Source organism: Salmo salar, chromosome ssa01 (assembly GCF_905237065.1).
Source record: "Salmo salar chromosome ssa01, Ssal_v3.1, whole genome shotgun sequence".
Classification (NCBI taxonomy): Eukaryota; Metazoa; Chordata; class Actinopteri; order Salmoniformes; family Salmonidae; genus Salmo; species Salmo salar.
This window is the reverse complement of record NC_059442.1, coordinates 33,627,877-33,772,055: the sequence shown is the minus strand read 5'-3', so window position 1 is coordinate 33,772,055 and position 144,179 is coordinate 33,627,877. Positions and strand designations below refer to the sequence as shown.

Genomic DNA, 144,179 nt, shown 5'->3' with positions numbered 1-144,179 from the left:
TTTCCTCTTTCAAAGCGGTACAGCAAAATAAATTAATATAACATTAATCAGCAGGTTTAGTAGTATTATGCATATATGTATTTTATTTCCATGAGTTATGGAGGCAGAAAGATAGGCAATATTCTGGGAGGGTAATTTTCAAGGACCAGCACCAAGTTTTATAAACTAATCCCCTCCTAATGGTCCTTTTAATGTAATTTATAGCTTCATTCATTACCCTTTTTGTATTAGTAATTATTTCTAAAATACCAAAGAGCTATCTTTTCTTTCCTGGTCTTTCTTCACCTCTGATTTACCGGCGCGGCTCTGGCCTGACGCTGTCTTCCCGAGGTGTGACATTTCAAAATATTTATAGCTCTGCCACATTAAAGTCCTTCTCTCCTCTGAAGGTGACCGACCAGTCTCCACTTCTATTCCACACCAATGTAATTAATGGAATCTGCGCTTGCCTTGCTTGTTCTCCTTATTTATCCACGTAGAGATGTTGGAAACACTGGGAGAAAACAGAAAGATACTGGCCCCCACCACCTCATAAACACACACTCTAGAGTCTATACCCATTCCCAGGATGCATTGCACCAGGCAACGGGAGACTGTTCCACGCCAAAGCACCAAATCTTTAATATTTTATTGATCCGATCTAAACCTTCTGCCCAAAGTGGCAATTAAAATTCAATTAAACTGACTGAAAGCATCATATTACATTTCAGCTCTTTATGAGCTCTCCTAGATAATGCTGGAGGACAAATCTTGGATATAATCACACCCTTTTCAGATTATATTATCCTGTTCCTTCACAATAAAAGTGACACTTTTAGGTATACTTTCAATATTTCTTAACTATAACCCTCTAATGAACACATTTTATAGCTATTAAATCAAATATTATTGGGTATTTTAATAAAGTGAATCGGGTGCTTTTGTTTTACACACTGCATGAATAGAAATGATTGGAATTAGCTCTCTGGTCTGTGTCTAATTCTAGAGAAACCCTCCAGTCTCTAATTGTTATGGACAAAAGTGAAAAAAGAGGATGGCGAAGTCCCCTTCCTTGTGGTTTTCTAGGAATCCACACATACATGTAGTCATCAATGTGTCATGGTCGAACTGACAGTCAGTTCACTTAAACCACAACCTCTCTGTGTATCTCAGGTGTGTTCACAGCTGGGACAAAAGTGTAATCCTGTAATATTATCACGAAATACAAACCAAGAAGATAGACCGCCTTGTTTGTAAAGCCGCCATTGCTATAGATTGAAAGAGTCGGCGTGAAAGTGAATGAAATTCTACAACAACATGATTATTCATTGACTGTCTACCATATCAGGTCAGTCCAACAACATCTGCTTATGCCTTTACACCATAGAGTCACACTTAGGGTTAAAGGTCATCGCAAATCCATAGTGAGGCCAGTGATCCTAAAGCATCCTGACAGTAAGCAGGCTATGCAGATAGACCTACACCCAGCATTACCACCTCTCACTCTCTGTTTCCTCTGTTTCCTCATACCTGTTTGCTCTGTGTGATTTTTCTCCTCAGCTCTCCCAGCAGCCCTGCTCCAGCCTCCTGCCACGGTGATAAAGATATTCATTTACCTGATATGAGAATCTTGTTCAACTTGTTCCCAAATTACTCTGGAGAGACCGAGATGGAGAGAGAGGGGGAGGAGCAGTGGGGGAAGAGAGGAAGAGAGAGGAGAGATGGGGGGACTGGAAAGTATGACATGAAATATGAATCTAGTCCTAAATGCTGTAAAACACCCTGTGTGGTGTAATAACAAAATAAAGGGATGTAGCAAATAAAAAAAGAAAGATAGAGTCTTGACTCTGTGTTGAGCGATCACTGCTCCCATGCAGTCCCTCCTTATCACGATACAAACGACTTCATAGCAGGTGTTTTGAGAGGAAGGGGCTCAGAGATTCAGATTCAGAGTGTTTAATAGCCACATGTACAGGGTTGCAGGTGTGATTGCAGGGTACAGTGAAAATCTTAGGACTAAGTGAAATAAAATAATGAAAATGGTAATAAAAAAACAATATGAATAGAAAATAGCACTATAGCTCTATATACATCATAACAACTGATGAATAAATAAATGTCCATTGGGGTGGAGGCAGAGTAAAGATTGTTGAAGGGGGGGGAATGACCATAGGGGGAGCAGCATGACCATTGAGGGGGGTGGGGACCAAGTGAAATAAAAACAATAAAAAAGTAAAAATATACAGTGAGGGAAAAAAGTATTTGATCCCCTGCTGATTTTGTACGTTTGCCCACTGACAAAGAAATGATCAGTCTATAATTTTAATGGTAGGTTCATTTGAACAGTGAGAGACAGAATAACAACAACAAAAAATCCAGAAAAACGCATGTCAAAAATATTATAAATTGATTTGCATTTTAATGAGGGAAGTAAGTATTTGACCCCCTCTCAATCAGAAAGATTTCTGGCTCCCAGGTATCTTTTATACAGGTAACGAGCTGAGATTAGGAGCACACTCTTAAAGGGAGTGCTCCTAATCTCAGCTTGTTACCTGTATAAAAGACACCTGTCCACAGAAGCAATCAATCAATCAGATTCCAAACTCTCCACCATGGCCGAGACCAAAGAGCTCTCCAAGGATGTCAGGGACAAGATTGTAGACCTACACAAGGCTGGACTGGGCTACAAGACCATCGCCAAGCAGCTTGGTGAGAAGGTGACAACATTTGGTGCGATTATTCACAAATGGAAGAAACACAAAAGAACTGTCAATCTCCCTCGGCCTGGGGCTCCATGCAAGATCTCACCTCATGGAGTTGCAATGATCATGAGAACGGTGAGAAATCAGCCCAGAACTACACGGGAGGATCTTGTCAATGATCTCAAGGCAGCTGGGACCATAGTCACCAAGAAAACAATTGGTAACACACTACGCCGTGAAGGACTGAAATCCTGTAGCGCCCGCAATGTCCCCCTGCTCAAGAAAGCACATATACATATACATGAAGTTTGCCAATGAACATCTGAATGATTCAGAAGACAACTGGGTGAAAGTGTTGTGGTCAGATGAGACCAAAATGGAGCTCTTTGGCATCAACTCAACTCGCCATGTTTGGAGGAGGAGGAATGCTGCCTATGACCCCAAGAACACCATCCCCACCGTCAAACATGGAGGTGGAAACATTATGCTTTGAGGGTGTTTTTCTGCTAGGGGGAGAGGAGAACTTCACCGCATCAAAGGGACGATGGACGGGGTCATGTACCGTCAAATCTTGGGTGAGAACCTCCTTCCCTCAGCCAGGGCATTGAAAATGGGTCGTGGATTGGTATTCCAGCATGAAAATGACCCAAAACACACGGCCAAGGCAACAAAGGAGTGGCTCAAGAAGAAGCACATTAAGGTCCTGGAGTGGTCTAGCCAGTCTCCAGACCTTAATCCCATAGAAAATCTGTGGAGGGAGCTGAAGGTTCGAGTTGCCAAACGTCAGCCTCGAAACCTTAATGACTTGGAGAAGATCTGCAAAGAGGAGTGGGACAAAATCCCTCCTGAGATGTGTGCAAACCTGGTGGCCAACTACAAGAAACGTCTGACCTCTGTGATTGCCAACAAGGGTTTTGCCACCAAGTACTAAGTCATGTTTTGCAGAGGGGTCAAATACTTATTTCCCTCATTAAAATGCAAATCATTTTATAACATTTTTGACATGCGTTTTTCTGGATTTTTTTGTTGTTATTCTGTCTCTCACTGTTCAAATAAACCTACCATTAAAATTATAGACTGATCATTTCTTTGTCAGTGGGCAAATGTACAAAATCAGCAGGGGATCAAATACTTTTGTCCCTCACTGTACATGTTAACAACTGCAACAGTGATGAATGTCGTTAGGGTGGGGGCAGAGTAAAAAGTAGGACGGGAGAGGGTCTTATACCCATGTTGAAAAGGCGTGTAGCCAAGAGTAGAATTTCCGCGAGTTAGACAGTCGATGTGTTGGTAATAGTTTGGGAGTACGGTTCTCAAATTACCTTTGTTAAAGTCCCCCTCAAAAATGAACGCTGCCTCCGGGAATACTGTTTCCAGTTTGTTTAGGGTCGAATGAAGATCTTTGGCAGCTTTTTTGGTGTCGGCATGTGGCGGGATGTACACAGTCATGGCGATAGTACCTGAGAAGTCCCATGTGGCTCAGTTGGTAGAGCATGGTGTTTGCAATGCCAGGGTTGTGGGTTCGATTCCCACGGGGGACCAGTATGGAGAAAATTGTATGAAATGTATGCATTCACTACTGTAAGTCGCTCTGGATAAGAGTGTCCACTAAATGACAAAAATGTAAATGTAAGTCTCTCAGAAGGTAAAAAGGGTGACATTTGATGACCAAGTATTCTAAGTCAGGGGAGCAGAAGCTCACAAGTTCCTGAATGTTTCTCCTGTCGCATCATGTGTTGTTGGTCATAAAGCAGAGCCCTCCACCTTTGGTCTTGCCAGAGAGAGCCTGCTTCCTAGTTGATCTAAAAACTGTAAAACCTGCTGGTTGTATATAATCTGTTTGGATGTCAGAGGAAAGCCATTTGTCAGAAAACTGAGTATGTTGCAGAATCTGATGTTCCTCTGGAAGGAGTTTGTTCATTAATGATTGAACATTGGCGGGTAGTACGCTTGGTAATGGAGGACGGGGGGCAGTGGTGAAAAAAGTACCCAATTGTCATACTTGAGTAAAAGTAAAGATACCTTAATAGAAAATGACTCAAGTAAAAGTGAAAGTCACCCAGTAAAATACTACTTGAGTAAAAGTATTTGGTTTAAAATATACTGAAGTATCAAAAGTAAATGTAAATTGTATCAAAAATAAAAGTTGAAATACTTTGAAATTGCTTATATTAAGCATACCAGACGGCACCATTTTTTTTTTTTTTTAATGTACGGAGAGCCAGGGGTACACTCCAGCACTCAGACATCATTTACAAAGGAAGCATTTGTGTTTCGTGAGTCCGCCAGATCAGAGGCAGTAGGGATGACCTGGGATGGTCTCTTGATAAGTGCGTGAATTTGACAATTTTCCTGTCCTGCTAAGCATTCAAAATGTAAGAAGTACTTTAGGGTGTCAAGGAAAATGTATGGTGTAAAAAGTATATTATTTTCTTCAGTAATGTAGTGAAGTAAAAGTAAAAGTTGTCAAAAACATAAGTAGTAAAGTACAGATACCCCCAAAAAGTTCCTTACGTAGTATTTTTACTTAAGTACTTTACACCTTTGGACGGGGGGGCCCGGCGTCTTAATCTTACTAAGACCCTGCCACGTCTACCTCTCTGACGGCGTCTTCGCTTCCTACTCTCCGGTAAGACTCCCGAGCAGCTCGGCGCCTCGCTGAAGAAGCTAGTCCATTGTTCCGCAGTGTCAGGGAATTTGGGGAGGTTGGGTGGACGGTGAGTAACCAGTGATTCGTATTCCAATAGTTCTACCCGGGTGTATGTAGTAATGCACAAAACAAACTGATTATGAATATTAAAGAAAAACACTAGAAAAAAACACTAGAAAAAACACTAGAAAAGGTCGAAAACTACAATGTTTTATCAGAGCTCGATGAGAGGCGCCCTCTGTCGGTGCCATCTTAGCCCAATGGGGGGTGGAGGGATAAGAGGGGGGGTGGGGGTGGGCTGGATTGGCCTCTCATCCAGAAAATGACAGTACAAATCCAGTACAAATCCACCCCTTTTCTCCCTAATGATGAGATTCATATCACTTTAACTTTTTCTGAATGAGGAAGCTTGGCATGGAGCATACAGCGTTGGCATCCATCCATTAACTCCTCCACTGGGAAGGACGGATGAGCGGCTCAGAGAGAGACAGAGAGAGAGATGGAGAGAAAGATGGAGGGAGGGAGAAAGAAGAGGAGCGAGAGAGAGGAGAAAGAGAGATGAGAGAGAGAAGGAGAAAGAGAGAGTTGGCATCCTCTCAAAGGCATTCTCACAGTTAAAAGGGTGAAATGAGATGCAAGGGAGATGCTGGGCTTGTCGTTCCTCCTCGTCACGTAGCCAGCCCATCCCCATCTCCTCTCTCTCCTCTCTCTCTTCCTTTAATTTTGTTTGAGTATATGGCTCACTCATCTCCGTTTTTATTGACTCAATCTCAGGGAGCACTGTCGCTCTCTGTAACACAACCACCGTGCAAGGCACATCAGGCAAGTTCTTGACTCTGTACTCAGTAATTTAAAGCCTTTATGGAATTGCAATTTCAAGGCTCACTGCTTGTTTTTCTAAAATGTACTCAAGGAATTAGTTACTCCAGCCACAAATCAGTTGAATTTATGCACAGTTGTAATACACTTTATGGCCTCATGGTACACTGCTTCAAAAACAGCAGATGTGAAATTATGATAAATATAATGAGGGTTCTCTTTTTTCTCTCTCCCTCTCTCTTTCCACTTCCTTCTCTCTCTCTCTTTCCACTTCCTTCTCTCTCTCTCTTCACTGTGATCTAGTGAAGTAGAGAGGGACGTGAAGCGTGTTTACTTACCCTATACAATACATTTAATGTCTTAGTCAGAGCCGCCGACAAAACCTGATTAATGTCCTCATCTCTTTTATTAAAGATAAGAGTGGCACTGCAGTCAGGAGATAGAGAGCGGCACATACCGTAAATCTCAGGCAAAATGAGCAGTCAAATAATCACTCATCAGAAATGAAATCTACATACATTAACACTAACAGTCAGTCTGCCGTGGCGTGGACAAAAACATGGCGATGGAGCCTAGGAAGATGGGGCTGCTGGTAGCTAGTTTATCAATGTTTAGAGGGGGAGTCAGGAGGGAAGAACGGGGTAATATAGTGCTGGTTGCTCAATGTTCAGAGGGGGAGAAGCAGGTAAGTGGGTGGTGTTTTCAGGGGGGAGGGGTTTACTGTCCCACGACCTGGGATAAACCAAATACCCAATCATGTGTCCTGCTCCAAGCAGCCGCCCAGTCATTACATTAAGAGCAATGAGCGGGGGTGGAGGGGAGTGAAGGGGGGGACACCATTAAGCATCGCCGGAGAAGGACATAATGTTGATCCATTCTTACAATTAATCAGCCGCATGGATTAGACAGTGATGGGTGACCCGGCACTGCAGTGACAAAATGATTACTCATCCCGTGTTTGGGATCCAGAGTCCCCCCTCCTCGCCACCCCGTTCTAATACGCCTCAGAGGCACCCTGATGGAACCCCATCATTTATTCTGTCTCTCCCCTGTCAGCTGTAAACCTGTCTTCTGTCTTCTGCCAGAAAATGAACATTATCTGTATTCCCGAGACGTTTAACACTGGAATGTAAAAATGGAAGACTGTGATAATGTTCTTGCCAACATCGTAGCTCCGCCACCCCCCTTCTTACTCCATCTCTCCATCTGCCCCTCCCCATCCCCTCACATACCCCATGACGAGCGGCATATGTCAAGATAAAACATGCGTGGAAAATTAAAAATAAACACATAGTTTGATTGCTCTTTGTTTTGCCATGAAGGGAAGATACAATTATATCTTCATGTTGAAATGGAGCATTTTTAAACAAAGGGCTCTATTCAACTCGTATCGTGGAAGTTGAGCGTCACGGGGAGATTGAAATTTAATTGAAAATGACCTTTACATTTCTATCACACAATCTGCAATGCTTCAGTGATACAGATTGAATATAACCATTTTTTTCCTTCCCCTCCTCATAGCTCAGCATCTGGCAGGAACAGGCTGACTAATCATCTTGACGGCGGAAATTACCAGGAATTGATTCAGGATGCTTGATAAAAGTCACCAAAATAATAGTTTGTGTCAAACCATAGTAGAAGGGGTGTGGGGGCATCAAGTGTCTGGCTCCACCCAAAATATGGATTGAGGTCTTTCGCAATGCATCAATGGTTTTATGACAATAATAATGGCCCTTCTGACCGATCCGTTGGTGCTTCTGACCATACATCTTACATTCTTATATTCTACCTTATGTTATCCTCCAATAAGTATCCTCCACATTGCTCTTCTGTCCACCTTTTTTTCATAATATCCCTTTCATGCTCTCTAGTAGTCCATGCGACAATATATCCAGTTCTTCCACCCCATCGTCCGCTACCTCTCCACTACCCCTCCTCACTCTCCCTCTGTCCATATGGTAATCTGGTCACCTGTCCCCCGCTCATGAACTTGGTCATTAGTTCCTTCATTAAGCCAGGGTCTTAGAGCTCACTTGTCTGGAACAGGTATGGCCATCCAGGCCTCCGCTCAAGGCCCAATATGCTCCATGTTATTCTAGGATCATTTACGCTAGCAAAGCCCCGGCAATGACATACGTTTTGTTGAAGCTCATTGGCTTAGTGAAGTCTCATCTCCTCGACAACGGGATACTATCCCATAAATGCAAAGATTGTTAGGGTTAGTTGGATCATTGTGCATAAATACTCTTGATTGTGCATAAGATTGAGATGACAATGGTGCATACTATATTGAGATGGAAAAAAAGGATAAGTATGTTATACTTCTCTATTACAATGTGTTCATTATACCTTTATGCTATGGGAATTAAACCTCTAAATATGACAAATAGTACCTTAAACTACATCCACGTATCATAATCAATCTACAGTCTCTGGATGAATGGGTACATGAACTTCAGTTTCCATGTAGACACTTTAATGGTACAATGATGTATGGCTGAAAGTAACTTTTAATGCACCGAGCTATAAGCAGTTTATGCTAGGGTCTAAAGCAAATTGTCAGTGCCGTTGGCTTTAAAGTATGTTTAAAACAAGGCCTATTTCCATGTAATATTAATAAGACATTCATAAATGGCCTTTAGTTGTGGCCAATCTCTCATCATTAACAGGACTCTCCTGAAACATACACCGGTGCTGAGACAGACGCAAGCCAACAGCTGAGGCAGGGACTCAACTGAACTGGATGGGTCCCCAGGCTAGCATTCACACTCACAATAACTTCATCACAGCTTAGATACCTTTCACCATGCCGTGCCAGTGCTGTGCTGGCACAATGAATTTAGAGCCGGTGTTTACTTCCTTATTTTCTTGAGCAGAAATAAACTGAGCTTGCTTGAAAATACATCACCTTCCCCATGGGAGGCCTTTCTCCCTACGAGAGACTGGCGTTTTTAAGGAGGTTACGTCACACAGCTGCCGTAACTGAGCAAAGCACCTCGAGGAAAGACATGTTGTCAGAGCACATTAATCATGGCCCACCATCGGAAACAGATTCCCTTCATAAGCAATTTCACTCATTAGAGCCATGGTGCTCATTGGTGCTACCCACAGTGAGACAGAGAGAGGGAGTGAGGGAAATGGAGGGAGAGAGCCGGCGAAAGAGAGGGAGACACTCATTTACAAGGCAGGAAATGAAAGTTCCACTTAGTTGAGGGATAGGTGAGAGTGAGATGACAGCTTGTACACAAGTCTGTAAACAAGAATCAATTAAGGCTCAAGGTACCCATAAACACCCGTATCCCCATAAACCCTGATGTGCCCACGAAACATAATGTCCCCACCAAACTCGATGTCCCCACGAACCCCAATGTCCCCACAAACCCGATATCCCCAAATAACACCTGGGCTCAACTTTTGCAGCGACCTCTAATTTGGCTCCTCAGGATTCCTGAGACGTAGACATAACATTTACAGGAATTGTTTTGGTCCTTATAGGCATAAACCCCGCTCTCCATCTCTCCAGACCCTCTGATGTCTGGCGTGGTGATTGGTGGCCTCCCATAGTGCTTGACATGCCATCAGTTAATCATTGGACTCTGGGTCAGGATCAGTTTCAAAACAAAGCTGACCCAACTAAGATGTATAAGCTAGATCTTTTGTATAAATCATAGTATAATTGCATGCATATTTTTTTCTTTTAGAGGCAAATCTGAATCTGCGTTTGGATGTTTTTGCTTGCAGATTTGAATTACCTCACTCACTCACATAGTGGTATCCCATAGTGCCACTATTTTTTCCAATTCCTGTAGATCCTCTTCCAACAGTGCGTCTGAGATGGTTGAACCACTTCATAATCCCCTATCCAGTCTCAGTCATTACTCTGTTCGGGGCTCCAGCAGACATCCAAGGTCTCACTCTGTTACTTCTCTTGAAGTGGAGCCAACAACCACATTGCTTAATAAATGGTGACAAACACAAGTCAGCACTCTCATCAGCAGCATCCCATGGCAATGGGAACAGGGGGAAGGCCACAAAGATTAGCCATGTAAGTGGTCAGTAGGGGAGGAGGGAGGAGGGGAGAATGGAAGGGGGAGGAGGGAGGGAGAGTGGGCAATACAGACTACCTCATATAACCCATTCTATTTTTATGGTATAACCCTCCACTTAGTCCCTTTATCTAACCCTTCCATATCCAAATAAAGTGGTATTCACTGTCTGTCTATGGTTACTCAGGGCTCCCGAGTGACGAAGAGGTCTAAGGCACTGCATTTCAGTGCAAGAGGTGTCACTATAGTCCCTGGTTTAAATCCAGGCTGTATCACATCCAGCCGTGATTGGGGGTCCCATAGGGCGGCGAACAATAGGCCCAGCATCATCCGGATTTGGCCGAGGTAGGCCGTCATTGTAAATAAGAATTTGTTCTTAACTGACTTGCTTACTTAAATAAAGGTTAAATTAATATACTCTGCCTTTCAACCTCAGATCTTTCTATTATTTATTAGGCTTCTATGTAGGGGGGTGCTGATTGCCTGTTTGACCATTTAGCCATCCATGCTTTTATTTATAAAAAAATGTTAAAGAGAGGGTCACCATATCTTCATCCTCCCTCTAGGTTAGCACTGTGACAGTCAGATAACTCAACTCAGGCTACAGTCCAACATTAAACTGAAGCCTGAAGCTTTGATCAGTAATGGTGACATTATCTCAGTCATATGAAGCTACTGTACATCTGATTGTTTGGAGGTGCCGAGGAAAGATTATGTGGCCAGACAGGTCTGTATTTGTCAGTTGACCTAATAGTCCATCCCAGCAAACCAATATTGGTTCTGTGAAAGGTCCCAGAACATTCGCTGGATCGTTGCAAATGTTCTCATAACACAAAAACGGTCCAATTGTGCTGATGATTATAGAATGTTTGTATAAAACATTCACCTGTTGTTGCAATAACATTCCTAGAACATATTTAATATGTTCTTTAAATGTTCCCAGAATGTTTCATTAGGTTGTGGGAACAGTCTGATGGGAGCATTGTGGGAACATCACAAAAGATATCTTCCCAAAACACAAAACTATCCAGTTGTGCGGATGATTCTGCAATGATTCTTTAAGTGTGCAAAAAACATTTACCTGATGTTACAAGAACATTCCCAGAACACATTTAGTCTGTTCTTTAAAGGTTCCCAGAATGTTTCATTAGGTTGTGGGAACTTTGTGGGGATATGACAACAGATAGGTTCCCAGAACAAAAATATGCTCAGTTGTGATGACATTCATACAATGTTTAAGTAAGGTTGCACACGACATTCTTATTATGTTGTAAGAATGTTGACAGAACACCTGGTATACATTTTTTAAAGGTTCCCAGAACATTTAATTAAGTTATGAGAATTTTCTGGGATTTTGCAAGAATATTCTTGTGATATTCATGTTTGCAAAGACATTCCCGCAACGTTGCACAATGTTCCAAAATGTCAAAATAAGTCTGTTTTTATGACGGTCATAGCATATTTGTTTTAGGTTCAGTGGCAACCCATCGTTCAGGGCAGGTGGCGTAGAGCAGGGCTTGCCGGTTTTGCATGTTATTTTGGCATTAATACGTGTCACATATCAGTTTGAAAACAATGTAAACAAATATATATCATTGAGTTAATAAAGCCGAATACAAACATGGTCTCTTTTTTGTTTTCTTCAGCAAGGCAGATCCAAAATGCAGGTGTTTCAGCCTAGTTCAGTGCTTTCTGTGGTGGTGGGGCAAGCCAGCAGAAAATACGGAGCGTTGGATCAGTGTTCTGTCACTCATGGGGACACTACGTCACCGCCAAGTCTAAGGGGAGACTTAAAAAATTCTAGTCCCTTGGGTGCTGCCATAGAGTTACATTAGAAGTGCCAATCCAAAAAGGCTCAAGGTCATTGGCCACAGATAAAATTATGTTAAATCACATTATATGTGCAGTAGCTTTGATTGGACTGATCATGTCAACATCCTACTTTCAAAATCTTAGCTAGCAGTCATCATCATGAATCAAGTCGACAATCTACTGCAAATTATTTTTAATCCTTGTCAAATGAAGAGAAATAATGAAGATAAATTATAGATAAAATGTATCGGTGCTCATCGGCCATTGGACATAAACAATACACAACAAGTTGGAAATCGCAAATTCAACAATGAGTGGTTTGGAAGGAATTAGTGACAGTGGCTGCGTGGTCCGAAATCTGGGATTAAGGGGTCTTTTCCAAGTTTAAAATGATATACATTCAACATTGGCCATGCTGTCAATGAAGCATGATTTGTGCTGCGCTCAAAACAATTGTTAACTCGGAACTGCTAAAACTTTACTTGAGTGAGTTTAAGACAACTGGGAAGTCAGAAATAAATGAGCTCCGACTGGGAAAATACGTTTTGAATGGTCATCCAACTCAGAATTGTAAATCCGGCCTCTTTCTAAAGCTACGACCTGAAGATCAATGAAGTCCTCATGATTCAACCTTGTTTTTTTCTGAGGTCCCAGTTGTTTTGAAAGCACCATAAATCCAGAGAATGCCAGACTTTGATGACAAAATATGCCCACGAAGGACGGCCGCGTCACCTTCCTGTTCAAGTGAGCACAGCACAACAAGGTGAGTCCAAAAACATTTTGTATGCTGCTGCATAAATTATGTAATATGCCAGGGAGATATGTATACTGTAGCTAAGAAAGTAATACTAAGTGTATGTTGTGTAGTAAGATGTTAGTAGCCCATGTGCCTCACCCGAATAATTTGGTCTATTTACCCCTCTTAATTTCACCTACTGTTCTGACTTGGTGGTGCACATGTAGCATATAACCTTTTTAGAGAAATTTAAATCAATCGAAAATTGTAAGAGCCTTCATTGTCAGCCTTCATTGTCAGCCCCCTTAATTTATCCTACGGTTCTGACTTGGTGTACAGGGAGAACACTGTAAGAACTGCCCATGTTCTGAGTTCTGTTCCTGACATTTCAAAAATGCTAAACAAATAGTTATATTTCCTACGTCCGTCCTTGCTCGCTCATTAATGTCTTAATTGAAATTACGGATAGCCTCTTATCCACTTGTCGTCCCGTTATGCCATAGTTTGTATAACTCAATTGTCAGTAGAAACCACATTTGTTTAAGCAAGTCGGCCATATCAGCTATGTTTTTTTAAAAGACAGTAAAGGAGGTTGATTGAACTGTTTCGCTGCCAGACAAGGCTTTCGCTGCCAGACAAGGTGTAGCAGTAGTAAGATGTTGGGACTGCTGTTGGGACAGCTTTATGTAGGCCCTAACAGTTTGTGGGCACCGTTTGTAACCATTATTGTGCAATTAATGTATTGCTTAGTGTTGTGTTGTGTAGTGGCTTTGCTGGCATGCATCCCAGCCTTGCCCCACCAAGGTTTACATGCTAAAATCGTCACTGTTCAGGTTTAACATAATATTAATATAATAATAATATAATAATATTTCATAATATTAACATAATATAATATTTGAAATGTACAGCAATAGAATTCAGAACATGGGCAGTACTTACAGTGTTCTCCCTGTACACCAAGTCAGAACCGTAGGATAAATTAAGGGGGCATATAAGCAGACAATGAAAGCTCTTCGATATACATGCATTCTGTGGATTTATGGTGCTTTCAAAACAACTGGTAACTGGGAAAAAACAAGGTCGAATCATAATGACGTGGCCTATTTATTGCCTTACCTCCTTACTCCATTTGCACACACTGTATATAGATTTTTCTATTGTGTTATTGACTGTACTTTTGTTTATCCCACGTGTAACTCTGTGTTGTTGTTTTTTGTTGCAATGCTTTGCTTTATCTTGGCCAGGTCGCAGTTGTAAATGATAACTTGTTCTCAACTGGCCTACCTGGTTAAATAAAGGGGAAATAAATAAAAAATAATAATAAATGCACCAGTTTTCTCTCTTTTTTTTAAACAAGTTTTTTTTCATTTCTCGTCACCAATTTGGACAATTTTGTGTATGTGCATGCATATGTATTCACCCCCTTTGCTATGAAGCCCCTAAATGAGATCTGGTGCAAACAATTACCTTCAGAAGTCACATAATTAGTTAAATAAAGTCCACCTGTGTGCAATCTAGGTGTCACATGATCTGTCACATGATCTCAGTATATATACACCTGTTCTGAAAGGGTCTGCAACACCACTAAGCAAGGGGCACCACCAATCAAGCAGGACCATGAAGACCAAGGAACTCTCCAAACAGGTCAGGGACAAAGTTGTGGAGAAGTACAGATCAGAGTTGGGTTATAAAAAAATATCTGATACTTTGAATATCCCACGGAGCACCGTTAAAACCATTATTAAAAAATGGAAAGAATATTGCACCACAACAAACCTGCCAAGAGAGGGCCGTCCACCAAAACTCACGGACCAGGCAAGGAGGGCATTAATCAGAGGCAACGAAGAGACCAAAGATAACCCCGAAGGAGCTGGAAAGCTCCACAGCGGAGATTGGAGTATCTGTCCATAGGACCACTTTAAGCCATACACTCCACAGAGCTGGGCTTTACAGAAGAGTGGCCAGAAAAAAAGCCATTGCTTAAAGAAAGAAATATGCAAACACATTTGGTTTTCGCCAAAAAGCATGTGGGAGACTTCCCAAACATATGGAAGAAGGTACTCTGGTCAGATGAGACTAAAATTGAGCTTTTTGGCCATCAAGGAAAACGCTATGTCTGGTGCAAACCCAACACCTCTCATCACCCCGAGAACACCATCCCCATGGTGGTGGCAGCATCTTGCTGTGGGGATGTTTTTCATCGGCAGGGACTGGGACACTTGTCAGAATTGAAAGAATGATGGATGGCGCTAAATACAACGAAATTCTTGAGGGAAACCTGTTTCAGTTTTCCAGAGATTTGAGACTGAGACGGAGGCTCACTTTCCAGCAGGATAATGAACCTAAACATACTTCTAAAGCAACACTCGAGTGGTTTAAGGGGAAAGATTTAAATGTCTTGGAATCGCCTAATCAAAGCCCAGACCTCAGTCCATTTGAAAATCTGTGGTATGACTTAGATTTCTGTACACCAGCATAACCCATTCAACTTGAAGGAGCTGGAGCAGTTTTGCCTTGAAGAATTGGCTAAAATCCCAGTGGCTAGATGTGCCAAGCTTATAGAGACATACCCCAAGAGGCTTGCAGCTGTAATTGCTGCCAAAGGTGGCTCTACAAAGTATTGACTTTGAGGGGGTGAATAGTTATTCACGCTCAAGTTTTCTGGTTTTTTGTCTTATTTCTTGTTTGTTTCACAATAAAACATATGTTTGCATCTTCAAAGTGGTAGGCATGTTGTGTAAATCAAATGATACAAACCCCCCCAAAAAACCATTTTAATTCCAGCTTGTAAGGCAACAAAATAGGAAAAATGCCAAGGGGGGTGAATACTTTTGCAAGCCACTGTATTTGAACTTGTCTTGGAGGTCAACATAACATTTAGAAAATGTTATATTTAATTTTTACCTAATATTACCACAACATTCTCAGCATGCAAATGTGTAGCTCCTTAAGCAGATTGAAATACATCCCAATCAAGTTTCTCTCCATATTTAATGGAAATGCACATTCGAAGGTGATATAAAGACACATGGCATTTCATAGGACATTAGAACAGCATTTTATCATACACCATTTTTTTTTTAAATAATTCATATGTTATAAAGCTTCACATGTGGGGATTAAACCGGCAATGTTTGGTTCCCAAGCCAGGTCTGTTATCATCTGCGCCACTAGGGAAGGGCGCTTACGTCTTCTTTTTTCAGTATATAGCCATGGCAGTATGGTCAATCAGGAATTTCATACTTCCTTTTTATCCGTCTTAGACATTACAAACCCAGGGAAATACTGGTAACTGGGGTATTCACCATCACTTCACCCATCCTCTTTATATACTGTGCTCATACTTCTGGGCCCATAAGGTATCCAAGACTAGGGGGGGTGCATATCAACCTTTTTTTAAAGTTGAACAGTCAATTTGTACATGTTTTTTTACAGTTAGTCTAAATTCTGCAATTCTGACTGGATTTATACATCTGGGTGAAAGAAAGACATTCTTTATTTTAGTAGCGTCTATCTGAGCCACAATTTCACAGTTTTATTTTTTTCAAAATTAATATGGTTGAAGAATATGTGGGAATGAACCTGCAATATTCAGAATTGCAACCAGCTCATTAATCTGCACCACCAGGGGATAGTTGTGACCTTTTGTCTTTTTTGTTGTTGTTGTAATATGGTCAATCAGGACCGAGAACACAATTTCTGAGTTATTCAAATGTTCCCATCCCCTTCATATGCTGTGTACTTGTAACACTGTATTTTATTATTTTATTTCTTCATCACATTTGTTGAAAGTCTTATGAAATGTAGCTTTAGTTGGATAGAGCTTTCTGTAAATACCTTGTATTCTTGTGTATTCATATGGTTCTTAAATACAGGCTCAGAACCTTCAAACTAAATAAGAAAACAGATGGACCTTTTCTCCATTTCAATCAAAACAGATATAAATGCATGCAATACCCATTCTGAAACGATGATAGATAAATATACAAAAACAAATGCAGGTTCAATACAATAATCTTTTATTTATTTAAAGGTCCAATGCAGCCGTTTTTATCTCCATATCAAATCATTTATGGGTAACAATTAAGTACCTTACTGTGATTGTTTTCAGTTAAAATTGTTCTGTCAAAAAAGCACAATAGTAAAGAGCTAAATCATAAAATAGAGTGTGACAAGTACACAGCATATGATGGGGATGGGAACATGTTAATAACTCAGAATCCATGTCCTGATTCACCATATTACACACAAAACAAGGCCACAACAATCCCCTGGTGTTGCAGAGGATTAATGAGCTGGTTGTAGATATGAATATTGCAGGTTCAATCCCCTTTAGAAAAAAATTAGGCTGTACTAAAAGAAGTCTTTATTTTGTCCAGATGTTTAAATCCAGTCAGAATTGTAGAATTTAGACTAACTGTAGAAAAAAAAACTTTTAAAAACCGCACACATTATAATTCCTATTTTGAGATGCTTGGAATGGTCCCCCTTGTCTTATTTTTCATGATCTGAAAAGCAAAAGCGATCCTAGATCAGCACTCATAGTCTCAGATACCTTGTAAATATGGGCCCAGATGTACGCAGCATATAAAGAGGATGGGTGAAGCGATGGTGAATAACCCAGTTAGCAGACGTACGAGAGATTCCTTGGGGGCACAGAGGATAAAAGACCTGTCTTGTTCAAACCCCACATGTGCGAATTGTGAACATATGAAGTCTATAAAATATGGTTGTGTTTGTATGATTAAATGCTGTTCAAATGTCCTATGAATTAAATCAAAATGCTGTTTGTCTTTATCACCTTGCAGTGGCCTTACAATACCATCTTCAAATGTGAACTGCCAGTAGCCCTTTCTTGTAGTCCAATTTTTATTTTTTATTTTTTTATTTCACCTTTATTTAACCAGGTAGGCAAGTTGAGAACAAGTTCTCATTTACAACTGCGACCTGGCCAAGATAAAGCAAAGCAGTTCGACACATACAACAACACAGAGTTTAACATGGAGTAAAACAAACATACAGTCAATAATACAGTACAAAAACAAGTCTATATACAATGTGAGCAAATGAGGTGAGATAAGGGAGGAAAAGGCAATAAAAAGGCCACGGTGGCGAAGTAAATACAATATAGCAATTAAAACACTGGAATGGTAGATTTGACAGTAGATGAGTGTGCAAAGTAGAAATACTGTGGTGCAAAGGGGCAAAATAAATAAATAAACATGGTGGCGAAGTAAATACAATATAGCAAGTAAAACACTGGAATGGTAGATTTGCAGTGGATGAATGTGCTAAGTAGAAATACTGGGGTGCAAAGTAGAAAAATAAATAAATACAGTAGGGGAAGTGGTAGTTGTTTGGGCTAATTATAGATGGGCTATGTACAGGTGCAGTAATCTGTGAGCTGCTCTGACAGATGGTGCTTAAAGCTAGAGAGGGAGATAAGTGTTTCCAGTTTCCGAGATTTTTGTAGTTCGTTCCAGTCATTGGCAGCAGAGAACTGGAAGGAGAGGAGGCCAAGGGAGGAATTGGCTTTGGGGGTGAGCAGTGAGATATACGTGCTGGAGCGCGTGCTACAGGTGAGTGCAGCTATGGTGACCAGAGAGCTGAGATAAGGGGGGACTTTACCTAGCAGGGTATTGTAGATGACCTGGAGCCAGTGGGTTTGGCAACGAGCATGAAGCGAGGGCCAGCCAACGAGAGCGTACAGGTCGCAGTGGTGGGTAGTATATGGGGCTTTGGTGACAAAACGGATGGCACTGTGATAGACTGCATCCAATTTATTGAGTAGGGTATTGGAGGCTATTTTGTAAATGACATCGCCGAAGTCGAGGATTGGTAGGATGGTCAGTTTTACGAGGGTATGTTTGGCAGCATAAGTGAAGGATGCTTGGTTGCGAAATAGGAAGCCAATTCTAGATTTAACTCTGGATTGGAGATGTTTGATGTGAGTCTGGAAGGAGAGTTTACAGTCTAGCCAGACACCTAGGTATTTGTAGTTGTCCACATATTCTAAGTCAGAACCGTCCGGAGTAGTGATACTGGACGGGCAGGCAGATGCAGGCAGCGATCGGTTGAAGAGCCTGCATTTAGTTTTACTTGTATTTAAGAGCAGTTGGAGGCCACGGAAGGAGAGATGTATGGCATTGAAACTCGTCTGGAGGGTTGTTAACACAGTGTCCAAAGAAGGGCCAGAAGTATACAGAATGGTGTCGTCTGCGTAGAGGTGGATCAGAGAATCACCAGCAGCAAGAGCGACATCATTGATGTATACAGAGAAGAGAGTCGGCCTAAGAATTGAACCCTGTGGACAACAGGCCCTCCGATTTGACACATTGAACTCTATCAGAGAAGTAGTTGGTGAACCAGCCGAGGCAATCATTTGAAACCAAGGCTGTTGAGTCTGCCGATGAGGATGTGGTGATTGACGGAGTCGAAAGGCTTGGCCAGGTCAATGAATACAGCAGCACAGTATTGTTTCTTATCGATGGCGGTTAAGATATCGTTTAGGACCTTGAGCGTGGCTGAGGTGCACCCATGACCAGCTCTGAAACCAGATTGCATAGCGGAGAAGGTACGGTGGGATTCAAAATGGTCGGTAATCTGTTTGTTATTAACCTGGCTTTCGAAGACCTTAGAAAAGCAGGGTAGGACAGATATACAGTGAGGGAAAAAAGTATTTGATCCCCTGCTGATAATTATTTCCCTCATTAAAATGCAAATCATTTTCTAACATTTTTGACATGCGTTTTTCTTGATTTTTTTGTTGTTATTCTGTCTCTTACCGTTCAAATAAACCTACCATTAAAATTATAGACTGATCATTTCTTTGTCAGTGGGCAAACGTACAAAATCAGCAGGGGATCAAATACGTTTTTCCCTCACTGTAGGTCTGTAGCAGTTTGGGTCAAGAGTGTGTCCCCCTTTAAAGAGGTGGATGACCGCAGCTGCTTTCCAATCTTTGGGAATCTCAGACGACACGAAAGAGAGGTTGAACAGGCTAGTAATAGGGGTTGCAACAATTTCGGCAGATAATTTTAGAAAGAAAGGGTCCAGATTGTCTAGCCCGGCTGATTTGTAGGGGTCCAGATTTTGCAGCTCTTTCAGAACATCAGCTGACTGGATTTGGGAGAAGGAGAAAGGGTGAAGGCATGGGCGATTTGCTGTAGGGGGTGTAGTGCTGTTGACCGGGGTAGGGGTAGCCAGGTGGAAAGCATGGCCAGCCGTAGAAAAATGATTATTGAAATTCTCAATTATAGTGGATTTATCGGTGGTGATAGAGTTTCCTATCCTCAGTGCAGTGGGCAGTTGGGATGAGGTGCTCTTATTCTCCATGGACTTTACAGTGTCCCAGAACTTTTTTGAGTTTGTGTTGCAGTAAGCAAATATCTGCTTGAAAAAGCTAGCCTTGGCTTTTCTAACTGTTTGTGTATATTGGTTTCTAACTTCCCTGAAAAGTTGCATATCACGGGGGCTGTTCGATGCTAATGCAGAACGCCACAGGATGTTTTTGTGTTGGTTAAGGGCAGTCAGGTCTGGAGAGAACCAAGGGCTATATCTGTTCCTGGTTCTAAATTTCTTGAATGGGGCATGCTTATTTAAGATGGTGAGGAAGGCATTTAAAAAAAATAACCAGGCATCCTCTACTGAAGGGATGAGGTCAATATCCTTCCAGGATACCCGGGCCAGGTCGATTAGAAAGGCCTGCTCGCTGAAGTGTTTCAGGGAGCGTTTGACAGTGATGAGTGGAGGTCGTTTGACCGCTGACCCATTACGGATGCAGGCAATGAGGCAGTGATCGCTGAGATCTTGGTTGAAAACAGCAGAGGTGTATTTAGAGGGCAAGTTGGTTAGGATGATATCTATGAGGGTGCCCGTGTTTACGGCTTTGGAGTTGTACCTGGTAGGTTCCTTGATAATTTGTGTGAGATTGAGGGCATCAAGTTTAGATTGTAGGATGGCTGGGGTGTTAAGCATGTCCCAGTTTAGGTCATCTAGCAGCACGAGCTCTGAAGATAGATGGGGGGCAATCAGTTCACATATGGTGTACAGAGCACAGCTGGGGGCAGAGGGTTGTCTATAGCAAGCGGCAACGGTGAGAGACTTGTTTTTGGTGAGGTGGATTTTTAAAAGTAGAAGTTTAAATTGTTTGGGTACAGACCTGGATAGTAGGACATTACTCTGCAGACTATCTCTGCAGTAGATTGCAACACCGCCCCTTTGGCCATTCTATCTTGTCTGAAAATGTTGTAGTTACGGATGGAGATTTCAGAGTTTTTGGTGGTCTTCCTAAGCCAGGATTCAGACATGGCTAGGACAGTGGCGTCATGGGTGGAATGTTATTAATATTTTTCATAATTTCATAGTTAATAAACATGTATTTAGTTTTAACACCGGAAATACGGTGTTTCTATGTCAAACGGTTTTGTCATATTTCAGTTTCCTCTGTTGTATATAAAGTGTAATATCGGTATGAAAACTCAAAATGTTATACATTTCAACTCTATATTTGACATGGTACAGATGTCTTCTTTTTTAAAGCCAATAACCGTGTGTGAGGTGTTCAAAGTAGATTTGTTTAAGACTACCAAGAAACTCTGTGTTGACCCTGATTTAGCCCACCGCAGTAAAAGGTATTAAGGGAGTGTCCTGCGCAACCTAACTTAATGTTGCAAGAGTGATATTCCCACAACGTTGAATGTCGCACAATTTCCAAATAAGTCTGTTTTTATGACGTTCATAGTTTATTTGTTTTAGGTTGAACATAATATCCCATTGATGTTCACGCAATATACATTTTACCTTGTCTTGGAGGTCCTCAGAACATTTTGAGATCATTTAAAAAAATGTATATTTAAGTTTTACCTAGTATTACCACAACATTCTCGGCATGCTAGTTTAAGCAGATTGGAATACATCCCCATTATACTTCTCTCCATATCTACACATTGTTTGAATGTCATCACAACTGAGCATATTTTGTGTTTTGTGAATCTCTCGAAATGTATCCACACTGTTCCCACAACCTAATGAAATGTTCTGGGAACCTTTAAAGAACTCAGAAAGGCTGTTCTGTCAACATTCTTGCAACATCAAAGGAATGCTTTTTTTGCACCCTGATACAAACATTATCTGAATGTCAGCACAACTGGACAGTTTTAATGTTTTGGGAACCTATCTCTTGTCATATCCCCACAATTTTTCTGCAACCTTAAGAAACATTCTGTGAACCTTTAAAGAACAGATGAAATGTGTTTTAAGCACGTTCTTGCAATCTCAGGTGAATGTTTTTTGCACCTAAAAGAAACATTTGTTGAATCATCTGGACAATCTTTTGTGTTTTTGGAACATATCCCCACAATGTTCCCACCAGACTGTTCCCACAAGCTAATGAAGCATTCTGGGAACCTTTAAAGAACAGAGAATGTTTTTGCAACATCAGGAGTATGACAGTTTTTGTTAACATTTGCCGCAACCTGCTGGGAAAACATTACTGGTAATTGTGTTATTAGCTGGAAACCAAATGAGAACTTTTGAGGAATGTTCTGTAGTGGTGGTTACAGATGTTGTGCACAACATTTTAGTGAATGTTAGGAGAACATTCCAATGATATTTCAATTAAAAACCTGTCTTACATCTTTTTTCAGTATATAGCCATGGCAGTATGGTCAATCAGGAATTCCATACTTCCTTTTTAGCCATCTTAGACATTACAAACCCAGGGAAATACTGGTAACTGGGTTATTCACCATCACTTCACCCATCCTCTTTATATACGTCTTCATATTTACAAGGTATCCAAGACTACAGGGAAACATTGTAGAATTGTCCAGTTGTGCGGATGATTCTACAATGTTTCTATTAGACGTCAATTAAAACATTTTAAAAAATTATGTTATCAAAAACATTATCATCCTGGTGTTAGATAAAAACGTAACTAAAACTTAATGGGAATCTTAGCTAATGTTCTGGGAATGTTCCCGGTTTGCTGGTGTCTCTCTGTCTATCACCTACTGGAAGGGGAAAAAAAGCTCTAATGCAGGATTTCTACTGTGTCCATCTTCTGTCTCAGGTCCTTTTTTCTCCTTCTCGCTGAAGATTTCCATCCTGGTCCTGGCAACAGCCTGGGAGAAGAAGTCATTTTACAGTTCAATCAGGGATTCTAATAAACTGACCTGTGCTTTAATGACTAATTCATTGTCTCCTTTATTACCTTCGTGGGCATAAAGAGGATTAATGACTGTAGCAAGGTTAAAAACAGTACCACTGTGCTTCTCCTTCCTCTGTTATCAATCATTCTTGAGATTCTTAAGAGAGCAGCAGAAATTGAGAGAAAATGAGTAATCTGCTTGATGGATGACAGCATAGGTAAGAGTATATCCTTACGATATGTGTGCTACCTGTTATTAAAAGGATATCAAGTGGATAAGTAGCATTGTACTGTATGAAGCACAAGCATCTGAAGTGGTTAGGTCAAGTGTTAGTGGGGTAAATGGGTCATATACATTTTTGGATTTATCATTTGTATTAAAATAAACATCACCATATCTCACCAGCTTCTACTTGGTTGCAAGAGAAAAATACAACCGTCAAACACACCACAAATTCAACCAAACCATAAAAATAGATTTTTAAACTTGTTGTTTGACAGTTTCTTGACTTTCTTCCCTTCATACCTTTCTTCCTACTCAGAAATTCCAGAGAGATGGGGTAGCAAACAGAGGCATGATGAGAGATGGAGCAAGGGAGAGAGAGATAGGGGCCATACTAGGCAGCATGGCTTCTTTGTTTACCATTCCTTATTCCTATTCCACATATTTCTGGGCTGCATCTCTGGGCTCTTCCCTGTCTTGGCCATGTCATTTCTGACAATGTTAATGATTTACTGTAAATCCCTCCTTGTAGGATGATTTGTGACATGTAGGATGGTTGGGAAGGGGCTGGGAACGGGGGAGGACTAGGCAGGTTGGGAGCCGGGACGCCTTGAAGATGTAGCGATTCATTATATTTAAGACAAGTGTGACATCCTACTTCAAGCAGGCTGCACCCATACATATCGAGGGGGTGGTTTTTATTTTATTTTGGTGTGGTGGCCAAAGTGGGGAGGGGGTAGTCAAGTACAAAGGAATGCCTGGCTGTTTTTGGAGATGACATAGAGAGAGGAGGCAGGGAGATGGAGGCAGGAGGCTGGAAAATAATGGGTAATGGAAGGGTTTAGCCTGGGGCTATATGGCTGCTTTGCCTACTTCTGTATAACTAGTATATTTATAATTCAAATACATACCTTTAATAATTAACCACCAGTGAAAGTAAAGGAGAATGGAGGATATCACGTACAAAAAAATGCACTACATTTCAAATTTGAAAGCAGCAAGGAACAAAGAATATAGCTGTGGTACCAAAGTTGCCTGCTATTTTGGGGCATTTCTTATACCCTGAAACTGGGTGGTTAACAACCAAAAATGATGATTCTGCAGTTTACTTTTCATTTGAATGTCTGACAGCTCTACATCCCAAGGTCTGAATTGAGAGTTTGTGAATAGCCAAGACAATTTTTCTGTGTCTTACATTTCTGTCACTAAGATTTAATCTAATAAACAAAGTATTTTGATATATTAGTTGAGTATTTTGACTGAAGACATTAGGTCATTGCTGTTTGTAAAAAAGGCGTATTCATATTTCCAGGACATTGATCCATGAATCGCCATGACAGGAAATCCCTGGAAACGTACTTTTAAGTAACACAAGCAATTCGCAAACATTCGGTATGGTTGTCATGTTTTCGTGTTACAAGCCACTCCTCAACTGTCTCATTGGAAAAGGAAGCTAATATGGTTGTTGCTGCAATTTGACTCTTTTCTCTAATTATTTTGAAGCTATGTTGCGCAGCATTCATCCAACTCCATGTGAGGATAGTCACAATGTTGGGCAGATAGAGTGCTGATGTCCAAATACCAAGTCCTAATGGCCATGGCACAGGAAATTACTTACCTTACAGCATGGTGTTACCTTGTGTATTACTACTAATCAGTAACATGTAACAGCTGACCGTTAAGGAATACGCTCAGTGGATAAGTACTATGTAGTTACATAGTTATTAATACGCATGCATTTACCAAATACATTGTAATACAATGTAACTACAATATACTTCAGCAAACTTAATGTATATTGTGACTGAACTGCATATTAGGAAAATATCCCAAAGCGAGGATGTGTTTTGTATACAAGCAGCATAAAATCCTGTTATGCATATGCTAGAGTACAACAAAAATCAATACATTTACATATTCTTATTAAGAAGTGGGTTGTGCCTTGGTGAAGGGCCTCATCTCTGATTCTGTTCTTTGATGTAGCTCATACATATTGACGATCCACTGTGGAAATCAAGTTGGTTAACCATAATGTAGCATGGTCTCAATTTGTGCACCACGCACTTCAAAATTGTATGTGATTTTGTCCTATTTGTTTTTTTCCTGGGTTAATTAGTAAGTGGGAAAATGAGCTCATTCATACTAATTGACTACAATATTACCACTTGGTAATGATAGGATGAACATAGAATCCTCATTCCACTAAGGGATTTGGTAATAGATACAATACTCAGGCATATAATGAGGATGGTAAGAGGCTAAACCAGCTAGCTAGGGGAATTCTTAATTCAATTTCACTCCCATAATACTGACTTTTTGACACATCCCACTGGGCACACACTGGTTGAATCAACGTTGTTTCCAAATCACTTCAATGAAATTACGTTGAACCAACGTAGAATAGACTTTGAATTGGCATCTGTGCCCAGTGGGATGTTGGTCTTTTACATAATGGCAAGAGCGTCTTCTTTGCTTCTATAGAAGTGACACAAATCACTACTTCATTTCAGACAATGATACAATGGAAAGTGCAACCATTAAGGGAAAACTGAGCTGATATCAGTAGTCAGAATTCTACTCAGAAGTGTAGGATGAGAGAAGTGTATGATGATAGAAGAGTATGAGGAGAGAAGTGTATGATGATAGAAGAGTATGAGGAGAGAAGTGTATGATGAGAGAAGTGTAGGATGAGAGAAGTGTATGAGGAGAGAAGTGTATGATGAGAGAAGTGTATGATGAGAGAAGTGTATGATGATAGAAGAGTATGAGGAGAGAAGTGTATGATGAGAGAAGAGTATGAGGAGAGAAGTGTATGAGGAGAGAAGTGTATGAGGAGAGAAGTGTATGATGAGAGAAGTGTATGAGGAGAGAGGTGTATGATGAGAGAAGTGTATGAGGAGAGAAGTGTATGATGAGAGAAGTGTATGGGGAGAGAGGTGTATGATGAGAGAAGTGTATGAGGAGAGAAGTGTATGATGAGAGAAGTGTATGAGGAGAGAAGTGTATGATGAGAGAAGTGTATGATGAGAGAAGTGTATGAGGAGAGAGGTGTATGATGAGAGAAGTGTATGATGAGAGAAGCGTAGGATGAGAGAAGTGTAGGATGAGAGAAGTGTATGATTAGACAAGTGTAGGATGAGAGAAGTGTATGATGAGAGAAGAGTATGAGGAGAGAAGTGTATGAGGAGAGAAGTGTATGAGGAGAGAAGTGTATGATGAGAGAAGTGTATGAGGAGAGAAGTGTAGGATGAGAGAAGTGTATGATGAGAGAAGTGTAGGATGAGAGAAGTGTAGGATGAGAGAGGTGTAGGATGAGAGAGGTGTATGATGAGAGAAGTGTAGGATGAGAGAAGTGTATGATGAGAGAAGAGTATGATGAGAGAAGCGTATGAGGAGAGAAGTGTATGAGGAGAGAAGTGTATGATGAGAGAAGTGTAGGATGAGAGAAGTGTATGATGAGAGAAGTGTATGATGAGAGAAGTGTAGGATGAGAGAAGTGTAGGATGAGAGAAGTGTATGATGAGAGAAGTGTAGGATGAGAGAAGTGTATGATGAGAGAAGAGTATGAGGAGAGAAGTGTATGAGGAGAGAAGTGTATGAGGAGAGAAGTGTACGATGAGAGAAGTGTATGAGGAGAGAAGTGTACGAGGAGAGAAGTGTATGAGGAGAGAAGTGTATGAGGAGAGAAGTGTATGATGAGAGAAGTGTATGATGATAGAAGTGTATGATGAGAGAAGTGTATGATGAGAGAAGTGTATGATGAGAGAAGAGTATGAGGAGAGAAGTGTATGAGGAGAGAAGTGTATGAGGAGAGAAGTGTATGAGGAGAGAGGTGTATGATGAGAGAAGTGTATGAGGAGAGAAGTGTATGAGGAGAGAAGTGTATGAGGAGAGAAGTGTATGAGGAGAGAGGTGTATGATGAGAGAAGTGTATGAGGAGAGAAGTGTATGAGGAGAGAAGTGTATGAGGAGAGAAGTGTATAAGGAGAGAAGTGTATGAGGAGAGAAGTGTATGATGAGAGAAGTGTATGATGAGAGAAGTGTATGAGGAGAGAAGTGTATTAGGAGAGAAGTGTATGATGAGAGAAGTGTATGAAATCATAACAGAAATGGAAATTTTGAATTACTCATTTATTATTTTACTTTCTCTAACTTAATATTTGAACTTTTAATGAAGCGACTCAAAGGGAATAAAACAGAATATTGGGCTTCTATACTGTATCATTTACAAGAACGTATTGACAAGAGAAGTACACTTTGCCATTGTTTCTCTGCTTCTCAAAATCACCATTGCATTGAGGTTTATGTATTCAGGACATGAACACTATTTTAGTAGAACCTAAGGTTACAGACAGTCTCAATATTCTTCTTACATGTCAATACTCTTTTCTAACTATTGCTCACTGGTGGCCCCGCTCGAGTTTCATCAAGTTGTGACAATATGCCATGAGTGGAGCCACAGATCCCAGAGCTGCCCTGAGGAGCAGGGCCGGAGGAATGCGGTTGGACACAGTTCACCTGGAAACTTACATAGAGCATTAAGACAAGTATAAACGTACATCAAGCACTACTAGAATGAACTGTGACATGTAAACCTTATACAAATAAAACAATCCGCAAGTTTGTTTTCAGAGAAAAAGTGTTTTCCTTGTTATCTGTGCATTTAGTGCACAATTGCGTTGTTACACTGTAGTAAATATTTGTTGGGGGCTACATTATGTACACACTAATATAGACACAATATGAATTTATGAAAAACATATTTATTACTTTGCTGTTCCTGATGATAGCCTGTTTCAAAAGTGTGTGTACGAGTGTGTGTGTGTAACTGCCCTCATATACACTATATATACAGAAGTATGTGGACAGCCCTTCAAATTAGTGGATTCGGCTATTTCAGCCACACCGTTACTGACAGGTGTATAAAATCGAGCACACAGCCATGCAATCTCTAGAGACAAACATTGGCAGTAGAATGGCCTTACTGAAGAGTTCAGTGACTTTCAACATGGCACCATCATATGATGCCACCTTTCCAACAAGTCAGTTCGTCACATTTCTGCCCTGCTAGAGCTGCCCCGGTTAACTGTAAGTGCTGTTACTGTGAAGTGGAAACGTCTAGAAGCAACAATGGCACAGCCACGAAGTGGTAGGTTACACAACATCAGCACAAGAACTGTTCTTCGGGAGCTTCGTGAAATGAGTTTCCATGGCTGAGCAGCCGCACACAAGCCTAAGCGCACCATGAGCAATGTCAAGCGCCGGCTAGAATGGTGTAAAGCTCGCCGCCATTGGACTCTAGAGTAGTGGAATCGCGTTCTCTAGAGTGATGAATCATGCTTCACCAACTGGCAGTCCAACGGGAAAATCTGGGTTTGGCGGAAGCTAGGAGAACGCTAGCTACCCCAATGCATAGTGCCAACTGTAAAGTTTGGTGGAGGAGGAATAATGGCCTGGGACTGTTTTTCAGTGAAAATAAATCTTAACGCTACAGCTTACAATGACATTATAGAAGATTCTGTGTTTCCAACTTCGTGGCAACAGTTTGGGGAAGGCCCTTTCCTGTTTTAGCATGACAATGCCCCTGTGCACAAAGAGAGATCCATACAGAAATGGCTTGTCGAGATCAGTGTGGAAAAACTTCACTGGCCTGCACAGAGCCTTGACCTCAATCCCATCGAACACCTTTGGGATGAATTGGAACGCCGACTGTGAGCCAGGCCTAATCGCCCAACATCAGTGCCCGACCTCACTAATGCTCTTGTAGCTGAATGGAAGCAAGTCCCTGCAGCAATGTTCCAACATCTAGTGGAAAGCCTACCCAGAAGAGTGGAGGCTGTTATAGCAGCAAGGGGGGGACCAACTCCATATTAATGCCCATGATGTTTGAATGAGATGTTCGACGAGCAGGTGTCCACTTAGTTTTGGTCATATAGTGTAGTTGTGTGTATACACACACACGCTATATTTTTTCATCCTCCAGAACATCTGCATGTTCCAGGGCTCCAAGCAGATATTATTACATTTGAATTACATTACAAATGGCCAGGAGCTGGGAGAGATATAGTGAGCATGTCTCTATTCCCTCCATTTTGTGTTCCTCGGGCTTATTCCAAGGCATTTTGTGAGATATGGCTTTTTCCACCCTTGTTCATCCTCAAGCTCATCTAATAAAATACAAGATTCATATGTTAAACATTGAAGTATTACACTTCTTTACTGTACTTAATAATTAATGGACCCAGCCTATCGCTTTATGAATATTTACATGTAAAGTATCCCTATGAGCCCTCAGTAAGCCAGAGGGAGGGAAGTGTGTTTATAATATTAAACACTCAAACATTGTTCCAGACCCTATTTTGCCTGCAACCATGGAAAACACCCACTAAACCATTGCAAGTATTTTATTTGTTGTTTCACAATGTAACCCATTCAACTTCCGTTTAGACGTGGCAAGTCAAATTACAGGTACTCCGGTTGAACACAGTTCTGAAATCCCACGACACTGCTTGTCTATTTGTAACTCAAAGGGAAAAGAAAAGATGCTTGTCTGATTTTATTTACTCAGTATTTACATTCATCATTGAATTGACCTACCACTCATTTTGTGGTTCATGAGGTTTCTTGAAAGATGTGGGCAAATCAATGTGTTAGATGTGCAGAAATTGAGGTAATATCATGAGATACATGGAATGGAATGGAGACTTACAATTCAGGAATGTCTCGCTGCTCCTTTTCCTTGTTGTTGCCGGCAATTCTCTTCCTAAACGCAACATTTCTGGGGAAGATAGCATGACAACAGAACTTGGTAAACAACTATTTGGTTGTTTGCTTTCCCTGCATCCGTCACACCATTCAATTGAAATATAAAGAATCTAGGCCATAAATGTCCCTCTGTAATACAGGGCTTTTGTACAATTATTTATCTACTTACTCTTTTTTGTTTATAATTTAGTTATTAAAAACTAGGTACCAGTAAATCATATATTTACATGGGTATAACTTTGTATGTGACAAGATGCCATAAAATGTTGTGTGACTACCCTGTCATGTTCAGATACAGCAGTAATTGATTGCCCAGAAGGCACTGCTTCACCACAACAACCAGACTGACTGGTGAGATTGACAACCTTTGACCTTTGAGTTGACTCATGGGATCGTGAACCAGAAGTGTAATCAGAAATGTATTGAATATCTCTTGGTAAGGTTGCTCTCACGGTCACCCTGAGGATATGAGGTGTTGATAATGGACGTCTAGAATGTTTGTGGTACATGCTATATTATTATATAATAGGTGAACTCCAGCATGTTTGGTTACGGTGATATTTATCTAAAGAATTGGCGTCTGACTGTTGTCAGTGCCTCTCCTCTCTGCAGGTCCCCCTGCGCCTCAGATCTCCTCTCTGTCTCCTATGTGGATAAGTGGCTGGCTGCAAAGGCAACGCTGCTCTTTGATATTTCACTCCTCATTTGAATCAGTGGTCGCTTTATTTGACAATGTGCGGTAATTACCTGGGTACATTGCTTGATCATGTGAACTCCTGCAGATCCGAGGGGGGTTTCGGGGGGGGGGGGGGGCACATAAACAGAAAGGAGCGGGAAGAAAACAAAACAGGAACAACCATGCCATCTGCATTTGTTAACTTGCGTCTTTAATTTTTTTCTTTCTCTCTAACAATTGTCTGAGATGTCACGTCTGAGATGTGTGTGAGTTAGGTTAACTGAGACCGGTCGGTTGGTGTGTGTTTTCAGATGTATACCAGCCGGCGTTTGTAATCTAGCAGGCCTATGTTGTGTGGTGAGTATCCATCAGGTCAGTCAGTGAGGGTTTCCAATGGGAATGTCACCTGGGAACCACACATCATATGCAATACACAGGACGCTCACTGCATTCAGAGTAGTTAGAAACTGAGAGAGCAAACTCTTGGATTCATATGTGACCTTTCACTAGTTACATCATGAAACGTCTTGAATTTCTTAATAGCTGTTTTAATCACTTCAGGTTGTCATTAGGTGAGCTGGACTGTCAATAGTTTGTTTCAATTGGTTTTATTCCAAAATTATACCTTTAATCAAAATTCTAACAATGCCGTGCTTCTCTGTAGAATCTGTAAGTCTACACCCGGCTTATGTGAAATTCAAATAAACTACAGAACAATCTAGAATGCAATAAAGAATACATTCAATGTTATCACACCACAACACCATATCATCAATTATAAAACACGCTTATTTATTAATTGTATCAAAACTTTAAGGACAGATACAAATACACACAAAGATACCTCAGAATCTTTACAACACTTGACTGTTGAGCCTGCCATACTACACTTATTTATCAGCATGTAGGGCACTTGAAGTTTACACACATGGGAGAGTAAACAATGATTGCACAGGTGGCTCAACTGGAGAATGAGCATTTAACATTACCCAAGAACATTATTACAGATTATTTTGTTAACTAAATGTATTAAATGTTCATATTTATTATGAAAGCCTATTCAATAGTGTTTTATAGAACAACAGAGTAGCGTTTCTCATCATTTCACTTTCATCTCTAGTCAGTCTTTCACTTTAGCCTACCTAGCCTAAATGTAATGCAGCTGTAACCGACATGACTGGAACTCCCCACCCTGGTGGAAACAACCACTCCTGCCTCTCTTTCAGTTCAACTACACTCCTATTGTACAACATAAAGCATCTCACACATTTCACAAAGTAGCAGGGCAATAGGCTAGTATATGACAGCTGAACATACACATTTATCCAAATGAAAACTTCCTCTTATTTAACTGTTCTTATTTACCGCTACACAAAAGTCCCATAACAGGTCCATAATTGTTAAGATGTATAGACACATGGGGGGCTATATTCACCTGCCATTTGATAAGACAATTTGGCGAGTTCAAAAAATATTACCACGCACATGAAGGCAGAGCAATCTGAAAGTAGCCTACAGTATGTCACTTTCACAAAATGTTCCTGTAGGAAAACTATAATTATTAGTGTTGCATTATATTGAAAGTAGTGACTTTTCAACCAAGTAAAAGACAATAAAGCTTTTCTGAAGGCTATAACTCGTAACTCGTAAAAAGCGTATATATAAAATAGCATTGAACAATTTCAAGAAGGAAACTTTGATAACCATCGACTTTTTTTTCGCAAAGGGTGCATTACGTGGATGGCCTATTCTCACATTTGAAAACAATTGAAGGTCTGCAAATAGCTTTAAATACATAGTGGGGTTTTCGTGCAGTGTCAGAAGCTTGCGTTAAGATAAGATATGGTTATCTGTTAAGTTGGATGTGTGTCTGACAGACATTCCGAGGTTTAAAGCTGCATGCCTAATTATGAATCTCGACACGTCTGCCATCAAGGCTGGCATAAAAACATCTCCAATTGTCCAGAGGGCAACCGAACACATTCTATTTGCGTTCTTGATTATTCTGTCCAATTGAATTCAATTCCGGGGCATGATGCAACCATGAAAATGTAACACTTAAATTGTTCCCCTCTGTACTGGACAAACAACTCAAGGGTGGAATTTATGTAAAGTTTAAAGTGGAGAGGGGAATTAATACAATTTAATAACGGCTTAAATGGTCGGGGTAGTTTCTTTGGTGCCTAAAGCCATGTTCCCCTTTGATCAGCTAGGGAGGGCGACTTTATTGGACATGTTTCTATTTCCAAATCCGCATAACACGCAACGATGCATGTATTTCCTATTATGTAGATAAGGAAGAGAGCGTTTCATATGTAATAAAGGTGGGCCCATAGCCTACTGCCTCTTTAAGCCCCTTAAGTCTGAGAAATGATGAGCGACAGAGGCACCGCGAGAGGGTCAGCGCTATTAACTTCTCAGTTTCTCGGGCTCCACTTAAACTTCTCTCTATTACATGTCGTAATGTGGCGAGATGGGCCCTTTACGTGTCCACCTCCTCAATCCCAAAATAAAAATGCATACCTTCCCCCCAAAGTGCTCGGTAAACTGATAGTCTAGCTACACATTTCTTTATATTTGCTCAGACAGTTCGATACGAAGGGGACAAGGACAAATTATTAGGCTATAGTTAGGCTACTCTTGCACACCCAGTGTTTCAGGATAAACACACAATACAAGCTCCTCAGCAGCATTTGATGCATATGACCGTAGTCCTCGCCACGGTCACTAGTCTCACCATACCTGACGGAAACCGTGCTACGTCGGGAGGGATGTTCATTCAGCTCTCGGTAATGATCCAGACAACTACTACCTCTATGGAAAAAGTATGATCGCATGTTCTTGCAAGAAAACCTCAGTGTCCTTATGATAAATTGTGGTTGGTTTTGAAATTCGTTTCGGAGAATTCAAAACAGTATGACAAAACATTACCAAATTTCTATTGACCTTAAACATAACCAAATTTCTATTGACCTTAAACATTACCAAATATCTATTGACCTTAGGGGATTCTATTATATCATAATGTAAATAATAGAGTGGGGCAACATTAATCTATTTGGACGATATCGACCGGGAATAAATAATAGATTGCTGAGACATTCTAAAATATCTTTATTTCACGAAATATGACATTAATTCAAACGTGTTTATGTCCAAATAAATCAGACATATTTTTATGATTTATAATAACATTGAAACTGATTGCTTGTGATTTTGCTATTAATTTGAATTAACAGCACTGTCAAATATTAGGCCTACATTAACGGATTGTAACAGTTATAATAACAGGCAAATAATAATAATTACAATAATATAATAATCAGAGCTTCATGTGTCATTTTTAATTCCACCAGTTATCTATTTCGCAGGAGCTTTCATGTACAGAAAAACACCTTTGAGTAATTGCATTGAGAGATGAATGGCCTGTGTACCAGTAAATTCCTTTACATTAATTGAGCCAGAAACCAGAACTAATGATGGTCCCAACTTCCTCACTGGGTTTTTCTATTTACTCCTAATCTTTGGACAAATAGTACAATTTTGGTTACCGTTATTTTTGATATTACACAGCACCCTGCGTGGTTCACATTTCACACAGAAAAATTGTTTGTTGGGATACAAATGATGCTTGATATATTGATAACATCGGCATTCGAATCCATTCTCTCTCCTCACAAAATATTTTTCAAATAAGCCTATTTTCAACCGTAAAATATATTCAATTGCACTTTAAAAACATATATGGTTCAAATAATAATGACTTCATTATGATCACAATTTATAATGCATATTATTCGTTGTCACGCAAATTAGATTTTTCCTAAAGATTACCTATTTTTTTCATAATTCTTAATAGTGGCGCGATTCAACGTTTGGCGTTTGTTCAATCCGCCAGATGTCGCTAGAGGAATGCATATTTTACGCATTAGGCATGCTAAGTGTCTTTGAGACAAATCCCAAGGATTTTCAAGGGAGAACGCCACAGTTACATTTTGTGTAGCTCCCCACCCCACCCCCTCTCTCTCACCCTCCTCAGACACCAGAATCTGAGAATCGATAGAGGGGAAAATACGGCTTTGGAACTGAAGAATTTACAGTTAGCCGCGAAACTTTGACAAGTATTTGAGTTGCTCATTCCACTTTCTGGGACCCTAGTCACATTTCACGTGGGGTCAGAAAGAGTTCAGCCTGGTGAGGTAATGCCGTATGTGTTGCATGAGGAAAACATTGACAGGGCTACGTATAAACAAAAAAAAACGTCCCTCTAGATTATGTAAACACTAAGATAAACAAACCTATATAAATGAATAGTTAGTTAATCACTAGATTTGAACATATACATTCGAGTATTGATATTGTCTGAACATCAACTGAACAAAAGCCTACTATAAAACTTCAGAAAATAACCATACATTAAATATACCTTTAGGTTAATGAAAGTGTTGGTTTTCTGTCCCCCTCAGAAAAGTCTATGATCTACTCTTATCTGTGGGCTTTCTATTGCCAACATTAGCTTTTCCTATTTGCATAATCTCAAATACTAAGGCGGGCCAACTCAGAACAAAGTAACAAACAAGATTAGGCCGATGTTATTTGTTCCTGTGGTTAAGCAGCGATTGTTTCTAAAGAAGTATTTAAGGTCACTAAGAGGATTTAAACCCCGATTCGTATCAGTGACCTTTTTGAAGGAATTAAATCAACAAAACATTTCTCCATATTTAGCAACAAGATAAGCTACCAGGCTAGTTTAGAGGAAGCCATGGCAAAGTGGAGATATTGGTGTCTGTTTTGAAATGGGAGTTTGGGGGTTACTTTTTTACAGTAGGTGCACTTTTAGGATGTGACACCGAGTGGATCTTTAGCCTCGTGATCGTCTCAGTAGTGTTTTCCTTGAAATGGATCCGCTGCCCCCTAATGAATCCAAACGCAGCTGGCCATGTCCCACACGGACACCGAGAGCTTTAACCCTAAACTGACCTCAATTTGACACCACCAGATGAAATGTTACCGCCTGTTAATGCCATCTTCTGCAGAAGAGAGGGATCCGCATGTTGACGGAGATGCACTTCTACTTGAACACAGATTTTGTTCATATGTATCCTTATCCATATGAGTCCTCAACCTGAAAAGTCACACAATGGGAAATCCACTTATTGAAAATGTAGTGCTAAACATAATGGGTACTTGGGCATGATATGGGACACTTGAAAGGTCTTGGTTTGCAAACACTTGCATGTTTCCAAAACCATGAGAACATGTTTTAGGTATCCTCCATTTAATCTAGGCTATGTTCTAGGTTTTACAAGGCTAATTTAATCGTATTATTAAATATTAATTTGAATTATATTAAGACTATTAAGTATTAGGATTGAAATACAATATCCAGAACGAGGATTTAGAGTGTATAAAAGTGTATTTATTGCCGTAACTAAAATATAATGTCTCACTAACAGGATTCTGATTTATTTGATGTTATTCGGATTTATGTTAGATTTGAATGCTGATAGTGGCTATATTTTGGATTCACCATTGCATTGCATTGCATTGTAATGAATAGCATGTCCTTAACTTGTACCAAGAACTATAAGTAAAATACCTCAAATAAACTTCATAAACATTTAACATATTGTGTTATATACATTTGATAAAATATACAACTTTTGAATGTTGAAAAGGTTGAGGTGCATTTTGGAAAAGGCTATTTCACATAACCACCACCTCAAGCTTCACAAGCTCTTGAATGTGTACATCACCCGCCTTTAGGCCAAAATATATATAAGATAAAAGATTTGTTCCAAAAAATCTGTGTATACGTTTTTGACCATATGACGTAATAATGTGTCACTTTTTACTTATCCAACGCTTTAAAATGTTACTTACATTTTTTGGGATTGGATAGCTCTAATGCGACTGAATCATTTTATACATTCACAGAATAGGCCTAATCATATCAGCTACTTAGCCTGACTTTCCACAACTGCACTGTTGGAGAACCTTCCGTTTTACGAGACACAACAAAGGACATAATATGATTCACTTACCATGTTTGTCCGGAAGAAAAACGCTAGGGTTAGTGTACAGGTCATAGTGCACGATATCATTATATAGCAGTCGGGCTAATATCAAAAACCCATGTCTTCAAAAGCTCACGCATCCAGCCCCTGGTTCTGTTCACAGAATGTAACATCGGTCAGAGGTATTTGGAGACGATGCATGCCGCTCTGCGCATAACACTGTAGTTCCTTCTCGGGCTATTGCACGTTGAACTGTCCACACAGCCGTTCGTCAACCCTGCAGTCCTACTTTTTCTTGTAGGGCTTCCCACCCCCTTATGCCAACAAACAGAATTGTTGTCACAGTCCTTCATTTTAAAAATATTTTTCAATTGCTATTTCTATTGTCATCCCAAGCAACCGTATGGCGCGTTTGTTTGTTGGGAGTATATTGACCTTACAGCTGAATCCAACCCACTAGCTCATCCAACCTATGAATGGTTAATTTCGACAACCACCAAAAATGTCACCGAGCCATAAATGTATCAATTTATGTGAAAACATATCAATATAACGATGATGCCATCTGCGCAAAAGTGTATATTATCAATGATGGAGCTAAATATTAAAAGGGATAGATGGCCTGTTTCGGTTTTGTGCGTAAAAAAGCTTGGGCTCAGGGAAAAAGGGCTATAGCCTCAGCGCAATCGATGGCCGGAGCGTTGCTCCTCCTCTAAACTTCAAACTCAAGACATGATTGATGATCTTGTGGAGCTTTGATAATTGACTACTCTGAGGTAAGGCACGGATTTCTATCTAGAGAGGGGATTGGACGAGAGAAACATACAAAATTACTTTCTCTACAAAAGCTTTTTCTTTTTGGAAAAGTTCATTCTGGACTGAGAAGGGGTGCGCCATATCGTTTAATTTGCTAAACAGCCCCGTTCATAATTAGCAGTACGATTAAAAGGTATTACGGAGATATTTCATACTAGGCACACCGGCTATAACCACAACACAAGATAACAAGTAAGCGTTAACAAGTAAGCGTCATGCTCATAAATTCAACTCAAAACGAATCAGGTATCTTTACAGTGTCATTATAGATGATTTGACTAGATATCATGTTTTGATTGCGTGACGGAGTCTTAGTTTAGAATATTTTTGAGTGAAAACAATAAGTATGAGTGGTGATGTGTGAACAATAGCCTACTGTTCATTATTTATCATATTTATGATAACTTTTTTGACTCGTGAATGGTACGAGGTGCCACGCGTATTTCTTTCAGACTATTTGCAATAGTGAAACTAGAACAAGTTAGTCGTGCGCCTTAGCTCGGGCTTTTCCTACTCTTAGTACACAGCGCTATAGGTCCGCGTTGGCATGTATAGGAAAACGCTGCTTCGGATCTAAACGCATAGCAGATTAACACAAATAGGCTACTTCACTTTTTTGCTTTTCTTTTTGCCTCTCACTTATCAGCGAAGGGAATTGCCTGGGAGTGTAGAATCTGTGTTGTTTGGCTCCCCCCGTGAGGAGTTGAAGCCGTCCTCGTGCATACTCTGCATATCACAGGATTTGGTCTCTCCTCTCTTTCTGTAGCTGCTGTAGGACTGGCTATGGCCACCGCTACTTCCGGGTTCCGTCATTTCATTCTCCCGCCGATCAGCGCAGCAAACTGACTCTGTTCTATAAGCAAGCTAGCAGCCAACCTGCCAACACTCGCTGACACTCACTCATCTCAGACCGCGAGATAGACGAAATACCTACGGGGAAAGGAAAGATCTGAATTGCAATCTCTTAATTTCTATTGCTTTTTCTTTTTACAGTAATAATAAAACAAGATAGCAATCCGGAGGCATAAAGAGGACGCGGACTTGCTGGATGAAAACGGGCTGAAAAGATTCATCCTCTCTTGAACATCATCACCAACCATCATTCATTCATTACCTTGACAACCCCTGGCTTTGATTGACAGCTGGAGTGGCAAAAAGCCACGAGACACGACAGTTTAGTTACATGCAGGTTGTTGATGGGCCGATTGTAACCTTCAGTTTGGTGCTTGACATTTTTTTTTATTTTTGGGGGAAAGAGGAAAACAAGAAAAATTGCAAAACTCCTCCTGATGCTTCTGCTTGCACTCTACCACATTGGAGAATAGGAGAATTCGCAAAGTTGGTTGAAAAAGGAATCTTACCACTAAATCACTTTCTAACCTGACTGGGATATTAAATATACGACACATCCAGGAGTTTATTGGAGCGCAGCCTGATGGCGCAAAGGGTAGGTTTTAAATCTCCAACACTAACCTATACAAATCCACTCTAGGATGGCCTCCATATCGCTATCCTCTTGTCAGTGGCGGCTTATTTATAAATTGTTCATATCTAAGCCGTTTTATTTGACATTTGTGCAGTAGGCTACCTTTACTCTTCAAGCGGAGTTAAAGCCTCTGCTTAACCGACGGTCTCCGCAGCATTCGTGGAGCAGTTTTAAAGGGACTCCTAAGTAATTCGGTGTTTTGCCAAAGTAACCCACCTTCGGGGATTCAGAACTTTAAAATGTTTTTGGTAATTACAAATACAAACCTTATCAATGTATTCACTTGGTAGTTTAGTCATGGCGATTGCCTTTTTCTGCCGAAGCAACAGGAATGGCACAAGGATTTGCTTACTTTTTTCAAATGCTGGTGTAGTAGCCTCGTTTTACTATATCGCTTTGACTATAGCCTACTATGACTTCAGTTATATGTTACCTAATAACTAGCCTATATGTACATTTTGGCCAGGTTAGGCGTGAGTTTCTATCCTCTGACTTTGTTGTTGTTTTATTCCAGTACGATGAGCTGGCCCATTATGGTGGGATGGACGGAGTCGGGGTCCCGGCGTCTATGTACGGAGACCCGCATGCTCCACGGCCGCTACCCCAAGTCCATCACTTGAACCATGGACCACCGCTCCATGGCCAGCACTACGGTGCTCATGCACCCCATCCCAGCGTTATGCCCAACAGCATGGGCTCCGCTGTCAACGATGTTTTAAAGAGGGATAAAGATCAAATCTATGGGTAGGTGGACTATAATTACATACTTTATTTTTTATCTATTTTACGCTTTCAGTGTGTTTTGACTTATGGACGTTTTACTTGTTGCAAAAGTTAACCCAGCGTAGGCCTATATGCATTAGCAAGTTTACAAAATGAAGTGTAGTTTAGCTAAAAAAATAAAATATTGTCAAAACCTAGAGGTCTATGTTTATCAGTCATCTGATATTATCACTTCCATTTTAAAAAGAATATGGTTAACCATTATAGTATACAATTAAAACTAAACCTGCTTTAAATAGAAGGATGCATCTTATTGACAGGTTGTAACAAGGAGATAAACACACACTGCAACGTATGGTTATGGATACTTGTAAACAAGTTGATAGGTCCGAGTTTATATTAGGTATAATCGCCAAAACATTAGAATAGTCAACACTAATGCTTTAGTGTCCGTGCGTAAAATGCATTGGAAAAATGTAAGACAAATGATGTCATTTGTAAACAATGCATTTTACCATTGATGTGCACATAGCTTATTCATAAAATGTTTAAAACGTAATCTACTTTATGGAAGAATTTGGAGATACGTTTCAAATGTTATCTCAGTCAAAACCTTGGAAGGTATAGTAGTTTAAATTAATTCTGACAAATTCTTCACTATTTACACTCCTTGGGATCTTTAGTTTTACGCACAACTTTAACTTGCTGTGTCGCCGTGTGATTAGCTTGTGTTAAGCCTGTGTGGAGGAGCTGGCTGCCAGGTTGTGCTCAGGCTCTGTTTCCCCTCTTGCAGTCACCCATTATTCCCACTGCTCGCGTTGGTTTTTGAGAAGTGCGAACTGGCGACGTGCACTCCGAGGGAGCCTGGGGTAGCAGGCGGCGATGTCTGCTCCTCCGACTCCTTCAATGAGGACATCGCAGTCTTTGCCAAACAGGTCACTTTTTATATATTTTCTAAACACCTAATAGGATTTTCCAAGTGCTCATGGCACACGTAGCACACGTATCTTCTTGTTAACTTTTTACACATTTCACTCTTTTGATTTTTAAAGTTAAAGTTGAACATTTGAAAATTAAAAGTGTGTTTGTTAGGTTATATAATTTCGAAGTTTAAACGCAAATTCACTGATAATATTGACTCATTAATGTCTACACAGCATGAAATGCAAACATAATATAACTTTGAATTGTGTTTTATTTATTATACAACATTGTTGCACTAAAGTCAAATATATATTTTGGAATGGATTCATGACTATAAATGCATTCAACGCCTGTAAGAAGTAGTCGAATTAACCCCACATCTTTGGTGTTATTCTAGGTCCGAGCAGAAAAACCTTTATTTTCATCAAATCCAGAGTTGGACAATTTGGTAAGCACTATGCACGACCGTTTGCTTTTCAATTCCATTTTTGGTGTAACTGTTACTCCTACGTAGCTTGTTTTTTTACTTAAACCACGCTCTTGTGTTCTCAGCATCGCAAAGTAAACATGTAAGGATTTGATGCAAAAGCACAACCCAGATGTTAGATAGATTTCTTTGAAGTGAACAAGGGGAAGCTCTGAGGGGTCTCGAGTGGCACAGCATTACGCTGCCTACAGGAGGCCGAGAGGGAAGCCTCTGATTAGGCTAAAAAGCGCTGGGACTCTCACTGGGCGAATCCTGCGCCATGGTCACTCATTGGGAGCAATGGAGCAGGATTTTGCCGTTTAAATCGCTGCCTATGTAGCCCAGATCAATTGGCTCGGTTGACCAAATGTGTCTTGCCTAATTCAGTTGTTAGATAATATTTACATTTTTATTTTTCAAATGTTAAATGAATAGCGAATACAGTATCGCACACCACGACAAATGTGGGACGCATAACTTTGCTCGAGAACCCCATAGTCTAAACTTCAAGAAAATGCAGGAGTGTGTTTTTGTTATATGAAGTGAAAATAACAATGTGGAGCCTTATGCTTACAATTCCATTATACTTTCATAATTTGAAGACTCCAAAAATGTTGATTTTTATTATTGTTTATTCCTGTTTTCAGATGATACAAGCCATACAAGTATTACGATTTCACCTTTTGGAATTAGAAAAGGTATTTTTTTTTTTACAAATCATATTTTTATTGTGTGCTTATAGTGTTTGACACGTGATCCGCTTTAGATTCTGCATGTGACCCTGTATTTATATAACTCGTATAGTAAGTAACCTAGTTTGTTGCACAAATGTGAAAGTTAGACAGTTTTTGAATTGAGCTGAAAATGAGTTTATATTGCATGTGATGTAATACATTATTAAGAGAAACATATTCATATTCAACTATTAAAATACTATAATGTTTAATTGTCATAAAGAGACTCATAAAATAATTCCGAGTGATTGGATTGAATTCACACTCTTGGGCCTATACAATACACTGACCGTATTGATAATGCTTTGGCATTATTGTTATGGTAATATCACAGGGTTGAAGGCTGGAGATTTGGCCTCAATTGGTTATTATATGTCGAGCTTACGCCTGGTGTTTATTTTTTCCCGTTCAACTTGTTGCCCTGGTCTCAAGAGAATAATAAGCGCTGCAACAATGTCACTATTGTTTCCTTGCGCGGATAATGTCCCTTAATTGTAGGCTAGATATTCTTGGACTGTCTGCACCGTTTCCACATCCTGACAATTTTTTATTTTCTCCTTGTTCTAGGTGCACGAGCTCTGCGACAATTTTTGCCACCGGTACATCAGTTGTTTGAAAGGAAAAATGCCAATAGATCTAGTTATTGACGAGCGGGATGGCAGCTCGAAGTCAGACCACGAAGAGCTCTCAGGATCTTCGACCAACCTAGCCGATCACGTAAGTAATAAGCTTTTCTATCTTTATAATAGTTTTATCAGAAAGTTATAGAGGCCTGTTACGGCGTCGTTGTTGTGAGTGCGTGTTGTTTGTAGTTTGTCGTATCGAAGTAGACGTTTTCAAATAGTAATTTGTGACATTTATTGCCGTTAGAAGTTGTTTCAAATGTATTTTACTAACGGTGTAATTTGTTGATTGTTTTACATGGTGTGAACTGTCATTATAGTCACCGTTTAGCCTGTGTTGTGGTATATGTCCTCAGCAGTAGGCCTGTTGGTGCTGTTGCATGTTGCAGATGCATTTGGGAAATCGATATTTTTAGGTCAAAAGTCATTTGTGATACAATGCAGTGAGTTATTGTTTTAGTCTTTTGATTAGGGGCATTCATGTGTGTATAATTACTGTGTGTGTGTGTGTGTGTGTGTGTGTGTGTGTGTGTGTGTGTGTGTGTGTGTGTGTGTGTGTGTGTGTGTGTGTGTGTGTGTGATAGAGAGCGTGTGTGTGACAGAAGGCGAGAGTGTGTGCATGTGTGTTATGTTTTTGGGGGGTATGGATTGTTTTTTGGGGGGATATGGATTGTTGGACATTGAATGTGAAAGCGATTAAATGTTGATCAAAATTACAATAGAATAGCACGTTGGTTGGAGTGGACTAATGATTTAAAAAAAGCAAGGGCATAATTTCGGGAGACAGTGTAAGAGACTATAATGATTTGGGGCGTGCGTAAAAAAGCTTTCGGATTTTGCTGCAGAAAGTGGGAAAGGGATATTCAGTATGGGCTACCATCAATGTCAAGTTCATAATGTGGTATTAGGCCTACCTCACGGCTTGGCAGTGCAGTAATGGCGTTACTTGCTGTTGATGTTAATGTGTTTAATTGTTTCTTATTGATCGCCCTGTGGTTCTGCTCTGCAGTGGCTCTCTCTCTCCTCTGCACCCCCATTTTATGGCCGTGAGGCTCCATAATAATGAATTCAATTACATACACCTGAAGTACAGTGCCTTTAAATTTCAAGATTTATCCCGTGCCTTAAACGCGTCTTGTTCGGTGTAAAAACGGGACGCTGCATATAATTGGTGCATTGTATTAAGGCCTAACGTTGATAATTCATTATTTATTTAATATCTGGGATCAGATCTAATATCCCTATTAAATAGGTTGTAGGGGTGACGTTTTGGTGAATTCGAGGTGTGTATTTCGTGACAGAGTGACTGGTTTATATCTGAGCAGCACGAGCCCAAGCCTATTAGGAATGAAAGCAGATTTAAGTATTATTCAAAGTCACTGCGCTGCAACTGTTGGGTCTAGCTATAATAGCGGCTGATTCTCTTTGAAAAGCCGGCGCGTTGTTCAGAGTTGCGCAGTCAGAGTGCAACGCATAAAGTGAATTAAAACACAATTAACGCCCTTAGCAAAGTGGGGCCGAGCAACGGTTAAAGCTCAATATGGTGGAGCTCCTCTCCGGAATAGGCTAAGTGTAGAAATGAGGCATTCTGTTGTTTATACTGAAGAGATTAGATAAACTAGCCTGTTTAGTTTCGTGGCAGATGGTTGATACTCAAGCCAATTTCCAATGTTCCCTCGCAATGTTTATCCCTCGCAATGTTTAGACCTAAGCAATTGTCATCGGGTACACTTGTGAGAAATATTATTTTGATAATTAGGTAATTAAATATGCCAATAAAGAAAATCAGGACCAGCAGTAAACAAACGCGAAGGTGCACGACAAGTCATTTATCTTGGGGTCGTTTACACTGACCACTTGATTAGTTGTTTTATTTAGGTTGGAGCGATTTCTTTCTTTCTTGTGGCAGCAATGATCATTTTACTGCAGCTAATTGTTGTGCTCAGCCTTACGAAAGCGGAAGGAGGATGCGTCGCGTTTCTATATGTTGTTTACTGAGCGGCTATAGTGCTGAACTGTAGTGTGAATATAGGCTAATAATGTACATGCTCTCAGATGATCTTCATTCAAATGTAAAAAAATAAAAAATATATATGTGCAGTATAAAATAAGGTGTGCAGTGTAGCGTACACTGACTGTTACGTTGTTATAAACGTAATGTGTACTGATCATATATTTATTGTTGCACTTACATGTATCGATTTTTTATTATACTTTTTGACAGTAATGTGAAATGCAGTGCAAAATATAATTGCTGATATAAAAGTTAAAACAGTATGGCTAAAACTATAGGTCTAGGTTCATGAAGAATACAGGATGCATACAACAGAAGAGTGTATATTATAGTGCCCTGTGCTTAACCAGGCCCTAAAACCCTGTAGTTAATGACTATGTCCCCAACATTATGCTCACTCATTTCCATATCATATTTTAGTAGTTTGAGTTGTATATGCCTCAAATACGATGAGGAATATAATGAGCTCAACACAATATTGAAAAAATTTGTAGAGCAACACGTGTGTGTAGGCCTACTGTTGTGTTTCTGAGTTGCAGCTACACTTGTTTTGTTTTATTTATTTTATTATTTATTTTGCTTCTGTTTTATTATTCATTTCTATCCTCTCTTCTAGTTGGAGAGGGGAAGGCAATTTGATAGTTAGATATGCTAATTTATTTAGTTAGAATCTCTCACGTCCATTTTTCTTTGCTTTGATATGCATTTTTAATATATAGCCCAGGGCTACATCTCATTTGGTGAAAGTTGGGCTTGCTGGAGATGATGAGGCTCTTCACGGAGACAGCCCGTTGAGCTTGTTTTTCCCCCTCTCCCTTTCCCTCTCTCTCTAACAAGGTATCATGGTCTGACTTCAGTATTCAACGTTTGTCCAGGGGATAAACGTACAATTTTGACAGTTAAGTTTAGGCATTAATTCCGACTGGTTAAGGTAAGGGTTAATGTTTGGGATAGGGTTAAGGTAAGAGTTAAGGTTTGGGATTGAACCCGCGATCCTCGGAGCCAGAGCACGCAAGCCTACTAGATGGTAATAGGTGCTCACGTTGCCCCTAGTGGACGGTATTGAAGGCATCTCCCAACGTCCTGGGGACCAGGACAAACGTCAAATACTGAAGTCGATCTGATGTGACCTGGCTGCTCTCCCTCTCTAGCCCCCTCAATTCTCTACCTGACAGTAGACCCTAATAAGTGCTCTGTTATTTACACTTCAATGCTGTATTGTCAGCGCTGATTGGATTATACCATTGTCAGAGGGGGCCTTTATGGCACTGTTGATTTCTTACGTTGGATTTCTATGACTATTGCTGTACTCGCATGTCTTTTAATTAATGAAATGACATTTCTATCTCCTATAGTCTAGAATGAATGGTTGCTGAATATGATCTGTTCTAATGAATTTGTTCTTTGTGCCTCCTCGTGTCTATTGTACAGCCTTTTTCCACCAAGCTGTACATATTGGCCAAGATTTGAATTATCCTCCAACACATGCACATGCTATAGACATCATTTTTACGACTTGTGCATAGCTTGTTATGAAGAAATATTGTGCGATTTGAGTTTTCTGCCACTCTCAGTTTTTCACTCAACGCTTGAGGGCTGTTGGTTATAGTTCCCACAAAGGTTATGCAGGTTATCCTAGCACTGCACGGCCAGAGAGAAAACACTAGTGTTTACATTTGGTTCTCTGGTAAAGGCTCGGGCCGTAAAAACCCATTGATCCGATGGAGTGATGATGACAAGGATTCAAACCAATAATGTGACATCTTGTACAACGTACAATGACGTTCGTTGTTATCATTGGACATGTAATATATGTCCTGTTTCTTTATGTTCCTATGCTTAGCACTACACGCTCCTTGCTCCATAATCATACACTCTGCCTCCCTGTGTTGGCCTACGTCTAGCCCCCGGGGCTTCCGCTGCTGTCGAACCATGGAATTTCTCCATTTTGGAAGACGTTCTAATTTAAGGAGCACTAGCTCTCGCCGACCCAACTGTCTCTGTTTGGATCCCCCATCAAAAGAATATGTAGTTGAGTGACCTGACGGCACTGTTCCAGACAATTGTTTTGTGATGGTAGAAGGTCTGGGCCTATGTTTCCTATTTGATTTGTGTTCAGATGCAGGGGCCTGTTGGCAGGCATGTCTAATCACTATGGGTAGTAGGGAGAGAAATACACACAATCCCTACTCACCCGTCCCTCCCTCCTAGCTCCATGCAATGGACACCGATGCAACCTACAACTGAGCTGAAAAAAACATTTCTAAAGCTGTAGTTCTATTAGCCGCCAGATGATTTGCATTTTACACCTATTGCACCATGCATATTCATAATGACTACTGCCCAGGGGTGTGTATTCGCAATACCTTTTCTTGTTGTTTTGTCATTTGAAATATTTCAGTTGTATTCTAAGATGTTGTTATCTGTGGTCTAGATGTCTCTTTGAATCGATCAGTTGTCAGACTGATGAGTAATGTTCTCATGTTTGTATGAGTCGATGTCGTTAATCACATAGCATTCAATGGAGTGGAATCACGTTCTTATCTGTGCATTCTGATAGAATGATTGCACATGTAATGTGCCATTCAGTGCAATGAGACTTATTTCGCCCTGAAGTAAATTCCCCACCATACACTCTGGCAGTCACCCAGGCCTCTCTTAAAACACACAACAGTGAATTATTACATACTTCATTCATGTTTCCTTTCTATTCTCGGAGGATAAATGTAGGTGTTGTAAAATGCTCAGTTGTTCAGCAGAAGAGTACCTTCACATTTAACATCTTTCTTTGGCGTGTCTCTATAATTACGTGTTAAAATCGTCAAAAATGGCCGAGGACTTTAACTGCTTATGAGGGGTGGCAAGATGCGTCTTGGAATGTCAGCCGGCTATGATTAATGAATCTGTATGTTTCTAGTGTGTCAGCAATATGGGACATGTTCAGAACAGGAGCCTCCCAGGCTGAGCCGTTGAATGCAGTGGTGTTAGAGACTACACTACACCAGTGTAGTCCCCTGAATCACTCTGCATTCTTTTCTTTTTCACACCCCCTCCCCCTAGGTATCTTGGGAATTTGAACAAAATTCAATGACTGTGCTAAATCAATTTTATTTGAAATTCCAAGGGGAAAAAAGCCGGTGAAATTGCTGCGATGGGCATGGCAGCCGTGTGTACATGAGAAAAGGAGGAGAACAGGAGGAGAGGAGTGAGTTGTTCTCTTGTGGCCCTGATGCACTACAAGCCTCTCCCCCATATTGTCTCCTGCTTTTATATTAATTACAACTTGCATTATCAGCTGTGAGACGCTAACCCCAGCAAATAGAGAAGTCAGTCCCGGGAGACCAGGCTTGCCTTGTATCTTATTTTCCATCTAGTCTATCTATTGTGCTGCCTGCCTGCCTGCCTGCCTGCCTGCCTGCCTGCCTGCCCTGTCTGTCTGCCTGTCTGCGCGCGCTGTGTGTTGTGTTGTGTTGTGTTGTGTTTGCTCGTTGCTGCTCTGGTCTCTCCTCCTGGTAACAGTGCTCTTTAACACAAGAGAAGAGAAGAGCATGGAGAGAACCATGTTTTGACTCGTAATTATGCCAAGCTACAGGGAGTAGTCACATGACGTGGTGCTGCAGGCTTTTTTTTGTTTGTTTTCTTCTTCTTCTGTTTTTGTAGTGCTCTTGGTCTTTAGATTGATGAAGGAAGACCCTTTTCGGTGACGTAGGGATTTTTTTCTCCAGCTTGTTTAATGGACTCAAACACCCTTCCTAGCTCAGAAAGGTTAACCTTGTTGAGTGTGGAAAGTTAATGCCGGTGTTGTGATATTTCTTGTCATGTTGTGCGAGAGCGGTTATTGAAGAGAGGTGAGCGACAGATATGCACACTGAGGCGTCTGTTTGACCAAATGAAAACATGAAAGCATATGTTTGGCCCTACATAATAATCTTACCGTTGTTTGGTCTTTGCTTATATTACAGTGACCAACTAGGCTTAGTTTAGTCCAGGCCTAGATCCCTGGCCAAGCTTCCATTTACTGTACTTCTGGCTAGCAATTCAGTGCCAAATATCACTCCCTTTAACACCATTAGCTAAGGTGTCTCTGATTTTAATTTAGTACCCGAGCCATTAAAAATGACACATTACTGTGCAATGATAGCTAAATGAAGTCCTATCGATTCAGCCGTTGCATTAAATCCATGTGGTTCCCTGGCCTAGCTGGCCGTCAGATCAGAAGCTGTCCTGGCTGGCTGCAGTGTTGTGGATGTGAAGAGAGAAAGAGAAATATAGAGAGAGAGAGTTAGTTAACGTACTGTAATATATAGTAGCTTTCTAGGCCAGTCTGGCCGGCAATGGGTGTTTCAGTGTCAGGAAGTGGAACCCAGTCATTTTCTTCCCTTAGAACAACAAGAGGCCATTTGGAGTCTGGCTCTGGCTAAATACATCATACACTGCCTGGGATTCTTGATGCCTTTTTCTCTCTCTCTCTCTCTCTCTCTCTCTCTCTCTCTCTCTCTCTCTCTCTCTCTCTCTCGTTCACTTACATTTTTTAATGACATTTGCTCGTGAGACTTAATTGAAGAGTTATGAGATGGCTAACATTAGCGATGTTACGCTCTATGTAAAGAAATATACCGATACTTGTAAACAAAGGCTCTTGGACGCATCAAAGCCCATCTCAACCCATGTATCTGATCAATAGCCCAGGTAAGCAGTAGATCCCAATCATCCGTCCCCTCTTAATTAAGTGGAGACGTTCTTCTTTTCCTTTCCCTTGTTCAGAAGGGCTAAAACCCTTGTTCGGGCTATTGTTCGGTCCGGCCAGCCTTATTCCCCCCCACCTCCTCTCCTCTTCTGGGTAATTCTCCCAGTTCTTTATCTGATTGCCATCCGGTGAACAGCTGACGCTGAGAGGGGTTGTAGTGGAGCGCTGTGGCTGGGGCTGAAGGGCCTCTGTCTGTCTGCTGTTCGCCGCCCCGCTCTGAGCTGTTTGAGAACACAGCCTTCCTCCCTGAAAACGTACCAGATAAAAGGAGGGCTGCTGAGCTGAGGCACAGCTGGAGCAGGAGCAGCAGCACATAAGGACCAGGCACCCAAGGGAACCAGCGAGCCAGTCAGCGAACCGCTCTGTGCTGCTGTCTCATAGCCTCTCCTCGTGAACTCCTCTCCAGGCCCTCTCCTGTCTGTCCTCCCCCAGAACAGCTCACTCAAACTGGGACAGCCTCACTAGCAGGCGAAAGTTCAGCGCCAACGCTACCGATCTGAAGCAGAATGGTAAAAAACGGGCTCTTTTGAAATATTTTTGTGCCGTGTATTCCCCCCCCACTTTTCATATATGTATGTGTGTTTGTGTGTTTGAGACTGAAAAAAGCAAGCGGGGAGAAGTGGGCTGAGGTTTGTGGGAAGCCTTGGTGCAGGCCTGTGTTTGTTTGGTTTGGGCTCCTTTCAAGGGGCTGCTTTTCCAGGCCCCCAGACAACGTTGGGCCAACATTTGCCAACATTTTGTCATCGTGTTCAGGTGATGAGTTATATTTGACTAGGCTATCCTGTGTGTTTGTGTGGGTGTGTGTGTGTGACTCATGTGTCTGTTTGTGCTGTGTGTGTACAGGGGTGTCTCACAGTCCGTCTCTCTGTGGTGTGAATGGCAGAGGAAATTCCCCCTCTAGCCTGCCTTCGTGTGGCACTGATAAAGCCTTTCCTGTACAGTACTGTAGAATTCCTGTTTCCCGGTCCGGACCTGCAGGGACCTGGGAAAGACCAGGAGAGAGAGGAAGGAGAGAGAGGAAGGAAAAACTCTACTTATGAGCTCTATATATTTTCTGTGAAAACTATTACTGCACCAGTATTTGAGCCAGTTTGCTCTGTAGGAGTGCTCTGTACTTTCTCTGAATGTGTGTGTGTGTGTGAATGTGTGTATGTCTCTATCTGTGTGTGTGTGCATTTTTGGCAGATTAGAGGGAGAATCACTGTCATATCTTATTTTCATTTCTGACAGTGCTAATGATGAATAGCTCTTGTGGTGTATTTAGGCTTCTTACCTCGATATTTCTCACTTGACACGGAAGTCTCAATTGGTTATGGTATAAACTAACTCCACGGGGCCCGGCCATATGTGTTTAGACAATTCTTCAGCGAGCGCCCTGCCTGCAACGTTCAAAATCAGACGGCACATTAACCGTCGTCGCTGTGTTGTGTGCTCCTATGTATTAATGAAGCTGTTTGATTGCAGAGTTGAGACTTTAGTGCCAGACGGTTTAATGCGCTAGGCTTTTTTCTTTCGGCCTTTGATTGTAGTGGCATTATTGATAGTGTGCGAGGGGCAAAATGAGTGGAACTCTTTGCTTCCCCAGGAAATGTAAGCAGTCTAAGAGATCCTCACTGCACTGTACACTCTTACAGATGTCACTCTCATGTTTCCAACATACTCATGTGGTCTCCCTCTCTCTCTCTCTCTCTCTCTCTCTCTCTCTCTCTCTCTCTCTCTCTCTCTCTCTCTCTCTCTCTCTCCACGCTCTCCACTCCTGGTTTGCGGCTTGGATGGGGAATGCGGACGGATGGATGGATCCTTCTCTCTTTTTCTCTCTCTCTTTTTGTAAAACCCATGCAGAACCCAGCTTCCTGGAGAGACCACGATGACGCCACCTCCACACACTCGGCCGGCACGCCAGGGCCCTCCAGCGGGGGCCACGCTTCACAGAGCGGCGACAACAGCAGCGAACTAGGTGAGCCAGCACCCCCCCCCCACACACACACACATAGAGGCATGCACATGCACACACACTCATACAAGCACACATGCAACATAATATTTTAAAGACTTGCCAACACACTACTTTTGGAGACGATCAAATTTACAATTACTGCTCATTAGAAATAGTGTTAAAGTGTTAATATTCTCTCACTTGCACACACACACACACACACACACACACACACACACACACACACACACACACACACACACACACACACACACACACACACACACACACACACACACACACACACACACACACACACACACACACACACACACACACACACACACACACATTACACACAGAGCAGCTTATTAACTGCTGTAAACTGTAGCTATTTAGAGGTAGAGTTGAACAGAGTGCTAAGAAAGCTGGTGGTTAATAGGATATTTCTGCCAGGTCTCACTAGCATTTAAAACATATTAACTTTGCTAGCTCTGCAAGCCCAATTACAGCTCAGAACAGCTTGTGCTTTTTATAGTCTGGACTGCCAGCCTGCCTATCATAATGCATACATTCTATTACAGTTATCATTTGTTTTATTTCACCTTTATTTAACCAGGTAGGCTAGTTGAGAACAAGTTCTCATTTGCAACTGCGACCTGGCCAAGATAAAGCAAAGCAGTGCGACAAAAACAACAACACAGAGTTACACATGGAATAAACAAACATACAGTCAATAATACAATAGAGAAAGTCTATACAGTGTGTTCAAATGAGGTAGGATAAGGGAGGCAAGGCAACAAATAGGCCATAGTGGGGAAATAATTACAATTTAGTAATTAAACACTGGAGTGATAGATGTGCAGAAGATGAATGTGCAAGTAGAGATACTGGGGTGCAAAGGAGCAAGATAAATAAATACAGTATGGGGATGAGGTAGGTAGATAGATGGGCTGTTTACAGATGGGCTATCTACAGGTGCAGTGATCTGTGAGCTGCTCTGACAGCTGGTGCTTAAAGCTAGTGAGGGAGATATGAGTCTCCAGCTTAAGTGATTTTTGCAATTCGTTCCAGTCATTGGCAGCACAGAACTGGAAGGAAAGGCGGCCAAAGGAGGAATTGGATTTGGGGGTGACCAGTGAAATATACCTGCTGGAGCGCGTGCTATGGGTGGGTGCTGCTATGGTGACCAGTGAGCTGAGATAAGGCGGGGCTTTACCTAGCAAAGACTTATAGATGACCTGGAGCCAGTGGGTTTGGCGACGAATATGAAGCGAGGGCCAACCAATAATGCAAGTCATGTCTGTGAGTCTGCATTTTGGATAGTTAAACTGTTTAGATTTTCTTTTATTCACATTTGCTGAAGTATTGAAACAAAGCCATCAACACAATGCATCAACACCAAAACAGAACAAACTTAAGTGATCCAACTCTGTTATCTTACTAGTGTCTTTGCTAAGACAACAGTGTTGATTAGCCATTAGCCTTTCTTTTCTTGTACTGCCCTTGTTTTCAGTGTTCTCTGTTGCAGTCAGATCTCCTTTCACTGGCGGCAGTGTGTGTGTGAATGTGTGCACGAGTGTGTGTTATTGTTTGTGTCCATTTCCATTCGGGGTTTACATTGCGTTTCATCACACCACACACACACTCTTCTCTCTCTCACAGTCTATCTCCACAAGACGCCAGACGCTTGTCATGTCCAATCACAGCTATCGTTTTGCCAATAGGCAATAAAATGTATCGATGGTGTGTGTGTTTTTGTTCTGTGGTTGTGCTGGTTTAATCATAGAGTCTGTCTGAGTCTGTGGGCCTGTTGGAGTGGCTGTGCTGCTGAACCATTACTGACCACAGAGATACTCCTAGAGGTGGGCCTGTGGTGGTCCCGTGTCAGGACTAGTTGCATTATAGGCAGCTGTCTGGCTGAGCGGAAGGGGCTTGACGGTGACAGTAACTCCAGCTCACGAGGTGCACTGCGAATTTGCAAGGTGGAAAGTAGCTCTAAGATTTAGCTCAAAGATTTAACCCACATTTGCCCCATTTATAGAAGTAAGTGTAGGTACATCTGTCAAATGACTTTTCTGTTATATTCAGGTTTATTTTATATTCATTGTTTGTCATTCCTGCAAAGCTAGTAGTAGAAGGGACTAAGCAGTGCAGAAAAGAGGTTTGCACAAGGGGGAAAGGGAGAGAGCAGAGAAAGTAGAGAGAGCAGAGAGAGTAGAGAGCAGAGAGAGCAGAGAGAGTAGAGAGTAGAGAGCAGAGAGAGCAGAGAGAGTAGAGAGTAGAGAGTAGAGAGAGTAGAGAGTAGAGAGCAGAGAGAGTAGAGAGTAGAGAGCAGAGAGAGTAGAGAGAGTAGAGAGCAGAGAGAGTAGAGTGAGTAGAGAGAGTAGAGAGTAGAGAGCAGAGAGAGTAGAGAGAGTAGAGAGTAGAGAGAGCAGAGAGAGCAGAGAGAGTAGAGAGCAGAGAGAGTAGAGAGAGTAGAGAGAGTAGAGAGAGCAGAGAGAGTAGAGAGAGTAGAGAGAGCAGAGAGAGTAGGGGAATAGGGGAGCAGAGAGAGCAGAGAGAGAGCAGAGAGAGTAGAGAGCAGAGAGAGAAGAGAGAGCAGAGAGAGCAGAGAGAGTAGGGGAGCAAAGAGAGCAGAGAGCAGAGAGAGAGCAGAGAGAGTAGAGAGCAGAGAGAGCAGAGAGAGTAGAGAGCAGAGAGCAGAGAGAGAGCAGAAAGAGCAGAGAGAGTAGAGAGAGCAGAGGGAGTAGGGGAGCAGAGAGAGCAGAGAGAGCAGAGGGAGTAGGGGAGTAGGGGAGCTGAGAGAGCAGAGAGAGTAGAGAGAGCAGAGGGAGTAGGGGAGTAGGGGAGCAGAGAGAGCAGAGAGAGCAGAGAGAGAAGAGAGAGCAGAGAGAGTAGGGGAGCAAAGAGAGCAGAGAGCAGAGAGAGAGCAGAGAGAGCAGAGAGAGCAGAGAGAGTAGAGAGAGCAGAGAGAGTAGGGGAGTAGGGGAGCAGAGAGAGCAGAGAGAGAAGAGAGAGTAGAGAGAGTAGAGAGAGCAGAGAGAGTAGGGGAGTAGGGGAGCAGAGAGAGCAGAGAGAGAAGAGAGAGCAGCGAGAGCAGAGAGAGTAGGGGAGCAAAGAGAGCAGAGAGCAGAGAGAGAGCAGAGAGAGCAGAGAGAGTAGGGGAGCAGAGAGAGCAGAGAGAGTAGAGAGAGCAGAGAGAGTAGAGAGCAGAGAGAGCAGAGAGAGTAGAGAGAACAGGGGAGTAGAGAAATGCACTGCCTATTGATTATTTTACACACATAAGTACAAGTGACCTGTAATCCACAGAGCACTTATCGACTCCTCTCCACTGGATCCAGTAACAGCTGATCAATATAGGCAAAGACAGTTACCGTACGACGCTGAGCACTAGGCCGAGGAGGACCCAGTAGGACCCGGGCCTCCCTGTCCAAGACCAAAAGAGCCTAAATACTGTACACAGCTCCACAGACACAAGGAAAAGATGGAGGAGAGGGAGAGAGCAAAAGAAAGAGAAATGTGTAGAAAAAAAGAGAGTTGGGAAAATGAGGAGAGGAAATCAAGACAGAGAGAGAAAAAAAGAGTGTGAATGAGAAAAAAGAAGAGAGAAAGGAGAGAGAGAGGGGGCCGCTGATTTAATGGTCTAATGAGGCCGTTCTCCAGCCAGTTGTTTTGTGTGAGGCGCGCTCTGACCTTTCGCTCCGCTCAGGAGCCCAGCCGCCTCATTTTTCACATTCTTGCAATTACGTTAACGCTTGAAGCTCTCCCTGACTCACAACTCTGACCCTTCCACTCTGACAGAGTCCCCTCTCCTATCCACTCCACTTCACGCATGGACAGGCTTCCCATCTCAACCATATTTTCACATTACAAAAATACACTCCTTAGTCGGAACACATAAGCCCACAGTGAAAGAGCTAAATGTGTGCCTTACTTGGTTAATGAGGTATTTAACAGGTTAGCCTCTATTAAAAGGGGTGGAGGTTAGTTGAGGTAAAAAGAAAGAGGGGAGGGAGAGAAAGAGAGAGAGAGAGAGAGTCAGGGAGGCGGAAGGAAAGACAAGAGCTCCAGTTCTTTGGGTTCTGTGAGAAAAAAAAACGAACAAACAGTCAACCTTTTTCTGCAAACACTTCTAAAAGGTGTGTGGGGCTTAAAAATCCCTCCGTTTCTTTTAAAGGAGAAGTCTTAAGGACACACTTTTGGGTCTTGTGCTTCCCAGCGTGTGTTTGAAATGTTCCTGATTATATAAGATCTACACAGGGGGTCTCTGACCTTGGCTGAGTGGATGCGTTGGCGAGTGTGAATTCTCCTCTTGTTTTCCTCCTCCTGTTAATGAAGACATCACTTTGACAGTTTAGAGTTGCTGGTAGATGTACATTACAGTATACACCTCACATACCTCTCCCTCCTTACAGAGAGAGAAAGAGAGTGTGTGTGCATGTGTGTGTCTGTGTGTGTGTGTGTGTGTCTGGGTGTGTGTGTGTGTGTGTGTGTGTGTGTGTGTGTGTGTGTGTGTGTGTGTGTGTGTGTGTGTGTGTGTGTGTGTGTGTGTGTGTGTGTGTGTGTGTGTGTGTGTGTGTGTGTGGATACAGGCCTCGAGATGGTCGCTGTGAGCAAAATGTACATTTGTAATCTCTGGCTTGTATCTCGGCACTGAGCAGTGCTCTGAACCCCTGCCAGAAAACTATTTAACCAGTGAGAAAATATGTGTAGCCCCTCTTACGGAATAATTTACTGTGAAGCAGTAAAGCAAGGTGAAGCATGCTCATAGCTGTCAGTAGAGATTGCCAGTTAAGGTTTTGACACATTGTAAAGAGGGTTTGGGTACAGCACACAGGCCTGCTAACCCCCAACTCCCTGTGCCTCATTCTTCTCCACCTCATTCCCTCACACACTTAAAAAAAAACACTATTTCAAATATGTATTATCACCTTCAGAGCAAATTTAGCATTTTGACTTTCTGACTGTGAGCAGGACTTCCGGTGTGCTAGGTTAAGAAACAGCACTGGTACATGGGAGAAGTTTCAATAGTTTTCCTGAAGAGATTGCAGCTCATTGCTCTCCACCATCAGACTATCAGCGTTGGCTCGGCTTACAGTTCGGTGGATTAGCAGCTCTTTTGATTTCTTCTGAGCTTATCTTGAGATATCAGAAACATCCTCACTACTGATACAACTTCAAGGTAGGGAAACTTTCTCTCATTCTCTCTCTTTCTGTCTTTCTCTCTCTCGCTCTCTCTCTTTAGACCGCTCCTGTAATTATTAGCTATGCACGAAAAGCAAATCCATTTTGACATCTTGAGTGGTGAGTAAAAGGCCTCTCCACACTATTCCCCCCTTTTACTATCAAAAGGCCCAGCAGAAAAAAAGATAAAACGTTTTGTACATTTTCTCAGCAATTGAACAATCCCCCATGTTCTGCAGAAACACAGACTCCCCAGAGAGGTGCAGGGAGAGAAAGTGAGAGAGAGGTTGAGGGAGAGAAAGTGAGAGAGAGGTTGAGGGAGAGAAAGAGAGAGAGAGGTTGAGGAAGAGAAAGAGAGAGTGGTAAAGGCTCGGCGGGAGTGTGTTAGCCTTGGTGGTGGTGTGGTGTGTGTGTTTTCAGTGTGTGTTGGAGTGTGTGCATCTCACCCAGCCCTGGCCAGGGGCCCCTCTAGGCAGGGTCATTGTGGTTGAGCTAACTAGAGGGGGATCATTCCTGGTGGGGACAGGACTCCCTGGCCAAATCCAGAAAGCCCCAGCTAGCACAGTGCGAATAAGGCCTGCTGAATCTGGCAGTTTCTGGACCTTTGGCTTCTTCTTCTCTCTTTTCAAGGCCTGGGTACAGCTTTTCTGTGTGCTTGAACGAGCCCCCCCGCCAAAAAAAAAAGTAAGGGAAGAAAAAGAGAGGAGGAGAGAAAATAATCATGAAACCACAACAGAAAGGAAGCGAGGGACTCAGCTAAAACGCAAGATGGAAGCCTTGTTGCGTTTTTGTGGCTGCTGTTTCTGCCCCAGAGTGAAATAGCTGGCTGTCTCTGGGTGCCTGTTCAAATTTAATTTAGAGTAGTAATTAAAGCTGAATACTGGCCCATAAACAACAGATAAACAGTAAAGTAGAGTCTGGACCTGCTGTTTCATTGCCATCACTCCCAGCTGTTGGAGGACTGATCATTTTTACACACTGGCCCTACCTCACCACAACACACCACCACAGCAACAAGGGTGTGTGTGTGTGTGTGTGTGTGTGTGTGTGTGTGTGTGTGTGTGTGTGTGTGTGTGTGTGTGTGTGTGTGTGTGTGTGTGTGTGTGTGTGTGTGTGTGTGTGTGTGTGTGTGTGTGTGTGTGTAAACACGCAGGCTATCCCGGGAAAGAATAAAGAAGGATAGAGCGAAAGAGAGAGAGAGAGAGAGAGAGATAGAAAGTGGATGAAGTGAGGGCAGCCAGGGTGAGGGCAGAAGCAGCCAGGATGAAAGGTTTAGGAAGAGGAGCCTGCCCTCAGTAGATTGCTTACAAAACCACTTAAATGGCAACAATGATCACATTAACAATAAATGAAGAGCTATCATGATGTGTCTGGTGTGCTTTCCGCCTGTGGCTTTTACTGGCATTTGGGCAATCAATCACTGTGTCCACACATCTTAGTGACACCCTAGCCAAAGCAGGAGACTGACGTCAGATAAACCCAGAGCTTTCCTACACAGGCCTGGCCGTAAAATTTACAGCATGACCTTACTACATCGTATCACTTTCCTACATGTATAAGGTTAGTACATGAAGAGGTCTCCAAGGTGTTGTAACCTGTGTCACTACATGTCCAGGCCATGCTAGTCAGGTGTCTGTGGCGTTGTTGTGAAAGCATTGTCAGTGTCACTGGGTTTGTTCGGAAGAGGCAGGGCTATTGTTGAAAGCTGAGAATAGTTGCTCTGGAGGGGGAAGAAAACACAGAACAGAGGGGATACTTTCATGATCCCATTAGCATAAGAGTGACTAAATTATTCATGCCGAGTGCTTAATCTATGGGGAAAAGTATAGTTAATGCACATAGTTATAAAATGGATCCCTCCCGATCCCTCAGCTCCCTCCACTCTGCACTGAGGCCAGATTCTTGCTGGATTCAGCATTCACAGGCATTTACGGGAACAGGGCCTCACTCTCTCTCTCACACACACACACACACACACACACACACACACACACACACACACACACACACACACACACACACACACACACACACACACACACACACTCTCTCACACGCGTGCGTGCTGCTTTGCTCCAAGCTGTTTCAAAGGGCTCAGCTCTCAGGCTCATCCCCCTCTGTCTTTTAGTCTCTCTCTCTTTCTCTCTTTCCCTCTCTCACCCTCGCTCACTCACTTACTCACTCACTCCAGCACCACAGACTATCTGGCCCTCTTCCAAAAGGTGATTAAACAGAATGATCAGCTCCCTCTCTTTCTCCAGTCCTCCCTCCCCCTTCCCCCTCCCCCTTCCCCCTCTCTCACTGCGTAACATGCTCAAATCTGTGGATTAAGAAAAAAACACACATCAAAAAGAAAAAAAAAGTTGTGTTAATGCCCTCCAGTAAGTCAAACAGAGGACTTCCAATAACGTCATTTCTCACCCCCTCCCTCCCCCCTCTCTCCTCCTCTTCCCTGCTTCCCCCTCCAGTTTGCACCCCAAGCACTCTCCTCTTTCTCCCCTCCAATCCTCTCCTCTCTTCCTCACATCCTTTCCCTTTGGTTCTCAGATGTTCCTCAGTCTCTCTCTCTCTCTTTCTCTCTCTGTCTCTCCCTCTCTGGCTGAGGCTAGGTCTCTCTGGTCCATAATCATGAACAGGCCGCCAGCCCAGTTCAGCCTGGCCCGCCCGGCTCTGATCAACCCCGAGACTGGGTCCTCTCTCCCTCTCTTTCTCTCTCTCTCCGCAGCAGCAAAGCCACAGTAACTGGGTCAGGCTAATGTGCAAACTAATGTTTGCTGGACATAGGGAAAAAATTACCAGAATTATTCTGACAGCAGCTGAAGAGAATGTATGTTATGCGCTATTAGGGGAAAGCTTTGGGGATACGCTTTTTCCTTTCTTTCTTTCTTTCTTTCTTTCTTTCTTTCTTTCTTTCTTTCTTTCTTTCTTTCTGTCTTCTCTTTGAGTAGATGAAGACCAGCTTCTCTGGACGTGAGTTGGGTGTAATTAAAAAACAGAGAGGAAACGATGGGGGGGGGAAACAGGAAAGCAATCATGATTGAACTATATGGAACTTGGTGACTTTTTCTCTGTTGCACCTCATGGGCAGGAGAGAGAGAGAAATACAGTAAGATGTAAATAGAGATATAGAGTAAGTAGGAGGAAGAGCAAAGGAGAGAGAGAGAAATACAGTAAGAGAGAGACAGAAGGACAAAGAGAGAGAGAGTAACAGAGAGTGAGAGGCATAACAGGAGAAATAACACGGAGAGCTTACACTCCTGGTCCCCTAGCTGATTACTCCCGTCACCGTGGCGATGTGGAACACCGTGGCGGGGCCTGATGTAATATGGCTAAAAGGGATTTGAGATCACGCCCCCCCAAGGGCACTGCCGTGTCCATTAATGCCTCCGCTTACTCGCTGCTGCTGTATTTTTACAAGGATGACAATGCTGCTCGACCTCTTTAAAGGGATACTGTTTTCCCAGTCTTGTTTTAGCAGGCAGTTCGCCCCTGAGGGGGTCATCCAAGAAGTCACCCTTAAGAGGTGATAATAATCCAATTGCTCTAGTCTCCACCAGATTGGCTTTCTACCCACAGCCTGGTGCTCTCTCTCTCTCTCTCTCTCTCTCTCTCTCTCTCTCTCTCTCTCTCTCTCTCTGTGTCTCTCTCTCTGTGTCTTTGTGTCTCTGTCTCTGTGTGTGTTTATATGTGAGTGAGGTGGAAAGAGAGAGAGTCCCAGAGACAGGCAGGTGCCATAGGCAGCACCAGGCTATGTCTGGCCTGACCCCGGTCCCCATTCTAGCTGAGAGAGAGGTTAGGGAGGCCACGTCTGTCAAAGGCAAACCTGCGGGGGGACTCCGGTGCCCTGCGTAGCTGCTCAGCCAGCCCTGTTTAAGGTGTGCTTATTTGGGATTTAACCCTGACTCCCAGGGTCTCCTCCCTCGCTCCCTTCTTTGTGTTTGACCAATGGGCCTTGCTCTCTTTTACTTTCTCCTTTCTTCTGTCTCCCTTGGCTCTCTAATCCCCCCCCACCCCACCCCACCCCCGTCTCCTAACCCCACCTCAGAGCTAGAGTCCCACTCAAAAAAAAGCATAGTTGAGGGTAAGTGTATTGCTAGCTAGCATGTTCGCTATAGCACGCTAGCTGTGTGCTGTGGTCTAGTCTAGTGTAAGGGTGGGTGTACCCTGAGTATTTAGAGCTGACTAGAGCAGCTATACCCTACAGGTAGTAGCTGTAACTACGCAGCCTGCTGCCAAGAGAGTGGGAGGACGATAAAGAGATGATTTGGTTACGATCTGAGTTCTTCTCCCGATTTTACACGCACACATCTTTTACGTTTATGCAAATCTTTGGAGGGCATTATAGGAGATAAGCTCATTTTCTAGTCTGATTCCCACTCTGCTACATGCTTTAATGAGTCTTCTAGCAAAAGGGTGCTTGTTTTAGGGTAGAATGGAAGTCCCCATGGTCGTCTACTTACTACACATAGTCAGTGTGTCTTTACCACACTTGATCACTTTTGTTCCTCTATTTTAAGGGACAGGGGGCAGACTGAGAGAGAGATCTGACAGTGCTTTAGTGCCAATAGCTCTGTTTATTGGAAGCCAGCGTCGAATAATGTTTTATTACCCCAAGGAGGTATTAGGAGTATTAGTCAGCAAGGATAATTTCTTATTTACATGCCCCAAGCAGTGAGCAAGCAGCACTCATAAGGAAGAGAAGGGCTAAATGCGCAACAAAACAAATCAACATGCCAAACAAGATGCAACCGTCTTGGCTGGCTTCAGGGCTCAGGGTGAGAAAACGTTCATTATGCATTTACCATCATTCATTTAGAAGGTTATCAATTTCAGAATACAGGGGAGATGTTTGGAAGGGGGTGAGGAAAAATATCATATCAAAAGAGAGAGATAAAAAAAGAAACAAGCTATAAAAGGAGAGGGAGGTCTGCGCCTGTATTTTTAAGTGCTGTTCCAATTACACCGTTTTCCATGTTCTGAGGCGGAACATGCATGTTAAATGCTGCCATATTTTTCCTTCTTTCCAGTGTCTTGCCCGACCCCCTTGAAATGCAGAAGCTTGATTTTGCTTTAATGAAAGCCGTTTGGTTTGGGAATTTACTTCTCTCTGCCATTTTGTTGTGATTGAGGCTACCCAGCGATGCTCTACTTCAAATATTGTCTTTCTCCTATTTTATGGTTGCTTTTTGTTAGTATTCTGCCCTGCCTAGTCAAGGGTTTGTGTGTGTGTGTGTGTGTGTGTGTGTGTGTGTGCGTGTGCGTGCACTATGACAGTTGCTGTGTAGTATTTGCATGTTTTTGTCTTTCTCCACTGGCAACGATGTTTCGGAGAAAAAAACAAAACGTTTTTTTTAGAGCATCTTTCCGTCTGCCATCAGGCAACGATGACTAAGGCCCCATTAGAACAATCGGAGGAAGCTAAGGAAGAAGGGAGGGTTTATAAGAATGAAAGAAAGAAGAAAACATTGCTATCTTGCGATAGCCAGTCCTTTCTTTACATTTTCTAAAAACAAAAACTCCCACCATGGAAATAAAACACTTTATTACAAAAAAAGGAAGAATACAAATTGAGAGAAGAAAATCACATTTCAAATATTTCCTAAGTGAGGAGGAAAAGCTGCATTGTTCGGAACGAATGCTTACTCCCTGGGATGCAGTCCTTAGACAACTGTCTGCAGTAGACATCTGTGAAGCCTGACCTTATGACCCCGGAAAGAATGCTCTTAAGGTGGGGGGGAACTACCCCTGCCTTTACCCCTAAATGGCCCGAAGAACAGCCCATCCAGCACCACTGGAGAACAAACTCCACAACTATTAAAAACATACCAACACACAAAAACAAACGAGAAGTGCAACAAAAAAAAAAGAACAGAGATAGAGAGATGAAAATAAGACTGAAGGGGCCCAGGCATGTGCCAAGGAGGAGAGAAAGAGAGAGAGAGACCAGAGCGTAGGACTTGGTCTGGATTCTGCCCCACAGGCCTCGCTGCCTGTTCCTCCTCTGGCCCCCCATGAGATCGTTTTCATCCTTTATAAGTCAAAAGGAAGCCCAGTTGAAAATGAAAGGTTACGCAAGCCAACCAGCATCGAGGCCCTTGGTACAAAGACAGAAAGAGAGAGAGAGAGGGAGAGAGAGAGAGGAGAGAAGCCCTCTGCTGCAAGGGTCCTGCTGCTATTCAAAGCACCTGCCATTGTGTGGGCGCCCATCCAGGGTCCATTGTTGGGAAGAAATTAGTCGTGCTCTCCTTGGCTCCGTTTGGCTCCTGAGGCATGCGGCCCTCAGACCTCCTTGTTGTTTTCACCACCACAGATACGTGCTTGGATGGATGCGGGGCCCCGGCTACCATCACCACTGGCTGGAGGCTTTTGCCCTTTTTCTCCTTCTCTCTTTTTCTGTGTCCCACATTCACCTTCTTCTTCACTTCTCTTTCTCACATCTCCCAGCATTTGGAAGTTCAACCCTAATTCAACCTTATCCAGCTTGGCCCGAGCTCTTCCTATATCTCCAGTTTTCTCTCTTTCTTCCTCCCTCCCACACTCCTATTCTCTCTCTTTCTCTCTCCCTTCCTTTCTCTCTCTCAAGTGCTGTATATGCTTATTGTTTCAGGAGGGGAGCACCCTCATTACCCATGGTTACATTTTAAGGGCCTTTCTCTTTGATTTTGGCCTCCTGGGGTGTGAGCGCTGGGATGGTGATGAGCTGTGGGCTGCCCCTGCTCCAAGGGCTCCCCAGCCGGTGTCTCAGTGAGTGGGCTTGGGGGTACTGTCGGGCAGGTACTGCACCGCACTGCTCCTGCTACAGAAACACACAGTGTTGCTACCACTGGCGGAGGGGGTGGATGCGAGTGAAAAATTGAAAAGTCAATAATGAAGCCCTGCAAAACAGAAGAGTAGAAACAAAGGGAGATGGCATCCAGCCTTCAAAAAGCTGAGAGGCATGGAGCACAGTTAATTAATAGCATCAGAGGAGAATAGTTTTTTTGGGGGGGTTCTCCACAGAGCTGGAACTTTAAGGCTGCATATTAACTTGCAGGGCATCGCGATTACAAGCTCAAAGAGGAGTAAGGCTCATCCTGGCGATAGCTGGCTTTTCTGGGAGGTTATGTTGTTTTGTTGGCAATGGGAAATGTTGTATTATAATGTTCTGTAAAAAATGTGTCGGAGCACCAGCAACAACAGAATCTAAATTAGTGGCAGGACTGGGTTATAATGAAATGACCTGCTGAATTTACCTTCAGGATCAGGGACAGTCAATAGAAGGCCCGTCAGAACCTCTCTGCCACTCCCATTAAGGAAGGGAAATAGTCTCTGCAAATGCATTAAGCACTGCGTACATCATCCAATTATATTTTCTCTGTTCATTAATCCCTCCACTATTTCACATTTTGCCTAAGCACTATGCTGTCTGAATGGGGACACAGAGCATTCTGGGTACACTGATGTGGGTCTCAATGAGGACTCTTTGTTAAGGTTCCCACAAGGCAGGTACAGTATATAGGATCAGGTTATTTTGGCTACGCTACTGCTAGTGTGAACATTGTGAGGACATCGGTCGTCCTCTTGGGCTTTGTTCCATGGAAACTCCAAGGCCTGTACAACTCCTCACCTCTATAGAACTATGTCCTCGTATACCACCCCCTTCTCCTTAAATGATAATGAATGTGTTGTGTGGCCCAATGAAGGACACCAGGCGCTGGTTGTTGACTTGTAATGGAGTGAGGCGTCCTGAGAAGGAGAGTGGTCCTGACAAGACACAAGTGGCTCCTCTGTTATACACCAGAATCTGATTTCTCTGCTAGTTGGCTCCCCTGAGCACACAATCCTGTATTGTATGTATTTCTGTTGATCAGCCACTCACTACCCACTCACTACTCACTCACTACCCACTCACTACCCACTCACTACTCACTCACTACCCACTCACTACCCACTCACTACTCACTCACTACCCACTCACTACTCACTCACTACCCACTCATTACTCACTCACTACCCACTCACTACTCACTCACTACCCACTCACTACTCACTCACTACCCACTCATTACTCACTCACTACCCACTCACTACCCACTCACTACTCACTCACTACCCACTCATTACTCACTCACTACCCACTCACTACTCACTCACTACCCACTCACTACCCACTCATTACTCACTCACTACCCACTCATTACTCACTCACTACTCACTACCCACTCACTACCCACTCACTACTAACTCACTACTCACTCACTACTCACTCACTACTCACTACCCACTCACTACCCACTCACTACTAACTCACTACTCACTCACTACCCACTCACTACTCACTCACTACTCACTCACTACCCACTCACTACTCACTCACTACCCACTCACAACCCACTCACTACCAACTCACTAATCACTCACTACCCACTCACTACTCACTCACTACTCACTCACTACCCACACACTACTCACTCACTACCCACTCACTACTCACTCACTACCCACACACTACTCACTCACTACCCACTCACTACTCACTCACTACCCACTCACTACCCACTCACTACTCACTCACTACCCACTCACTACCCACTCATTACTCACTCACTACCCACTCACTACTCACTCACAACCCACTCACTACCCACTCATTACTCACTCACTACCCACTCACTACTCACTCACTACCCACTCACTACCCACTCACTACTCACTCACAGCTGTATGGAAAATCGGAGGATGAAAATAATGGAAGAGTAGCTTTCTGAAAGACATGCTCTTCTTCCGTGTACTGTTATGCCATGTAAGAGAGGGAATACGAGTGATACAGTGCGAAAAGCATGAGGGAATGTACCACACAACTACCTGGTGAGTGTGTGTGCATCAATGTGTACGCATATGCTTGTGTGTAGTGGTGGAGACATAATATACCGGTGCTTATGGTATGCTCATCTGTGTGTATGTGTTGGTACAGTGTGTGTGTGTGTGTGTGTGTGTGTGTGTGTGTGTGTGTGTGTTAGTAGCATACAAAAGGCCCTGTACAGAAGAGAGTCAGCAAGAGGGGAGACAAAAGCAGCGATCATCTAACAGAGCTCCTCACAGGCCTGACTAATTTATGAGGGCAAACTGTACTGCCGAAAGTGAGAGAGAGAGAGAGAGAGAGAGAGAGAGAGAGAGAGAGAGAGAGAGAGAGAGAGAGAGAGAGAGTGCAAAAGAGAGAGACAGATTGAGGGAGGGAGAGTCAGGTGGAGGAGGGAAGAACCGGAGGAAGTTTTCATTGACTCTCCTGAGCAGGACAAGCCAAGGCCCAGGGGGGGATTCCTCTCAGTTTGAACTTTATCAGGGGCTACGCTTAATCAATACGCTATTGGAAAAAGAATTAATTACTAAAGCAGAATAAAACAGCTGCATTTTAAAGCGAGGATTCATCAATTCAGTAATCTCTTGGTTACAGCTCAGGTGCCAGGAGGATCATTCCGACTCCATGTAATGAGGAACTGTGGGAGTTGGAGTTTCCCCTCAATCCTCCCTCCTCCAATCCCCCAACTCCACTCTTCCTATCCCTCCACCCCTGTCCAACTGGGTAGGAATTCACAATCACCTTCCTCTTCAGCTTTTTGTCATCCACCTAGCTAGCTTGCTAGCTACCCTTCCTCTCCCACTATATCCCTTTCGCCCATCCTCCATCCATCCTATGCCAAGCTCTATCTCTCCCCCCACCCCTTCCACTCCACCCCTCTCCCCTCCAAGCCACATTCCCACTAAATTCCTGTCTTCCCAGGGATGGGAGATGGGGTTATTAAAGTGGAAATCTCTGGCGTGAAAGCAGGCGGGAAAGGACCATTCCTGCTGCTGTTGGAGCCATCGGACCGGACATTCCTGTACCCCGGCTGCCTGGGACACCCCTGCTGTTGGGTTTTAAGGGGGGCGTGTTTGGGGGCTGTGCGCTTTGGGGGGCGAAGAGGGAACACCCTTGGCGTCAGGGTACCCACGCCAGGGTTGTAAACTCCCCCCTATCCCATCACCCCTCCACCCAGTATCTCGGCCCTGTAAACGGCTGCCCCTGCCTCTCCCATAAAGGGGGGATGTTTTGGCGGGTTGAGAAGGGGTTATGGGTGATGAATTGGGTTTTTAGTGAGCTCATTAGGAAGCCAAACAGAGTTTAGACTGGCAGAGCAGGGCAGCGGCACAGTAATCAGTTCTGCTCGCTTTGTTCCATGCCTCCAGGACATTTGTGAAGAAAAAAAAGCGTTATGGCAGTCGGCTGATGAGAGGGCTGCAGAGTAGAGGCTACAATCTGATGGTTGACTTGTTGATTTATAAATCTTTTAACTCATTTTCGCACCCATACCCCACTCTTTACCCCACCACCACCAATCTCTGTAAGCCCAGCACTTTGATGCCATTGTCCGTGGGGTGTGGCAGGCCATGCAAGCCAGTAATAACTCCAAGGTGTCCTGCACTCCCAACACAAACTAGCTGCATTTGCTTGTTTGAGTCTGAGATGTAATTGGGGGTAGAGAATCACTAGCCATGTTGCTATCATCATCCTCCTGCTGCCTCTAACACGGTGAGTGATCTGCGGTGCTGTATCACAAACGGCACTCTGCCAAAATAGGGAACTCCTCATTCCACTGAATTTCTTTCCTGCTGTTTTTTTGGAGAAGACTTTGATATGGTTCTACTAGGGATTAATAAAGCCATATAGCCCGTAGCTAGCAAAACAATACATCCACGTGATGAGCTGCTTCTCTCTCTCTCTCTCTCTCTCTCTCTCTCTCTCTCCACTCTCTCTCTCTCCCTTTCTTTATTTTCTTTATATTTCCCTGCTCTATTCTCTCAGTTCACAGTCTTATTCAGAGCTGAAAGGTGCAGCAACACCCCCTATTTTGGGGGCGAAAATGGATCCAGTTTGCTTTGCTAATTTTCATCCTCTCCAATTAATTGAACATGACCAAGTTTTGCTTCCGGGGGGCACCCAGCCACCCATCCTTGGTGGGGCAAGACCTACCCTTGGAAGAGATGAAGTCCCTAGCTCAGAGGCTGAGGCACCATGGCCTGTTATTTAGTTTTCTGCTACAGTAATAAAGATATCAAAGCTGAACAGGGGCAGAGAGGACATATGTCATTTTAACCAACCAGGGAGAGAATAGCGCCGCCGTGCCAAGATCAGCTTTGGGAAGAAGAGGAGGACAGAGCAGAGCTGAGAAGGGGAGGGGAACGACTGGTAAGGCAGCAAGGCTTCTAAAGATCTGATCTTTAAAAGTCAAGGGATGCACCTAGATAACCTCTGGGAGCAATTACAGCAATCTGATTTGGGAAAAGCTGAGGAGGGAAGAGAAGAGTATTCACAACGTTGTTGTGCGAGCGGCGCAGTGTACAGTGCAGACAGAGAGAAGTTGAGGGGGAACAGAAAAGGGTGGAGTTGTCAGGGAGGCAGCGAGTGTGAAATCTTTGGTCTAGACCCAAGGCCCTTCATTAGGCACTGATCCCTGTCTCTGGAGCGATGTAGGGGCAGTCATGGGCATCAAGACACCCTTTTAGTCCCCCCCCCCCCAAAAAAAAAGAGTAGAGCAGCGGTGGGGCGGGTGGTTTGGAGGGCCGCTCCCCGTCCCCTTTGCCATTCATGCAAATTGGATCCTGACATCTGCAACAGCCTGCCTCCTTCTTCTACACATCTTTATTCCATCTCCTTTCTTTTGATAGTTTTTTTTTCTCTCCAAATGATGTTCCTTTCCCACCCTGACTGGATGACAGGAACTATAGAAACCTCCATGAGAGAGTAGCGTTACTCCTCCCAGGCCCAAGTTGGAGTCACAGGCTGAGACTACAGGATGTTATATGAGTACTCTTTATATAGATTCAGTGATATCTTTGTGCAGATAATCACCTTTTATCACACCGAAGGAATCCAGCTAGGTTTCTGTAAAACATTCCCCCTTAAGGTACATAAACAAATAGGAGTCCTTGATCATCCTGCAGGAAACGTTTACACACAGCTGTACTTGTTGATGAAGTGGCCCTAAAGACTTGCTCGGCACAAATGCAAGGTTTGTTGACTCCTAAAATCATCAGCACCAAGTGATTAACCAACTAATGAATAGTAGAGGCAGAGATCTTGGTCAGGGCTGCTGGAAAAATCAGAGTCGCAATCAGAGAGAGGGCCAGGAGCAAGAGCCATTGTTAGCCTCTCAAAGGCCCTATTTATGATGTAATGAGAGAAGCTTCTACCTGTAACAACACTTCATTACACTGGTAATTAACCCCAGCCCAGAGCCTTTGATAATATGCATAGCCCGGTTCTCCCAAACATCAGGCATATTGGCAGATGATTAGGCCCCAACGGCACTAGGAAGTAGAGTGCACTCTCCTTTGTGGCACCAGGAGAGAAGCTGTAGGAGAGTGTGGGGGGGGGGGGGGGAGAAGGAAGGGTGCCTAGTTTTGCTTTTAGCCCCTATTTTGAGTAAAAAGTAAATGAGCCTCACTGGCTCTAAAAAGTTTGGCCTCTGTCCCCCCCAACTCCCTCTTTACCCCCTCTCCCTCCCTGCCCCTCCCTCCTCTTATCCTTCCCCTGCCCCAACCTTACCTCCTCCACTCCATCCCTTTCCCCGCCTTCTGAAGTACAGAGAGATGTGCACTGTGGGCCAGAGTAAGAGCTGGCCCTGTGAGAGGAGAATTAAAGAGAGAGAGAGAGAGAGAGAGGCCCAGTATCTGTGGAGAGACGATAGTTACCTGCAGCATTCCTGGAATGACCGAGAGGTATCTACCTGATGGCAGGGTTGGGGGGCAGGAGAGCGGAGAGGGAGGCGAAGGTGCAGGAGTTGAGCAACCCAACAGCCTTGCCTCGCCTGCTCTCCTGCCTGTTTTCCAGCCTGCCAGCCTGTCTTCCCACATTCAGGAAAAAGACATCTAATTAAAGCTCGTATTCCACTTCATTTAAGGGAACACTTCATTATGTGTTTTTCTGCAGAGACAACTGCACATTACTCCTCATGCACAAGGACCCACTCAGTCAGTCATAACTGTCAGATCACACACCAGATGTAACCGCCTTAAACTCTAGCTTTATTCCTCTAGGTGTGTATACAGGCTACACGCTGGGGGAAAACAGATCCCAGGTCACTCTGGCCTGGTGTTCACCAGTGGTAAAATGGTCAAAGGCAGCGAGGCGACACCTGACTTTGGCGTTCAAAAGGGATGAGGGCGGTAGGGAGAGGAGGGAGAGTGTAATTGCTGCGACAGGTTTTAGAGCTGTTAATGACTCCTGGAATGGCGCTCCCAATTTGTCACCGTGCTTGGTGTTTACTAAGTTGTTGTTTTATGGTCCAGTGCTTGTTTAAGCAGAGATCAGGGAATAATCACCCTAAAACATCGCTGGCCTTAGTGGCCAACAAACTAAAACAATTCCAAGTAAGACATCTCATCTATAGTATGGTTCTGAGTGAGAGGGATGTATAGGGCTTTTTAAGGATATATAAAAAAAACAACATTTTACATAGGAGCAGGAGGATAGAAGCGTCAAAACAAAAAACGTTTTGCTTAAGGGATTTGTCATATTGCTAGAATTTTGGAGTAGTTTTTTTTATCTGAGGCGTTAGCATATTGCTAGCATGCAGTTGGGACTAGAGAACCTGTAATCCCATGGGCAGGAACAGAGCGACAGAGGGCCAGCTATACCCCTGCCTGCTGGAGTGTGAACGGAGGCGCTGCTTGTGTGTGTGTCTGTCTGTGTGTGTGTGTGTGTGTGCCCACGTGTGCACGTGCGTGTGTGCGTCAGGAACATGTGGTCCCACTGCCGTAGAGGGCCCTGCGTAAATCCTGAGTAAATAAAAGGGGGAAAGGCTGGACAAAAGAGGAGCCCCCACCGCTTCCCTTATTCACAGCCATTTGGGGGACTGAATGTGCTAAACGTCGCTTATGCCGGCTGAAAAGTTGAGGAGAAAAAGAAGGGGAAAGGAAGGCATTAAATCCCGCCTTCTATTCTCTCCTTTCTCTCTGGCCCAGCCTGTGAGGGTGGAGGGGGTGTGGGGAGGGGCTGGAGGTCCAGGCATTGTAGAGACCCAAGGTAAAGGAGGCATAGAGGGCCCCTGTTGTTCCCCTTGTGTCCCTCTATTTCCAATGGCCCGAGCACTGTGCCCTGGGGCACCCCCAAAAAAGCTGCCCATCTCGGCCCAGCCTGTTAACCAAGGAAGCCCCTGTCTCTACCATAAGTCCCCCACACCCACTTCGCCCTCTCCTTCTCTCCCTCCCCGGTGTGGCCGAGTCGGGGTGAGCATGCCTGAGTAGCGTTGCTCTGCAGGGGGGGCGGAGGGGTCCGTTGTAATTAGTCACTTTAACCACAGCCTCCGTAAGCCACTGCCTCCACACTCATGCTCCATTACCCTGAAACAAACACCGGAGCCCAGCAGCATAAATCCTCTGGTCAGGCTCTCAAAGCATACACGCTGCCAATCTAGCCATTATCAGGAGCAATCTGCATGAGTATAAATAATAGCGTTGCGCTGAGGACAAATAAGTGTGCGCTATTTTAGAAGCCCACAATGTGTGGTTTTGAATGTGGTTTCTGAGTTATTACTCAGTCATGTATAGTGTGGGTGGACTGGAATGGTAGGGTAGGACATTCTTGTAGTATTGATAGGGCCACAACCTGTGTAACTAGTGGTTTCATAGTGTTCTCAGTCCTGGCCCCTAGTGCCTCCCTGAAGTGCTTAATGCCCTCTAGCCATGAAGACTGTTCTATGGTGTCATTGTAGCCTTCAGCAGATTGCAGGACATAGTGTAGTGTACGACACCCATTATACTGCGTACACCTGCTATCGAAGACCCAGACCCTGAATAAGATTTTCTTATTCATACTAACAATTAATGAAATGAATGAATGAATGAATGAATGAAATTGTATTTTCGTGTCAAATCGCCGGTTGGCAACCCATCCCATAATAATTGACACATAAACAATAATTCACTGTGATAATTCAATGATTATTCTTTTTCCAGTGTTCTCTGCAGTGCGCATCGCATAAAGAGTGAGAAAATGTAAGACACAAATCAATACATAATAGTAAATATGTGTGGTGGTAGTAATATATTTATATTTACAGTCCTTTCGCAGCTCGTTAATGACCTCAGCCCTGAGAGATATCTGAATGCATTTTTAACACCCGCCCATTGCTGATGAGAGACTTGATCTGACCGTAATGTTTTCTAAGCCTGCACGGTTGTTTCTGTGTTTGGTTTGTTTACTCGCGTGCGCTCGCTCTTCATCACATCCGGACATTCCTTGCAGCCTTCTCTCTCTCTCTAGCCGTGCACATACTTCCATTGTTAGCACTTTAAGTCATGAGAGAGAGAGAGCGAGAGAGAGAGAGAGAGAGAGAGAGAGAGGGGGAAATGGAGAGGAGAGAGAGAGAGAGAGGGGAAATGGAGAGGAGAGAGAGAGAGAGAGAGAGAGAGAGGGGATGTCTTTTCCCGTCTCCAAGGGTGCTGCTTTTCCAAAAGTGCCTGGGGCTACACTCCAGCACCTCCCCTCCCCCAGGCCCTCTGCCCGCCTCCTAATAGCCATCCCCCATCTGTGTCACACGGGCAGCTGATTTTTTTTCTCCACATTTTTTTTGTTGCAGAGTGCACATCCACACAGGTTAAAATGCCAGAGTTGCCAGGGAACAGTCAGAAGCCATTAGCGTTTGGGACAATTTGCCCTGCAGCACTCCTTCTCTGGCTCATAAGAAAGAAGTGGGGGAGGATGTAAATCACCAGCTCTCCTTTAGATGTAATGAGGTTGTGTAAGTTGGGCCCTTCTCTTCTTCTTTCTTTCTTTCTTTCTTTCTTTCTTTCTTTCTTTCTTTCTCTCTCTCTGCTTCCTCACTCCTCTCATCCAGAATCATAATTTCTTAGATTATTTCCACCTCTTTGGGCCAGCCTTCACATTCTCTCTGGTTACTGTGTGCGTTGTCTGTGTACACATTGTGCAGATGTACTATATATTTACATGTTTTTCTATGTATGTCATAAAGAGCAGCTCATGTGTAAGACTCCATGATTGTGTGCATTAGGCATACGTACAGTATGTATGCGCATGTGAAAGAGAGAGAGAGGATTTGAAAGCCTGGGAGTCTGATTTCACCCTTGCTGGCCGGGGCAGGAGGGAGTGAGCAGGCAGGGTAATGAAGTGACAGGTCAGTCTGTAAATACGCATGGGTCGCCCCAGCCAGGGGGAGGCTATCGCATTGCAGTGAAAATGGAAACGTCAATAAAATGAATCTGCCAGCCTTTTGGCCACTGTGACTCTATAGGATGAGCCGGATGACTCCCAGCAGGAGATTAACTTGGAAACTAGCTCTGAAAAAACAACAAAAACTAGAAATACAAAAACAACTTCAAGTGTAACATTATTTAACCCAAAAGGCAGCATTGTGAAGTGTAGAGGACTGTAGGGTGCACTCTGGTTGCTGGTTATGTTATTGAAGTGGAAAGCAACACTGGAGGAGTTAGACTAGTCCCTGCGTCTGGGTCACTTTTCCCAGGAAGCCACACACAGTCACGCTGGGGATACAGCTAGGTCCCAGTATATTGGTTTAGTCTTTCCTGAACAAGGATTCGTACTTAGCGTGGGATTTATGGAATTTGATGCTAATGAATGTCCATTCTACAGTGACAACGCTCCCAGGCCGGACGCGTCCCCTAAACCCATATGTCCTTCAGAAGGCCCGGCCACGTCTTTATCGCCACGCAGGGAAGGAGCGCAAAGTCGCCACTTCTCTGTTTCCCTCTTTCGTGTGGCTCCCACACTAATAATGTGTAAGGAAAACACAGCACACAGACAGACAGGCAGGCAGGCAGGCAGGCAGGCAGGCAGGCAGGCAGGCAGGCAGGCAGGCAGGCAGACAGGGAAAATTAGAGAGAGAGAGGAGGGGGAGACAGACCTTTATGCTGCATGTCCTTGTATTCTTCATCTATTTTGCATTTGACTATGCCGCCAGTCGGATCCGTTTTCTTTCCTCTCTTTTTAGTGTTATTAGTTCAAATATTTATGCAAAATTAGGGCTTGTATAGGTGCCCCTGATTGATGCCTCCCCAAAAACAGGAGGACATGCAAGTCTGAATTTTGAGAATGCCGGGGTCCTTCTCAGCCTTAGTGAAGGAGTTTTTCAGATACATAATTTAGATGCCCTCAAGGAAGGCTTTCAAGGCATTTGTGCCCGAGGGTAAGAAAAAATAACTATGACTGTTAAAAGTAAATCATTTTTGCTAATGCACAATTAATGGCCAGAGAAGAGGAGACAGAAAAGGCGAGGGCACAAAGATGGAAATTTTGGTTTAAAGGAGAAAGACTGCCTTGATATGCACTTGTTTTCCTCCCGAAATCAAACACTATTGGAAATTAATGCAGGGAGGGCTCCCGAGAGGCGCAGCGGTCTAAGGCACTGCATCTCAGTGCTGGAGGCATCACTACAGACCCTGGTTCGATCCCGGGCTGTATCCCAACCGGCCGTGATCGGTATTCCCATAGGGCGGCGCACAATTGGCCCAGCGTCGTCCAGGTTAAGGGAGGGTTTGGCCGAGGTAGGCCGTCATTGTAAAATAAGAATTTGTTCTTAACTGACTTGACTAGTTAAATACAAAAAAAGGGAGAGAGAGCCGCCCTTCTACTGGCCTGCCATGCTAATCTGCTGGAGGAAGGGGGAGGTTCAACTCTTGTCCATTATGTGCATCAAACTGCAACAATGAACAAACCCAATGCACACCCCACTTTAATTCACAACTTACTCAATTGGGTGCCCCCGAATGTTCAACTTCTGTGGGTTTGTTTGTGTGTGTGTGTGTTCATAAGACTCCCTTCTCAGTCCATCCAGACCCTTTGGATCAGAAGAAAAGCATGACATTATGTCAAGCCTGTGGATTTAATTGACTTAATGTACTGCAGCCCCAATCTTGAAGCCTCCTTGTCATTTTTTTCCCTTCTTTCCCTCGCTCTCTCCCTTTTTCTCCTCCTATTGAACAATCTGGAGTGGAATCAGGAGCCTAGTGTTTCTGCTTCCAACCAAAACACAGTCATTAACCCCCATCCATTCCTCTCTACTGTTCTGGGTGTGAGAACTTACCTCTAGTTCTCTGTCTACAGCAAACCCCTCTCCCTCTGTGCCTAAATCCCACTACTTCTATGCAGGCATTAGTGAAGGATGTCAAGGCTTCCTATTGGTCCATCTTCTGTCCTAGGCTGCTATTTAACCCTGTGTCTTGTTTCTGCCTAGGAGATGGTTTAGAGAACAGCGTGGCGTCTCCTGGCACAGGGGATGATGATGATCCGGACAAGGAGAAGAAGAGGCAGAAGAAGCGCGGCATCTTCCCCAAGGTGGCCACCAACATCATGAGGGCGTGGCTGTTCCAGCATCTCACGGTGAGTACCCACATAGTGGAGCAGCCTTTGCACACTGGGGCCAGAACTAGGGCTGTGGCAGTTATGAAATTCTGTCAGCCGGTGATTATCAAGCAAATAACTGTCGGTCTCATGGTAATTGACCGTTAATGAACATAAACACATTTAGCATCTCCTGGCTTCCACGCATAGCCTACAAGCCACTGATGCAGACCTTTGGAACATCTACGTTTGAAAAATTCTAATAAATCTATTTAAAATAGCCTTTAGACCAGTCTAAAGAAACATGATATAAAGAAAATGTAGTATATTTCAGAAGAACATGGCCGCTGTGCCCTTGGGCTGTATATAATAATTATAATTCCCTTCTCCTGGCTGTGTGTTCCGAAGCACCTCTCACTCACATGGCTCTCTCAGATATCTCAATTCTTATTAGCCAATGTCCGTCATGTGATCGGGTTCTTGTCACACGCGCGCCTATCTCAGCTCCGAAGTAGGCTACAAGTGAAGACAGACACATTGGGGATGCACCTGCGCACGTCCTTGTTATCGAATTCCGAGGAGCATATTGAAGATGTTAGAAGAACTGTCCTCAATTACTTTTCGTCAGCCAATAAGATGAGTTGGCCTAACGAACAGCAAAAGCACTAGCCTATGTCAATCTACTTTCCTCCATAGTTCAAAAGTTTACCTATTCTATTAGTCTTGTCCTTCTGTGTGAGAAATAAACATTCCAAACATAGTCTGGGACAGTTGTGGGATGCGATAGATCCCAAATTAATACAACCGCTCGCCTCCCAATTTTTCTTTTTAAAAGCAGTGAGGCTGATGCAACAGATCAGAACGTTTAGCTTAAAATGTTGATAAACTATTAGGTTATTTGTTTACATTATAAGCGCAGCAATGTGCACACAGCAGTAGGCTATAAGCGCGAATATTCCAAAATGCAATCAATTAGCGGGAAAACACTCTCAAAATGTATCACATATGCGATTATGCATGTAATGCTTTATTATAAAGGTGCATTTTTATAGTGAAAATGATCATCCCCAAACTTGAAACTCACGCGCCGCCTATGTATGCCAGTTAGGATCTACACCGGTTGTAAAGCGGATTAATGTGTTTCATTTTAAGAAGTTATTTGGCCACTTTAGTTGTGATACAAGCCATATAAACATATAGACCTATGGGCTAGGCTACATGAGGTGTGGGACAATGATTTGAAAAAGTTGCCAAAAAAAGGCATGCGCTGTTTTTTGCCTTACTGCACACAAGCTGAGCATCATTTAAAAATGATAATATATCATTCATAAGTGATAGGCTAATATTGTCACCCATCAGAGTATTCTTGATTTAATCTTCTCTTTACATATACTAAATATTATATGTGTGAAATTAGTTTTGATTTAGAGTGGACCATTATCATGCACCTGTCTCAGAACAGGGGCAGGGGGAAAAATACATGTCATCTATGCACTTAAATAGCGAATGGAGGACGCTTTTCCTTTGGTTTATTTTCATGCCAGCCAGGTAGTAAAGCGAAGCAATGTGCTTAATATTAGGAAAGTTGAGAAATAAATATTGTAGGCCAAGCCTATAGAAAGCTGACGGGATCCTCCTCTTTTTATTAGAGGCCCTTAAAACTCTGTTTTCTCATGCAATTGCATAGCCTACAGAATTGTTGCGCAAAATGAGCTCATGGGCTCTCTTGAAGTGCTTGATTTGATTTTGAATTACATTTGCATTGATGTCAGAGTGATTAAAGAGACAATAGAGTGCTGAGTACCAGGCAGATAGTAAGTTTGGGAGGCTACTAATGACCAGCAGCAGCATCAGAGCTTGGAGAAGCCTAATTACAGTGACTAAATGGTCATGTGGAATTTAACTGCCTTCATGACTTGTGACCGCCGGTGTGGCGGTAATACGGTCACCCGTAACAGCCCTAGCCGGAACAATACCAATATCACGATACTCGTTAGTATTTTGGCAAGGAAACATTTCACTTCTTTAGGAAAACAGCCCTAATGTTGGAAACAAACATCCTGTTGTCATCCAGAGTCACATTCATTTATTTTCCAAGCTATACCTCACAATATTTTACATACAGCAGGTTTTTAAAGGACCAAAGAGTTTTGGTCTGCTTCTTGTTTTTATTTTTGCCATGGAATAAAATGTGCGGTATTGTCACAGCCCTAGTGCCCACACATCACAGGAGGTTGGGTGCACCTTAATTGGGTAGGACAGGCTTGTGGTAATGACTGGAGCAGAATAAGTGGAATGGTATCAAATACATCACACACATTATTATTATGAGCCGTGCTTCCGTCAGCAAGCTCCTGTGACACACATATAAACAAGTGTACACACATGTACACGTACACATACGCACACATACACACCTGTCACTGACTTGTCACGCTCGCCTGTCACTCACCTGTCATTGGTCCAGAGTGACCGGGTCAATTCAATCAGACAAAGCCAGTTTGCTCTGCTGAAGAGCCTCTGAGATGTGGAGGTAGTGCTGACGCCTAGCTAGTGGAACGTCAGCAGCCCTGTCCACTGGTTTGGGACATACTGCACATCACATTGCCTTTCAATACAATACTGGCTCTGTGTTTATTCTACACTGACAGCTACACTGTTTTTTCATAGAAACATTTTGCACAAACATCATCCAAACCGGAAAATGTAGCCTACATCAGTCCTAGCTCTAACTGAAGAAAGACTGATGTAACACAAGCAGTCATATTTAACTAAGTCTTGGCTGACAGAAACCACAATCTGAATGAGCTAATAGCAATTACTATTTACATTTCATCACATCACAGGTGATCTCTCCATTGATCGAAATAATTGGGTAAAACACTTAATAAAAATCTAAACTAATCCGACATTTGTGCGCGCCACCATGTTTGTTTTTTCGCGTCAACCGAAGATAAGAAGAGGAGACAAGATGAGTTTGGTCTGTTTGCAGTATGGATGTTGAAGGGGGTGTGTCGTCTATGATCATTAATTTCCCTTCATTCACTTACGGAAGTTTAGTCGAAAGATGAGTGAACCATTCCTTCACCTCATTAAAACATCTTTGGTCTGACAGACGTTTACGTGACACACAGAATGCATTGTATAATGTCAACATGGCGCCACACATAGCTGGCAAACAGCACAGCGCATCATAATCAGTACAACCTTCATAAAAGCATTTTATACACATCATAGGTGTCCATTACAATCTATGCAATAATCAGAATGCATTATTTGTCACCAGTATTTGAAAACATGTGAATAAAACTGTAAATACATTATGCTCCATACATAGATACATCATATATACATACATACATACATACATACATACATACATACATACATACATACATACATACATACATACATACATACATACATACATACTGTATGCTACTGTACAGCAGAAATGCCAACACAATATACAGAAAATAAGGAACTTACTTTGATAGGAACGCACACATGTCCAAAGTTATTATTTGTTCTAAAAACAAACAATGAAGGCAATGTGAGCACCAGCCAGAAAAAGTTTATTCAAGATTGCGCAAATGTCTACATACTTGATCTGCGGAAATACTGGGGAAGTGCTTGGGCTCCCCTCGAAGAGAGAAGATTGTCCGGCTCAGTAAAGCCTCAAACATAAATTGTCCGCAACAGTGAAATGGGCTACTTCTATGTGAATTAATGAGGAGACGGAACACACCTCAGTTCAAACTGTTAGAAAATAAAACTTGTTAGAAAATAATTTGAAATTGACAAGTTGAAACATTGCCTATAGATAATTAGCAGGTAGCACGTGTTTACTGTCCTGTTGCGTAACAATCACATTTTGGAACAGTGAGTGCATTCTGACATCATGTGCATAAAAACAAGTCATGCTGGGAGCGACCGTTAGAGATATTTGGAACTCACGCGTGGAAAGGTTAATATGCGTGCTATGTCAGTGCCATTTTTACTATTGGCTTTTACATTAAAAGGAAAAATGTGAGATGTTTTTCAAGCACTTACTGTATGTCTTAAGTATAAACAGTACCTGTCTGTTGTTATATTTCCTCTATATTCTGTCCGTTGTTTGAGGTTGAGAGGTTGCATGTTAAGCTGGCTTCTCGCCAAAACACAGAGAAGCTTGTTTGTTTGCCTCACTCTCTCTCTCTTTGCCGAACACTTAAATCAGACAACATCTGACAACGGCTCATTCACTTCAGTAGGCAAAGAGTGACGCTAAATATTCAGAGGACACGTTCATTCTGTGGATAGTTTTAGAAATTAATATCTGTGTGTGTGTGTGTGTGTGTGTGTGTGTGTGTGTGTGTGTGTGTGTGTGTGTGTGTGTGTGTGTGTGTGTGTGTGTGTGTGTGTGTGTGTGTGTGTGTGTGTGCTTGTGTTTATTATTAGCGAGGGTCCCTGTAAAGCCACTGTAGAGTCAGGAGTCACTGAACAGTGTTTGTGTGCACTGAGGTGATGCAGCTAGCCAGGCAGCATGGTCCAGGAGAAGGGAGTGTGTGTGTGCGGTGGGGGTGGGGGGGGGTCACATAGTGGGGGTTGGGAAGGTTGGGGTTGTCATGTCCCACCGCCCTCTCTGATGTCAGAACATTATCAGAACGGCGGTCTGTATTGATTTTTAACAGGGAGGTCTGATTTCAGGCAGAGAGGTGGACGGGACACACAAGCTGGTGTCTGCTGACCACGTGGCTTAGTTAGGATGGACAGAGTGATAGGATGAAGGAGAGATGTATGAATGGAGAAGAAGAATGAGGGAGGAAGGTAGTGAGCCAGGGCAGGTCAGAACCCCAGGATGATCCTGATCCCCCACTCCCTGTGCCTGCTTTTCCCAAAGCCTCTGCCCCCCTGATTACCTAACCAAAGCCCAAATAATGAGTGGCTAGCAAATACGGCCTAATTGAAAGGGCTGTAAATCCATTACATATTGGTCAGGGATAATCAGGAGTGCTTTAATCACTTTTATCTATTCAAGAGCAGCGGAGCTGCAGCAGCACAGCCCTTAGCCTTGCAGCAGCACCACACAGCACAGAGCTTATTATTCTCATCATTATCAAAATGACTTCACAGCTGTTCATGGCTAGGCTACATGGCTAGATGGTTGTTCTGTGCGTGAAGGAGGGAAAAAGGGGAAGATAGTGAGGGTTGAACATTTCGGGGGGCCACCTACCAGAGTGGTTAGACACACACACACACACACACACACACACACACACACACACACACACACACACACACACACACACACACACACACACACACACACACACACACACACACACACACGTCTCCTAGTTAATTTGGTGCACTCATACTACAGTACGTGACCAAAAGTATGTGGACACCTGCTCGTCAAACATTTCATTCCAAAATCATGGGCATTAATATGGAGTTGGTCTCCACTTTGCTGCTATAACAACCTCCACTCTTCTGGGAAGGCTTTCCACTAGATGTTGGAACATTGCTGCAGGGACTTGCTTCCATTCAGCCACAAGAGTATTAGGGAAGTCGGGCACTGATGTTGTGCGATTAGGCCTGGCTCACAGTCGGCGTTCTAATTCATCACAAAGGTATGCGATGGGGTTGATGTCAGGGCTCTGTGCAGGCCAGTCAGGTTCTTCCACACCGATCTCGACAAACCATTTATAACCTTGCTTTGTGCACAGGGGCATTGTCATGCTGAAACAGGAAACTGTTGCCACAAAGTTGGAAGAACAGAATCGTCTGGAACGTCATTGTATGCAGTAGCGTTAAGATTTCCTTTCACAAACTTAGGGGCCTAGCCCGAACCATGAAAAACAGCCCCAGACCATTATTCCTCCTCCACCAAACTTTACAGTTGGTGCTATTTATTCGGGCAGGTAGCGTTCTCCTGGCATCCCCCAAACCCAGATGTGTCCGTCGGACTGCCAGATGGTGTAGTGTGATTCATCACTCCAGAGAACACATTTCCACTGGTCCGGAGTCCAATAGCGGTGAGCTTTACACCACTCCAGACGACGCTTGGCATTGCGCATGGTGATCTCGGCCATGGAAACCCATTTCATGAAGCTCCCAACAAACAGTTCTTGTGCTGATGTTGCTTCCAGAGGCAGTTTGGAACTCGGTAGTGGGGGTTGCAACCTAGGACAGACGATTTTTACGCGTTACGCGATTCAGCACTCGGCGGTCCCATTCTGTGAGCTTGTATGGCCTACCGCTTCACAGCTGAGATGATGTTGCTATTAGACGTTTCCACTTAAAAAAAACAGCACTTACAGTTGACCGGGGCAGCTCTAGCAGGGCAGAAATTTGACTAACTGACTTGTTGGAAAGGTGACATCCTATGACAGTGCCACGTTGAAAGTCACTGAGCTCTTCAGTAAGACCATGCTACTGCCAATGTTTGTCTATGGAGATTGCATGACCGTGTGCTCGATGTTATACACCTGCCAGCAACGGGTGTGGCTGAAATGGGCCGAATCCACTAATTTGAAGGGGTGTCCACATACTTTTGGCAATGTAGTGTAATTAGACATTTCTCGCTTTATTGAGGGATCATTAGGCTTCTTTCCTGGCGACTCGAGGAATGCCAGTTTGAAGGCCTCTCACAGTTCCAATGCTCCCCTGCTCCAAAAAAGCAGAGAAAGAAGCAAAGAAAGCTTTGCAGCCTCTCCACCAATTTCCTTTAGAATTGTTTTAAAATTGCATTGAAAGAGTGGAAAGGGGAGACCCAAGAGATTGGATCCAGGGGCAGTTGGTCTAATTCAGAGAAGTAAAGCTTTCAAAATCCCTTTTTTTTCCCACTCTCCTTTATTACCTCTCCTGCTTTGAGATGTTTTCTCAAATCTTGATTTGTCTGTTGTGAGACGCCCAGGCCAGACTTGTACAAGCAATAATCCCTCCCTTTTAACCTAACTTCATTTTTTCTTAGTCAAAAAAGAAAACTAATTGAATTATCCCCCTCTACTTTACTCTATCACACACACACACACACACACACACACACACACACACACACACACACACACACACACACACACACACACACACACACACACACACACACACACACACACACACACACACACACACACACACACACACACACACACACACCCATTCGCCTTTTCTTTTAATTTGTTAGGCAAATGTACTTTCCATTTCAGGATGCGTTTGTGCAGGGGCAAATTCTTGGGGACTTTGGCCCCTGAATGGCCTATTGCAGCATTCTTCCATTGACACATTCATTAACTGAGGCAGAGAGTGAAAGGTAGCGGGGCTTGTATTTTCTCCAGCATGCTAGCTTCTCCTCCATGAGAGCGACCACAGGGGTCTCCCTACATATGTTCTCTACATCCAGCCATTGTCACCTATTCTGAAAGAGCTCAAAAGGACGGGACCCCCTTCACACCACGAAAAACAACACAGGCCAACAGTAACAATTGTTAGCTTTCGGATTCAGAATAACAAAATCGCCCCCCCCTCCCCTCCCTCCTCGCCCCCCTCCTGGGTTCCCCCTGACCTCACACTCTCATGGGAGAAATCGCAGGGCGGCTTTCTTCATCACAATCAGATATGGAAAATAGGCCTGCTTCAATTGCCACTTGCCCCGCAGTCCTTCGGCGGCCTTCAGTCAGCCTTCAGTCAGCCTTCAGTCAGCCCAGGGAGAATGAAATGCAGCGTTTTGTGTGCGACAGACGAGATCTGATATCTTCTATACGTAATGAATACGCCGGCAATTATTTGTTCGAGTTATTGTGATAAGCCCAGCCTCTTTCATGTATGTATTCATATAGCAGCAGAAAGCATGCGAGCTGGCATCTTTTAATGCCCTGTGTGGAATTGGCAAACTGCTGAGATCAGCTGGCGTAAGCTAGCTCTAGAGGGCCAGAGACAGTCTCTCCCTCTCCCCTCCCTCCCTTTCTCTCCCTCCGTCTTCCTGAGTTTCTGGATGTCTTCCAGTCACATTAAGGGAAGTGAAATACCAGACTGTTGGTATAAGCTTTTCAATACTACAGGGAGATTATGTTATCAGAAAGGTAAACTTCACTGTTAGGGGTAAAATGTTCAACTGCGCTTCAAAAGCAGGGAGGCAGAAAGGGAAGGAGGGAGGGAGGGAGGGATGGAGAAACAGGAAGATAGGATAGATGTAAGGAGCGGAGGAGAGGGAAAGAGAGAGGTGGGCTCTAGGGAGAAAAGGGAAGACATAGGCAGGGTGAGATAGACAGAGAATGAGGTTGTGTTGCTAGGCTAACTGCTAGCCTGGGCGTTTCCATAGCAGTAAAAGGGGCTGCCCCTTCATTTGGCGAAGTTCTCCTAATTAGCCTTTTGGTACCCTCAGCCTACCGCTTTTGTAGCAACCTGCTAGCCCTCTGTTAGCCCCCAATAGAACCTGCTAAGGCAAGGGTCGACCAGGCAATGAAAACAGGAAGCACTCAGATACAAAGATACCACTCCCGGCCTGGCCTTGTCTTTTGACTAACCTAAATCCTCAAAGACCTATAAAAATAAATAGGGGACCTCAGGAGCAGACCTAGTGGGGCTAGTGTGTGTGTGTGTGTGTGTGTGTGTGTGTGTGTGTGTGTGTGTGTGTGTGTGTGTGTGTGTGTGTGTGTGTGTGTGTGTGTGTGTGTGTGTCTGTGTGTGTGTGTGTGTGTCTGTGTGTGTGTCTGTGTGCGCGCGTGCATGTGCGTGTATTCACCCATAAGTGTAATGCAGTCTATGAAGGAAGGGGTTGCACTCTCAGGCAGGCATCAAGCATCTCAGGTTTTGTGCTGGGCCATGCACCGTTTTGGCCGGGGTGTTTGGGGAAATGCTGTTAAGCTGCTAAGCCAAGTGTATTGCAACCCTGGGCTGTCTGAAAGGGAAGTGATATATCCCAGGGTCAGTTTGGGGGTCGTACGTTGAGCCAAACACTTTCACGTGGGTTCATTTGAATTGTGTTTCGTATAGAGCCCTGTTGCATATTCACTGGAATCTTAGATATGACTGGTGTCTTTCACGGTCAAAAAGTGTGACTGAATGTTGTGAAACTTTGTGTCATTGAGAAGAATGAGTTATTTATATCATGGGTATTTTTATCTCCTACAATCATGAGTGTATGAAAACATTTGTAAGTCAGATGCAGCAGGGTAGGAATGCCATGAGTGTCATGTCATTGTGACATGGTGACTGCCATGATCCAGAGCAAAATTGGTTACACAAACATAACTATCAATGGTAACATAGGCAACAACAGCGGAAGTAGAGAGATGGCACCTATAGTATCAACCCTGTCAATATAGGAGTTAACATGAGTGATGACATGATGAGTAGATGAGCAGTATTGATGTGATGAGTAGATGAGTAGTAATGACGTAATGAGTAGATGAGTATGGATAACGTGATGAGTAGTGATGACGTGATCAGTAGATGAGTAGTGATGACGTGATGACGTGATAAGTAGATGAGTAGTGATGATGTGATGAGTAGTGATGACGTGATGAGTAGATGAGTAGTGATGACATGATGAGTAGATGATTAGTGATAACGTGATGAGTAGTGATGACGTGATCAGTAGATGAGTAGTGATGACGTGATGACGTGATAAGTAGATGAGTAGTGATGACGTGATGAGTAGATGATTAGTGATAACGTGATGAGTAGATGAGTAGATGATTAGTGATAACGTGATGAGTAGATGATTAGTGATAACGTGATGAGTAGTGATAACATGATGAGTAGATGATTAGTGATAACGTGATGAGTAGTGATAACATGATGAGTAGATGATTAGTGATTACGTGATGAGTAGATGAGTAGATGATAGTGATAACGTGATGAGTAGATGATTAGTGATAACGTGATGAGTAGTGATGACGTGATGAGTAGATGATTAGTGATAACGTGATGAGTAGATGAGTAGATGAGTAGTGATAACGTGGATGAGTAGATGATTAGTGATAACGTGATGAGTAGTGATAACATGATGAGTAGAGTATTAGTGATGACGTGATGAGTAGATGAGTAGATGATTAGTGATAACGTGATGAGTAGATGAGTAGTGATAACGTGATGAGTAGATGAGTAGATGATTAGTGATAACGTGATGAGTAGATGATTAGTGATAACGTGATGAGTAGTGATAACATGATGAGTAGATGATTAGTGATAACGTGATGAGTAGTGATAACATGATGAGTAGATGATTAGTGATAACGTGATGAGTAGTGATAACATGATGAGTAGATGATTAGTGATAATGTGATGAGTAGATGATAGTGATAACGATAGTAGATGAGTAGATGATTAGTGATAACGTGATGAGTAGATGAGTAGTGATAACGTGATGAGTAGATGAGTAGATGATTAGTGATAACGTGATGAGTAGATGATTAGTGATAACGTGATGAGTAGTGATAACATGATGAGTAGATGATTAGTGATAATGTGATGAGTAGATGATTAGTGATAACGTGATGAGTAGATGAGTAGATGATTAGTGATAACGTGATGAGTAGATGAGTAGATGATTAGTGATAACATGATGAGTAGATGAGTAGTGATAACGTGATATGTAGATGATGAGTAGATGATTAGTGATAACGTGATGAGTAGATGATTAGTGATAATGTGATGAGTAGATGAGTAGATGATTAGTGATAACGTGATGAGTAGTGATAACATGATGAGTAGATGATTAGTGATAACGTGATGTGTAGATGAGTAGTGATAACGTGATATGTAGATGATGAGTAGATGATTAGTGATAACGTGATGAGTAGATGATTAGTGATAACGTGATGAGTAGTGATAACGTGATGAGTAGTGATAACGTGATGAGTAGATGAGTGGTGATAACATGATGAGTAGATGATTAGTGATAAAGTGATGAGTAGATGATTCGTGATAACGTGATGAGTAAATGATTAATGGTAACGTGATGAGTAGATGAGTAGTGATAATGTGATGGGTAGATGAGTAGATGAGTAGTGATAACGTGATGAGTAGTGATGAGTATATGAGTAGTGATAATGTGATGAGTAGTGATGTCGTGATGAGTAGATGATTAGTGATAATGTGATGAGTAGATGAGTAGTGATGTCGTGATGAGTAGATGATTAGTGATAACGTGATGAGTAGATGAGTAGTGATGAGTAGATGAGTAGTGATGAGTAGATGATTAGTGATAACGTGATGAGTAGATGAGTAGTGATGACGTGATGAGTAGATGAGTAGTGATGACGTGATGAGTAGATAATGAGTAGATGAGTAGTGATGACGTGATGAGTAGATGAGTAGTGATGACATGATGAGTAGATAATGAGTAGATGAGTAGTGATAACGTGATGAGTAGTGATACCATCACTACTCATGAGTGCATCACATCAGCACCACAAGCATCCCTAGCAAATGAACACAGTATAATCTCCCCCTCATCCTAGCATTAGTCTCCATGGCGACGGGTGTCATCTCCAGGTCGAGCCCCAATGGGAGTGGCTCTGTGAACCAGCCCTTTAGAGTGAGAGAGAGAGACATAAAACAGCCTGGCTAGCAAGGTCATTCTGGAGTCATGGGCTTGGAAGAGTTGGCCAAGCTTGGTAACCGGTGTTTGTCCCAAACGATAAACAAGTGCACTAGTCTGCCTTCAAAAAAGAGAGGGCGGCCGGTTGTGTTTGAGCAGACTAAACATCTCTCTCTGTAGTGTCCCCTGTCTGTATGTCTGTTTGTCTGTTTGAGTCCTTCTAATCCGTGTGTATTGTTAGGGCCACCACTAGAGCCATTTCACTGGTATATCCCACATCTGCAAACAGTTTGAAATACACAACCGTTCTCATTTTACAGCACTGTTTTTAAAACTGTTTATACCATATTTTTGCTGCCTACACAATGTATTTTTATTCCACGATTTTGTATGTTTATAGGAGATAAAGAGTATGTTTTGTACGACTCTGGGTATTCATTGCGACGGTAGTGGTTTCATTTTCTCTTGTTTTGTGTTTTGTGAGGTTCAGAAGGGGGTGTAAGGGAGAAAGGGGGGTTGATGGGGGTTCCTAAGGGGTCACGGAGGTTCAGGGCTGAAGGAGGCCCACACACTAATTTGTCATGTGCTCATTTGCCTCGGAGCCAAGAAGTCAGCTCTCCAGTCAGCCGTAGCAACCCAGGTGACAGTTTGGTTCACCGCCACTGCATAACCCTGTGTGTGTGTATGCTTACACATACCACATGACCCCAGGCTTATACGCCTATAAGAAAGCGAGAGTTGCCATATTAAGTGTATATATATGGAGTCTCTATCTGAAGTTTACAAAACTAAAGTGAAGTGTCAATACATCAGGAAAGAGGAGAGTGGCTGTATTTTGGAAGTCACTGAAGTCAAGAATAATGAGTGAAGGGGAGCTTCAGGTATGGTGGGGAGGGGCCTTTGGTTCCACAGTTTGTTCCTGTAACTAATGCTGCTCAGCTCAGCGACCCTGGAACGAGGACACAAGTCACTTCAGCTCAGTCTACCATCTGTTCCTCGCTAGCCTGGTTCTCACATGGGCCTGTGAAGCTGGGAAGCCACTGCACCGCCAGTCAGTCCTCATTGATAAAGACATAGAACTAAACCTTCCACCAGAAGATAAAACCATGACAACTAAAAACTGGACCCTAACAAATGTTTTGATTTCAACTATAGGAAACACTTTTTGTCTACCAGGGTTTTACAAGAACGAGCGAGACCTTTTTCATATGAGAGAGAGAAAAAAAACTCCCTGAAAGTTCAGAAGGCGGTATCCAGTGACTCCCCTTTTTCTGGGCTGTATAATTATATGACAAGCCACATCAACCTTTGGTTGTTTCATGTCTGAGCCTTTTTACAGTAATGCCCAGTGGTGTTGGTGTGTCGTGATTGACAAAGCTTTGTTTACAGTACGCACAGCCATGTAGTCTGTGGCTGGCTGGTTGCTCCACAGGTTTAGTGGAGCATTAGGGGGTCATCGTCATGAATTGTGTCACGCGCCGACATTAGACATTTTCACTTGGCCCCCTTAATCTAGATCTGTCATAGTTCCACTTCACAGATCACAATCTAGGGTGGCACTGATAGAGAATACAGAATACAGCACAGTGTAACAACTCTCGCAGTTGTTACACACCTACTGTATATCTGTGTCAATGTCTCACATAGATCCTTATTGTCTCTCTAGGTAAACAGTGTTGTGTGCTATTTATTCGTTTACCCTACCTGTTATTAACAGGCAGCCTCTCGTACCTTTCTCTCCTCCCATCCTCTCCCTCCCTCCGTCCCTCCCTGTTGTTAATGCTCAGGCCTGCTGTTGGTGCCTTAACGCTCCTTGTTTAATGAAGTAGCAGAAATGAGCGCTTTCGCTAAGGGGATGTTTACAACATGTTGTTGACGCTGTTAGGAGGTGATTAAGCCATGTGAAACTCTGCAGCGCCTGCCAACACAAAACAAAAAGAACAACCCTCAACATGTTCTCCCAAAAAGAAAAACAACACCCCAAAACAACAACAAAAGGAAAACAAATGCAAATTGCAAGAGGCCCATGCATGTATGTTACCACTGATAACATTTTTTTTTTTACATAATCCTATTTGAGAAAGCTTGAATTGTCTCAGAAATGCCCCAATTTGTGACATAAAGCTAGTTAGTTCAGTGCATCTTTAGTTAATATTAATCTCTTAAAGAGAAGCCAGGGGCTATCTGAAGCACATTCAGATGAGTGTTTACAGTGCTAGGGGCCACTTTGTGCAAGACCAGGGACCCATACCCTGTCGAGGTTACTGCACATGCCCTGACCTGAGCAGAAGACAAACAGAGGAGAGCTGAGGAGTGAAGGATTTATAAACTACTGCTCCATAGCTGGAGACTCCTCTTGCCTCCTCTAAGGCCTCACACGTCAGCAAAAACAGGCCTCAGCTACCCCGTCAACCCTTGCGCCTCCCTCCCTCCCACTGGCCTAACCCACTGCTGCAGTCAACTTGGATCCATTGGCTAAGGCCAGGCCTAGCTTACTCTTTTGGTAAAAAGAGGTGAATGATGTAATGGACTTGGGCAGTCTGCGCTACTGTATGCGGTGCCCCAATGGTGGGAAAACTCAAAACCAGGACTGGCACTGTTACAGATGGAGATGCCCAGATTATCTGAGGTTTTCCTTGTTCTTGTTCTATGTGGTTATCTTCTCCATTGCAGACTATGTTAGAGGAATGGGTTTGAGGCTTTTGGATCTTCTCTGAGTAATTTTGTCAGACCTCTCATTCTCCCAACCTCACATTGTCTTCCCTCTCCCCTATCACATTTTCCTCTGCGCCACACAATTTACCAAGCCAGAGGGGGTTGTGGGAAAATGGAAAAATGGGAAAAGCCCCCTGCACTCTATCGATAGCCCCCTTGGTCAGTTGAATCATGGGCCTGTGATGTGTTGGTGGTGACCAGCTAAATGAGATACTGTAGTTTTTTCCCCTCTAAGCTGCAGGCCTCAGAGCAGCCCATAACCCCCTCCCCCTTTGGTATTTATCTCACACCAGGAAATGCAGGAAAAGGAGAAGCACAAATAGGTGAGGAGGGTGAGGTTAAAGGATGGATGCATCTGGCAGAAATCAAAAACAGACCTGGTGCTGTTCCTCTGTTTGGTTTGTCATGGGACCCTGAGTCTACCAAATCCCACTCCTGACATTTTGTTGTGTGATTTTCCTTTCCTCCACCTCCCCTTTCCTCCCTCCCCTCCTCCATTGCTTTTGTTTTGCTATGTGCTTATTCCAGGCAGGGGATTCCTTCACAGTGGGGTCCTTATAACTGGGAGCCAAGCCTCTTGTTCTCACCTCAACTCCCCTTGCGCTCCTCCCCTCTTCATCTTTTTCATTCAATAATACAGCTCGCTTTGACACCATGGGCATGCAGTTTCATATCCGCCAATGTACAGTCTATGTGGAGGATGGAAACTGAGGGAGTGGGTCAATTTGTTGCGGTTTCCTCCCTCTGACTTTTTTTGACAGATTTTTATAGCCTATCCCCCATGTGTCACGCCTTTACCCACAATGGATTGGTCCATCTATAGCACCATAAGGCCATGTGAATCTGAGCCTGTGTAGATGTAGCCATGTATCTGTTATCTATTGAGCAGGCCTAGTTCATCTCCTAAGATCATGTAAGTCTACACAGATGAGCGCATACGATACAGAGCCCTGCCACCTGCTGTATCAGAAAATAGCCCAGATACCCAAGAAAAAAAAGATTTGAGGAAAGAAGGCAAGCAAATCTAATAAAAATAACTAAATAAATCCAAATCTAAGTAGAGCAGGCCTTGGCTCCAGATGGGAATCTGTGTGAATATTGATTGAGGGGGAGAGCGAGCTAGTACCACCCGTATCCCCAGGGCTGGACCCTCTTGCTAAAGCTCATAAACCGTGCTTGTACAATTATTTAGATAAAGAGAGCCTGGCGCGACACCACATGCCTCGCAACCCTGCACCTCCTCCTCTCTCCTTGTTTCTCTTCGATACCTCTTCCGCCTCCTCCTCCTTAACCTCATCTTCCTTATCCAGCATGACGAAGTAAAAAGGGGGGGAAACCTGTAATTATCCACACTTTTCTGAATCCTTCCTTAATGTTCATTATTGAAACCAGCGGCAATTACAAGTTCAAAGAGGTTTAGAGGACCAGCAACCCGCATAATCAGGAGCAAATTAAGTGGCGCTCATTCGTCACAGCAGAGCGCACACACACACACACACACACACACACACACACACACACACACACACACACACACACACACTGACAGGGGTGAATCATAGACACAGTGACAGGCATCAATTTCCACACAGGCAGGATCTCGGCCACCCCAGGGCGCTAACTCAGCACAGGATCCACAATCTTCTTATATACTGCTTTTGTGTTTTCCCCTGTGACAAAAACCTTAACGACGACATCTTAAGCAAACCCAGGCTGATACCACACTATACTATACCTACTATCTTCCCCTTGTTAGTGTCCTGTTGTGTTTGTATTTCCATCCCTCCTATCTCTATCCTCCCCTCTCCTCCTTCCTTCCCCTCTGTCATCCTGTCTTCCTGCCTATCTGGCTGGGTCCTGCCTGCAGCACGTGGGAGTGTGTGTTTCAGGCCCGTCCCCGGTGGTGCATCTCTGTTACCTTTGGGGCTGGGTCACAATGGCTAATCCTGTCTTCAGGTGCCTGTTCAGCAAACTGAGAGGAGAGAGGAGAACCGGAGGTGAGCTCCTGTTACAAGACTCCCTGACCAGGGGTCACCACAGACACACACACACAGTGGTAGCCACAACACACACACAAACGCACACACACATCAAGTCCCACTCATCAGCCCCAGGTGGCTCAGCCCCTCCCTCCCTCTCTCTCTTTATCTCTCTACTGTACGTCTCCTTTTTCTCTCTCTCACTCTCTTCTTTCTCTCCCAGATCAGTCAAACTCTTGTTCGCATTAGGGGATCCCTGATATGATCACCGTGGGGAGCTGCTCTGGTGGCCATGTCCTCTCTCCTACCTGGCACCCTCTTTGTTAAAGCCTGTCTCTCAGGGACACAGGCTGGGGTCTCCACTGTATTGAATGTATAGAGCCCTGTCATCTGGACCTGCATCTCAGCCTGGGATTCAGCCACTGTTAGAAGAGTCAATTTTCGTTGAAGGAAAGCCATTCATCTCTGCACCCAGAGGCCGCCTTGTTTCATTAAGTAGCCCATCCAGGCAGACAGATGTGCTCGCCACACAGCCCTGTTTGCCTATGCAAGAGTGTGTATTAACCCACAATCGTTTGGGGGAGATGAATAGGCTAGCGGTCCTTCTTCCATTGATTATCTCCACGCCATTTCCTCTCCCTCCCCTCTCTCTCTTCCTGCTACCATATGAAAAAATAATGGAGCCTATGGAAAAGCATCTCTCTCTCTCTCTTTCTCTCTCTCTTCACGGGTCATTTTAAGTTATTTGGATTCAAACGGAGAGGGATCTCTTTAAGGCACAATTTGAGTGGAATTAAGTAAATAAAAGTGGAGTGCGCCGTGGAGAAAGAAGAAAAATACAGCCGCGACTGTAAAAGATGTGTGTTTAAGCAAAGAAAACCGTACCGAACATGGAAGGAGGCTGATGTTAGCAGATGTTAGCAATTGCAGCGCAGGCAGAGGGATTCCTAGTGTTAGAAGGGCTCCTAATTGCCATAATGGACCTGGTAACCACAGACAGTAATGGAACCATCCTCAGCACCCAGAGTTAGGGGCCGGGGCCATCACCATCACCCGCCTGGTCCGCTTCAAGATGTCCACTGTTGATTTTAACAACAAGATGGTCAGGCAGATGAGGCCTTCTCCCATCGACCCTCATCCCAAAGCCAATCCACGATCTACTATCCTTCATCCACCTCTGTCATCCTTTATGGATGCTAACATCCGACCCCACTTATTCCACTGTTGATCCTGGTATTGACTACAGCCGTTGTCCTCCACCAGTATTTGAACTGGGGGGGGCTGTCTAAGGGGGGCTTTTTGCTTTTTGGTGGGGGCCCAGGCGGACCTGAGCAGGCGGAAAGTTGAAAGTGGGCCTGTGTGTCTGTTTCTGTGTCTGTGATGGACTGGGCTGGGTCACCTCTGTAGTGGTTCAGCCTGCCTGGTGAAAGGCAGCAGGGCGGCAGGCAGGGCGCTGTGGGGGAAAATGACTTCCTGAGACATTATCATCAATCACCAGACAGGTCAGCTAGTCAGGCCCCTGATCCTGCCATCAGGAGGGGCTGGGAGGAGAAGAACAGAGGAGAGGAGAGGAGAGGAGAGGAGAGGAGAGGAGAGGAGAGGAGAGGAGAGGAGAGGAGAGGAGAGGAGAGGAGAGGAGAGGAGAGGAGAGGAGAGGAGAGGAGAGGAGAGGAGAGGGGATGGGGATGGGTGGAGTAGGACTGGAATGGTAGAAAACACCAGTTAGGTGGAGAGCGTCGAAGAGCGGAGTTCCCATATTGGAAGTCCAGGTTTGGGGTGGTGGTCGTGCTTTGGATGCCCCCTCTCCATTGGAAGAATAGGTAGTGGAGCTACAGTCAGTACTGTACTGGAGGCATTACTATAGCTTCATAAAACCCCCTGCCCCTGCTGGTCAAAGTCTTCTCTCTCTCCACAGCTCAATTGACTCATTAATTATTCCACAGTACATGCAGAGGGGTGGTGGCAAATATAAAGAGGGCAAGAGACAGAGAGGGAGAAAGACAGAGGGAGGGCAAGAGAAAAAACAACAACAGCTGTCTTACACCTCCAGTCTGCCCCTCTCTCTCTCTCTCTCTCTCTCTCTCTCTCTCTCTCTCTCTCTCTCTCTCTCTCTCTCTCTCTCTCTCTCTCTCTCTCAACGAGAAAGAGAGAAAGGGAGGGGCTTGGGTTACCTCAGTGAGCGGTTGTGTTACATTCCTGAGAAGGGAAGGGGTGAGGGAGGGGGAGAGGAGAGAAGAGGAGGAAGTGGGGGGAGGGGGAGGGGTGTGGCTCAACGAGTTGTTGAAAAGAACACAGACGCTTGTCAACAGCCTCCGTGCCGTGGAGCCATCGTGCCTCGCTCTAGACCCAGTGGTTAATGACCCTCCCCTGCACTTTGGGGTCTGTGTGTGTGTGTGTGTGAGAGACAGAGAGTGAGACCGCCAAATCTCCCAGCAGTCCCACAGAATAGGGTGTGTGTCATTGCTTGTCTGTGGCAGAGGTCAGACAAAAGCCTCCAAATCCCCTTCTTTCCCCCTACCTCAATCACTGTAGTGGATAGTCATACACTGAGTCACTGACTGACTGCGTGTGGATTAACATAGGCCTCTCAATGGCAGAACGAGAGATTGAGAGAGAGGGAGAGGAGAGAGTGCCAGCAGCCAGGCAAAATGGCCCATTAGATTTAAGGAGTAAAAGTTCATCAGCTTTGTTAATGGCAATGTATTTAAATGAAGTATGAATTACCCAGCTTTTATGGAGTGCTGAGAGGGAACTGGAGAGTCTGATCTAACGTTTTAGTGAGCTCTGCCGGCCACTCAGATGACTGGGCTGAGGCAGGAGAAGAGGAAGAGAGGGAGGGGAGAGGGAAAGACATGAGATGAGCGGTCAGAACAGAAATACGCTGCAAGGTCCCCTGAGTCCTTCGCCTGGACGCCTGCCTGATTGTCACTAACATGCGTAGCTGATGGGGTTAGCCCAGAGACGGGGACGTTTGTGGCTTCCAGGCTTTTTCTTCTTTGCGTTTCATTAGTTAAGAAAACCGGCGGCATGCATGAAAAAAAAGGTCAGTTACGATCGTTTCTGATTAGGTTCCCCCTGCTCCTCACACACACACGTACACTCCATACACATACACTCCATACACACACACTCCATACCCTTACACATACTTCCTACCCTCACACACACACAAACACACACACACTCCCCACCCTGGTCTAATAAGCGGTAAGCTGAGCTAGCTGATGGTCATCCTCCCATGGGGTTGCTGGGTGGCTGCCAGCTTCCTGCCTGCTTTGTCAGTGGATAAAGCCTGTAACAAACGAGGGGCCTGTAGCCAGCCTGGGCCAGTCAGGTCAAAGGTCAGTACGGCCCCAGGGCAGGATCAGGCCAGAAAGCACTACAGGGAAAGAGAGAGAGAGCGAGAGAGAGGGATGGATGGATGGATGGACGGACGGAGGGAGGATGGTAGAATGCACTTAAGAGTATAGCCACGATTAGCCGGCCTAGACCTCTAAAAGCTACCACTCCTCTCTTCTCCATTCCGTTCTTCTCTCCTCAGCTCATTATACAGGCATTTTAACTCCTCTGTCCTCTCGTGGAACATTAAGAAAGTGAAAGATCCTCGGGGCATGTGTCAGTGAACAGACACACACACACACACACACACACACACACACACACACACACACACACACACACACACACACACACACACACACACACACACACACACACACACACACACACACACACACACACACTGATGATTGACAGGGAAATAGCTTCCTTGAGTCATGCAACCGTCCCAGATCAAAGGGCTTCTCTAAAAGACGTGTGTTTGTGAAAGGCAGAAATGGCATCCTGCAACCTAAACAGACACAACAGGTATGGTGACTGATCAGGGCTTGGCTGTCTTTGTTTCACCTGAGTCGCTCAAAGTGCCTGTGATTTGAGATGAATAAACTTGTGGTTTACTCTCAGCACTTCCTTGACTGGGGCCTTAGCCTGAGTGTCTGAATGTCTGTCCATCCGTCTGTCAGTGTTAAGACAACTGCTACTCCTCACCCCAGCAGTGTTCAGGCCATTCAGAGAAACAAGGACTTGACATGGTTGTCTTGAACACATTTAGAGTCATTAACAAACAGGAAATGTCCCCTGCAGCTGTTTCTGAAAGCAGCTCCTCAACCCCTTCACCCCCTGTAATGGACAAATGTTATCCTGCTTTGATATTTGAACCCCTCCCAAAAACAAATAAATTGACATTACAAATGTGCTATAACATCTCCAAATAGGCTTGACATTACATACCTGCCCTGTGGGTTTTTGTTAGCCTACACTAAGTGGTTACTCTGCTGTTGTCGTTGTGTCCTCGTTGTGTCCTATTATAGCATAACATAGTGGACATTTCTGAGGCCAACATGGAGTGTCTTTCTGAGAGACAGAATGGAGACGTCCTGGTTGTGTGTGAATACTTAAATACTTACGCTCATTAACTTAATACCCAAGTGGAAGGAGAGTCCATCAAGGGCCACTTTCAGGACCTCATCTAGCATAGGGGAACAAAACGCTCCCCCTCCCCCCACACACAAATGAACCTGTGCCACAGCTCCAAGATAAAATCCCACTCTATTTCTTCTTGTGAAAGTTAAACAATGTTTAGAGGACACAACAGAGAAGGGGGAAACATAGACAAACTCTTCATGTAAATACTCGAGTCATTCACAACAGACCATGAGAGTCTAGGAGGTGAAGTACCCCCGGCACTGTACCCCTGTCGCCTGACCCTGTTGCTCTTGGCTTACCCAGAAGCCCCTTGAAGGAGCTTAGAGATTCCTGGGACACTCAGCGTGTAATAACCATGTCCTGTTTCACGCAGACTAAATATATTCAAGTATGGAGCAGGGAAGTTCAGGCCCTGGGGAGAGAGACGGTGGGGGAGATAGATAATGGAGCAGGGGTTGTTGAGGCCCTGGGGAGAGGGACGGTGGGGGAGATAGATAATGGAGCAGGGGTTGTTCAGGCCCTGGTGAGAGGGACGGTGGGAGAGATAGATAATGGAGCAGGGAAGTTCAGGCCCTGGGGAGAGGGATGGTGGGGGAGATAGATAATGGAGCAGGGAAGTTCAGGCCCTGGGGAGAGGGACGGTGGGGGAGATAGATAATGGAGCAGGGAAGTTCAGGCCCTGGGGAGAGGGACGGTGGGGGAGATAGATAATGGAGCAGGGGTTGTTCAGGCCCTGGGGAGAGGGACGGTGGGGGAGATAGATAATGGAGCAGGGAAGTTCAGGCCCTGGGGAGAGGGACGGTGGGGGAGATAGATAATGGAGCAGGGAAGTTCAGGCCCTGGGGAGAGGGACGGTGGGGGAGATAGATAATGGAGCAGGGGTTGTTCAGGCCCTGGGTAGAGGGACGGTGGGGGAGATAGATAATGGAGCAGGGAAGTTCAGGCCCTGGGGAGAGGGATGGTGGGGGAGATAGATAATGGAGCAGGGGTTGTTCAGGCCCTGGGGAGAGGGACGGTGGAGGAGATAGATAATGGAGCAGGGAAGTTCAGGCCCTGGGGAGAGGGATGGTGGGGGAGATAGATAATGGAGCAGGGAAGTTCAGGCCCTGGGGAGAGGGATGGTGGGGGAGATAGATAATGGAGCAGGGGTTGTTCAGGCCCTGGGGAGAGGGATGGTGGGGGGAGATAGATAATGGAGCAGGGAAGTTCAAGCCCTGGGGAGAGGGACGGTGGGAGAGATAGATAATGGAGCAGGGGATGTTCAGGCCCTGGGGAGAGGGACGGTGGGGGAGATAGATAATGGAGCAGGGGAAGTTCAGGCCCTGGGGAGAGGGACGGTGGGGGAGATAGATAATGGAGCAGGGAAGTTCAGGCCCTGGGGAGAGGGACGGTGGGGGAGATAGATAATGGAGCAGGGGAAGTTCAGGCCCTGGGGAGAGGGACGGTGGGGGAGATAGATAATGGAGCAGGGAAGTTCAGGCCCTGGGGAGAGGGACGGTGGGGGAGATAGATAATGGAGCAGGGGAAGTTCAGGCCCTGGGGAGAGGGACGGTGGGGGAGATAGATAATGGAGCAGGGAAGTTCAGGCCCTGGGGAGAGGGACGGTGGGGAGATAGATAATGGAGCAGGGGTTGTTCAGGCCCTGGGGAGAGGGACGGTGGGGGAGATAGATAATGGAGCAGGGAAGTTCAGGCCCTGGGGAGAGGGACGGTGGGGGAGATAGATAATGGAGCAGGGAAGTTCAGGCCCTGGGGAGAGGGACGGTGGGGGAGATAGATAATGGAGCAGGGGTTGTTCAGGCCCTGGGTAGAGGGACGGTGGGGGAGATAGATAATGGAGCAGGGAAGTTCAGGCCCTGGGGAGAGGGATGGTGGGGGAGATAGATAATGGAGCAGGGGTTGTTCAGGCCCTGGGGAGAGGGACGGTGGAGGAGATAGATAATGGAGCAGGGAAGTTCAGGCCCTGGGGAGAGGGATGGTGGGGGAGATAGATAATGGAGCAGGGAAGTTCAGGCCCTGGGGAGAGGGATGGTGGGGGAGATAGATAATGGAGCAGGGGTTGTTCAGGCCCTGGGGAGAGGGACGGTGGAGGAGATAGATAATGGAGCAGGGAAGTTCAGGCCCTGGGGAGAGGGACGGTGGGAGAGATAGATAATGGAGCAGGGAAGTTCAGGCCCTGGGGAGAGGGACGGTGGGGGAGATAGATAATGGAGCAGGGAAGTTCAGGCCCGGGGGAGAGGGACGGTGGGGGAGATAGATAATGGAGCAGGGAAGTTCAGGCCCTGGGGAGAGGGACGGTGGGGGAGATAGATAATGGAGCAGGGAAGTTCAGGCCCTGGGGAGAGGGACGGTGGGGGAGATAGATAATGGAGCAGGGAAGTTCAGGCCCTGGGGAGAGGGACGGTGGGGGAGATAGATAATGGAGCAGGGAAGTTCAGGCCCTGGGGAGAGGGACGGTGGGGGAGATAGATAATGGAGCAGGGGTTGTTCAGAGGTAGTTAGATGCCTAATGGTGTAATGCATGGGACATGTGCAGTCTAGGGTTTGTGACTTACAAGTCCCAGCTGTACTGGTACTGTAAGACTTTTCAGTCTCCCAGAGAAAGATCCAAGTTACAAAAGGTGTGTGCCACTGTAGCAGCACATGAAGAGTTAAGCCTGTCTCTTACAACGTGAAGGATTCAGTATTTCTATAGGGCCATCTTCGCCTTTCCTTTATCCTTGCCGGAGGCTAGAACAGATTCTCTCTCACCTCACCGTTTGGCTACAATAGCCAGGTGGATCTGGACACCATTAAGTTAACGTGAGAACGTTTAGGCCCAAATTCTTCCTCCTATGTCTTTAGACCTTGGAAGCTTCGACCCAGGTTGTTAGCCTGCTAGCCTGTTAGCCTGCTCACCGATTCCCTGCTTCTAAAAAAAATGAAACCTTTAATAAACAGTTAAGAACAAATTATTATCTACAATAACAGCCTATGAACAGTGGATTAACTGCCTTGTTCAGAGGCAGAACAACAGATTTTTACCTTGTCAGCTCGGGAATTCGATCTAGCAACCTTTCGGTTACTGGTCCAACGCTCTAACCACTAGGCTACCTGCCGCCACTTTACAATGTGTGCTCAGGTCATTAAAGTGGTGTCGGTGTTTATCCAGCTAGCAGTGGACTGGGCCGTTTAGCGTGTAAGCAGAGGCTCCCAATGACTTTATGACAGGCAATAGTGGCAAGTGGTGTGGATATGGGGGGTCCTGAATGATGGGCCAGGGGGATGGGCCCTTTCCTTTTTCACTGGCCCTAGGTGACCGTACCAGCCTGCTAATGACTACCTTATAGACCCTAAAAGTCACTTTCAAAGAGTATACATGAATTACTTCACACCACCCGCTGCGAGCTGTGCAAAACCAAAGATGACTGCTCACGCTGTACTGGAATACTGGTACAGTCTTTATAAAATCCCTCTTGCAATTAAACACGATAGAAACATTATTATTATTTATTTATTATTAAAAATGACTGTAAACTCAATTTTGCCATGTAAAGCCATTGATAAATGTTTTCACGGGGCAGTACAAGTATTGACATTTTTGAAGTTTAAGAACAAATTCTTATTTACAATGACAACCTACCGGGAACAGTGGGTTAACTGCCTTGTTCAAGGGCAGAACGACAGATTTTTGCCTTGTCAGCTCGGGGATTTGACGCAGCAACCTTTCGGTTACTGGCCCAACACGCTAACCACTAGTCTACCTGCCACCCCACATCAGGCTAGCTCTGAGCTCCGATGCCCCACAGCAGCCAGTTACCACAACAAACCAGTTGAAAGAGCCTGGTCTGGAAAACCAGGCCAAATTCCTGCCCTGTAGGACCTGGCTTAAAGTGTGAGCGGAAACTTGGAAAGGAGGAGAGGAGAAGAAAGAGAAGAGTACAGAGGAGGAGAGGAGAAGAAAGAGAAGAGTCCAGACTGGCTGGTGTTGAGTGTGGGGAGTTTAGCCGCCGGGGACGTAGAGTATGGAGGAAGAGAGAGAGAGAGGGATGGAGAGAGAGAGAGAGAGAGAGAGAGAGAGAGAGAGAGAGAGAGAGAGAGAGAGAGAGAGAGAGAGAGAGAGAGAGAGAGAGAGAAGGAGAGAGAGAGAGAGAGAGAAGGGGAGAGAGAGAGAGGGAGAGAGAAGGGAGAGAGAAGGGGAGAGAAGAGAAGGGAAGAGAGAGAAGGGAAGAGAGAGAGAGAGACAAGGGAAGAGAGAGAGAGAGAGAAGGGGAGAGAGAAGGGGAGAGGAAGAGAAGGGGAGAGAGAAGGGGAGAGAGAGAAGGGAAGAGAGAGAGAGAGACAAGGGAAGAGAGAGAGAGAGAGAGAGAAGGGGAGAGAGAAGGGGAGAGAGAGAGACCAGGTCCCCTCTGTAAGGATAAGGGGATCATATTCCTCCCCTTGAAAGCGGTGGGGTGGCCGTGTGGTAGAAAGAGAAGCCATGAACTTGATCTGATGATTAAACAGTCCCATCTCTATGGCTGCGGGCCACATCTGAGACCGGAGACTGGAAAACAACACACGCACACACACTCACATGAGGGTCTCCCAAACCACTCCATCCACCTGCTCACCATAAACAGTACAAGGCTGTGGTAACACTAAGCTCTACCTTCCCCACGGTGGATATTTTCTTAGATAGTTGATAATAAGGATGTTATCAAAAGTAATACACCAGGAGACATACAGTACAGTTCACCGTAAACATCTCTCTCCTCTGATTGGCTGCTGGGTGTAGGCCGTTACCCATGAGCCTCAGTCCCTGCGCTTGCTCTCGGAGAGTGTGGGAGTGATTGGTTTATAGCCTCATGGACATTTAAGCCCAGATCTCGCATATCCTCTAGAGATGCCTCCTCCCCTCCCACTCCCACACCTCCTCATTTGCCGGTTCCCCTCCCTCCCTCCTTCACAGGGGCAACAGTTTGCTTGGCAGGCTCTTGCACCATCTCCAATGAACATAAATGAATGGTGTAGAGCAAACAGTCTGACTGGCTGGGGGCCAGGAGCCCCATGCAGGAGGCCAGCCAGTGATTGTTGAGCTGAGTTGAGGGGGGGCTGGGGCCGCTGCCACGGTACTGCTGCAGCAGGCAGTGCTACTTTACTGAGCCCTGGCAGCCAAGCTAATGCTCCACAATAGGGCTGCCTGGCCACCACTTTGATGTCTATGACATGATAACTGTTTTATTTCAGAGAACAGTCTAGGGGTGTGTGTGTGTGTGTGTGTGTGTGTGTGTGTGTGTGTGTGTGTGTGTGTGTGTGTGTGTGTGTGTGTGTGTGTGTGTGTGTGTGTGTGTGTGTATGGAGGCTTGGTTGTTGGTGGATGGTTGTGTGGGAGTGTATTACATGTGTGCACGTGTGTGTGTGTGTGTGTGTGTGTGTGTGTGTGTGTGTGTGTGTGTGTGTGTGTGTGTGTGTGTGTGTGTGTGTGTGTGTGTGTGTGTGTGTGTGTGTGTGTGTGTGTGTGTATGTGTGTGTCTGGCACAGTCTCAGGCAGTTGAAAGCAACAGAGGTTGAGTCATTGAGTCATGTGGCATTCTTGCCTGTTTTCTCCCTGTTGTCAGGAAGCAGCTTAGTCCCCAGGAAAATAAAACAAACACGAACCTAACCCCCCTCCAAACCCCTCCACCCACCCAAAAACACACACACACACACACACACACACACACAGGAGGGAGAGGAGGATAGGAACACGCAGTCTCCAAAAACCTTGTATTTGAGCTTCAACAACAAGCAAGGTTTCAAAAAAATACGGGCCTACGTTTCAGCAGTCAAATGGTCATTGATTATAATGAAATAGCTATAGTGTAAGATTGTCAATTGTCAGACCATTTGATGTTGTCAGACTGATGAACTAAATCCAACAATTCAAGGAAAAGGGCTTTCATTATGAAATGGAAAAAACTATTGTGCCGTGCACGGTAATCAAGTCATGAGGGATAACTTTAAAAAGTCCCATTGGAAATATGTATGGCATATCTTTTTGATCTATAAGAAATGCCTCAATCTCATTCATAACTGTAATAATCTTACTCCAACTCTATGCAGAGTACATATTAAAATGTCATGCCTTCATTTGCTTCTTTTTATTTAGACTGTGAGTGTTATTATTATCCCTGCTAGTCACTTTGAGTAAAAAACAAATAAGATTGCAATCAATTTGGAAAATATATGAAATCCTACATTTGATTAATACATTGCTGCATAAAGCAGAATAGAAGATCCAAGTACACATTATCACAGTACGGTCCTATCAACACAATAAGCAATACTGTCCAAAATATTTCACACTCAAACAATTATCATGTCAGTTTGCTAAGTGGAGTCTTTATTAAATATTGTTTAAATAAAGATCAAAAGGATATATGGTTTTAATAAGCTTATAGCGACATCGATGGGACCAAATTACACCAATCAACACAAGGGAGGAAAACAAAACAAATGGGAGGTTGGTTGGCGGTGTGTTGCCATGGCGTTGGGGGTAAACAGCCAATGGCCTGTGATTTCCTGGGAGGGAGGGAGTCATTAGCATGGAATGGATTTGCAGGACACTGCAACCCTGTGGCCTGGGACTATAATTCATGTCACACTGGCCCTGCCGCTGATGATGTCATCCATCAGCTAGGGTCTGCAGTAGGCGCAGGGTGAAGGGGTGGGGGTGTAGGAGGATAAAGCGGTGGGGGTGAGATGAAGTTGGGAGGGGGGGGGTAATGGCTGGACAGTCGCATTAGGGAGGAGTGTTGTAAGAATGGCCACTGTATATTTATATGAATTTGATCCATAGCAAAGACATCCAGTATATTTGAATAGATGGGCGTGCAGTAGGAGTGGATGGATATGGGATAAGGGTAAGAGTGGTCTAATGGATGTAGGGTAAGGTGGAAAAGCTGGTCTGGCAGGGTATTCTCTGGGGCTGAAGGAGGAGTGTGTAGGGAGGAATGATGGAAGCCTAGCTCAGCTGGTAATGTGCTGCAACCACAGGAGCCATTACATTCAGCAGTATCAGAGAGCACAGAGAGCATCACACCCTGTAATCTGGCCAACAGAGCCATCACACACACACACACACACACACACACACACACACACACACACACACACACACACACACACACACACACACACACACACACACACACACACACACACACATTGCAGTCTGGTAGAACACCATCCACCTCAGCATGTCTCCATCACGAGTGTGTATGTGTGTGTGTGCGTGCGTGCGTACGTGCGTGTGTGTGTGCGTGCGTGCGTGTGTGTGTGCGTGCGTGTGTGTGTAGTGGGGGGTGTATCTGTGGGTCAGATAGTAGAAATTAGAGGAGTGTGGTGGCGGAATAGCGCATGCTTGTGGCATTAGTGGACTTCCGCGTAATTAACAGAGCTGTTTCGATCACAAGAGGCCGGCCCCGCACTGTACTGGGCAATAAAACACGCCGCTCATTTCTAGGCCTAATTATTTATAGACTGGATGGAGCGCTTTAGATTTTGTGGCCAATTCCCCTTTTCAGGATATTGGTTTTGGTGTTTGTAACTCGCTCTATTGATTCCATTCAAAGCTAGCAGAGGGAGATTTTCAATAACCTCTTTGATCTCTGTGGGTTTGGTTTGTGTTGCATCCATTAAGAAATCATGTCACACTCATGCTTCTGAGGGTGGACAGACATCTTAAGGAAAGAACAAAAACAATCAACAATCAAAAACACTGAATGATTTATTATTTACGACTTAACACATTTGTCTCTCACTCAGAGTATATCTATCTCGGGTTTTCGTATTATTTCTTTGACATTGGTGATTTACTGCCCTAGATTTTTTACGGAGGAAATGAACGTGAAGAGGTTGCTCAAAAGGCTAAATACCCTTCCTCCAATTTCACGGCTGCTGTAGCCCTGTAACCGCTAGCCTGCCATGATGGCCTAGTTCTCTGGGTTGTGTGTACAAAGCACCCCAGCCTGTATTAGGTCCTAGACCGCAGCACTCTCCATTTTGTCTGGCCATGATATTCAGAGCTCTCATGCTTTAGAGTCCTGCCACAATGTAAAGCTGTGGGTGGCCTGCAGACTCTCACTCGTAGAAACAGGGAGAACGAGAGAGAGAGAGAGAGAGAGAGAGATGAGGAGGTGAGGTGGAGGAGTGGAGAGGGGGGTGGCTATAAGCTGTAAGACACAGGCACACGTTTACTGTGTGTGTGCATGCGCGTATATATACTGTATGTGTGTGTGAGGCTGGGGGGGGTGGAGGGAGGGAGGCTGAGTGAAATAGGATTTTTTTTTGTGTGGTGTCAATGTGGTTAGGAGTAAATCTCCTTACTCAGGGCTTTTTGCTGCAAGGGGCTTTAACATCCCCACTCTCCTTGATGAGACATCTTTCTTGTTTGTTCAAACCATTCATTATGTGGTGCTGCTGGCCACGGCGTGCCACGGCCCGCTGTATTTATCACCCGGCCCGGCTGACAGTGGGGCGATTGATGACCGGGTCTGAGCCCGAGAGGCCGAGGAAGCCTTAATGCAATGTAAATGACCCACTCCCATTTCCAATCTGGCCCTGTCTGCTCCTCTCCCCTCACCTCCGCTCCCCATTAGTGTGTGTGTGTGTGTGTGTGTGTGTGTGTGTGTGTGTGTGTGTGTGTGTGTGTGTGTGTGTGTGTGTGTGTGTGTGTGTGTGTGTGTGTGTGTGTGTGTGTGTGTGTGTGTGTGTGTGTGTGTGTGTGTGTTCATGTCAGAGTGTTTGTGTGGGTTTTGATGGTGGCCGTGGTCATTGCTAATGTGAAAAAGCCAGGGAAGCTGAGAGTGGAGGGAGAGGGAGGAAAGGTCCCTAGTCTTATTACGTGTTGTTGTGCAGGGATGAGAAGAGAAAAGCCAAACACACACTCATAAAGGTGGACACACACACACACACACACACACACACACACAGAGAAAAAAACCTGTCTGCCTCAGCCAAGAAAATGTCAGCACCTGGCAATCAAACAATGTATTTCTATGTAAGCATTATCATCTTTCTTTGTTAATGATTTTAGCATATTAAAAGGGACTGCATACACAAGTAGAAATCAGATTAATCCTCCTTGCAGCCTTGATTCATTATTTGTCCAATCCCAGCCTTGTTTGTTATTAATTGAGCACATTCCTAAAATGTTTTTTTCTTCTTTCATTTAATTAAAAAGGGCACATTGAGACAGGCATTGTTACCTGAAGAAATGTTCTACTGTTTGTTCTACTGATAGGATAGAACAAGTTATATTATATCTATTCTTGTAGCTGTAAATGAGAAAATGGAGCAATGATTATCTTTTGAAGTTATTTTATACTGAAAAGTATAGGGCCAAAATGACATTGCTAGAAGTTACTATCATATGCATAACCTGCATTGGTCTGGTGAAAAACTGAAACAAGAAACAAAGTAAAGGTTGTTGGCAGAGGGTAAAGGAGGGAGGAGGGGTGGCAGAGGGTAAAGGAGGGAGGAGGGGTGGCAGAGGGTAAAGGAGGGAGGAGGGGTGACAGAGGGTAAAGGAGGGAGGAGGGGTGGCAGAGGGTAAAGGAGGGAGGAGGGGTGGGAGAGGGTAAAGGAGGGAGGAGGGGTGACAGAGGGTAAAGGAGGGAGGAGGGGTGACAGAGGGTAAAGGAGGGAGGAGGGGTGGCAGAGGGTAAAGGAGGGAGGAGGGGTGGGAGAGGGTAAAGGAGGGAGGAGGGGTGACAGAGGGTAAAGGAGGGAGGAGGGGTGACAGAGGGTAAAGGAGGGAGGAGGGGTGGCAGAGGGTAAAGGAGGGAGGAGGGGGTGACAGAGGGGTAAAGGAGGGAGGAGGGGTGACAGAGGGTAAAGGAGGGAGGAGGGGTGGGAGAGGGTAAAGGAGGGAGGAGGGGTGACAGAGGGTAAAGGAGGGAGGAGGGGTGGGAGAGGGTAAAGGAGGGAGGAGGGGTGACAGAGGGTAAAGGAGGGAGGAGGGGTGACAGAGGGTAAAGGAGGGAGGAGGGGTGACAGAGGGTAAAGGAGGGAGGAGGGGTGGGAGAGGGTAAAGGTCGATGGATGAGTAGGATTAAGATGTCACCTTTTAAACCCGTGTCTGTTGTGTGTTTGTGTGTGCATGCCATCCACACATGTATGTGTGTCGTGTGTGTGCGGAGCGGCTGAATGAAACGCATAGCGACTCGTTTGTTGCGTTTGCGTGTACACTTCCCCCTAATCTGTCCCTTAAAGACATCTGTCACCAGCGATCACTGTTGTTTTGTCATGCTTCATAGCAGCTACAGCAGTGTACACACACAACAGGCCCAAGGTCTGCCATTTATATCATATCATGTTTGCTATATTGAAGCTGACACAAATAGTATCATTACAGCTCCACTCTGGGAATTCCATTTGCAGGTAAAGGTGTTGAGATAGAGAGCGAGAGAGAGGTGAGGCATTTCCTATCATTCTGTTCCTCTCAGGGCTGCACTGGCCTCTCTATGAAACCAGAGTACCATGTTTTCCCTTCAGACATTCAAGGAAATAAATGGATTCAATGCAAATCTTCACACACTCATTTTCTATATTGTATTACAAACGGGAGTCTAAGACACTGGAGATTGAGGGGGAGAGAGGCTGTGCATGTTGGATGGTGTGTTTGACGGCTTGTCAGTGTGTGTGTTGGATGGAATGAGGAAGAAGGGTTATCGCAGTTGGCAGTTTTGACAAACTTGTTCGACCACCTCTTGACAGGTTTGCGCTCCCCATTAGTGTGTGTGTGTGTGTGTGTGTGTGTGTGTGTGTGTGTGTGTGTGTGTGTGTGTGTGTGTGTGTGTGTGTGTGTGTGTGTGTGTGTGTGTGTGTGTGTGTCTATACATTAGGAAGGGCGGGCTTAGTTGTAGGCCATGGGAGGTATAGTCTTCACCTACACAATACATGTTATACCACAACACACACAGTGCAATACATAGTCATACAACATCCGTCCCTCAGCCACGGCTCTCACTCTCTCTGTGTGTGATACGACACGGGAAGATTTATGTTTATCTCTTTGAACAAAGAAACTCATCTGGTCTATCTCTCTGTCTTTCTCTTGTAGCACCCGTACCCTTCTGAAGAACAGAAAAAGCAGCTAGCCCAAGACACAGGCCTGACCATCTTACAAGTAAACAACTGGTGAGTCAAGTCTTCACGTCCTCCTATCTCTGCCACCAGCATCGCTCTGCCTTTCATTTTCACCCGGCAGCCAAGACGGCTAAGACTCCTAAAGTGTGAAAACCGTTTATGTACAGTCCCCCCTCCTACCACACCTCATCTCACACACACACACACAAAACACACACACACACACACACACACACACTCACCGAACACACACTCTGTCTCTGTGGCATCCCTGGATGCAAGGTATCAGGATGTTGCGGCTTTATCAGCAAAGTGTTTAGCACGAAGTCACCGGTCTGTTTATATACATGTTTTCACTTGGATATGGTTAAAGCAAAAAGGAGAGATCATATGGCACCCCCCACCTTACCTCCCCTTCATCTACTACCAGTACCACCACCACCGCCACACAAGCAAAACCCACCAGCCGCCCCCTCCCCTTTTTACACATGCTATATGGTGGATTAAGGTTTCAGTGGCCTGGCCAGCAGTCTCTTTGTAGATGGCTTAGCACATAACTGGGGGTGGTGGATTAAATAAAATGATCACAGAAGCAAAGAAATGATACAGGAATTACGTATCAAAATACTAGCCCAGGTTTTATCTACGGCTTAATTTTGTTCAGCACATTCTCGGGGTGATGTTCAGATTAATTGAACTGACAGCTTCCTTTCAGAATTCCGGGAAGGTATTTGCACGGATTTCAGGTCTTACACAAACTTAATTACATGGAACCTCATTTTTATCATTTTAATTCCATGTAGCGAGGGTTCTATTTACAAATGAGAAGTCTCTGCCTTTTCTTCACAGCTTTCCTTAATATATTTATCAAAGCGGGTTCATTTACAAAGTGCTCTATCTGTTGGGTACAGGCAGGCCGACATTAACCAAGCTTTTAGGTTTATCACACTCGCAGCCTGACAAGACACCCGAGGGTCAATTGATTTTTTGGTTCCTTGATTCATTTTTTTTCTAATTTATCCGGGATCACAATGAGAAACATGCCTGGAGAATTAGCTCGGTTTGTCTGCCTTATCTGTCAGACCATTTTTTTTCCCTTCCCTCTCTCTCTCCTTTTTTTTTAGCAGAGGGAAGTCAAGCTACTTAAATTGGCCACAGGAACCGCTGTTATCAGACTTTAATGCACCCTACAGTGTGGATAGCATTTCAATTACACCAGTAACCAAAGATTAGCCCCCGCTTGCCTGTTTCATGCCTCGTCGTGCCGCTGTTTCGGGACGCCACGCACCTTACCTACAGGAGCAGAAAATTGAGTTGCCTTGCCTGTGTCATGGTGATTAATGCAGAAATAGTCTACTAACCTGAGAGGAATGAGAGAGAGAGAGAGAGACTGAGGAGAGAGAGAGAGAGCGAGAGAGAGAGGAATAGCGACAGAGACAGAGAGAGATAGAATCAGAGAAAAATGCAGCCGATCTGTTTATAAACAGGCTGAAAATGTGTCTCGGCGGGATGCATCGTCACGAGCCCAGTCTCCCAGCCAGAGCCAGCCCAGACGTACCGTGAGCCAGAACCCATGGCCCGAGCCTTAGTTTCACTTATACATTAGCGCTAGCTAACAAAAACACACCAGGAATCTGTTTTCACAATTAAAGTCATTAGAGAGGCTTATAGTGGCTTCTGGTGGCATGCCTCTGGTGTCTCTGGTGGCATTGTGGGATAGAGGGGGGCAGGGAGAGCCGTTGGGAGCCAGCACCGTGTTATTTGGTGTTTAACGGTGCACGAAAGATGAGCCATAGACAGGATGAAATGAGATTTTTTTTTTTTATAACCAGGCATGGCGGTGTGGTGAGGTAGAGTTAAATGGCCCTTTGTTTGGGACCCGGCCCCTCTCTCTTTGGTCTGCTGTCGTCTCCTCCCGGGTCCAGGGCCCTGATAGATGGGCCATCCCTCCACCCAGGATATGATAGAGGATATTTCGGCCTTATGAAATTCCTGTTGATGGGGCCAGAAAAAAACGGCCTCTGGAATTCCTGGCTGCTCGAGGGAGTGCATTGTGTGCTGCTTTCCTTTGATTTGGGGCGCTGCCGGGTTATTGGCCCGCGACAGAGAGATAGACGGAGGGAGGGAAAAGAGAGTGCGGGAGAGAGAGAGAGAGAGAGAAAGAGCGAGAGGGACGGCCACCGTCTTCAGTTTCCAGCTCTCCCCCTTGGGGGAGGATGCCCTGAATCACGGCTTTGTCCACCGGCACAATCGCGGCCCGAGGAGGGCACAAGGGTGCTCTGTGTAGTGTCAACGGACGGCGCATCTCCCTCTCTCTCCCTTTCACCCTGCCAAGCCCTCCACCAACCTCCCCCAGCACACTTACCTGCCCCTCACCTCACCTGTATTACCCCCCGAAGGACTATTGCAGCTGTGGAGTATTCCTTTGGTTATTTTCCAAGTCCCTTACCTAGAAAGACAAGGCCTTACAACGTGTTAGCCTTGAAAGCTAATAGGCTAAAAGCTATATGCTGAGTGCTAGCGGGTAGCTAATAAGTGTCACTGTAAGCTGCAACCTCACCTGTTGGCTTATACAGCTCACACCTCATTAGCCAAGTGTTGCTAATATGGAACAAACAGTGCAGGTTAAAGTACACTTTATCACTGCACTGATTTGCAATGGAGGAGGAGGAGACAGGGTAAATTGTTCCTCAAACACTGGCCTTGTGTGTGTTAATAGCTAGAGTGACACTGCACCCTCTGTGTGTGTAGAGTAGACACTGTGTGTAGAGTGTGGTGGGGGACATAAGTTCACCATTAGTTAGCGTCTTGTTTGCTCTGCTTACAGTGTGGAGATTAGCGTCACCCTAACAGTGGTCGGAAAACATTGAAACATTCGTTTGAGATTGAAAAGGAGGGTGAGGGTTGTGACTAGAGGTTCCACCTAGCAGAGGAGGTAAATCAGCAGGCCTTCCTTGGCTCAGGTAGAGATGCCTTGGAACAGCGCGGGGACTGGAGGCAAGGATCCAGAATGTAGAATCCAGCTGCAGTTGTCATTGTGAGCAGAATGCAGCAGCTCTGTGTTATTCTATCAGTCTGGGCTAAATGGGGCCTGACCGGATCCTTTCATGTCTCAGCATCAGGCCCAGCACGACATGCCCCCGCTCACTACCATCAACACACCATTCATTATTTACTCCTACATACACACACACACACGCACGCACACACACACACACACACACAGGGTTATTACGCAGCCCTGAGAGATGAGTCCGATGACAGACGACCGAGGAGAGCAACAGCGCCTAAAAAAGGAAGGAAATCGTCCCCTCATTATTCCCTCATCTCACAGGCAGGCAGGCAGGCAGTTGGCCATTTCCATGACACAGAGAGAGAGACAGAGAGAGACAGAGAGAGAGAGAGAGAGACACAGAGAGAGAGAGAGAGAGAGAGAGAGAGAGAGAGAGAGAGAGAGAGAGAGAGAGAGAGAGGAGAGAGAGACAGACAGCCAGACAGAGAAAGAGAGAGACAGAGAGACAGACAGACAGACAGACAGACAGACAGACAGACAGACAGACAGACAGACAGACAGACAGACAGACAGACAGACAGACAGACAGACAGACAGAAAGAAAGAGAAAGAGAGAGAGAGAGGAGAGAGCAGACAGACAGACAGAGAAAGATAGAGAGAGACAGAGAGAGAGAGAGAGAGACAGACAGACAGGCAGACAGACAGACAGACAGACAGACAGACAGACAGAAGAGAAAGAGAGAGAGAGAGAGACAGAGAGACAGGCAGACAGACAGAAAGAGAGAGAGAGAGAGACAGAGAGACAGAGTGAGAGAGAGAGAGGCTCTGAGGCCATAATGACTGAACGTCATAGCACTGGAGCACTAATAACAATAAAGAGGGCACTGAGCCACACTCTATTGTTACCTATCCACCTCCTCACTGGGGATCGGCACTAGGGAAAACACACACAGAGGGAGAGGCTCTAATTAGCGGCAGAAAGGAATACAATGAGTGAGTTATTAAGACACGGGGGCGACCTTTGGCCTCTGTCAGAACACAGGTCACATGATAAGGGGATGGATATCCTCCAGACCATGGCGCCAAGTACCCATTGATGCCAACGTGGGAGATAGTCAGGCTAGACAGGATCCATAGACGGTAGAGGGAGAGGCACAGCTTAGGTGATAGAGGGGGGACTCAGGGGTCTGTCTCCACCCCTCGAAAGTCCAAATTCCAAATCACCTCATCTACTCCTTGTGATGTCACAGTCTTGGACTGTGCCTCACTGTTTATTTTGTCCATCCAGCCAATCAGTAAAGTTTCTCTATTTGTTCTCCCATACTGCTCGCTGTAGATCAGCCTGCCGTAATTAGTGTGTTAGCTAGCATATAGCCTGACTGCAGTGGAACTCCCTTCACAGTATGCTATCCCTCCCTCCCTCCCTCCCTCCCACCCTCAGACTTGGACTCACAGTAGAGAGGCATATGCCGCTATAGATTCACATGCAACATCTTATTAGTGGTGTGGATAACTAGATACACAACATGTGTCTATAGTGGTGTCTGGGTAGGTAAAAAACAAGACGAAGGCTAGCTTTTGTTACTTCACTTACTGCAGCTTTTTCCTCCCCCTTGAGAAAGTCCAGGGAGACACTTAGAAACAGTGCTTTTTATGATTTGTAGGATTTTTTTATGACCCTCCGACTTGGCATGAGGAGCTGTCATGAAATGCTAAATAATAACTAATATTTTCCAAATGTAATGTAAAAATTTGAAATTGGCCCAACCTCGTTTTGTGTTTTTATATCTTCTCACTCATCTAAGCATTTTGGGGTTTTACACAGAGGCATTTGAGTTCCTTTCCACCCTCTCTCCCTCTCTCTTTCTCTCTGTTTGTCCCCTGGACTCCTAAATATACTGCAGGAGGATGTAGCAGCCGGGGGATGTCTATATCTGTCTATCTACAATGGAAAGAAAAAGTATGTGAACACTTTGGAAATACCTGGATTTCTGCATAAATTGGTCATAAATTTTGATCTGATCTTCATCTAGGTCACAACAATAGACAAACACAGTCTGCTTAAACTAATAACACACAAACAATTCGACGTTTTCATGTCTTCATTGAACACACCGTGTAAACATTCACAGTGCAGGGTGGAGAAAAGTATGTGAACCCTTGGGTTTAATAACTGGTTGACCCTCCTTTGGCAGCAATAACCTCAACCAAAGTTTTCTGTAGTTGCAGATCAGACCGGTCAGGAGGAATTTTGGACCATTCCTCTTTACAAAACTGTTTCAGTTCAGCAATATTCTTGGGATGTCTGGTGTGAACTGCTCTCTTGAGGTCATGCAACAGCATCTCAATCGGGTTGAGGTCTTAACTCTGGCTGGGCCACTCCAGAAGGCGTATTTACTTCTGTTGAAGCCATTCTGTTGTTGATTTACTTCTGTGTTTTGGGTCGTTGTCCTGTTGCATCACCCAACTTCTGTTGAGCTTCAATTGGCGGACAGATAGCCTAACATCTCCTGCAAAATGTCTTGATAAACTTGGGAATTCATTTTTCTGGCGATGATAGCAAGCTGTCCAGGCCCTGAGGCAGCAAAACAGCCCCAAACCATGATGCTCCTCCACCATACTATGCCTATTTTTTTCCACACATAGTGTTGTGTGTTCCTTCCAAACAACTCAACTGTAGCTTCATCTGTCCACAGAATATTTTGCCAGTATCACTGTGGAACATCTAGGTGTACTTTTGCAAACTTCAGACGTGCAGCAATGTTTTTTTTAACAGCAGTGGCTTCTTCTGTGGTGTCCTCCCATGAACACCATTCTTGTTTAGTGTTTTACGTATCGTAGACTCATCAACAGAGATGTTAGCATGTTCCAGAGACTTCTGTAAGTCTTTACAGGACACTAGGATTCTTCTTAACCTCATTGACCATTCTGCGCTGTGCTCTTGCAGTCATCTTTGCAGGACTGCCACTCCTAGGGAGAGTAGCAACAGTGCTGAACTTTCTCTATTTATAGATAATTTGTTTTACCATGGACTGATGAACATCAAGGCTTTTAGAGATACTTTTGTAACCCTTTCCAGCTTTATGCAAGTCAACAATTCTTAATCTTAGGTCTTCTGAGATCTCTTTTGTTAGATGCATGGTTCACATCACATTTTGTGAGTATTTTTTATAGGGCAGGGCCGCTCTAACCAACATCTCCAATCTCATCTCATTGATTGGACTCCAGGTTAGCTGACTCCTGACTCCAATTAGCTTTTGGAAAAGTCATTAGCCTTGGGGTTCACATACTGTTTCCAACCTACACTGTGAATGTTTAAATGATGTATTCAATATAGACAAGAAAAATACAATAATTTGTGTGTTATTAGTTTAAGCACACTGTGTTTGTCTATTGTTGTGACTTTGATGAAGATCAGATCAAATTTGATGACCAATTTATACAGGAATCCAGGTAATTCCAAAGGGTTCACATACTTTTTCTTGCCACTGTGTGTGTGTGTGTGTGTGTGTGTGTGTGTGTGTGTGTGTGTGTGTGTGTGTGTGTGTGTGTGTGTGTGTGTGTGTGTGTGTGTGCGCGCGCGCATGTGTATGTGTGTGTGTTTGTGCATGTGTGTGCTTGCCGGGCTCTGCCAACACGGGCACCATGATCCCTCTCATTTAGGGACCACTAATTGGCAGTTAATTAGCAGAATTGACTCTGTTGTCAGATCCCAAGTGCCTCACTCCCACCAACAACAACCCCCCCCCCACCACCACCACCAACAGCGCCCTCCCTCCAGGATAATTTGATCTGGCTGTAATATTAATCCCACTTTAGTTAAACCATTTTCCATGTTTGGAGGAGAAAAACATATTTTTGCTTCTTGCCAGAACAGAATCCCTCTGTGTTGCAGTTTTATTTGGTTAATCGTTTCGCTAAGTGCGACTGAATGAGAGACTAATGTCTAGCTCAGTCACACACAGTCACACACACACACACACACACACACACACACACACACACACACACACACACACACACACACACACACACACACACACACACACACACACACACACACACATCCATTTACTGGTTCTCACACTCAGATATTAGCGTAACATGCATACAGTAAGTGCTGTCACAGCTGATGAATGTGTGTGGCAGTGTGTCTGCCCATGTGTGTAATGGGTGGCAGTGCCAGCCATGATGGTTGGGTGAGATTAACAAGACCCTGTCCACTTGTCTGGGCATGAAGGACCACATTGGGTCATAGGCTGGCAAGGTGCGCACCCAACGCCATGGTCATGGGGCGAGAGAGGTACCCACCTCCGTGTGAGAGGGGAGTTCTGAAAAACAGTTGGCTCCTTAAGAAAAGCTGGCACACTCAGCTGATCATAGAAAATGAAGACCTTTTTTAGTAGTTTTCCCGTAACCAAGTCAAGCCTTTCCAGAGTTGGGGTCAACATGCTACAAGAAGCCAGACAAGGCAGGAGGGAGGGCGAGAGAAAGAGAGAGGGCGAGAGAAAGAGAGAGGGCGAGAGAGAGAGAGAGAGAGAGGGAGGGCGAGGGAGGGAGGGGAGGGAGAGAGAGAGAGAGAGAGAGAGAGAGAGAGAGAGAGAGAAGAAGGAGAGAGAGAGAGCGAGAGAGAGAGAGAGGGCGAGAGCGAGAGAGGCGAGAGAGAGAGAGAGGGCGAGAGAGAGGAGAGAGAGAGAGAGAGGGAGGGCGAGGGAGGGAGGGAGGAGTGAGAGGAGAGAGAGAGAGAGAGAGAGAGAGAGAGAGAGAGAGAGAGAGGAGGGAGGAGGGAGGGAGAGGAGAGAGAGAGAGAGAGAGAGAGAGAGAGAGAGAGAGAGAGAGAATGTCTTTGTACATCTCATTTTGGCTCTTTTATTCTTCTATGGCTTGGTTTTATTGGTGGGTCGTTTAATAACAAGGGCTCTGCGTTTGAAATGAAGTCGAGCTGCGTTTGCGTGGGCAAGCCTCCTTTTCATTTTAAGATGGTAATTTCTGTTCGGGGTAAGAGCTGGAAAGAGCAAGCGCCAGAGATGGAGAGAATATGCAAGAGAGAGAGGCTCACACACATAGAGAGTAAAGGAGTGGGAGAGAGAATTCAAGGAAAATACAAGGGGAAAAGTAGGTTAATTTATTTCATTTGCAGGTAGAGTTAAAAAAAATAGAGTGGAGAGAGAAAGAAAGAAAGAGAAAAAGTGAAGGATGCCCTTTTCATGAATAAGCAGCTGAATGCGCCCGGGCAACCAGTGTAAGCCTGGCAGAATCTCTCAGTGCCTGGGGCCATCTGTGAGCAGAATAGCAATTTTATTACTTTGTCATTAAACCAATTTCACAGCAGTGTTGTTTGTTAATGAGCAGCCGCAAACGAGCGAAGATGCCACATACTAGAATAGCAGCAAGATTTGTGACCCTGCTCTGTCTTTCTCTTTCTCTCTCTTCCTCATTCTTATTCTCCTATTTCTTCTCTCTCCCCTTTCTTTATATCTTTCCATCCTCTTTACCTCTCTCTATCTCTCTCCATCCCCCTCTCTCCCTCCCTGGGTTGGAGAGGTCCCTGGCCCATAAAAGTGGAAACTGCTTAAAGATAAAATGCAAAGTCTATACAGTCAAGTCTCTATTTATGAGCTTCCACTTGCCTTTAGAGCTCATTGGGACGAATGGTTTCTCCATGGGCTTTCAGAGACTGCAGCTGGAAGGGCCAGGGATATTGGCCTGTTATGTAGCACTAAAGTCCACCATTTGCTGCCAATGTCAAGCACCAATAGAACAGGCATTGGAATTGATACACTGGGACCAGAATCATTGATGTCATGCATGCAGTATTGCAGAGGGACTAAATGTATTAGGTAGCTTTGTTCCTCCTCATCAGACTCACCAGACCTTACTAATGAACATAGATTACACTGATGTGGATGTCCCCCTTGCAAGTAATGGCTAAAATAAAGCGTCTAGTGATGTCTGGGGGCTAGGGACAACAATGCCTGCTCCTTCTCTCTCTCTCTCTCTCTCTCTCTCTCTCTCTCTCTCTCTCTCTCTCTCAGCAGTCACTGTAAACGGGAGAGGTGGCATCCCATCCTGCACATGCTCAGTGCAAGGTGCAATTGAAACATCATTGGTGATAATGGGGGAGATAAATATTCATAAGGCTGGGGGGAAATCCAAGATTATACTGATAGGGGCCTCATTGTGAGCCTATCTCTCTCTCACTAAGCTTGGCTGTGCATAATAGTTCTGACTTAATACCTCCAGCTTCCTCTGATAACTTCATCGAGGAGTGTGTGTGTGGGGGGGGGGGGGGGTGAATGAGGTGAAAGGGAGGGCTGCATCGTTTATTTCTCACCTCTCTCCCAAATTGCAAATTACCAGCTTTTCAGGCCACGTTCCAATTAAAAGTGGATTGTTCTAGCCTTGCTTTGCACTGGGAGCCTAGGGGACTCTCCTCCCACGCTGTGCAGCGCTTCACACTTATTCTATTGATACCTCATCCATAACAAGCTGAACCCTGGCAAAGCTTGCTGAATCAAACAAAGGCCTGTATTGATTTATAGGGTCCTCCATGATGGGGTTATTGGCATGGGCCTCGTCTCGCAGCCATAGGGCACCCAGCCATATATAACTACTTCAAAAAGAACACACACAAAACAGATCAAAATAATATATTAAGGTTGTTGTGGATGTGGTTACAATGGTGTTAGGAAAGGGATAGGGGGAAGGGGGAGGGAGGTAGGAAGATTGAAAGAATGATAGGTGGGGTAGGTAGATACAGAATTATGGAAGAGACACCATTCCAGGAGAAAGAGAAAGACTAACAGAGAGAGAGACAGCTTACGAGAGAGAGAGAAAAGGAGAGAGAGAGAGCAAGAGAGAGGGGTAGAGAGAGAGAGAGAGAGAGAGAGAGAGCGAGAGCAGGCCTGGACAGATAGAGAATACCTGTCTGAGGTTCACTGGGTTTAGATGGATCAGGTAAAGAAGGAGCTTCTGTATGTCTCCTGTCCGCTCTGGCTCCCTAACACAACGGCCCCAGGGCCACTCTGTCACACCTGGTCACCTTTACCCTCCACACACACACACACACACACACACACACACACACACACACACACACACACACACACACACACACACACACACACACACACACACACACACACACACACACACACACACACACACTGCCCCGCCCAGTCCCCTGACTCCCTCCAACACACCTCTGTAAGCCTGTGGATAACTCTCCCTTCCACATACTGCAACCGCAATTGCAGCCATCTCCCCCAACCAGCAGATAAACTAATTATATCAAACATTTTCTGTCAGGTTGGCTGGTCCTCTGGGGCCAGTGCTCACTCTCTCCACCTGAATCTCTCTCTCTCTCTCTCTTTCCTCTCTCTTTCTCTGTCTATCATTTCATCTCTGTTCTACATGCTCATCTGCAGTGTCAGCAGAACACCTGCTCCCTCTATCTCTTAATCTTACTGTATTCATGATTTCATTCATTAGGACTGTATTTACCTCATACTCAGTCAGCGAGGTGCTATAAATAATATCAGGAATAAAGAGGCCATTGATCGGTCACTGACAGAAACCAAAATAGGTTTATAGGTTTATATGTGATTCTTTTACAGAGTTTGATTGAATTGAGAACTAAAGCCCCATTTCCATTGGCACTTTGAAGTCAACCCGGGTTGGGCTGGCCTTGGTGGGCTAGCTGGAATTGTGTATCCACTGACTCCAGAAATGAGAAATTATGTAATATTGCTAGGTAGCCAATATGTGATTAATTCCCCCTCACCATGCTGTAACTAACATTACCCCATACTCCTGCCAGTGCCAACCAGACTCAGAGCCATGTATTTAGCTAGCTAACCAAGCAAACCAGACAACAGGTTTGATATGATGTAGCTAGCTAGCTATCTTTCAATACGACCTGGCCAGCCAAAACTCCTACTAGCTCACGTTAGCTAGGTAGCTTGTTTCAACTCTGATTTGCTAGCTAATGTTAGGGAGCTAGCATTTGAGGGCTGACTGTTCTTATACAAGTTGATTGTGTAGTGCAAAAATGAATGAAAGATCCAGCTATGGTGGTCATTTGTGTCATGTCTGACTACTGCAGCACTGCTTGTCCATGTGCTAGCTAACAGCAACAAGCCCAGGCGAGCTAGCTAACCGTGTTGTCAGCATCCAGCAGTGATCAGCTGGTGGTTGCATAGTAACGGCGTCACCAGCACGAATTCTAATCGAGCTGGCACCAGTTGTGAAACTGGGCTGCGCTGGCCCGGGTTTCCCTCGACCCAGCTCGAATTTGAGAATTTAAGTGCCAGTAGAAATGGGGTTTTAGTGGCTGTAAGGTTGTAAACTCAGGGCCTAGTCACATATGGAGACATAATGAGATGTATCCACGGACAGTAGCTTATCTCTGAGCCTTAAGCAATGAAGAGGAGATATTTGGCAGTCGCTGGACACGTCTGACTGCTCTACAGTGTCAATGCTGCTGCAGTCTTCCACTGCAAACAAATCTATTTATATTACTAGACTGATGTCTGACTTCTTACCCCTAAACAGTGGTTTCTCAGAGTGTCCATATGTGTGTTTCTAGTGATTGAGGGTCCAATGAATTATTTAAGAGAGAAGTCAGAGGAGAGCCAACAGTACTTGACTGATGGCTCTCAAGGCCACTAACACAAAATGCTACACATAGACTCATTCTCTCAATATGGGTCTCACACACACTCTCTACCACACACCACAGACACAATGATGAGGAGATGATGACATCCCAGTGGGCCACCCGTGGGAGAGTGTTTCCTAACACACACACACACACACACACACACACACACACACACACACACACACACATACACATACACACGTTTCTCATCCCTGCCAATACTTCTTTAAGAGCGTGAGAGCAGAAGGAGTAGAAGCGAAAAGTCCTGGAATTAGGGAACTCACACAGTCCCCCAGACAGGTTTAGATGTCACTCCTTAATTGCTCAAACTGCTGTGCATTTTCACTGCCCTAAATTCGTGGTTACAAGCAAGGGAGTGTGAGAAAAAAAGAGAGGGAGAAAGAATACAATTAAATGGGGGCACCCTTCTACCCTACCACTGGCTCGGTTTTCTGTCTGTTCCACATGCATTTGAGAATCAGAGTATGTGTGCGCGCTTTCGTGTTTGTGCATGTGTGTGTGTGTGTGTGTGTGCATGTGTGTGCGTTTGTGCGTGTGTGTGTGTGCGCGTGTGTGTGTGTGTGTGTGTGTGTGTGTGTGTGTGTGTGTGTGTGTGTGTGTGTGTGTGTGTGTGTGTGTGTGTGCGTGTGTGCGTGCGTGTGTGCGTGTGTGTGAGTGTTGCATAAGGAGCAACACACAGGGTTGAAGCCCCTCTTTGCAGGTCGCCCCTTCTAGAAGCAACCTGAGCTGAGAGCCCATTATAGTGTCATAACCCAGTGAGGGAGAATAGACGATTGATACAGATGTAGGATCTTAATTTTATCACTATTTTGTTGCTGAGAATTTGCAACTTGTAGTGTATCCGTGGTTGAAAAAGATTTCTAAAGTTAGTCATTTCCACTTTAAAATGTCAGACTTCATTTTCCCTAACGAAAAAAGGTATCAACCCCTACAAAAAATGTCCATTAATTATAATCCACATAATTCACATTTCCTGTTGCTGCAGGATTATTTTCCTGCTGCAGCAAACCGGCTCAAATTAAGATCCTACATTTGAATGAAGTAAAGGAAGTAGATTGGCCTTATTTCCTGTCTGGCTGGCATGCCGCAGACACTTGTGTTGACTAGACGATGCGGTCAATTGACACTCAATTTTGTTTGAAATCTCACGCATCCATCATGTCATTATCAGTTTCCCCTGGTAATTCAAAAAGCCGCCCCATTTGATATCTGACAATAGGGGGGGGGGGAGTTGCGGAATCTCTTTCTCTCAATTACTGAGGAGAGAGAGAAAAAAGAGAAAGGGACAGAATGAAAGGGAGGAGAGAAGAGCGGAAGAATGAGAGAGAGGGGAAAAAGGCCCATATTTGTGCGATAGCGCCCTGCGATTAGAGGTGAGGGCGGTTAGCGTGGAAAACAGCGATTATACCTGAACTCCCCACAGAGACAAACAAAAGGGCCCCAGCACGCCGGGAATTGTGGGGAAAAGCAGGGGTGGCAGGGGCGGCTGCATAAAGAAAAGGAGCTGGTCAACCTCACGAACACCTACTCATTTTAGGAGGCTGGGTCTAATGTGTGTGTGTGTGTGTGTGTGTGTGTGTGTGTGTGTGTGTGTGTGTGTGTGTGTGTGTGTGTGTGTGTGTGTGTGTGTGTGTGTGTGTGTGTGTGTGTGTGTGTGTGTGTGTGTGTGGGCCATAGTAATGATAGTGCAGGACTCTCTCTCTTTCTATCTCTCTGTGGACTCAATAAAAGACAGATAATTGAGACGTTTTGTGGAGTCTTCCCCTGGTCGCTGGGCTGGAATTGAATGACAGAGGCCAGTTGACTGGCCCCAGGTGCTTTGAGGGCTCCAACCTGCACTGGGGCTCTTTAGGGAAAAGGAGGCGGGAGAGGGGGAGGTGCACACATACTGAGAGACATCTAGCAAAAGAAGTCTAAAACCATCTCCTTCTGCAGTATATGTATACTTATCTCTCTGTTCGGATGTGTTCTTTTCATGTGTGTTAGTGGCTGTGTGTGTGTATTTATATTGCCAGCGTGTGCCTGTGCTGGCCCTGCATGAAAGCGGGGAGCCCTGGCCAACCCTAAAGGTGAGAGGCTGGCTTTTGAGGAATGAAGAGTTACCTTCCAGCACTGAAGACCCTTGTCATGCCGCCCACGCCAGAAAGACTTGACAGAGGCTAATATTGACATGCGCTGGATGTTTTCAACTGCACTTCAAACAAGGGAAAACACAGCTGTTGTTCCCACTGAGCCTCGGTTTACCCAGACAGGGATAGGAACACCTTTAGTGTACCTATGCACCTTATTAAGATGTTGTCTTTGGGGGGAAAGAAATAGAGAGAAAGAGACTGAGGGCCAACAAGAGGAGGTAGACCAACTCCTCTCCCTAATCTCTCCTCTGCCGGTGATAATCAAAAATAATAGCACCAGTAAAAAACATTCCAGAGCAAAGGTGACTGCCTGGAGAAGAAAAGGGAATTAATGAGGGAAAAGATTAGGGTGCCTTCTGAGAGAAGAGCAAAAGAGAGAGAAAGAGACATGGTGGCATGCACTCTTCCCCCTCCTTAACAGCCTAAAAACTGGTAGAGCAAGGTGCAGGTTAGCAGCGTTGCCAGGTTGCTACAATAAGGCCTCTTTCATACAGGTGTGTTGACGCCCGGGGCAGGCTTGGCCGCATTTGAACAATAACTATCATATCTCTTTAAAAAGAAAGGAGGGCGAAGCGTTAAAGGGAGATGCCTGAGAGCCCTGCTGGGGCCAAGAAAAAACCCCGGTGCAGTTGTCAGAGCTTGTTGACGTTGCAGGGAGGAAAAATGTGAGTTTTTTTTTCTTCATTTTTTCCCTTTTTGCCCCCCTCATTTCTTTTAAATATTTCTCTGGTTTTCCAGTGGTTTAGGATGGGTTTTGTTCCGTGCCCCGAAACAGACAGAGTAGGGAGAAGGGAGGAGGAACGGAGGAACAAAGTCGTGGCTGTGTCAGGAACAGCAGCTGCTAGCCAGATCCAAATAGCGACGACCGTGGGCTTCCTGGCCCTGTGGCCCCGCCCACTGGCCACTGGAGGTGCTTTTGACAGACAGTCAGCAGCTGGGGTCTGGCCAGCCCTGCCACACAGGGGTCAGCCCCATTACCCCCTAGGAACACCAGCCTTGCCACACAGGGGGGACGGTCCAGGGGTGACATCCTTAAACTTGCTTGTTTTGGGGGAATGTTGAGTTGTGACGAGGTATTGGTGGAGAGCAAAGGAAATATTTGTCTCACTGTCCCATTTTTTATGACTTCACCCCATTGCAGATATATTTGATAGAGAGGTCCCTCACCCATAACTCCGATATAAATCATCTGATTGGTTGTGATTTGGATATGATAATACAGATGGAAATAGCTGATAGGGAGTTATATCAGAGGTAAAGCCAACAGTGAAGCACCACAATCTGCAGTCAGTTACCCCACGTCTGCACCCCAGAGAGAGAGAGAGAGAGAGAGAGCGAAGGAGAGAGAGAGAGCGTGCCGCAGTGCTATTGATTTATTTTAATTAGCTGCTCGTTAAATCGTGTCAGTTTGCAAAACAAATATATAATTCTTTGTCTGATTTACCGCTCCACTCTTAATGGCTCCTAGCGGGTTGGAGAGAGAGACAAATGGTTGAGAAATGCTAATGCTGCTCATATTTTGTAGAGAGAGGAATGTTACAAAAGTAAATGAGAGAAAAGCTATAGAAAATAAGAGAAACGGGTCAGTGGAAGTGTATGGAGAATTAAAGGTGAAGCTATTCCATTTTGAGAGACAGGCGGGAGAGAGAGAGCGAGAGAGAGAAACTATGTAAACACAGTGGCTGCCCTAAACGTGGGCCTTTGCAGCCTCTCCGACATCCCAAAAAAAGCAATTCCCAGCTTCGCTCCGTTTCACATCTGCACTAAATCAAACACGGCGGTGAGGTAATGCTGCACGGCTTATGTCTCTTGACTCCTGTTTTAACTTAAAGAAGAAACGAAGAGAGGAAAGGGACTCTCCAATAGGAATAGCTGGAGGAAGTTCCATCGCCCCGCCTCCTCTTCCCCCGCTTCTCCTCCTCCTCCCTACCTCCTCGACTCGTGGAGTAGCTTTTGAAAAGATTATTTCTGATAGTTTATGATAAATCCGTAGATAGGTGCTACAATCTGGTGGCTGGCTTAAACAGTTACAGTGTGTCTAGGACGCCCAGGTGGACAGATTCCATCTGTATTTACATCACAGTAGATTATCAGCCTTGTATCAGCTCAGTGGACCCTGGGCTGCCCTGCAGACTGCCTGATAATTGGGACTTGTTTGCTTTGTATTAAACACACCCTCCCAAGTTAATCTGCATACACTTTCAGGTCAAAGTGCATCAGCTGTTTTTCCAGACTTTTTTTTTTTTCTAAGACTCTTCTTCCATTTTTTCATTCCAGCTAAGAGTGACTCAACCACTCACTCAGAGTTTAGAATGTTTATCTGCCTTTGAAAGCGGAAGTATGGAAGCAATGAGTTTTAATAGAAACCAGAGGACAGTGATGTTGGCAAACAATGATCCAGGGATTGAGTCTAATCTTGTTCCAATTCAGATTGCGTCGCGTCTAATCTTTCTGCAAAAGCAGAGGCCCAGAATTTGACTGGCAAACAGAAACTCGCTCCAACCCTGCCTCCCCTAACTCTAACTCTGGCATGGGTACTCCAAACGGCCATGTTCAGGTCAGCTATGGAGGCAGTAAACTGTCAACTATTTCCGTGTCGCGATCATTTGAAGGACCCCTCCTCTCTTAGCACGCTCCGGAGGGGCTCGATTTGGAGCCATGGCCCTGGTTTCTTGGAGGGCCATGTTTGGTATGTCTCTCTCTCTTTCTCTCTCGCTCTGTGTCTCTCTTTCAACTCGTCAAACAAGTGGCTCCGCTCCTCATTGGCTGGGCTCCCTCAGGTCTACCTGTGATTGGCTCGTTGAGTCTCTCGCTCTATCGCTCTCGCTCTCTCTCTTGGCTGCGCTCCATGGCTGGTTGGTTTGGCATGAGGTTTTCTCAGGGAAGGAATGCTGACAACAGGAGCGAGTTACCAGGTGTGGCCGCGAGTCAGTTAACCAGAAACAAGGCCTTTCTGACAGATTGAAAGGAGGAGGAAGGGAGGGGAAGAAAAAAAACAGGAGAGGAGAGGCAAGACTCTGATATTCAGCAGCAGGACTGGTTTGCTGTGATTTAAATGCAAAGTTACTCTGTTCCTCTCTATCTCTATGAGAGCCTTTTCTTTCTCTGTGAAGAAACAGCATGTGACAACACAGGAAGAAAGAGAATACCAAGGCTAAGGTCTTCTGAAGGTGATCCTCTCTCTCTCTCTCTCTCTCTCTCTCTCGCTCACACGGGACAGCAGTCATTGTTATAGAACAGGAATCTCCCACCTCTCATCCACGCGCTCTGTCTCTGGTCTGGCGTTAGCGTAGCATAGTGTGCTAACGCGCTAGCCGGGGTATTTAACACCTAAACGGTTGCTTTGCAGTGGCTCCCCTCTGTTTGAGTGAGCTGAAATTAGTGGCTGGGGATCGTGTGTTGATCCAGCTCAGTGGAGAGCCAGGGTCAAGTGACCTCCTGCTGTCTTGACTCCATCACTCAGATTGTTGCTGTTATTGTGTTATGCTGCAAAGCCCCCCCATATAAAATAACATCCAGAGCTGCAGTAAATCCAAGTCTCTATAGGACTTCTACTGAAAGTGATACCCTCTTGGTCTTGTTGCAGACAGAGTATTTGTACATAGACACACTATGTTCCTGGTGGATAGAAACGTGCTGGGTGAAGGAGTGCATCTGTGAGTGGAGGTCCATTATCGATACACTGTACAGAATGTGAAAACACACACATGTACAGTAGGCTACATTCACAGGTGTGCACATACACATATGCTGGATATTGGCATGAGCAAGTACACACACACACACGAGCTTATTCCTTGGAACTTTTTTTCCACTCTTTATGTGTCTCTGGGTGGATTAGTAAAGCACGGTGCACTGCACAGCCTCTCTCTTTCTCTCTCTCTCTCTCTCTCTCTCTCTCTCTCTCTCTCTCTCTCAGGGTAATGTACGCATTCTGAGGGGTATCCATAGAAATGACCTCCCCATGACCCCGTAACCTTACTTGAATTATTTGTTTGAAGACAACATGGAGTTCCCATGCTGAGAGCCAGTGTGTGTGTCTGGTGTGTGTGTGTGTCCCTTACAGAAAAAAAACACGATTTAACATGTGGAAAATCACATGAAAGACTTCCCGTGTGATCACGTTTTCACATGTGTAGTTTTCGTGTTCTCAAATGTTGCATTACATGTTATCACATTAACTTCACATAATATCATGTGATCACGTGAAATTCATGTGGTTTTTCCGTAAGGGTGTGTGGTAATGTAACACTGAGCAGAGTCGGGACATAATAAGGGAAACCACCAGAGGTAAATACTAAAACATGGTTGGAGGTTTTGGAGAAACCTCTGTCTGTACCTAGTGTACCTGCCTCTCTCTCTCTACTGGTCTGGTTAACCCTCGGACATGTAGAGGCAGTGGATGTGTCTATGGTGTTGATGTGTGGATGTATATGTGTTAGCAGGAAGTTTGGGAGTGTAGTCCCTCCCACCTCCACACATGCACACATCCCTCCATCCCTGCCTGCCATCCCTCCATCCCTGCCTGCCATCCCTCCATCCATCCATCCCTGCCTGCCTGCCTGCCTGCCTGCCACCCATCCATCCTTCCCACCATCCCTGCCTGCTTGCCATCCATCCATCCCTGCCTGCCATCCCTCCATTACTGCCTGCCATCCCTCCATCCCTGCCTGCCTGCCACCCATCCATCTTTCCCGCCATCCCTGCCTGCTTGCCATCCATCCATCCATCCCTGCCTTCCATCCCTGCCATCCATCCATCCATCCCTGCCTGCCATCCCTCCATCCCTGCCATCCATCCCATCCCTCCATGTGTGAGAAGAGAAAACAGTGTTATCAGGCCTGGCTCTGATAATCTCAATTGGCTTTACTCAAACTGATAAAAGGTGATCTGGGGTCATAGAGGGGGCCTTGGTTGGTCAGCAACCCCCCTCCCTCCGCAACCTCGCCAATCGCGTTACTGTGGCAACTTGTTCAGAGAATAAAAACAGAGCCTGTTGTCATGTGTATGGTGGTTGGGTTGTGTGTGTGTGTGGCCGCCAATGGGGACAGTGTTGACAAGAAGGGAGTCAATCTCGGCAGCAACCGTGTATGCTGCTGTAAAGAGCTGTTTTTCCTACTCCAATGACCATGTCAGAACAGCATAACATTTGAGTGTGGACAGCAAACCAACGCTGATATGGAAATATTTCCAGGTAAACTTCCACAATAAATGCCCTAAGTATTAGATACTGAGCAGCAGTTGAGTTGAATGAGATCAAAACAGGTTCTACACTAAATAGATCAATAGCACAAACACGCTGTTTCATGTACACTTTGTTATTCCTGAGGCTTTCGCTTCCCATCACTGATCGGGTATTGGAATATTTATCACCTGCAAGGAACATTCCTGATTTTATGTGTTTATGGTTATGTCCCAGAATAGGTAGGAATCCACATGGTTATAATTTCCAATCCTTTGTGCCGTCTTGGGAGAAAAAATAAAAAGCAGGGTATATATTTCTGGCAGGCCTTGCTCTGTGAGCCTGCCCAGAGAGGGAGCGCGATAGTGGGACATTCTGCTGTGTTTACTTGCTCAGCTGGTTTTGATGCTGGAAGCCTGTCTCTCTCCTAAGCACTGCAGGCGTAGTGACGTAGTGAAGGTAGACAATAAACGATAGACAGCCAAAGATGCTCTTTTATATCCCTCTTACTCATAATGCGTGAGAGCCACAAACAGTTTAAAACAGTTTAAACCAGTATTTATGATATATGCCAAACAAAACCACGACCTTCAATAGATCACAAATCACAGCCCCAAATCAACATTGATACGGTGTACCTACCCTTTACCCTGTCATTTCCCATGTCGGTGTTAGTGTGTCTCCATGTCCTCTCTCTGGGGCCAGCGGTGCACCCTAAACCCTACCTGTACTCTGGATGCACCCTAAACCCTACCTGCACTCTGGATGCACCCTATACCCTACCTGCACTCTGGGTGCACCCTATACCCTACCTGTACTCTTGGTACACCCTATACCCTACCTGTACTCTAGGTGCACCCTATACCCTACCTGTACTCTGGGTACACCCTATACCCTACCTGTACTCTAGGTGCACCCTATACCCTACCTGTACTCTGGATGCACCCTCTACCCTACCTGTACTCTAGGTGCACCCTATACCCTACCTGTACTCTGGATGCACCCTAAACCCTACCTGCACTCTGGATGCACCCTAAACCCTACCTGCACTCTGGATGCACCCAATACCTTACCTGCACTCTGGGTGCACCCTATACCCTACCTGTACTCTGGGTACACCCTACCCTACCTGTACTCTAGGTGCACCCATACCCTACCTGTACTCTGGGTGCACCCTCTACCCTACCTGTACTCTAGGTGCACCCTATACCCTACCTGTACTCTGGATGCACCCTCTTCCCTACCTGTACTCTAGGTGCACCCTATACCCTACCTGTACTCTGGATGCACCCTATACCCTACCTGTACTCTGGATGCACCCTATACCCTACCTGTACTCTGGGTGCACCCTATACCCTACCTGTACTCTAGGTGCACCCTATACCCTACCTGTACTCTGGATGCACCCTATACCCTACCTGTACTCTAGGTGCACCCTAAACCCTACCTGTACTCTGGATGCACCCTCTACCCTACCTGTACTCTAGGTGCACCCTAAACCCTACCTGTACTCTGGATGCACCCTCTACCCTACCTGTACTCTAGGTGCACCCTACACCCTACCTGTACTCTGGATGCACCCTATACCCTACCTGTACTCTGGATGCACCCCATACCCTACCTGTACTCTAGGTGCACCCTAAACCCTACCTGCACTCTGGATGCACCCTAAACCCTACCTGCACTCTGGATGCACCCTATACCCTACCTGCACTCTGGGTGCACCCTATACCCTACCTGTACTCTGGGTACACCCTATACCCTACCTGTACTCTAGGTGCACCCTATACCCTACCTGTACTCTAGGTGCACCCTATACCCTACCTGTACTCTGGGTGCACCCTAAACCCTACCTGCACTCTGGATGCACCCTAAACCCTACCTGCACTCTGGATGCACCCTATACCCTACCTGCACTCTGGGTGCACCCTATACCCTACCTGTACTCTGGGTACACCCTATACCCTACCTGTACTCTAGGTGCACCCTATACCCTACCTGTACTCTAGGTGCACCCTATACCCTACCTGTACTCTGGATGCACCCTCTACCCTACCTGTACTCTAGGTGCACCCTATACCCTACCTGTACTCTAGGTGCACCCTATACCCTACCTGTACTCTGGATGCACCCTATACCCTACCTGTACTCTGGATGCACCCTATACCCTACCTGTACTCTGGATGCACCCTATACCCTACCTGTACTCTAGGTGCACCCTATACCCTACCTGTACTCTGGGTGCACCCTATACCCTACCTGTACTCTGGATGCACCCTATACCCTACCTGTACTCTGGATGCACCCTATACCCTACCTGTACTCTAGGTGCACCCTATACCCTACCTGTACTCTGGGTGCACCCTATACCCTACCTGTACTCTGGGTGCACCCTATACCCTACCTGTACTCTGGGTGCACCCTATACCCTACCTGTACTGGGTGCACCCTATACCCTACCTGTACTCTAGGTGCACCCTATACCCTACCTGTACTCTGGGTGCACCCTATACCCTACCTGTACTCTGGGTGCACCCTATACCCTACCTGTACTCTGGGTGCACCCTATACCCTACCTGTACTCTGGGTGCACCCTATACCCTACCTGTACTCTGGGTGCACCCTATACCCTACCTGTACTCTGGGTGCACCCTATACCCTACCTGTACTCTGGGTGCACCCTATACCCTACCTGTACTCTGGGTGCACCCTATACCCTACCTGTACTCTGGGTGCACCCTATACCCTACCTGTACTCTGGGTGCACCCTATACCCTACCTGTACTCTGGGTGCACCCTATACCCTACCTGTACTCTGGGTGCACCCTATACCCTACCTGTACTCTGGGTGCACCCTATACCCTACCTGTACTCTGGGTGCACCCTATACCCTACCTGTACTCTGGGTGCACCCTATACCCTACCTGTACTCTGGGTCCACCCTATACCCTACCTGTACTCTAGGTACACCCTATACCCTACCTGTACTCTGGGTGCACCCTATACCCTACCTGTACTCTAGGTGCACCCTATACCCTACCTGTACTCTGGGTGCACCCTATACCCTACCTGTACTCTAGGTGCACCCTATACCCTACCTGTACTCTGGGTGCACCCTATACCCTACCTGTACTCTGGGTCCACCCTATACCCTACCTGTACTCTAGGTACACCCTATACCCTACCTGTACTCTGGGTCCACCCTATACCCTACCTGTACTCTAGGTACACCCTATACCCTACCTGTACTCTGGGTGCACCCTATACCCTACCTGTACTCTGGGTGCACCCTATACCCTACCTGTACTCTGGGTGCACCCTATACCCTACCTGTACTCTAGGTGCACCCTATACCCTACCTGTACTCTGGGTGCACCCTATACCCTACCTGTACTATAGGTGCACCCTTGCAAATGAGCACGGCTCCATCTCTTTTCCCAACCGTGCGTTTTGTCCATTTAACTATGGCACTTTGAGCGGGCAGATTACAGGCGTTTACGTTAACAGGAGACGGTAAGGGCAGGTATCAGGGGTTCACGGGGGATTAGGAACTGAAATTGGTTCCAGAACCTTCCCTTTTTCCATCTAATGACCAGTCCTGTAGCGTTGCCCTCTCCACGTTCCCAGAAAGGTCTTTTTTTTCTCAAGAGGGCTCCATGCTGGAATACCACATGATGATTTGAAACATCGCTCTAATATCAACCACATGTGGGTACCTGTAGTGCTAGCGATCTCACTCCTCTCTGACTTCTTAGAGAGAGAGAGAGAGAGAGAGAGAGGTACTAGATGAAGATGGAAAGACATACTCGGTCAGTAAAGGTAAAGCCGGTCCGGGGCGGGGCGCTGTAGGCGGCTTGTCTTTGACATGGCCCTGGGTCCCTGCGTCCCATTTCAGACTTTAAGAGGTTGGCCCTGGCTGGCAGTCACCTCCAGATGACCCCTCTGTCTTTAGAGTGGAAAGCAGTGGGAGCAGAGAGGAGAGTCGGGGAGGGCAGGCTTTGTGGAACTGCACTTATTCGCCACTGTGGCGGTGATAAAACTTCACACAGCCTAATTGATGGGCTTGGTGACATAACAATACCTTGTGAAAGCACCGAGTGGCCATGCCTGGTCCTCATTTATAGACAGCTGGACAGGGAGCAGAACCCCCTGCAATGAAGGGCCAGAGTGAGAGAGAGAGAGAGAGAGAGAGAGAGAGAGAGAGAGAGAGAGAGGGTGGACAAATGAAAGGAACCAATTGTATGTTGCCCCTTGCGAACTTGCACATTATTTCGAATTTCTAATGAGCAATAACACGCTAGGAATAACATGTTTATAGGGTCTATGTGAGTGTGTGTGTGAGCGTGTGTGTGTGTGTGAGAGAGAGAGAGATGTGACATACTGAGCGGTCTAGCTCCTCAGTTGTACCGCCGCCTCACCACAGCACACACACTTAATGCCTGTAGAATGGCTCTTCGGTCTCCATAGCAACCAAATGTAATCAAAAGCTTTATTAAACAAGGGGAATAGATCATAAGGACATTAAAAGAAAACCTTGTCGGGTTCCCAAGTCTGCTCACAATTGCCCTTGTGTTACTGCTGTTTCTCTGTTGTGATTAGCCAGTGGCTAATGTTGTTACTAAGTCATACAAAACGGTGTTGTTTCTGTAGCGGTTTTTATTTTTAATGAATACTTCTACTTGTGTCCTATGAATGCTGTGTGATTTAAAGTGTTTCTCTCTCCTCCTCTCTCCCAGGTTCATTAACGCCAGGAGAAGAATAGTACAGCCCATGATTGACCAGTCAAATCGAGCAGGTAAAGAAACAACTAAATATACAACATATCTCTTCCACTCTTCGCAGAAACACCCACTCCTTACAAATCCACTCCCCTATTACCATACACACACACACACACACACACACACACACACACACACACACACACACACACACACACACAAGAGTCGTTAGGTGATTAACTGTAATTGGCGATATCCCAATCTAACCCTGAGAGGTGCTTTAGCAATACGTTCCCTTTCTGTGAGTTACTAATTGGACACAAGAGAAGCTCCAGGAAGGCTTGGAGCATTTTCATTTAGATTTCTTTTAAGGCTGTTGTGTATTTTTTTTCAGTCTTTTTTTTTCTTCTATCCTTCACAGCTTTTGGGGGATAGGTAGGGGGAAAGAAGAGAGGAGGGTTTCAATTGGTATCTACTTTGTGTTTTTTAATTCACTCAATTCCCTCCAGTGTCAGTCCTCTGGCTGCTGCTCTGTATTCACTTAGCCCAGATTTGAAATATCAAGGGTCCTATATATGTGATTGTATTGAACTTCATCATTTCAATTTAGTAATTATGGGCGATTAATTCATTCCGGTCATGAAAAACAATCTAACGGATGAGAATGAGTTTTATATGATCCATTGATCTCTGATTTCTGGCTGGCCGCCCTACGTAGGAAGAGACGTCCATTCCTCTGAAAAGGATTAAGGATGGGTTCATATTGTAAATTGATCAGGCATTGATTTTCCATATCTACCATGGTCAGACAACAAAAACTACTGAAAGATTGAGTCATAAACATGCCACTGAAATTGAGCAAATAATCTGTACAGGAATTTATGTAGCCACCCTATGCCGCATCGACTGTGACATTACTATGAAAAAACGTCAAGTAATATGTCTGAGGGGGAAAAGCTTTTTGTTGATTAGCTAGCTCCGAGTCTAGAGAGAGCCCCACAAATTGGGGAGGAGATTTGTGCAAATGAAGTTAAGCAATTATTGAAATGAGACGTGCCTTTCCAAATCGCACTGACTCCCAGTACAATTACTGTGGTTTGTTGGGAATGTTTGAAAGAGAGAAGAGGGATAGAAAGAGAAGGGAGAGCATGTGTTTAGGGTGTGTCAATCAGCAATCTCTCCAAAAACAGCATGATTTACAGCTTCCCCTAATCTTCAGGGTTTACAGATTACTCCGGATTAGGCTGTTTAGTCCGGGAATATGCTGTTCGCTAGACTCCACAACGCTCTTACTCAATAGGTCTAATAATAGGACAGTATGGTGTAATTTCATTTCTACTGTACACAGTATTATAATGTTATAATAATATTGTGATATGAATCTAATTTGTAAATAATCATCATAATCAGTCCTTTCACCTTCTGTAATTTGGAGATTTTAAGTCATTTAAATTTTCAGTGATAAATGATGACAGTTGCAGGGGGATAAATAGTCATATTTGTGCAAATGATGTCCCATATTGTGTCCATGTCCAATGATGTCCCATATTGTGTCCCTGTCCAATGATGTCCCATATTGTGTCCATGTCCAATGATGTCCCATATTGTGTCCATGTCCAATGATGTCCCATATTGTGTCCATGTCCAATGATGTCCCATATTGTGTCCCTGTCCAATGATGTCCCATATTGTGTCCCTGTCCAATGATGTCCCATATTGTGTCCATGTCCAATGATGTCCCATATTGTGCCCATGTCCAATGATGTCCCATATTGTGTCCATGTCCAATGATGTCCCATATTGTGTCCATGTCCAATGATGTCGCATATTGTGTCCCTGTCCAATGATGTCCCATATTGTGTCCCTGTCCAATGATGTCCCATATTGTGTCCATGTCCAATGATGTCCCATATTGTGTCCATGTCCAATGATGTCCCATATTGTGTCCATGTCCAATGATGTCCCATATTGTGTCCCTGTCCAATGATGTCCCATATTGTGTCCCTGTCCAATGATGTCCCATATTGTGTCCATGTCCAATGATGTCCCATATTGTGTCCATGTCCAATGATGTCCCATATTGTGTCCATGTCCAATGATGTCCCATATTGTGTCCCTGTCCAATGATGTCCCATATTGTGTCCATGTCCAATGATGTCCCATATTGTGTCCCTGTCCAATGATGTCCCATATTGTGTCCATGTCCAATGATGTCCCATATTGTGTCCCTGTCCAATGATGTCCCATATTGTGTCCCTGTCCAATGATGTCCCATATTGTGTCCCTGTCCAATGATGTCCCATATTGTGTCCCTGTCCAATGATGTCCCATATTGTGTCCATGTCCAATGATGTCCCATATTGTGTCCCTGTCCAATGATGTCCCATATTGGGTCCCTGTCCAATGATGTCCCATATTGTGTCCATGTCCAATGATGTCCCATATTGTGTCCCTGTCCAATGATGTCCCATATTGTGTCCATGTCCAATGATGTCCCATATTGTGTCCCTGTCCAATGATGTCCCATATTGTGTCCCTGTCCAATGATGTCCCAATGATGTCCCATATTGTGTCCATGTCCAATGATGTCCCATATTGTGTCCCTGTCCAATGATGTCCCATATTGTGTCCCTGTCCAATGATGTCCCAATGATGTCCCATATTGTGTCCATGTCCAATGATGTCCCATATTGTGTCCCTGTCGAATGATGTCCCATATTGTGTCCCTGTCCAATGATGTCCCATATTGTGTCCATGTCCAATGATGTCCCATATTGTGTCCATGTCCAATGATGTCCCATATTGTGTCCCTGTCCAATGATGTCCCATATTGTGTCTATGTCCAATGGTGTCCCATATTGTGTCCCTGTCCAATGATGTCCCATATTGTGTCCCTGTCCAATGATGTCCCATATTGTGTCCATGTCCAATGATGTCCCATATTGTGTCCATGTCCAATGATGTCCCATATTGTGTCCCTGTCCAATGATGTCCCATATTGTGTCCATGTCCAATGATGTCCCATATTGTGTCCATGTCCAATGATGTCCCATATTGTGTCCCTGTCCAATGATGTCCCATATTGTGTCCCTGTCCAATGATGTCCCATATTGTGTCCATGTCCAATGATGTCCCATATTGTGTCCATGTCCAATGATGTCCCATATTGTGTCCCTGTCCAATGATGTCCCATATTGTGTCTATGTCCAATGATGTCCCATATTGTGTCCCTGTCCAATGATGTCCCATATTGTGTCCATGTCCAATGATGTCCCATATTGTGTCCATGTCCAATGATGTCCCATATTGTGTCCATGTCCAATGATGTCCCATATTGTGTCCATGTCCAATGATGTCCCATATTGTGTCTATGTCCAATGATGTCCCATATTGTGTCCCTGTCCAATGATGTCCCATATTGTGCCCTGTTCAATGATGTCCCATATTTGTCCATAACATCCCTGTTGCTTGGGGAATGGCTGGTGATGGTCTTGACAGAACACCCTGATCTCGTCAAACTGCATGCTTTCTTTTCTCTGTTAGAGAACAATGCTTAATCTCTTCTGTTCTCTAGTGTTAAAGTGTGTGTGTCTCTGGTGTGTGTGTGTACTCATACTGTATGTGTTTGCATGTCATGCATCAGTCATCGGGGACACAATGTGTTGCAGTATGTTTGGGCCAGAGCTGGGACAATAAGCTGATTGTGTGGTGTGTCTTCTCTTTCTTTCCCTTCCTTTGTGTCCACGTTTTGACTACAATCAGGTTTTCTTCTTGATCCTTCAGTGAGTCAAGGAGCAGCGTACAGTCCGGAGGGCCAGCCCATGGGCAGCTTCGTGCTAGATGGCCAGCAGCACATGGGGATCCGGCCAGCTGGTAAGCCCCCCCTCCTATCCTGCATACCAGTCACTGGACTGTATGTGTACAGTCACCAATGCAACCCATTTTACTTTGTGACTACTGTAGACTGACAGGAACACCCACCAACACTCTAGCCATGGAAATATCACCCCTGCACTGACTATTGTACTGTACATGACAGCATCATCAACCCAATACTAACCAATGTCACAACACTACTGATGATATCACTGCACCCTAGTAAAGTCCCCTCATTCAACTCCACCCTCCAACTCCCCTGGGTATCACCCTTTGCCTGCTGCCTGCCTTGCTTGTCTCTCTTTTCGCCCATCTGACTTTGTAACAAATGGAGAGATTTGTTGGGACTTGAACTATCTAACGGTTTTAGACTCTTTACTACGGCACCTCCTCTTCCTCCATTCTCTCTGTTGTTTTCTCTTCAGACTTAACCAATCATTACTTCTACCAGGGTGTCTGTCTGCTCTGACCCATCTGTGATTCAACCTTTGACCTTCTGCTGATCTTTTCTCTGGCGTTTTCCCCCTCTTCTAGGGCCTATGAGTGGAATGGGGATGAATATGGGCATGGATGGGCAATGGCACTACATGTAACCTCCATCTTGTAAAGTAAAACGCAAAGAAAAAAGGGGAAGTAAGTACAACTGGGCTCTTTTTTCCTTGGATGTATTTTTCAAACCTCTGGGCTTGTGGTTTGTACCCACAATCCCCCTTACTCCACCACAATCCCTCTCCCATCCGCACCCTAATTTTACAACAACCTCCCCCACAGCATCCCCCACGACAACCAGTGAGTGTGATTGGTGTAGCATGGTGCTTTAAGGGGAGAAAGGGGGGTAACCAAGGGGGGTTAGCTAGCTACTGAAGGATGAATGGAAGGACTGAGAATAGTCGCCATGTCGTGAGGCTTTCTCCTGTCGGTCCTTGGGAGAGAGGGGGGGACTTGTGGCGCCAGCCAAGACAACAGGAAAACATTCACCCCAAACAACAACCCTGGCCTAGCATGGCATGTACCGATGCCGCACATTTATTTATCACAACAGGGCCATCGCTCTCCCCATCTCCGACAGCCAATGCAAATGTTGGACATTTAAGGAAAAAATAACATCTCCAGAGGCAGGGTCTGGCGGGGAGAAATTAAGCAGGCTCCAGTGAAGCAATAAAGAAGGAGACGTGAAACTGTCCTCCGAGTGACATAAATCTGTCTGGGGAACGATTGATGCCCAAATTATCTTATATGCAAAGACGGAGCGCAGCAGTACATTACAGTCCCCGGGTGAGATATACGGGCCGTGGGTGACATGGCCTATCCTTCACTGTGGGGTGGGGGTGGCGAGTAGGGGGGGGGTGATGGGGGGGGGGCGTGTGTTTGGATGTTTTTTACTCGAGGGGGCATTGACTAGCCCCGACATGAGACACACACAGATCCATTTGAAGGACCAGAGACATTAAAGAATGGCTGTGTTATAAAGGAAGGAATCTCTCGCTCACACACACACACACTCTAAATGGCTGTGTTATAAAGGAAGGAATCTCTCGCTCACACACACACACACTCTAAATGGCTGTGTTATAAAGGAAGGAATCTCTCGCTCACACACACACACACTCTAAATGGCTGTGTTATAAAGGAAGGAATCTCTCGCTCACACACACACACACTCTAAATGGCTGTGTTATAAAGGAAGGAATCTCTCGCTCACACACACACACACTCTAAATGGCTGTGTTATAAAGGAAGGAATCTCTCGCACACACACACACACACTCTAAATGGCTGTGTTATAAAGGAAGGAATCTCTCGCTACACACACACACACACTCTAAATGGCTGTGTTATAAAGGAAGGAATCTCTCGCTCACACACACACACACTCTAAATGGCTGTGTTATAAAGGAAGGAATCTCTCGCTCACACACACACACACTCTAAATGGCTGTGTTATAAAGGAAGGAATCTCTCGCTCACACACACACACACTCTAAATGGCTGTGTTATAAAGGAAGGAATCTCTCGCTCACACACACACACACTCTAAATGGCTGTGTTATAAAGGAAGGAATCTCTCGCTCACACACACACACACACACACACTAAATGGCTGCCGTCTGATTAAGCCTGGCCATTCTGCCTCCCGCTAGCACCACATCGCTGACATTTGAGAAATCAAGACATATCACATCCCAAAGGCAGCGGTGCAGAAGAGATTTTATTGAACACCCAAACTCCTTTGCCCAATGAGGCACAATATAATAACACTTACCTTGATTAAAAGAACCCTTTATATGTAAATTGGGCCTGGATTTTCCATAGGGTCACCATAGCCATTCTATCGACAGAGCCCATTTCACCCCTCGTTTTTTCCTCCCTCTCTCATCTCCTCTTCTCCTGTCTTTGTTAATGGCATCAGGGATAAAAACCCTTCAGGAAGCAATGTTCCCTAAAACAGGCAGATAGAGACAACATTTGCTCAGCTTGGCTAATTCTTAATATAGGCTATATAATTTTTGGACTATTTAATTACATAACATATTTTATGCTTCATGACCAATAACATTAATAGCTTAATACAGAGGAATATTATCATCTCTTGATACGATTAAGCTGCCACACAATATGGTATATTTGGTACTTAATTATCGCAAGCCATTGAGCAGGCCTGCTCTGCCAGAACAGGACAGAACTGAACAGGTAGAGGGAGAAAGAGGGAGAGAGAGGGAGAGAGAGAGACTGGTCACCATTATTGTCTTCATATGGTTGTACCACTCCTGTTAATAAAGGGGGGGCCACAGATCTACTTAACAGAATGACTGCAGCTTACAAGACTGGAGATTACCAGCTTACAGTGTCCAAAACATCTGTTGGGTCTTTTAACAGGAGGCGCTCCAGGTTATATAGAGGTGAGAGCACCCCTCACATACCCCTCGCCTCACACCCCAGCCCGGCCCAGCCCGGCCCAGCCCAACCCAGCATGCCCAGATTGATTTACTTATTTTATGACCCCGATAGTGAGGTTTTAAGAGAGCGTTCTGACAAACATGTGCATTTCCAATGAACTGATCTGGATAGTAGGGGTAGCGAGTATTAGAAAATGGCTGCCCGGCTTTCAGCCAATGAGATTGGTCATTAATCTCTGCCTCTGCTGTCCTTTTTCCTCTCCCTTCCCTCCCCACCTTCTCCCCCTCCCCTCACCGGGCCCTCTTGTGTCATTTCTTAATTGCGGCGTATTAAGGTGGAGGAATGTGGAGAGTGAGCATGCCTGGTGACCTTGCTGCTACTCCTCCCCCACCCCTTCTCCTCAGCAGGGTTAATTCCCCAGGGGTTCACATTACAAAGCAGGCCGGGTTGGTCCAGGACCCACTGGCTCCAGCTCCAGAAGTACCCAACCCCAGGCCCAGGCCTGCGCTTCCCTGCCTGTTCCCTCCCGAGTGTCCAGGCCTCTGGACCAGGCCTGTTCCCATAACTCCAGCCCCCCCCCCCACACACACACACACCTCCTCCACCACCACTACTTCCCCTCTGGTCTGTTGACAACAACCCCCCCCTGAATACCCAAACAGAGGCAACACTGAGCAGGTTCTGTCTCCACCACCCAGGCACAGTGTGAGGGAATGCCAACAGGCTGGGGTCTCCACACACATCAACACAGGGTCCTACTCTCCATACCAAGGGGTATTGCATCAGCATATTCCTTCCTCTCTCCCTCTTTCCTCCTCCTCCTCCCTCCCTCTGTCTTTCGCTCTACATCTCTCTCTCCCTCCTTTTATCTCTCTGTGCCTCCATCTCTTGCTGTCTCTGTGCTTTAGCAGTTGTTGTCATTATACTCCTAAACCCACACTCCCTCTATTCCAAGAGCAGCACTTTGTTTTGTTTAAAAGTGCCTCTTATTGGAGGGGGAAAACGCAAAGCCTTGAACGCTATTCTTAGACTGGCATGTTGTGATAGTTAACTGAGCTCTAAATTATTTAATAACTTCTTTAAGGGGTTTTAAATCAAATATGTTCCCAGTAGCGCGTCCCCCTGAGAAAATGCCTCTTATTCGATTTGTCACTACATTCAGTGGGGGAATTGACTGTTCTGCCTGTAAAAGTATTAGTGCTGCTAACATCAATACAGCTGCTAGCTTCTCCATACGTAATCCAAAACGACAGTGTCTGGATGGTTGGAGATCACTTTCCACCCTGAGAACTGCCCATGATTCTATTGACATTGTGAAGGACTCTCCATCACCTAAAATAGAGTGATACAATCGCTTTTTTAGCTCCTTGAATCCAAATCTCTGAAGTAGCTTTTGGGATATGTGTAATCCTAAATGTAGCTAGTATGTTTTTTTTACTTTATTTTTACACCACAAGATGAGCTCACTTTACACAAAGTATAAATGAATGTATTGTTTTATGTCAAAGTCACATTAATGGAATTCGGTAGTAAGAAATGGTGAGTGCTTGTTTCTAAACCTCTCTCTCTCTCTCTCTCTCTCAGGTCTGCAAGGCATGCCAGGGGAGTACGTACCTCAGACTGGTCCTATGGGCATGAGCATGGCCCCACCAAGTTACAACCCTACTCATCAGATGACCCCTCATCCCTCCCAGCTTCGACATGGACACCCCCTCCATTCCTACCTGCCTGGCCCCCACCACCCTCATCACCCCGCCATGCTGATGCACGGAGGACCCCCCTCTCACCCAGGAATCACCATGTCTGCAGAGAGCCCCCCCTGCTGACCCCCATTGACCCCAGCGCTGGAGGACAAGGCTTGGACATCCATGCCCAATAGTATAAGCAAACTTTACTACCACAACATCAACAACAACAGTAGCTTCTAAGAGAAGAAAACAAACATCAACAACCCTAAAACAAAGATATCTTCAGACTATTTTTCGGAATAAAAGCAGAACCCTTTTGACCATTATTAGACCGTAAAAACAGAATTCCAGATGAGCTGTGATGATTCTTCTTCGTTTTTTTTTACTTTTCAATTTTGTTACTTTCATCCAAATGGAGGACCAAGCTGACAAGAACACTTTGTAAAGTCTTGGGCTTTTGTTAAAGATCAACAGAAGATGTTTTGAGGACAGACACGTACGTGCGCAAACACAGACACACGCACACACTTAAGACACACGCATTCGCACACACACAGCGCACACTCTCTCCAGTGACACGTTCAACTCATTTTTCAAAACGGAATCACTCTGGAAGATTGAGAGAAAAAGAAAAAGACAAAAAGACTCCAAGAGTTATAACTACTGTAGTATAAAAAGTATAGCAACTAAGTTAAAACGTTTGCATTTTTTGTTGATCACTCAATTTCCTGAGCTAGTTGTAGAATAAAAGGTTAACCCTTTCTCTCACACTGTGTGTGCTCCTTCCTGGAGGAGAAACTGTCTCGGCAGTGCAGCAGCACTATTAAAAAGAAAAGATGGAACATCTCAACAACGGACGCCCACTTGCTCCCAACCACAGCGACAGGCAGAATAGGCCCTGTCCCCCATAAAGAACAGGGCATGATGGGAAAAGGCTGCTAAATGACACCTGATCTCTCCAGAAGATTCAGTTTGAACATGTTTAATGCCCCTCTTTTTGTTGGTTCATGAATGAATGTTACCCTGTAGGTATATACAAAAAAGTTCTTAGTTTGAATTGCCCAAGCACTGGATTGTGTTGGTTTTATACATTTTTATTTGATTATTATTTTATTTTTTTGTATCCTGGACTCTCATTGACAGAGCCTATTGAAGGAAACGTAATAGTGGAAAAGCAGCATCCTACTCTGCTTCTTTGCCTCTGGATCAACATACTTGCCATATGGACAATACTGACACAATGGTGGATTCTTTGGCACTGGGAGAAGCAATTGATGGTAGATGCACCCAAAAACCTAAAACTTCAAAGAAGAAGAAAAAAAAAGAACTTAAATTATGAACTCAAAGCTTTGGGAAAAAGCTAAGAGAATATTGTAACAAACTTCGTACAGAGTTCAGTCTATTAATTGTTTCATGTTAGATATTCTATGTGTTTACCTCAATTGAAAAAGAATGTTTTTGCTAGTTTCAGATCTGCTGTGGCATTGATATTGTATGTCCATGAATTCCTTCCTTTTTCAGCACGTGTTCCTCACTAGATGATAAAATGCCGTCTCCCTTAAGCTTTGTCAAAAATACATTAAATACTTGTATGAGGACTGTGACGTAATGTTTAAAAGGTGTTCAGTCACAAATGCTGTAATAAATATTTCATTTTTGATTTTTGTTAGATTTTTGTGTGCTGTGTGTTAAACATAACTTTAAGAGTAGGCTAATAGTAATTATGTAGTAGTGGGTTTACTTTTTATTATAGGTTGTATATTATTATTAATTATTATTATTATTATTATTATTATTGCAAAGTTGTCATGGTGCTGACAGAAAATGTTTAACAATGTTTGGCTAAATAGCTAGGCAATATCAATATTAAGGTAATCCTACTAAACTCAATTGTGCATTTAAAGACAGAGCATTTCCACACCCTTTGGTTACCTAACCTGTCAAGGCTTATAGTTGCAAAACCCCCAAGGGAGTTGCGCCACTTTAGTCGAATGAAGCATAATGTGATTTTATGATTTTCATAATGCAACCTGTTGCAACCAAACAAATTAATAAGTTAATATTCATTTTAAATGTGTGTTTAAATTATATTTGCAATGGTTTGTTTTCTTTTTCCTTTTTTTCATTGGAAATTAGGAGGTGCAAAGACTTGTGGAGATGATTTGCATGCCTTTATGGTAGAGTTTTAAACAGATAATCGATTTAGATAAAGTTTAACATAGGCCTATTTACAATCACCTGAGTTTTATCACAGACAAATAACTGCATTAGCTCCAAACAATAGAACATTCCCTTGTGCTGCAGCCGTTTCCAACTGAGAACAGCTCCTCAGTCAACTACATGTGCTGCAAGTGGATATTTCCGCCGCTTTACAGCGACCCCTGCCGGCATAATCCGACTTGCTCACGGGTTCACTCACATTCTTTTGATATCTCTTTGCCAGTGTTTGCCCGCGGCCATAGAAGTCATAGCCTTAAACTAGAAATGACAATCTCCCTGTCTCGCAGGAAGAAATCTTTCTGCCCTTCAGATAGCGGCTTTAACTCCAACAGTGTTGTAATGGACTGGGTTTATTTTTACACTCCTGTCCATTATGCTATTGTAAAACATAGTGGATTGTGTTATTCTTTTCCACACAGCGAAAGCAGTTGATAATAGGCATATAATACAAAATAATAATACATATGTTTTTAATTACAGGAAATCTATTTAATACTTGCTGTCTTATTTGAAGGTCCCACTGTCACTACACCATACACGTGGTATTTTGTTATTCGAATAGGAGAGAACGGTTAGGGCTACAGGGATTTCCCTTTTATTTACCGCTCACCCGTTATTGTAGCCTAGGTGACTTCAAGACTATATAGGATATTGGGTTGTTGCGCCAGAACAAGCACAGGGCTGGTGGAAAAGGGAAATATTGCTGTTAATTATGTTCACTTCCATTGCAACTTACAAACTTCGAAATGCCTTATGATCTTAAACATGAAGGAAAAACACAAATTAGTTTGTGATTATCAATATTTTGTATCAGTTTTCCAATCCGCTGAATAATCATCGCTTGATAGTAATTTATTTAATTTCTAATCATTCAACATCCTCGAGAGAAAAAAGTTTCCAAATCCAAAATCATTTTGATAAGGTTTATTATTATTTTGTTTTCAAATTGTTTGGTCAATCTATTTTATTCCATCAACTGTGCAGCATCCAAGAGTTTCAGTTGAAAACGTGAAAATAAAAAACATTTACAAATGGAAGATTGCATTGGTAATAGAATACAAATAGTTTCATGAGTATTTCAATATTACAGGAATAAAATATGCAGGCCTATATATTGAAACATAAACCAAATAAAATAATGAAGTAAACATGCAAAAATATTCTACACATCAATGTTTTAAAACTGCGTAAAATTAAGATACAAAACACTTTTCTGGGCCTTCCTTCGACAGGTTGGGCAAACTGTTCATTTTTCATCCACGTTCACAACGCATTTGATGATGTATCATTTGAATTGTTTAAAAGTTTATAAGATGTTTTATCATCCTCTATGTGGATAAAACGGAAGAAGCCCTCCGTTTTGTGTGGAGATGATCTGATCTAAAAGAGAGAAAACGCCTGGATTATTGTGGATGGTGGTGTTGGGTGGAGGGGGGATTTTAATATTAATAGTTTTTTTTTCTCCCTTTTTCCCTTTTCGAGGAGACAGAAGGTAGATTGCCTCTGCTGCTTCCCTTTGCCGATTCGGTGTGACAGGAATGATGGATGATCCAGCCGAGCTAAACAACTCCGCCCCTTCATCTCCTCCCTGTCAAAACTAGTTCGGGTACTGCTGCAGGAATAAAATAAGGAATAGTCCCGCTGCACTGCTTTCTCTGCACAACACACCACCACCCGGCCTCCATGGCACCTTCCATCTCCTCTCCCATTCTCAGACGATGATATTAAATTTCCACAATACCCTGCAGAACACGACGCGGTGGCTGGGTGCAGCCTATGTGTACACACGCAACATGTTAATAAAGCCCTAACCTTATGATAATATGGGCTCTTCTTCACCTGGAAAAGCACAGTAGGTTATTCGATCTGCAACACTGGTTCAGGCTTTGGGGGGATGCAGAGTTTGAGGCGCGTTGGAGTGAGTCAAGAAAAAGGCTACAAAAATGCCATTGCTACTAAGATGGTTTTGTGCAAATAATTAGGTATTTTAGAATCACAGTTGTGTGTCAAGTTAAACCCTCATTGCTCGAAGTTTGTAGCTTTCTTCTTTCGAAATGCTGCATTGGAAGTGAGCGCATGAGTGGTGGGGCTTCACGCGTCCTTCACTTTGCATCTGGCCTCCCAAAAATGCCTTGCTTTGGGAACAGTTTTTATTTAGGGCGGGTTTCTATCGCTCTGTTTTCGTTTTTTTGTTGCCCTCCTTTTTGAACATTTCAGCAGTTCTCTATTTTTGCCATAAGGTGTTTCTATGACTACGTTGTGTATGTGAGCGGGCCAGAGGCGGGGGTCCCCGGGAGAAAAGGCCGCATTTCGGTGATCATTTATCAATGTCAACCGCATAATGATTCTCCCTGCAGTCCCCTATTGATGAGGATAATTACATTAGCTCGGACTGACTGATCAATAAAGCACGAGGAAAATGGTTTATTATAGCACACGTAAAAGGATTGTGGAGGCTAGGGGAGGTTTGTTGTTTTGTTTGATAAAACTGGGTTAGAGGGGAATAGGGAAGGATATCGAGTTGGAGGAGGATTTGAAACAAACTTCACTTTGACAGAGGGAGCGTTTGAGATGTAGAGACGATATTGTTTGATTGCTTTGCCTCGACTAGACTATGTGGAGATATTTTAATCGGCTCTGCTATTGGTTTGTTCCATGAGGATGGAAAAATGTCGATTTATCTAAAAATGAGATGCATACATTTTCAGTGGGTCTATTTCTAATACTAAACATTTCCCAACTGAATATAACCTAGCACACATAGGCCTATCATTTTATTTGGATGAACAACAGAAGCCTTCAGTGGCCTCAGAAATGCTGTTTTACAGCATAGTGCAGTATGTTAACTTTAACTTCAATATGGACCTACGCATATTTCACACAGTGTTAGGATATGAAGGAAGAAAAGGATGTGTTTAAATACTCGTGTGTTTATCAGCATACATACGATGTATCTCTCTCCTCTGTGTGTGTGTGTGTGTGTGTGTGTGTGTGTGTGTGTGTGTGTGTGTGTGTGTGTGTGTGTGTGTGTTTTTAATTGTCAACAACTTATCCCCTGCAGGAATGTTGCTGACTTTTTCTCCTAATTCTCCGTAGGTCTCTGCCAGCTCCCATTTACCCTTGATGAACGCGTCTACTGAAGACAGCTCCATAGGCTACAACCTATTTATCATTAATTATATTTTCACACAACTACTGTATCCGAATAGAAGCGTTTCTTTTTATTCAAACATTGCCTGCAGCAACCAAAAGAAAACACCCCGCATATGTACTGGCCATTTTTACTTGAAAGAAATAGAGCTCTAGCCGAAAGCTCAAATGCAGCAATGTAGGCCAAACAATAATAACACTAACCTATAATACAATTTAAATAAAAATGTTATTAAAACGTTGATC

General features: G+C 44.5%; 1 protein-coding gene and 1 long non-coding RNA gene across 16 annotated transcripts; one reads left to right on the top strand and one right to left on the bottom strand.

The window, feature by feature from the left end:
• Positions 1–31,332: 31,332 nt before the first annotated feature.
• LOC123742471 (uncharacterized) lies at positions 31,333–36,770 on the bottom strand. The gene is made up of 2 exons (XR_006769646.1): positions 36,606–36,770; positions 31,333–35,686 (listed from the first exon to the last, which is right to left on the bottom strand). It is a non-coding gene; the product is annotated as an uncharacterized lncRNA (long non-coding RNA).
• Positions 35,921–140,223, top strand: meis2a (Meis homeobox 2a). Of its 15 annotated transcripts, none has more exons than XM_014193696.2 (13): positions 37,353–37,586; positions 38,388–38,841; positions 39,395–39,624; positions 40,397–40,538; positions 40,925–40,975; positions 41,641–41,691; positions 42,295–42,444; positions 50,954–51,068; positions 74,465–74,610; positions 106,345–106,421; positions 130,117–130,175; positions 133,864–133,974; positions 138,460–140,223. In XM_014193696.2, the coding sequence occupies exons 2-13, from the start codon at positions 38,830–38,832 to the stop codon at positions 138,699–138,701; spliced, it is 1,386 nt and encodes a 461-aa protein (XP_014049171.2). In that variant the 5' UTR covers positions 37,353–37,586; positions 38,388–38,829; the 3' UTR covers positions 138,702–140,223. The 15 variants fall into 15 exon arrangements, with proteins under 15 accessions (XP_045573046.1, XP_045573042.1, XP_045573059.1 ...); XM_014193691.2 differs by having other exon boundaries at positions 37,353–37,600; XM_014193702.2 differs by having other exon boundaries at positions 37,354–37,527.
• The last annotated feature ends 3,956 nt before the right edge of the window (positions 140,224–144,179 follow it).

Bases quoted from the DNA above. Each gene is read 5' to 3' on its own strand.
- meis2a (XM_045717086.1), top strand. From the start codon at position 36,607: ATGTTTGTCCGGAAGAAAAACGCTAGG. The intron at 40,976-41,640 runs GTAAGCACTATG...TCCTGTTTTCAG, and splicing joins ATCCAGAGTTGGACAATTTG to ATGATACAAGCCATACAAGT. The intron at 42,445-50,953 runs GTAAGTAATAAG...AAACCCATGCAG, and splicing joins CGACCAACCTAGCCGATCAC to AACCCAGCTTCCTGGAGAGA.